The sequence below is a fragment of the Macaca nemestrina genome, chromosome 13 (genome assembly GCF_043159975.1).
Source record: "Macaca nemestrina isolate mMacNem1 chromosome 13, mMacNem.hap1, whole genome shotgun sequence".
NCBI classification, from domain to species: domain Eukaryota; kingdom Metazoa; phylum Chordata; class Mammalia; order Primates; family Cercopithecidae; genus Macaca; species Macaca nemestrina.
The window spans coordinates 68,979,976-69,124,154 of NC_092137.1; the positions used below are offsets into that span (position 1 = coordinate 68,979,976).

General features: G+C 42.3%; 2 protein-coding genes and 1 long non-coding RNA gene across 6 annotated transcripts in view; 1 reads left to right on the forward strand and 2 right to left on the reverse strand.

The window, feature by feature from the left end:
- The first annotated feature begins 14,762 nt into the window (after nt 1–14,762).
- LOC105465194 (Rho GTPase activating protein 25) lies at nt 14,763–109,861 on the forward strand. 4 transcript variants are annotated; one of them, XM_011713466.2, is made up of 11 exons: nt 14,763–15,223; nt 53,827–54,026; nt 60,832–60,919; nt 66,730–66,846; nt 85,894–86,101; nt 91,906–92,038; nt 95,877–95,950; nt 97,472–97,593; nt 98,713–98,909; nt 101,920–102,452; nt 104,944–109,858. In XM_011713466.2, exons 1-11 carry the CDS (start codon nt 15,163–15,165, stop codon nt 105,149–105,151), a joined length of 1,941 nt encoding a protein of 646 aa, XP_011711768.2. In that variant the 5' UTR covers nt 14,763–15,162; the 3' UTR covers nt 105,152–109,858. The 4 variants fall into 4 exon arrangements, with proteins under 4 accessions (XP_011711768.2, XP_011711771.2, XP_070932938.1 ...); XM_071076837.1 differs by lacking the exon at nt 14,763–15,223 and adding an exon at nt 15,269–15,505; XM_011713467.3 differs by lacking the exon at nt 14,763–15,223 and adding an exon at nt 53,091–53,109.
- Nucleotides 22,211–25,367, reverse strand: LOC105465195 (uncharacterized). The gene is made up of 2 exons (XR_977365.2): nt 23,637–25,367; nt 22,211–23,488 (listed from the first exon to the last, which is right to left on the reverse strand). It is a non-coding gene; the product is annotated as an uncharacterized lncRNA (long non-coding RNA).
- Nucleotides 109,862–139,217: 29,356 nt separating the features above from the next.
- LOC105465196 (bone morphogenetic protein 10) overlaps nt 139,218–144,179 on the reverse strand; it is a 10,482-nt gene continuing 5,520 nt past the window's right edge. The window contains exon 2 of the mRNA XM_011713470.3: nt 139,218–144,179. This exon is cut by the window's right edge and continues 690 nt beyond it. Coding sequence (XP_011711772.2) covers nt 143,929–144,179 — 251 coding nt within the window. The 3' untranslated portion in view covers nt 139,218–143,928.

The window sequence follows — 144,179 nt, forward strand, 5'->3', positions numbered from 1 at the left end:
GGTACAATAAAATACAGTATTATAATCTTATGAAACCACTATTGTATATGGGATCTGTCATCAACAGAAATGTCATTATGTGGCACGTGACTGAATACATTAAACCTTAGGTTCATTGCTGTGTGAATCAGGGACCCCTATGTTAAAAGGCAAGTATGGCAGGAGCATCGTGATCTGGCCCAGGGTCAGGATGTTGAGGCTTTTACTGGCTCTTGAACTGAGTCAATTCACTCTTTTCTTTTTAAGCTTTAGACACTTCCTCTGCAAAAGACGATAAATTAATCACAGCCTCTGACAGGTTTGTGGAGTTGAGGCTTGACAAGAGTGTTAGGTAAAAACTGCAGTCTTGCCTATGTGAAGCCAAAGGTCTGAGCTGCGAGCAAATCTATCATCACTGCTATTGAGTGACAGCAGTCACTGGGCCTTTCACATTCCAACTTAAAAAGCAGATGCATATTCCTATGGCTTTTCTTTGTATAAACACCATCCATAAAGCAGTGGCAGAAAAGTTCTGGTTTCTTTAAAGTGGGAGTGAAAGCTAAGACATATTTTAAGGTGTTCCAAGTGTAGAGGTTTTTATGAGTCCCCCTTCCACTTACCCACATGTGAATTGACGTATTTTATGCCAATATAAATTTATTCTTCCTTTCCAAAGCCATTAACTTAATATTCATAGAGCTCTGTTTTTTCTTTTGTGCTCATATTTCATTGGGTTAAGTAACCCACTTTATCATATAATTAGAATAGTAAGTACAGTTCATATCACCTTGGAATGCATTAGCTGGGCAACAGATAATTCACTTGGTGGGAGTAGAAGTAAATGGTGTGCCACCAGCTGTGAACACTCAGCAGCTACTATGCACTCATCAAAGAGTGTTATGAAGGGTTACAGAGAATTGGGAACTTAGTTAAGGGCGGATTTGTTTAAAAAAAAAAAAAAGTCTCTTCTTTGCCAGTCAAATGTGTCCCCTCAAAATGGACCTCTAGAGCCTGGCTACTCAAAGTCTGATCCAGCGACCAGCAGTATCACATCACATTTTCTTTTTCTGGAGGATCTAAGGGGAGAATCATTTTCTTACCTTTCCCAGCTCCTAGAGGCTTCCAGCATTCCTTGCCTCATGGCCCCTTTCTTGCACCTTTCTGAGCTTTGTTTTGTACTCACTTTTTCTACTTCTACAGTCAAATCTCTTCTTACCTCCCTCTTATAAGGGCACACTTGGATAATCCAGCATGGCTTCCCCGTCTCAATATCCTTGACTTAATCCCATCTGCAAAGTACTTTTACCATGTTGTGAAATAATAAGAAATATATATATGTCTGTGTGTGTATGTGTGTAGTGTATGTGTGTATAGATAGATAGATGCCTAGACAGATAGGTAGATACATAGATACATATATAGATACATAGATAGATAGAGATGTTTGTCTCTGACCCTGGTTCCTGACATAGAGCTCCTAAACTTTTGTGATTCCCTAAGAGGTACGGGTACTAGCAGCATCATTTGTTCTAACATTTGGTCTTTGAGTCCAGTTCCTGACACAGAGCTCCTAAATTTCTTGGTATTTTCTGGGTGATAAGAGTGTCTTTTATTCAAATGAAGCAACTCTTGATGAGGCCTTGGATAGCTTTAGGATGGGGGCTTATCATTAGAAAGACAAAGCCTTGATTACAAGCTTAGCACTTTTAATTCCCAACCCTCATTCTCTGGGCAGGACAGAGGAGCTAGAGATTGAGTTAGTAATAGATGAAGCCTACATGATGAAGCCTTCAAAAAAAAAAAAATCCCTGAAGTATGGGATTTGGAGAGCTCTGGGGTTGGTAAACACATCCATGTAGCAGAAGTGTAGTGCACCCCAGCTCCACAGGGATAGAAGCTCCTGCACTCAGAGCCCTTCCAGACCTCATCCTACGTTCCTCTTTATGTCCTTAATTATAAAAGAAAATGGCAAACACAATAAGTGTCTCCCTGAGTTTTTAAAACTATTCTAGAAAATTATCAACCCCAGGGAGAGGGTCATAGGAGCCCCAGTTTATGGCCGGTCTGTTAGAAGCACAAGTGAGAACCCTGGACTTTTGACTGGTGTCTGAAGTCGGGGCAGTCTTGAAAGACTGAGCCTTTTGCCTGTGGGACCTGACGCTAACTCCAGGTAGATAGTGTCAGAAACAAATCGAATTGTAGGACACCCAGCTGGTGTCAAGGAATTGGTCAATATGGCAAAAAAAAACCCCAAAACAAACAAACAAACAAACAAACAAAAAACCAACCACACACACACACACACACACAAAACAAATGAACAAACAACAAAAACAAGAACAACGCCCTCAACCACCCCCATCCCCCCACCATTTTGGTGACCAGCTGCAAAGTGTTGAAAATGTAGAGGAAAAAAACAGCTTTTTTTTCCCTATATACATGTAAAGGAACCCATTCTCATGTTCTTGGGATTAGGATGTGGATATCCTCGGGGGCCATTATTCAGTCTACCACAACTTTGTCATTAGATACTGTTTTAAGGTAACTTAATGATTATTAACACTACTGTTTAACAAGTGCCTGCTATGACCCAGGCACTTTACATATACATGAAACCTACTTTTTATAAGAATACCTCACAGTAGATATGATCACCCTATCCATGTAGATGAGAAGTCTGGGGTTCAGAAATCACAGTGAGTAATGACAGAGCAGGCGTTGGCACCCAGAACCCCATGGGTCCCAGCCTCTGACCTTCTCTTGGTACCTGGCTCATGCCACCATCATAATCACCTGCTTTATTCCCAAACTCAGAATAAGGTATGTCTATGTCCAGGTTTGTCCAGTGACCTGTCATGTTCACTGATTTAAAGTCCATGCTTGTTTTGAAAAGGAATCTTTAGTGTTATATAAAGACCAAATTGATGGTTTCGGTAAAAAGCCAGAGCAACTTCCTGTGCGCTATCAGCTGACTGATCAGGGTTCTTTTCTAGAAATCACACACCCAGTTAGGGAAGGTCTCCATCTTTAAAATTACAGGAGTTAGACAGAAATGCTGTCCCATGGCAGGAAGTGGCTTGAGAGATGCCGCTCTAATGGGCTTCCATGATAAACTGTGCCTTAAGGGTTTAAGGGTTTAGTGGAGCCGAGGGATGAAACTGGGAAAAAACAGGAATCGCAGATATAGAAACATTTCGGTCAGGGGAAAAAAAAAAAAGCTCCTATATTTGCTCTGGAAACTTTACTCTGTTCGAAGATTAACTTCCTCTTAATTATGGAGCTATTATGTAGCATAATCATTTTGTTGTTGGTATCATCCAAAAGCACAAGTACTGGATGCATAATGGCCACTGTCTGTGTTTTGCCTTTTCTTCAGCTCCCTGATTCCCAAAGTCCTACAGCAAGGTGGGCAAAAGTCTGTGTACTTTTAAAATTTGTAGGCTCTTTTCTAATAGACTTTCTCTACCCTAGATGTTTTGGGACATTTGAAGGTGATCCCAGTAGATTCCTCTGCTTGACCAAAATTATCTTTCAAAAGTGAAATAGATTTTCATCTGGGTGTCAGGATTATAACTCTCCCCTTTCCTACCTGCCCCTTCCCACAACACAACTTCCTTTCACCTGGTGTGTCTAAGCTGATCAAAGTGGGTGTGCCATTGTTTGCACAGGTACTGGGCCACTGGGCAGGCAAGGAGGGGCTCCTTAAACCACACCAGAGGTTTGTGGTCCAGAATTGGTCACCACCCTCAGCATGTCACCATGCAGTGCTTTGTGGACTGAAATCCGTCTGTACTCACAGATGTGGCTGAATGCAGAAACACTCAAGGCACCCCCAGACTCCAAAGCCTTACTGTGGTATAATATCCTCATTGCTTTTTCCCTCCTTATGTACCTGGAGCTACACATGAAACTTCTTGGGGTAACTTCAACTAATGCCAACTTGATTAACATTGGAAATAGTTGTGTTTCAAATAAAAATGGTCACAAGTTTTAATTGCACTGGCTACTTCAAATTTTCTAAACAAGGCTTTTTTGCATAAGAGATAAAGGTTGGTGATGTCTTTTATGAAATTGGTCCAAACTCATCAGAACTAGCCATTGAAAATTAATTCCTCGTTTTATTTTGAATTTTATACTTTATTTTAATGATCATATTGTGTATTTCTGACCTGGAAGGGTGGCTTCCTTTCTTCCAGGGAGAAAGGCTCAGTCCCTCCTGGAATGGGCCCTGAACTCTCCGCACTTCACACTGGACTGGGCCCCGAATTCTCCTGGTGTTAGGGAGTTGACATTTTCCTCCAACTCTCTAAACATCTGGTCCCTAAGCTTAGACTACCTGACACCCAAATCTATAACGTTTATTTATCCTGAGCAAAACCTCTCTCAAAGTAGCCGCTCCTGCAACAGCAGGCAGCTGCCTCACTGGGGAAGCTCTGCAGTGCATGACCTCTGTGGGATGCTAAGAGGATGGGGCCATAGCCACCTGCTGACCCTCAGGCCATTACCAATTGCATTTACTGATGTTCTTCCTGAGCCACTCTGAGTGACAAAAAATACTTAAGTTCGAGGAAAGAAGTCTTTTGACATTATTTAACTACGCTCCAATGGACCTCTGCCCTAAACACCAGACTCAGATCCAGCTGCCTACTGGGTGGCAGTAGGATCTCCATTTGGAGATGTTTACTGGGCATCTTTGGCCTAATGTGGGCCAGTCTCCAGCCTCTGTCCAGCCCGCTCCTTCCCTGTCTTTCCCATCTCAGTAAATGGGACCTTCTCCCTTCTATTTTCTCAGGCCATGCTCGACCTTGTCATTTCCCTTGACTTCTCTCATTCTGTCATGTCCGTCATCCAACCCGTTGGGAGAGCAGACAGGATTGATCCAGGATATACACAAAATATCAGCCACTTCTCACCACCTCCCTGGCCACCAGCAGAGCCTTTGCTAGTCTATATTGTGTTTCTTTTGTAAAATTTAGAGAAACACCACCCCCATGGCTGAATGGGTGGCAGAGCCTTTGAGTAGAGAACAATACTCCTTCCTTGGATGGCCGAAGCTCCACAGTTAGACTTTGGGCTGGTGCTCGGTGCCCTGACTAGACTCCAGCTCCACCTATCCATGAGGCTGGTGACTTGCTCACTGCATCACCTGCACAACCATGCACAGTGAGCTGAGCAGGCCATGCTGGTGCAGACCTGCTGTCTCCCTCACCTTGAAACATTGCAGTCAGCTCTAAGGCCTCTGCTTTTGCCCTTGCCCTACCACCTCTCAGTCTATTCTCAATGCAGAGGCCACAGTGATCTTTTATTAGTTTATAATTCTTATTATTATTATTGAAACAGAGTCTTTGTCTGCCACCCAGGCTGGAGTGCAGTGGTGCAATGTGGTTCACTGAAGCCTCAAACTCTTGGACTCACGCATTCCTCCCATCTCAGCCTCCTGAGTAGCTGTGATTACAGGTGTGTGCCATCCTACCTGGCCAATATTTTTCTTTTCTTTTCTTTTAGAGATGGGGCCTCAACTATGTTGACAAAGCTGTTTAGAATTCCTGGGCTCAAGTGTTCCTCCTGCCTCAGTCTCCTAAAGTGCTGGGATTACAGGCATAAGCCACCATGCCCAGCCTGATTATTTAAAAGTATACATCAAATCAAGGCACTCCTCTGCTATAAATCTCACTCTAAGCAAAAGCCAAGGTCCCAGCAAGGTCCTATGAAGCCCCATACAATTCGTTCCCTATTACCTTGTTGACCCGTCTCTTGTTATCTTCCCCTTCCTCCCTTTGCTATGAACACAGGACCTCCCTGCTGTCTCTTGAATTCCTAGGCTTGCTCTCACCTCTGGCAGAGCTTTTTCACTCACACCTCCCTCTGCTGGAAGGTTCTTCCACATAGGTTTACCTGGCTCATTCTCAACCTGGCTCAGGTCTTTATTCAAATGTCACTTACTCTGTGAAATGTCACCTTCACTGTCCAACTACTTAAAACTGCAATCTCCCTCCCCTCTCCCCTCAACCTGACATTTCTTTCACCCCTTCCCATAGCATGTTTTCTTTTTCTCCACAGCACTTAACACCATCTAACACATTACATTTATTTCACTTATTTATTTTCTTGTCTCTTTCCTCATTAGAACAAGCTCCGCAAAAGCAGGCATTTTCATCTGTCTTGTTGTTGGCTGTGTTCTCAGCACCTAGAGCACTGCCTGATCCCTAAGAGGTGAGCGGTTCATTTTGTACTTGTTGAATGAATGAGTGGCAGGAGGCAGAGTGGGCCTATTATGTGGAAATATATGAAATTGTTCTGGCCAGTCAAAAGCTGTCAAATATTGGCAGCTTCACGTGGCTCAAACTAATGTAATGTAATCCAGAACAATGGCCAAAAGGAGGTGTTATGTGAGGGACATTTGCTCCTGATTTGCTCAGTGTGCTCCTTCCTACTGGAAAACATGAGGTTCTTTTATAATCCCTTGGTAACGAATTTCCCGTTTAAATAGACATTTCCCTTCCTGACCTCCTGATTCACAGAGCAGCCTTCTTCCAGGTGGAGCCCCAGCAGCAATAATGCCAGTCTTGGCCTTCAGGCCTCCAGATATAAATTTTTTGGCTGTGGGACAATTTTTTTTGGCTATGGGACACTTAGAAAAAATAAAGATCAATAGACTATCAAACTGTGGCCAGACATCAGATCCAATGCCAGGGACCTTGGCAAAGGTGACATCAGTGACGAGAGGGGGTGCGTCCAACTCACTGCTCAGGGCTGGGAGGAACAAGGCTCTGTGGTCTGAGCCCAGGAGCTTGCAGTGCATCGACTGGGCTCACACAGAGTGTTCAGAGCCCAGAAATCTCTTCCTCTGCCAGGTCTGCCTCTGCCGAGCTTGCAGCAAGGCATAGTCCCATTGCACAAATCTTTCTCTTTTTTCTTTTTCTTTCTGTTTTTTTTTTCCCATATACCCAAGAGAATGGGAATGAAACCTTGATTTTGTGCCTTGTAAATACAGCTTTTAAAAAGATACAGACTTAAAATCCAAATGAAAAAGAACTTTACATTTGGTGTCTCCAAATGCTACATGCCAGGATACTCATGCTGAGGCATCTGTCAGTCAAGACCACAAGATGCAGCCATCCGGCCTATGCACTTAGTATTTGCTAAAAGCGTGGTTACTGGTTGAGTGCACCTGCAACACGGGGGCCCACATTCAAATGCCTGCACGAGCCAGGTGGGAAATACAAGCGAGTGAAACTGGCTGACTCACGGCCACAAAGAAATGTGTTTCCTCCCAACCTGCTTGACTTCAGGCCACCTTTTTTTCTCCTGACTTTTGGATAAGATGTGGGTACAAAAAGTATTATGCTTTTCTTCTTACATCTATTAGAAGGAAAATAACAATACAAGTGGGACTACAATAGCACCTGGCACAGTGCCCCAGGAATGTAAAGGTTTGTGCCAATTTAGGGCATTTGATCTGCCTCAGAGGGTCTGCCTCTGCGGAGCTTCCATCTGCTGATGAACAGGGCATCGCCCTACTGCACAAAGAACTATGTTCACAGAAACCTTCCCCAGCTTTGTGCCATGGCCAGGGACCTCCTGACAAAGGTCGATCCTCACATTCTGACTCTCCTGGAGTCTGTTCTTCACTCTGACCCAAACTGTGTCAAGTTCAGAAAACTGATCCTTGCTTCTCCCTCCATCCATTTCTCTGATAGCTCATCAGTGAGGCAGCTGGAATAGGATTGCTCCATCCCCTGCCCAGGCATCATTTTAAATCCCTGCAGAAAACAACAGCTACAACCACCATGGTGATGAGGGATGACGGTGGCAACCACAACCTGGAGTGCTCGATGGAGAAGGAGAGGGAGAGATCTGGTGACAAGTGACGCTCTCCAGAAGATCTAATCACTCCCAGAAAGATGTGACTGCCTTTTCATGCACAGCATCGCCTAAAAGTTCTAGAGAACTAGGCAAGGGGTAGGAGAAATGCAGCTGAAGTACATAGAAAAAAGTCTGCTGGAAATTTGAAATGATACTGAGTACAATGTACATTAGCAGGATTAAACGGAAATAAGACAAAAGTAGGAGAGTTTCAGTCAAAGTTGAAGGCTTGAGTTCTAGCTGGATGCGGTCTTGAGGAAATGCAGGTTCAGTGGGACTACATCATTGGATGTTTCACGAAGCAGGAATTCTGCTTTGGAAAACCAAACCAGCCAATAAGCAAATGAAAAGATGCTTAACATCATTAGTCATCAGGAAAATGCAAGTCAAAACCCCAATGAGATAATAACATTTCATCCTAAGCATTCACTAGAATGGCTAAAATAAAAAAGACTGATGATAACAAGTGTCGGGGAATACGTGGAAAAAACGAAACCCTCATACATTTCTGGTGGAAATGTAAAATGGTGCAGCTACTTTGTAAAACATTTTGGGAGTTCCTCAAAAGTTTAAATTCATGAAGTCACCATATAACCCAGAAATTCCACTGCTGTGTCCATACCCAAGAGAGGTGATTTTTTAATAAAAAAATTATTTGCTTGTTCAATTGAAAATAATTTTCAATAAAAACCATGATAATGCCATTTTGTCAGGAAAAGATAACAGTTTATAAAACAGTTTATAAAACTTGTGCACAAGGCCAGGCATGGTGGCTCACACCTGTAATTCCAGCACTTTGAGAGGCTGAGGCAGGAGAATCACTTGAGCCCAGAAGTTTGAGACTAACCTGGGCAACATAGTGAGACTCCCATCTTTATAAAAACAAGTAAATAAATAAATAAATAAATACACAAAATTTTAAAAACTTGAGCACAAATGTTCATAGCATCATTTTTCTTAATAGCCAAAAGGTGGAAACAATGCAAATGTCCATCAATTAAATGAACAGATAAACAACATTTGATCTATCCACACAGTGGAATATTATTTGGTCATGAAAAGAAATAAAGTTCTGATACATGCTGCAATATGAATGAAACTTCAAAACATTCAAAGGGAAAGAAGCCCTTCACAAAAGACCGTGAATTACAGTATATGATTTCATTATGTGATATGTCCAGAATAGACACTTTTGTCTATAGATGAATCTGTAGAGACATAAAGTGGTTGCCCAGCGCAGGGGAAAATGAGGAGGGTCTGCTAATGGGTATGGAGTTTCTTTTGTGGAAAATGAAAATGTTCTACAGTTGATTATGGCAATCATTGCACAACTCTGTGAATATACTAAATCACTGAATTGTACACTTTGATGGATGAATTGCATAGTATGTGAATTATGTATCAAAAAAGCTAGTAAAAAACAAGCAGTCAGGTGAAGTACAAACATGAGAAACTATCTTCAAATGAAGATGACAGTAACAGAGATGACAAAATGAAAGACAAGGAAGTGACAAAGTGGAGAGCTAACATGCAGATAACTGACGCTCCTGAAGAAGATCCTAGAGCCAGTGGGCTGAAAATCAGAAACAAAGATAGAAGAAACTCCCCCTGCACTGACTCCTTGCAAAATCACTCAGACACATCGACACCTAGACACATTCGACCCTTACAAATGACCAATAAAGCACATTAAAAAATAACTTTAGTTTCACTATTTAATAAAAAAAGATTTGCTTATTCAGCTGAAAATGATTTATAATAAAAGCAATGATAATGCTAACTGTGAGTGAGGTGCTGAGGGAACTGGGCTCTACATATATTGTTAATGGAAACATGAATCGTAGAACTTTCTCGTGTTTGTTCTTCACCTGACTGCTTGTTTTTTTACGAGCTTTATTGATACATAATTCACATACCATGCAATTCACCCATCAAAGTGTACAATTCAGTGATTTAGCAATTTGAGAGCACATAGCAAACCTTAGTAGAGTCTTATTCACTTTCCCAGCATTTATATCTCTAAGAATTCCCCCTGAGGGGAGAAAAGGACTAGATTTATCCAGATATTTAGCTATAAGAATATTATGAAAATTTATACATATCTCCAATGCTCAATGACACAGGCATTTGTTAAATTAATTTTGCTCTCATCATATAATTAAAAATCATGAGGCTACTGATGATGTTTTGGAAAAATGCTTAATGACAGATTCTTTTTCATGGCTTTTTTTTTTTTTTTGTCAAGGGACGATAACAGTTTATAAAACAGCAGATGCACCATTTAAAATATTTACAATACATGCATACATACATTACATGTACAGATGAGTAGAAAGTGAGAGAGAAGTAGGAAACCAAGAATGGGAAAAGTTCTAATCACACATTAAGTGGTAACAATGATTTTTATTTTCTTTTTGCTTTTAAAAAACTTGTATGGTGATTTTGCACGGACTTCTGTAATGGTAAAAATAATAATGAAAGACGTTTCAAGAGTTCTCCAGGCCGGACACAGTGGATCATGTCTGTCATCTCAGCACTTTGGAGGCCAAGGTAGAAGGATCACTTGAACCCAGGGGTTTGAGACCAGCTTGGGCAACATAGTGAGACCCCTATCTCTACAAAATGAGTTTTTAAAAAATTAGCCAGGCATGGTAGTGAGCGCTTGTAGTCCCACCTGCTCCATAGGCCAAGGCGGGAGGATGGTTTAAGCCCAGGAGGTTGAGGCTGCAGTGAGCCATGATTGTGCCACTGCACTCCAGCCTGGTTGACAGAGTGAGACCCTGTCTCAAAAAAAAAAAGTTCTCCTCAGGCTAGAGTCCAACCCTTCAGCAAGTGCATGAGACCCTGGCCCCAGCAGCCCCTGCAACTTCTACTAGCAGGTATGGGGCTTCTTTGGGGGCCATACATCATTTGTGATACTTCCCTAAATGGGGGCCGTATTTGTGTTTTAACAACGATCTGCCATTTCATTTGCCTGGAGTGTTCTCCTCTCACTCCCCCGCCTGGCTTCCTGGCTATTCTCTCATGGGTCACCTTTCCTGGGAAGCCGCCCAAGCAGAGCTAACCATCTCCTGCTCTCACTTTACCCTGTGTATACACTATTTTCGTATCTTGCACGGCATTCCTATTATGTTTACACTTCTCTCTCATGGCTCATTTGAGGATAAGGCCAGGTTCTTAATCATCCTTCTTGTTCCATCAGCATCCAACACCGGCCTGTATAAATGTTTACGGAGTAAACGAGTGAATGAATGAATGAGTCTGTCTGAGCTCTAGGTTCACATGAGCCTTGAGTGCAGAAGACCTGCACTCAAGTGCCCCTTGGATCCCTAAATCAACATGCCCCAAACTAAGCCCAACATTTTCTCCCAGTTCCTCAGTACTAATCCTCACTATTTTTGTGCGTGCACCATCTCTGTGATTGGAACTACACCCTTCCAGTGACAAGCCAGGATCGTGGGTGTCTCTTTTCTCTGGCATAATAATTCTCCTTTGGCTATCAATTCTGCCATTGACATGACTCCTGTGTTGTTTTCCATTTTTTCCATGCCCATGCTGCCGACCTCTCTCCCTCACTCTCCCTCTGCCTTAGATACCTGCCACAGCCTCCTCAATCCCTACCCTGCTGCAAACTCCCCAGTGACCTCTGTTTTCCCCAGGGTAAAGTCAGAACTCTGTGTCAAGGTTTACCTGCCCTGTGTGATCCAGCCCCGCTCAGCCCTGACTATCTCTCCAGCTTTGCTTCTCCTCAACCCCACCCCTTTCATCCTTCTTAGGAGCAACCTGAAGAGCTTTGTTGTCTCCGTGCCTCATTCATATTGTTTGTTTTGTCTGAAATCCTTTTTCCAACCCTCTTGCCTCCCTAACTCATTTGTCAAGCCTTACTTTAAAAGACACTTCTTCCAGGAAGCCTTCCTTCACTCCCCAAGTCCAGTTAGGCCCCTCCCATATGCACCCCCCTAGCTCCCTACACTTTCCCCAGCATAGCTCTCTTACATTGTATTTAATTGTTCACTTAATTGTTCTTCTCCTCCAACAGGCTGTAAGAGACAACAGCCGGTGGCAGGGCGGTGAGGCGGGGAAGCAGAAACCAGGTCTGCTTGTTCATGAACATTCCTCCAATGTCCAGCAAAAATTTGGTCCTTAATAAAACCGCTCAGCATTCAACAAACCAATACAATAGATGGATGAATGTTTGCTTGTGCTACTGCAGATGCTAATTCAAACTTTGGGACCAGGCAAGGCATCTATCTGGCTCTTCTTTTTGTGAAGATCAGAGAGAGGGAGCAACAGTACCTAGTCGACTGACCGAGAGAGAGAGCTCTGTGGTGGGGGAAGGCTGCTGTGCTGGGCCCTTGCAGGGAGTGTGCTTTTCATCTGATTGCCTTTCCGCATATGCACAACTAACTTCCCCCATGGGTCACGAGTTTTTCCAAGACTGACAGGAACCTACCCTGAAAAGTAAAGGAAGTTCCCTGCGTGTTTCTTAATGCCACCTTCAAAATATTTTCAAAGTTCCTGGGTTTAAAGGTCCCAGGACTGAAATTTTAGATGGTGTCGAATTCCCCCGTGGAGATGCTGCTGCCCCTCCCACACCCGCTTCATGAAGTCGGGGTAAGAAAAAGAGCAGTGGTGTTTGGGTTAGGCAGGCAGTAGCGCAAAGTCTCCAAGTGGCTGAGTCAAGTTCAGTGGAATCCAGCTCCCCTGGGAGGCTGGAGGGTAGCTGGGTAGACTGGGTGGGTGTGGTGAAGTCTTGATCAGCAAACACTCCGGCCCTTCTCCCACCCCTCCGCCCTTCTCCCTCCCTACTCCCGCTGAGGACTGGGTGTACTTCCGGCCTCACTGACTTTGAGCTTGGCCATGTGACCTGTGTTGGCCAATGGAATGCCAGCAGACAGGATGTGCGCAGAGGCGTTAAATGCACTTACAAGTTCTTCTTTCTTACGCTCCTTTCATGCTCCTTTCATTCTTGAAGAGAGGAGTACATCCCAGGTCACTACTGTTTCTTCAGCCTCCTTCTCTGGATATACAATTTGGACATATTTAGTTTGAGATGGCTACTATAGATCTAAGCAGAGATCCATGTGATTCGGAGTTCAGGGGGTCTGAGCTGGAAATACACTTTGGAATCATCTGCAAATATGTGGCATTTAAAGCCTTGAGACAGACGAGCTCACTAAGGTGTGAGTGTGGATGGAAAAGGAGTCCAGTCGAGTGTTGGTTTCCTCCAATATTCAGAGGTCAGAGAGATGAGAAGGAATCAGCAAGAAAACAGACACGGAAAAGCCAGAAAGGCAGGCAGACACGCAGGCCAACCGTGGGCCGTGGGAGCCCCAAGGACAGAGGCCTCAGAGTTGGAGAGAGCTATCAAATGTGTCCGTCATGGCGGATGGGCCTGCGAGATGAATATGAAGCACTGACCTGTGAGTTTAGTGACAGGGATGTCGTAGGTATCCTTGATAAGAATATATTTTTTGGGGTCATGGGGCAAAAACATCAGCTAAGGGATTCAGGAGAGAATAAGAGGAGAGATATTTGCAAGTTAGACAGTTCTTACTAAAGCTTGGTTCAGAAATGAAGGAGAGAAATGGGACTCTAGCCCAAGGGGGTGGTGGCATCCAGAGAGTTTTTATGTGGGATAAAAAATAATAAATTTGAACGCTGACAAGAAGGATCCAAGAGAAAGAAGAAATTGATGATGCAACAGGGATGGGAGAGCGGTAACAGCCAGTTCACCCATTGTACCAAGAATAAGATTAGGGATACAGCTTGCATGCAGGTAGGTGAGCAGATAGAGTGAGGGAAACTTGGGGACATTCTCTTGCAGTTACATCGATTTTCTCAATGAAACGGGAACCTAGGTCGTCAGCAAGAGTAAGCAAGTGGCAGGTGAAGAAGAAAGTATAACGGAGTCATCTAGGAGAGTTGGAGAATGAATGGAGCAAGGTGTACAGCTTAGATGCTGGCTAACAGTGACTATTCTGAGCACTTTGTACTGGCTTTTCTACTAAAGCTTCACAACAGCCTGTGAAGTAAGCCCTATTATTTGCCCCATCTACAGATAAGAATTGAAGCACAAAGTGGTCAAGAAACTTGTCCATAGTCCCACAGCAAGAAAGCCAGGATTTGACTACCAGTGATCTGTTTCCAGGGCCCAAATGCTTAATCACTAGGTTAGGCTGACCCAGTTAAACATGAAAGCTTGTCACGTAACTGAACTAAATAGAAGAGAATAAAGGTTGAACTAATGTTTGTGGTGAAACCACTCTGTGTCAAGCTCTGCACTAGATGCCTTTGCAAAAACCCTTTGAGCTGTGGTTATTATCAACCCCATTTTACTGATGAGGACATTAAGGTCTGGAAAGATTCAGTTGCTTGTTAAAAAGTTGAAGAGCTAGCAAATGGAAGCCCACACACCTGATTCTAAAGCCCACACCCTGTGTACAATGCCAAAGAACCCTTATGATATGTGAGTGGGTCGACCTAGCTTCAGTTGATTCATTAAAGCCAAATACATCAAAACCCTCCCTACATCAGGCTGAGATCACTTGCAAACTTTATCCTGAGCAGCTGGAGAGCTTGCGACATGGTCCTTAGAGCAGGAAGAATTTAAAAGAAGATAACTTTGGGGGAATGTTGGTTGTTTTTCTGACCATTTTTGGATGCTTGATCCATTAGGTGAGGAAGAGGAGAGCTTAGAGTTGAAGTAGATGATGGGAGTTTGAACATTTTCTTTTAATTAAAACTGTAGCCTTTTATAACAGAAGCAACCATTCTGGTTTTTCAAGCATTTCCAAAAACCATTTTCTCAAGAAAGAGTGCTCATAATGTATCATCTTTACTGAACGGCCACCCACTTCCTCAAATGCAAGGAAGCAGACAGTTAAACACACACACACACACACACACACACAAAACCGAGAGGCAGCAGTTGTTTATCAGGACCTCAACTCAGTGAGGCCTGAGATTCTTTCGAAAAGGAGTTTTGCTTCCCATGACGCAGAGGGAAGTGTCAATTGGGATATTTCTGGTAAAACTGAAAGCAAGAAAAGCAGGGTGCCAGCCCCTGTGGGACTGAGGGTAGAGGCTGGGGGAGTTTGGGTGCCATCCTCCAGTGACAGATGGATGGACCTTTCATCTAAGAGAAAGGAGGAGACACGTTGGCAAATCAATCTCAAGCCTAAGATTGCTTGTGAAGCAATCTAAGGAGGAACAAAAACAGACACAAAAACAGAGGGAAAGAGCGAAAAGACAAGAAGGGCGCAAACAGTGACAGACTCACCGCTTCACTAACTACTCATTTAAACTGGAAGCAAAATGTCCCTAAAATTGCCAAGGAACTGGGATTTCAACCTGAAAGTGGAGGCTGCGAAAATAGGTATGGTTGGTGTCTTTTCTTTGTTGCCTCTGTGATTCTTACATATACTCGAGCACCATTTGCATGTTGGTCTGCAGGGAGCATAGTCTACTTAAAAATGGATATCGCAGCAAATCTGAGTTTGAGGGACCATTTGCATTTAAGTTGGCATGCCAGGTCCAAGTTCTAAAATGCTGGGAGGGGGTTCTCTTTCATTTGGACAAAACAGTGGGATGGAACTTCTTGGTGTACAGGATCTGGGGTACTTCAGATGATTTAAGGCTACAGATTACACACCAAACTGTGAGTTTTTAGCATATTCCATTTCCTTCCTGTTTGGAAACTCATCCATATTTTGAATGGTTCTGAACAGGAGCACAAAGACTAGAGTCTTTTGAGGTGCTCAATCTGTAAGTAAATTCAATGGGTGTTCTGTTTTGTGAGCCCAGGAGTCAAGGTGTATTATTTGTAGCAAAAGGTAGACAACAAAAACAAGACAGGAACATAAAAAAGTACTAAAGTATAATGAAGACCTTATGTAATAAAGATACAATTAAAGGAACAGAATGGGAGGGAATTCTTAGATGAGTTGGAAAAGAGATGTATTTATTATTATTTTAAGGGAGACTGCATATTTTCTGAGATAGTCTGTCCTTTAATCCTTACCCTGTCCTTCTAATGATGATAGTGATACATTAAGTTTAATCTATATATTCGTTGTGAAGTTCTTTACATTGATTTCTTCTATTGCTAAATTGGTCACAGTAATTCACGGTAGAGCAACTGGGCTGAAAACGATTGCCTACATTTATGTATCTCGGCCATATATGAGATAACTTCCTTGATATTAGACATAGATAAGTATTAAGGTGTTTCTAACAGCTTGGAGGAATTCTGCTTGAACAAGTTTTAGATTTGAACCTCTAAAGGGATTAAGTGTGCTACTAAAATAAGTGCTTCATTGAAAAGTCACAAGCGGAGCATTAATGATGTAGGTGTGAGAAAGGATTTGAAAGAAAACAGAGTAATCAGAGAAGCCATTTATCTTGATAACCAGGGGAGACTAGTGTTCCCTAATCAAGCTATGAATGATTGTATGCTGAGGTCAGTTCAGAGAAAAGATAGTGTTTGTACCTCTTACATAAGCAAGAGATTTTCCTCCTAACTATCATTGATACCAATGTATTTGGCTAATGCTCAATGTATGTCATACAAATTATACGGTTCTGTTCCTTTGAAAGTGTCCTACTTCTACATAAATAAGGTCATTCTGCCCTGTCTCCACCTGTGTTTGAATACAGGTTATTAGGGTCTTACACTCTTTTGTTTTAAAAAATGAGACAGTTGAGACAATTAATAGTTAAATGATTTTTTTTTTTCACAGATATAGGAAATTACCACACTACAGCTCAAGACTGTGTATACTCAGGTCTGGGATTTGATTGAATGAATTTCATGATTTTTACCAATGTTTCTTAAAGCATGGTCCCATAGATAACCTATATCAGACTCACATCAAGTGCTGGCTAAAAATGCAGATTTCTTGGCACCATCCTTACAAAATCAGAATCTCTGGAGGAAGGCCCAGGATCCTGCATTTCAACAAGCACCCCCCACTTTCATCCTCACCCAAGGAAGAACTCCTGCTGTAGGTACTGTGGTCTGTGTTCACTAGCCCCAGCAGACAGTTATCACCCATTTAGTACAGAGCACAGTGCTTGGACTTAACTGGACACACAATAAATATTTGTTGCCTGAATGAATGTTTCAGCCAACAAAAACAAGGAGATGGTGTTATTTAGTATTACTTAATGAAAAAATAATAATAAGGACATAATGAAATACAGAGGAGCCCTTGTCATTATCCATGCTATCTACAAGTTTGTTACCCTGAAGGACTGGGCTACGGTAGGATGCATTTATAAGTATCACATGAACTAGAATTCAGATCATAAGCTGAGTCCTCTGATGGGGGAGAGCCCCTGACTCAGTCACAGGACTTCCAATCCCCTCTCCAGTATCCTGTGTCCAGGTGTAACTATAGAAACTGGCTTACCAATATATCAAAGAAACTTACCTCTGTTGGGAAGACCTGTGGAACTGGGAGTTATGTCAGGAAAGATGACAATCTGTGGTTTTAGTGTTTTCTCAACCTAGATACGATTAACATTTTGGGTTGGATGGTTTTTTGTTGTGGGGCCTGTCCTGTGGATTATAGGATATTTAGCAGAATCCTTGGCCTCTACCTACTGGGAGATGGTAACACCCCCCTACCACTACCAGTTGTGACAAATAAAACTGTCTTTACATATAGCCAAGTGTTCCTTGGGGATGGGGATGAGGGTAATATCTTCTCTAATTGAGAACTCCTGGAGTAGATGATCACCAAAAGGGTGGAATATAAGGTCACTTGGGACTAGAACCCAAATATTAACTCATGATTCACTCTGTAGCTCAATTTTTTGGAGGCTGTTATTGAGATCTGTCCTCAGGGAGCCAGGCCATAGCTTAGGAAGGACACTAGAATGGGCACTTGGTGAAATAGAAGACACTGCCACAGAATGTGACCCAGGAAAGGGGCCCTAGCTTTTTTTGATGAGCTATGCTTCCAGTTTCCGCAGAATCTTGTGAGCTGGAGTGAAAGTGAAAGTCTCTGAGAGCGAGGGGCGGGACTCTCCACTGTACTTCCATCTCAGAGCTGAAGAGGGTCTTGCTGGATGGCAGACTCACCTGAGTCTACTACCATGAGTCTGACAGATATTCATGCAGTGATGAAAAAAAGTCACAGACCTTCCTGCATCTGACCTATTGATCCTGGTGGGAATAGGGGTTGGAAGAAAAAGGAAAATGCAGAGCAAAACAGTCTTGACTTGAGGTGGAACCAAGAGCACACACTTCTTCCTTTGATCCTTTGTCATCTTCAATTTTAGAATTATGACAGCTTTTCACTGCCTTCACGCAGTTACTCAAATATTTTGCTTGTTAATTTATGTAACTTTTTAACTGAATTGTCATCACTGGAGGACAGGTCCAGACTTTCTGGACCTCCAGTCCCAGGTTACAGGGCTTTCTTGAAAGAGTTACATGGCTTCCCAATGACCAGGCCAGTCTACTTGAGCACATTTTGTGCCTTATTTGAACACTGAAATGCAGGTTCCCTAGGTTGGGGAATCCTGAAACTATATAGCCCATGGTGAACCGATTTGTGCTTGTTTGACGTTCAGCTTTCTGAACATCAGAAAGTGGTGAGAGCTTTCTTTACAATTCATTACCAAACTTACCATATGCTAAGCAGACCAGCCTGGGTTATGGACTGAATGTGGTCTGTTTGCTGTGCCCAAAGTCTTTGCTTTCCATGAGTAGCCCCCAACTGGTAAAGATCCCCACACATGCAAGTAGAGTCGCTGCTACAAATACAAACAATTAGCTGGGCATGGTAGTGGGCACCTGTAATCCCAGCTACTTGGGAGGCTGAGGCAGGAGAATTGCTTGAACCTGGGAGGCGGAGGTTGTAGTGAGCCACGATCATGCCACTGCACTCCATCTTGGGCGACAGAGCAAGACTCCGTCTCAAGAAAAAAAAAAAAAAAGAATATGAACACGGCCTTCCTTAGACACTGAACAGCTACACAAGGGAGCTGCTCCTTCCAGGGCCCACTCTGTTTTTATGCAGAAGTTATATTGCTATTGGTTGTTTAAGTAAAAATGTGTATCCATATGTTGCTGTTGACTTAACATTTAGGCATAAATTAAATTCTCTCCACCAAGTGCATGCTTCCTGCTGCCCAGGCCAACAGCCTTCTGGCCATTTGAAGAAAATGGACTGATGTCACCTCTGGGCCTTCTGCAGCAGCAGCAGAGTGGGGACCAACCTAAGTGGTGATGGGACGATAGGACCTGGTTTTATACCCACTCACGCACAAAATTCTCTCTATACATGCCAGATGAGGTCAACTTAGATTCTGTACTTTGTCTGAGACTGTGCACTTGGATTGGCAGAGGCTAACTCGGTGGTTCTTGGTGCCTATGTGTCTGAAACTAGGCCAGGGTTAAGATGCCCAATGCCCCTGGCGTGGGTGTACATCACTATAAGTCACTTCATTAATGGTAGTGCTGCCATCTCCCTGTCTCACACCTCACAGTTATGCAGCATCTTCATATAGCATCCAATGGGAGAACTCTATGGGGACTCCACCAGCTGGAATGTGGTCCTTTTGAGTAAGGCCCACTGTGGAGGTGTTGGAAAGATGCTCAGACCAACTGAGAGAAATAAGTTGATGAAAATGGTCCTATCACACACAAGGCAGCTTGAGGAAAGAATCTTGCATGAAGGTGCACCCAGGTCGAGTGGTCTGAACTTGTGTTAAGATACAAGAGATGGGAGGGAGGAAAGAGTAGAAGCAAAGTCCCACTTGTGGCCACAGCAAATGAGACCAAATAGTACCTGGAAGAGCATGACGGAGAGCCACAGTGAGGCACAGGCAGATTGTGGGGATTCTGTCTCAGAGGATGGCATGGAAATTTTGTAGAGTCCCCAGACAGGAACTGAGATACAAAAGTTACAAAAAGAGAAAATAATTGACATTTCGTGTGTTAGGCTTTACTCATCATCCTTTTTCTCTTTGAAAGCTTGTTTAAAAACCAAAAGTCACTTTGCAAAGAAAAAAAAAATGATACCCATAGGCCTGCCAGATCTAGAATATAACTTTGTCTTCTTTGAGGGACTGCAGTGCTTCCTCATTTCTAGTAAGACAGGAGTGCAACTTACTGTGTTCTCTTTGTCTTGGCTGCCAGGAAGCTGAGCTAAATATGAAATATGAAGATAGTCCTGCAGGGCGTACTGTTCAGTGGGGGCAGAGACAACTGCAAAGTGGTGAGAGAGGTGCTGTGATGAGAACAACTATGGGAGCCCCAGATAGTGCCTAAGAGGAATTCTGACCCCACACCCCTGTTCCCATCACTGCCATTCACCTTCCTTGAGATCTGGGTGCAGATGTTCTTGAGGGCACCCCAGACTTGCCGTCTTTCTCACAGTGATTTTCCTGCACATCGTGTCTGCTTTTTTGGAGAAGTAGAAGGCTTTATACTATGTACAGACCCTCTGCATGAAGGAATTAAATGGAGTCTTTATGATCTGGCCCTGCTTACCTGCCCACCTCTCTCTTGTCACCTTCCCTTCCCCTGCTGCATACCGGAGACTTCAGCCATGTCCTCCCTTCTGCAGCTTCCAGCTCTTTCTCATCTGCCTGGAGCCCTCTCTCCATCCGGGTCTCTCTTACCGCCACCCAGTTCCTACCCATGCTGTGGTCGCAGTGTAAACATCTTGTCCACGGGGAGTCTCTAGTTCTTCTGATCACTAAAAAGAGAGTATAATAATCCTTTCCCAGGCCATTTAAACAGAGAAGTTTACAGCTTTCAATACTATGGACTTCCTTTGAAATAAGAGCCATGAACATTTCTGAACATGGAGATATGAGTCAACCCCACAACTAACTGATCCTTTGGCTTTTGAACAAAATGAGTTATTCTTAATAAGGTATGTAACACCAGCACTCTAGGCCCTCACTGGGGAGAATAACCTCAAATTGCCCAAAGAAAGGGGCTAAATTGTCCATTGACTCTTCCTGATAAAATTGTGAAAGAAAGGAGGACGTATGATATAGGAAAGTGTGCATGAACTTGGGACTCTGCTTTAAACAGCAGTGAATCTGGGGCAAGTTGCTTAGCTTCTACAAATGAGACTAGTAACACATATGCTGAGAGGAAGAAAATATTTCATGCATATGACATATGTTAGGTGCTCAGCAAACATCTGTTTTCTTTCTTTATAGACAGTCTCATTTCCAACCTCAGATCAGACTAGAAGCTGTACTTGGATTACATTATCTTGCTATGCTCACAGAATAGGGTTCACTGAGTTGTCTTTTAATGTTAGATCCTCAGTTTATAGCTTTCCTGCAAGTAATGATTTCATGAAATCTGCTCCTAATTGTACTGGAAACATCAGAAGGAAGAATGGACAATGCCAGCGGCTTCTATGTATAACTCTATGTGAGAAAGTTGCTTGGGAATTCAGTGCTCAGAAAATAACTTTATCTTCTTTGAGGGACTGCAGTGCTTCCTCCTTTCTAGTAAGACACAAGTGCAACTTGCTGTGTTCTCCTCTTTGTCTTGGCTGCCAAGAAGCTCAGTCACAACTTCTAATGCCCATTTGATTAGCATACTTTTCGACTTTGCCTTTGATCAGAGTTTATGTGTTCATTACAAATAATTTCCATACTTTAAAAAATTTTATTATTTAAAAATACAGATGGGGGAGTCACTATGTTGCCCAGGCTGGTCTCAAACTCCTGGGCCCAAGCAGTCCTCCTGCCTCAGCCTCCCAAAGTGCTGGGATTACAGGCATGAGCCACCACACTCAGCTTCAGATTTTATACTTTTTAGTAGTGACTGAGCATTGCAATTTATCTAAGAAGGGTTCAAGGAATATTAAAATGTTAAAAGTTATTTCTTTTAGTTCATAAAGTAAAATGCAATCCCATAACCACTCATATTCTTTCCCTAGAGTTACATAAAACTATGGAATCTTCAGTACATTCAGACCAGTCATTTCATTTCGTTCACTCATTGATTTACTCATCATAAAACAATGTGTTTGCTCACCTGCATGTGATAGGTACTTAAGCAGCATTGCCCTGCTGTGCCTGTCATGCTGTGAGCACCCCTCACCACCCCTCCACCTTTCTAAAAGTGATGCTCAACTTTGCTACCACCATCTATTCTCCTTAAGCTGTGACTAACTAAGGTGACAGCTGCTGCACTGTCTCCTTTCCACACCATACTACCCATCCACCCCCAAAACATGCACACATGGATCTCAGCTCTGGATGGGGCTGGCCATACCCCACTGCTGGAATTTTGGCCTATGGTGGCTGAACCATTTGCTTCCTTGTTGGTTTGGAGTTTCAAAGTGAAAGAGGAAGCAGTACGATATAGAGTTCCTGAGTCTGATGTGAATACTTTTTAATATTTTAAAATAATTTTATAAAGTTTACAAAAAGAATTTTCTGGCAAAGTGTAAACTACCATAATGGAATGAGCCAGCTATCACACAGTGGTTAAAAAGCTGGCTTGGGGGCCAGATTGTCTGAATTTGAATCCCAGTATCATCAGTCGGTCACTGTGTGACATTGGTCCTCAGGTTTTCCAACTGTAAAATGAGTGCAATCCTAGTGCTAACTCATGCAGTTATTGTGAGGATAAGAGAAGATGATCTATGTCAAACTTTAGCATAAGAGCTGGTATCTAGTAAGTGCATTATAAACACTAGTAATTATCATTTTATCATTATTGTAATGGACATCAGCTATAATGGAGATCTGATATCAACTCCTTTGAATTAAGTCATTGGTGAAAAGCACAGCCAGCAGTGCCAGCGTGTTGTCTGTCTTGGTTAAGTTTAGTTCTTCATTCTTTTCTTTAGACATACGGTCTTTACAACATCTTCAGATATCTCCTTTCCTGCCCAGTGTCTGTTCCTGGCTCACAGCACACATACTGATCTGCAGTTGACTGGCATGTTCTGTTTCTTACTCTTTATGCTTCCAAATACCACATATTCACTTCCTTCTCAATTTGCATGACTTGCATCAATTTTGTCTGCATGGCTATTCTTGTTTTCTTCCTTTTTGCTTTATTTTGTTTGTCTGTTTTTGCCAGTTCTTTTCCAAATCAGTAAAATGCCAGAGTTGTGACTTTCTAATAAAGATAATGATAGCTTCTGGTAAGTTTCCTGCAGAATGCCTGCTGTAGAAATGTCATTGTCTCTGTGCTATGACAGGAGCAGTTCCTCAAACTTTCCTTGCTTTGGGCAGGCAAAGGGACTCTAGGTTGTTTGCTGTGTGGAAGACCCTCCTTCATGACTTAGTGCTTCCTCCTCCAGAGCTGTCGACCATCTCCTACTGTCATGTGTACCTCTGGCCACTGAAGTGAGGTTGGAAGTTGTTTGTTTGGGCTTCAGGGGCTCAGTGTTTAACTGCTTGTGATCACTTACATGTGGGTTACAGCAGTGGCAGAGCAGTTTTTCCTATTAGCTGTAAGAGGCCTGTACCTGTCATACCAGTCTCTTTCAGATCATTATTTGTAGATATAATTGTGGGGGGAAGAGCAGGACCTTCAAAATGAGGCTCCCGTCTTTCTTGTCCTCAATTCTGCTGATGCTACCCAAAGATTCTTGTGCATGCATTCTTCCCCTTTGACGGTCATTCTGCATTTGATTCCATGCACCTGGTCATTCAGAAACCAGAAATCCACTTTACTAGTGGGTAAGGAATTTTCTTATGCAGACAACTCAGAGTAAAGATGATAGCAGATAGAGAGCTGTCACCTCCAGTCCATTCTCAGCCCAGCCCTTGTGCTCTGTCCTGAGACCAACCTGTTTGATCTTGATTTTGGCACTGATCTTCTTCCTCTGAGCGGTCCGCATTCTCCTTCCCAGGTAGAGTGACAGCTGGCCTGATTTGTCTGGGACTCAGGCTGTTCCTGGGACATGGAACTCAGTGTGAAAACCAGGAAAGTAATGCTAGAATCAGCTCTCTAGGCCCAGGGAAACAAAGCTGTGATTGTGATAGGTGCTCTGTATGTTTCTTGAACTGAATTTCCTGAGAAGCCACACAATTTATGGCAAAAATTGATTTAGGAGAAAATATCTTTAAACCTGGAGTCATTGTTCTTTCTTTTTAGTACTCATGGTTAGAAGTCCTTCCAAATTCATTTTTCAGCCTCCTTGAAACTGTCATGCTAGCTTCCTCCATCTGTTTTTATGAAATCTGTTAGTCTTGCTCACATTTTCTCCAGAAAGATCAGGAGCCACATCTGTCAGTGTATTGTAAGGTACTTCTTTCTAGAATCACACAAAAATTCCTACCTTTGTGGGTTCTATGTCAGGCCCCTAAGTTTGCTATTCTGCTTTCTGGATTTTTTTTTTCCAACTCTACTCCTCCCTCCCCATTACCATGGCCAGCACCCAGCTCCTCCTGGGAAGGCTCCCTGAATTACCCAGGTGTAATTAGTCCCTCTCCCTTCTGTGACACTGTACTGTTTTGCTCATTTTTCTTCTATTCTGATTGACACATATTTATTGGACACTTACTATGTGCTGGACACTTTACTAGGCTCAGAATGTAAGAAGATGGAAAAGATTAGGATTCTGACAGTCTCATTAGAGACACTCTGAGGAAGCGGGGCTGGCCCACTAAAGGGAATTAGACATATGCAGCGTGACTGTGACTGTGACATTTAAAAAGCTGACACAGGGTTTGTTCTGTAACAAAAGCTTTTCTTGCCCCACTTGAGCCATAGCCCCTAGATATCTACAAGGGGCAAGTTATTACATGTTCATTCAAGTCTGTATGCTCCTTCCAAAAAGCCACAAATCAAGCTTCTAATCCCACATTGTCATTCTGGTTTAGAGCCAGTAGAGAGTGCCCGCAGACAATACAGTTGCATTTCCACCAATAAATGTGGTCTATTTTCATTATTTCTCCCCAGAAAACCCCAAATTTAACCGGTTTTCTGGCCAGCACAAAATTATCCCAATCTCATTCTTCTGTGGCCTGAAATGCCCAGCATGGTAATGAAAGTGATTGATACTGTAGTAACTTTGTGTCTTCACAGATAAAAAGTAAGATTCCAGATAAAAATCATTTCCTGAAAGAAAAACAAAAAAGGACACTTGACTTAACCACGAAGCCATACCTGAGTGTAGGAGGCAGTCTTTGAGAATGAGGCCTCTAAAGGCAGATGAGCCTGGGTTTGATTTCCAGCTCAACCTTTCCTCACTTCTTTGACTGTGGGCAAGTCACTTTAATGTCTCCGTGTCTCAGTTTTCTCATCTGAAAAATGGGGCCGGTAGTTCCACCTCCTTTGCAGAGTTGTTAGATAATACTTCCTCCAACCAGCTCAGCCACTCGTAGTCATAAATAAACCACGTCACCCCCGTAATTGTACCACCTCTGAAATCTCACTTTCAGACTTCCCACTCTGCAATCCTATGTGCCACACATCCTATGTGCCCAGCTCACCCACTCTAGCAATTCTCTGACATTACCTCAGTGAGCCACCATTCCATTGGTCCCATTTTTTCACTATCAGTCACCGCATTAGGTCCTCCTTACCACAGATTCATAACTAGCATGAAATCTACTACTGAACATGCAGCCTTAAATGATCTGGCCATTTCTCCTCATCATAACCCCTAACCCTATTTAAACCCAATAATCCACCTTCTCAGTGCCTATACCTGGACAGCTGAACATCACTGGAGAAAATCACCCCTGAGCTGCCTGGATTCACTTTGAATTTATGACCAGTCATCTGAGGTGGGCACTCGACATAGCCAGGCCAACTTACCACACCTACTGTCTTAGTCCACTAGTGCTGCTGTAACTAAATGCCTGAAACTGGATAATTTATACAGAACAGACCTTTATTTATCACAGTTCTGGAGGCTGGCAAGTCCAAGATCAAGGTGCTTTCAAGAGCAGTGTCTGGTGAAGGCTCATTCCTTGTAGATGATGCTGTCTCGGTGGTCTCACATGGCAGAAAGGGATGGAAGGGCAAAAGGGAGGAGTGCTGTGACCTCACATGAGGGAAGGGCAGAAGAGGGTGAACGCACTCCTTCAAGCCCTTTTATGAGGATCCTAATGCCATCCATCAGAGCAGAGCTGCTATGACCTAATCACCTCCCAAGGGCCACAGCTCTTACTACTGTTGCATTGGAGATGAAGTTTCATCATGAATTTTGGAGGAGACGCCATCATTTAAACTATAGTACATACCTAGTAAATTCACTTTCATTTTCCCCAAAACGTTTATGCCTACTTTTAAATTTTCCCCTCAAGGCCTTAACACTTCCTTCTGCCGTCACTCTCGCTGATCACATTCATAGAGAAAAATATATACAACTAAGTGAGAATTACTCAATTTTCCTACCACGAAAAGCTTTCGTCTACCCACATCTTCATCTCCAGTATAGCCCATAGGCCTGGACAACAGGGGCCTCCATTGGAGACATGTATTTTAGAGGGTCCTGCTCTTTTCTTGCACCATCTGTACTCCTTCCTCCCCACAGTGCAAAGAGTCTGGTTAAGGGGACATGCACACCTAGACCCTGAGCCCTGCCTGCCTTCTAGACCATCTGAGATTGTGAAATTCCCTACGCAGATGGCCAGGAGCTGCAAGAATGTTTTCCTAGGTCCTCCCAGTGGTTTTTCTGCAGACGGTTGATTGCAGCGAGGCCCAGAACAAAGTTCGGATGTCTGGGCTGGGGTGTCCACATCCATGTGTGTGAGGCCCCTGACTATGAAAAATGGAGCTGGAGATGGAGGGAGAAGGGGCATAGGTTTAAAGACAGGGACTTCCCCAGGGCCGGACGCGGTGACGCACGCCTGTAATCCTAGCACTTTGGGAGGCCAAGGCAGGCGGATCACCTGAGGTTGGGAGTTCGAGACCAGACTGAGCAACACAGAGAAACCCTGTCTTTACTAAAAATACAAAAAATTACCTGGACATGGTGATGCATACCTGTAATCCCAGCTACTCAGGAGGCTGAGGCAGGAGAATTGTTTGAACCTGGGAGGCAGAGGTTGTGGTGAGCTGAGATTGGGCCACTGTACTCCAGCCTGGGCAACAAGAGCAAAACTCCATCTCAAAAAAAAAAAAAAAAAAAGACAGGTACCCCCATGTAGACATCTTCTTGACATAGGCTTTCAAATATAAGTGATAGATCTGATTCCTTCTTCCTCAGCACTCAGCCCAGTTAAGCACTGGTGCATGCTACTCCAGTAGGAAGTTTCCAATCAAAATCCCTAATAATCCACACCTTGCTAAGCCAAGAGTGAATCCTCTGTCCTCGTCTTACTCAACTGTCCTGCAGCATTTGACACCATCAGGCATTTTCTCCTTGAAAAAAAATTTTTAGACTTCCTTGACACCATGCCCCCTGGCTCTCCCTTACCTCGTTAGTTATTCTTTCTGAGTCTGCTTTCATGAGGCCTTCTTCTCTACCAGATCTCTCAACAATGAAGTATCCCAAGCAGGACTGGCCACATCATTTGTGGAGCCCAGTACAAAATGAAAGCGTGGGATCCCTTGATCAAAAATTATTAAGACTTTCAAGATAGTGACAGCAAATCATTAAACCATGTGCAGGGACCATCTAAGCATGGAGCCCTTTATGACTGTACAGGTTTTCTGTGAAACTGGCCCCGGTCCCAGGGCTCAGTCCACCTGTCCTCTTATCCAACCTTAAAACCTTTAAAGCTCTTTCCATGGCTTTAAATCCTACCCTAACTTTCATACATTAGCTCCAACTTCTTTTCTGGATTCTGGATGGCCCCACATCTCCACCTGAATATCTCACAGGCTTCGCTCCCCCAGTGTGTCCAGCACAGAATGCTGAATCATCCCTCTTCCCACCCCTCCACACCCATTTCACCTGCCCTTTGCAAAAGGCTCTACTATTCACAGAGTTGCTCAGGCTAAAAACCTAGAGTCATCTTCCACTCATGTTTTCCCCTTCCACTCCAGATCTAATCTACCAGAAAAGACTTTTGGATTCACCACCAATTTATGTCCTTAATCTGACTATTTCCATTATCTCCAATGCTGTAAACACCACCATTACTTGCCTGGTCTAGGAAATAGTTAGCTGACTTGGCTTCCTGCCTCCACTCTTGTCCTGGACCATGTATTTTCTGCATGGTGGCCAGACTCGACATCTTTTAAAAGTGGAAATCATATATGTCAGTTCCTCATTAAAATTTTCAGTATACTTAGGATTAAATTCAGACTCATGATCCCTGCCCATGGGATCAGGCCCCTGCCTCTCTCTGTCCACCCACCTTTAGTCCTCTGCTCCTCCCACTCTGTGTCCCAGCCACACTCTCCTTCTGTTAACAGTTTTTTGAACACCCAGTGCTCATAGACACCATCTCAAGGCCTGTCTGCTGTTCTTCCTGAAATGTGCTTCCCAGATCTTACCAGGGCCTTTCCTCCACTCCATCCAGTTTTAGTTCAAACATTATCTCTTCAAAGACGTCTTTCCTGACCCTAGCATCTAGTATAATTAGCTATAATTAGCCCCTGCAACTCCAAGCTCTCTTTATCCCATTATCTTACATTTTTTCTTTATACTGTTATTTGTGCCTGAAACAATCTCATTCCTTTGCATGTTTGCACTAGATCGTAAGCTTCTGAAGGCAAGACTTTGCCTGTCTCATGCACTTTTAGATAATCACTGCCAAGGACGGTTTCCAGCACATTACAGGTATCAAAGAGATTTTTGTGAAATAGCCTGTCTGTGGCCTGTTAACTTTTCTCCAGCCCAGTGAAATTAACTAACTTAAAATGAGTCCGAAGCATTTCTTTTTTCCTGTCCTTATTAGTGATTGAACAACAGTTTGGTCCAGAGAGATATTTCTGACTTTTTTATGGAGAGGGAAGTGGGGCTTTCGGTTTCTGAAGCTAATTTGGAACAGCATGTGGGTAACTGAGCATTTAGCTATCCCCGAGGGCGGTCAGGGCTTAAGTCATTAAGGCTTAGACTGCTGAACAGAGCTACAAGGGGTATGTCTTGCTCCTATAATCAAAGTCTTCTTGATGACTGAAACTCAAGTGTGGGCAAAGAAATCCTTCAGACTCAGCGGCCCCAGGAAAAGCAGCCCTACTCAGGAATCCAAACATGAAAGTTAAACCTCAGTTTTGTAGTATGGGCAGTTAGGTTAAGTGGGTAACTGTGATTAGAGGTGAGGATGGGCAAAGGAGAGGAAGAAAGAAAGACAGAGAAGCTTAGAGAGAAAGGGAGAGACACCAGCATACAGGGGTGAGGGAGAGGCAGATGGAAGAAGGAGGAGGAACAAGCGGAAGATGGTGTGGGTGGAAAAGAGGACCAATTGCATTGGGCCCTATGCTTAGAAGGGCTCCATGCTGAATCTGATGTTTTGTTGTGACCATCCTAAAATTCTTAATGATTTTTGAACAAGGGGCTCTACATTTTCATTTTGCACTGGGCTCTGCAAAGTACGTAGCTGACTGACATTCTGCCACCTTGTTTCCCAGGAACTAGGTCACCTTTGAGCCGTCCCGTGGCCTCATGACTTCCCCCTACCCCAACTGACCGCACCGTCAGTCCTGTCCACCTCCTACCTGGATTTCACATTCATCCACTTCTCTTATCTCCATTTCAAGCCCAGATTCCACTATAAGCCTCTTAACCATTTCCCATCTTGCAGTTTTCATGGCCTTTAATTTCTTCTCTGTGAGCACCCCAGTGCTTGCAAGTGTCGATAGTTTTATTGATCAGAGCAGTCACCCTGGGGCCAAAGGGAATCATGCAAAGGCAGCCTCAGTGCTTCAGCTGAACATTCTCAACTCCTCCACTAAGTTAGTGGTTACCAAATGTGGCTGTCCTGGGGAGGTTTAAAAAATTCTCCAGACCCAGGTTCCACTCCAGAGACACTGATTTAAGTAACAAGGGCTGTGGTCTAGGTATTCGAACTTTTCTAAGCTCCCAAGTGACTGGATATGCAGCAAAGTTTGTGATCTGCTGCCATAAGTGTTGCTAAGACCCAGAGAAACAGCACAATGGCAACACATTCACAAAATGTTTGCAGTTGTGTTACTTTATTGTAGTGGTTTTGAGTTTTGCAAAATTTTCTTTTCTAAAAATATACATTAAGACATTATTTAATATTCCAGAGTTCAGCTTTGAGTAAAGTAACAGTCCATGAGGTAAAGTGATGTGTTAGGGGGTTACTGAAACCAAAAGTGAAAGCTTCTTGCTTATAATGTGAGTAGTGGGGAGGAGGCGCTAGTAATAGTTATTAATGCCGCTTGTCAACAGGCCCATGGAAAATAGAACAATACATCCTTTCTTTCCCAGCAATTCCAGCTGACATTTATTTCACCCGCTTTAAGCCTGAATTACCTATGGACTATCTTAGAAGGACTTGTTTTTGGAATGACATTGCAGACTCCAAAAATTGTGTACTGCTTCTGACTGTTTCAGTGTCTTTCACTTGTACACAGTGTCTCATTCCATCCTAAGAGGGGTTAAAGGATGCTCGTCCTCACGCTGAGCCAGGGAGGGTGCAAGACTTGCTAACTCAACCAGCCAATAGGGGGTGCTAGCCTAATCCCAGGAAGTCTTCTCACTCCCAACCCAAACCTATTGTTGGTCCACCAGCAACTTTGGATGGAAACCAGAGGAGAATCGGAAGCCCCAGGAAAAACTCAGGCATGTAAAAAAGGAACCAATTTTAAGGGTGGAAAGCTAAGGTGGAGATACATGGCATGTATAAATACAACTAAAGAGCCATGGACATTTGCCACATTTTAGAGGACAGTAAGACTCTTACTATCCTCCAGTTAGCAGTAGATTTCCTCCTTTTCTCACACCTGCCCTTGCCATTTTCCCTTTCTGTTCCAAACGACTTCAGAATGGCTTACAAGTACACCAAGCTAACATATGTATCAGGTTTATATTCAGTGTCTTTCCCTTTGTGTCCATGGATTGGCTTTAGTAAGCTCATAACCCTCTAGAAATTGTATGAAAAATTATATGCATATAGGCAGATTCTCAAAGGGGCCTGTAATCTCACAAAGATTAAAACCATTGCTTTATGTTTCCAAGTACAGAAAAGCTCCTTATTAAGTAATCCTGTAATAATTAGTCTTCCTGGTCTGGACCAATCCAAGAGCGACAACTAACCGGGAAATTCCTAGAATGGCCCGCTCGTCCTGGCCAGCCACAGGCCCGCATCCTGTTCATTGCGAGGTGTAAACTAACGCTGGGAGTGGCCACTAGATGGCGGCAAACTCAGCCAAGTTTGGGATGGGCTTCGTTTGGCGCTACCCACTGGCAAGCAGTGCAGGTTCCTGGCAGCCATTTCATTAGCTTCAAAATAACGCGACCATGAATAGTTGATTGAATTATAGACCCCACGTAAAATCCTTTTGGACCCCACTTATTGTGCTGGGGCAGGGATTTACTGTTCTTTGAATTCACTTGGTCTTTAAAGCGTAGAGGGCAGGCAGCAAAATTACCCTCCACGTCCTGACGTCTCTAAGGGAATAAAGTTTGGGACTGCTATAAATAAAGAAAACTTGTTAAAGTTCATGAAATCAGCTATGGAAATTGTGGAACATAAGTCATGGTTCCATTTGTTCTATAGAAGTGTAAAAAATGAAATCTGTTCTTCAAGATAGAAAAAAAAAGAGAGAAATATTATGAATTTCATTTAAAGGAGACACCTGCCATTTCTGTTTCCAAGTTCCCCTGGGGCCCACAGCCTTTTATTTGATAGTAGGCTTCCAGAGGAGCAGTGGCATTATTGGTACCTTACAGATAAATGTAATGGGCCTCTTTAGGGCTGTTTCCCCAACTCCACCTAAGGGCTCCTGACCCAATCTCCAAGGATGGCCACTGGCTTGAACTTTGGCTTGAACATTCCCTCTTGGACATAGCCAACTAGAGTAGAATGAACAGCTGCCTCAAGCTGTGTCTTTCTCATTTCCCCTCAGTCTGAGGTTCACAGAGAATAGGCATTTGTAAGTGAGTCCTGGAAATCAGAGGGTACTAAGAGGAAGGCCTTTGAACTCTGTTGAGAACTCAAAACCTGCAAAATCTGCCTTGATTTCTACTCTTCCTGTGCGATGAGTTCCAACCCCCCAAATTTCCCTAGATTTTGTGAAATAATATACTATGCTTTAAAAATTACAGACACATAAATATTATATACATAGTATAGATACAAAGAGAGAGATAGATAGATACATACATACATACATATATACATACATAGATATCAGGGTTTCCCAACCTCATCACTATTTTGATCCAGATAATTCTTTATTGTTGGGGGCCATCCTATGCATTGTAGGGTAGTCCCTGGACTTTACCCAACTGATGACAGTATCAATCCTCCCAGACATGAAAACCAAAAATACCTCCAGACATAGCCAAATGTCCACTTGGGGTGGATGGGTGGGTGATAAAACCACCGCCCAGTTGAGAACTATTGGCTATCTATCTTTCTATTTATCTGTATCTAGATTAAACCAACTTGACTTGGTATCTGTTTCTTGCAACCACGATATTAACTAAGACAATGGGAAAATAAAGACCTAGAGAAATTATGTGAAATGCTCATATAGTAACACAGCAAGTTACTGTATGGCAGAATCAAGACTAGATCCCAGAGCTCCTGAACATGAGTGGACTTTCTGCTACTTTCCACAAGAGAACTCCTGTGCAGGCTCTTTAACCACACCAACTTGCCCAGCATCTTGCTTTCCTTTATATCAAAACCCAGTGCTACTTGAATTATGGAAGGAAAACACTACTGGCTACATTTTCTTATTTGTTCAGGACACCAAAATAAATAATGTGGGTGGGGATCATGGTAGGGCTTTCTTCACAGGAAGTTGAAGCAGTGTGGGCTTGTTGGCATCGCATGGCTTTCCCTAGCACCTGCGAAAAGAGCAAGCTAAATGAAGGGGTGCTATCAGTCCACTCTGAAATGTTACTCCCTGATCGCTGGGGTAGATTTAGCTTGATGTTGCTCTTGAATGTAGTCTTTCCCACATTCCCATGTTTTTTCAGGTTACTTACCTCAACAAGTCACTATAGAATAGTAAACATCACTTTATTTTTTTCATTCAGAACTTGCCTTATCTGTGGAAACATTTGAAGGTCAGGAGAAGGTGAGAATGTCAGCTCTGTGTAACAAATGTGCAACAAATGTGAGCAAATGAAAACAATGTTTCTAAATTGTCATCCAGTAAAATGTATTCATTTTGATCTGCAATTAGATGGGTTTTGTTAAATACATACAGCCAGGTAACAACCACCACAATCAAGAGTTCCATCACTGTAAAAAATTTCCTTCTCCCATCTATTTCTAATCAGCCCTCTCACCCATTCCAAACCTTGGACAGCCACTCATCTGTTATTTCCATGCTTTTGCTTTTTTCGAAATGTCATATAAATGAAACTATAATGTGTGTTTTTTGAAACCTAGTTGCTTTTATTCAACATAATGCATTTGAGATTCATCCATATTATTACTTGTATAGATAGTTTTGTCCTTTTTATTTTTCAGTGGTATTCTATTGTATGAATGTATCTATTCATCACTTGAAAGATATTGGGATTGTCTCTAATTTTTAGACATTATGAATAAACTGCTGTAAATATTTGCTTATAAGTTTGTGTGAGCATAATGTTTTATCTCTTTTGGGTAAATATTGAGGAGTGCTACTGCTGGATCATATGATAGGTATATATTTAACTTTATGAGAAGCTACCAAATTGTTTCCCAGAGGGGCTATGTCATTTTTTGTTCCTACTGGCCACTTACAGAAATTTCAGCTGTTTCTAATTCTCACTGATCCTTGATATTGTTAGTTTTTTAAAAATGTATGTTAATTATTCTAATATATTTGTAGTAGTATCTCATTGTGATTTCAATTTACATTTTCTTAATGACTAATGCTGTTTGGCATCATCTCACTTGGTAAAGTCTCAGATCAAATATTTTGCTCATTAAAAAATTTTCTTTTTTTCTTATTGTTGAGTTTTGTCCCTTTCCAGACACATGATCTGCAAATATTTTCTCCCAACCTATGGCTTGCTTTTCACTCTCTTAGGGCTTGCTTTTCATTATCTTAGTTTTAATTTTGATGAAATCAAATATCACATTTTTCTTTTATGGATTGTGCTTTTGGTGTCAAGAGTTGTTTTTGATAACCTCAATCCAGTATATTCTGTAAATATTGAATACATTTCATAAATATTACAGACTTTTTGAGTCTTTTGTTCAACTCCTGTCTGCAATGGTTTGCATGCGTTTTCTTTTATTTTTTCTCTCCAGCACTGCCCACAGGAACACACCCACACACTTAAGCATTATAAACACAGATTTCCTGTGTTACTCTGAACTCTCAACCCTCCTTTTCCAGGCCTCCTCCCAAAGATCATAAAAGCCACATTTTCCAAAATATCTTTTATCACTCAGAGAAAAGTGCTGGAAGATTGTAATGACCAGTGCTATTTTTATGGCAGAACACTCCAAAAAAAAAAAAAAAAAAAGTATCATACTGGATTCTCTTTTTCAAAATTATGCAAGTTATTTCAAAATAGCATTCTGAAAACTCACCCCCCGCCAATCCATCAATTCCAGGTATAACATAATAAATGCTATGTATTAGTTGAATTTAATGTTAAAGTCAATTAGTTAGCTACATTTATCTATTTGTATTTTGAAACCTCTTTTCATATATTAAAAGGAACAGAAATTTTTGCATGCTTTTTCTTGAGTCTGAGTACAACTTCTACCTACCTCTCTTGGGTCTGATTTTAAGTAGGCTCGTTTCACAGTTGATACAATAAGAAAATGCCAAGAAAGAGGAGTGGGGGTAATGGTTGAGTTAAAAAGTTGAAAGAGGAAAAATTTGATTTCATTCTTGAGCACACAGAGCAACTCTCTTTCTTTAGTTTCTACAATTATACATTAAGATATTTACTATTTCTTTTCTTAATGTGCCCTAAACCAGCTTATTATAAAACATGTTATTTTATATTTGATGAATCACTATTTGGTATATGCATTAAATTTAATGAAATTATACCCTTAAAACATAGCCCATAGAGAATTATGTGAAGATGGCTGAATCTGTCCCCCTACCTAGACAACAATTACTCTTTCCAAGTCTGTCTGATGTATCTATTTTGGAACCCTGGTGTCTAATCAAAACTGGCAGCTTCCAGAAGGAGGCTTGGACAGTGAGTTGTACTTAATTTCAGTGAGTTTCAGCTCTTAACACAATAGTGGCTACACATCATCTACCCCAGCCTTGTGGCAGGCTTTCCAGATGTGCATACATTCCAGTAGCAGCTTGTGCTCAACGTGCAGGAGCCAGAATGGGAAAAATGAACCCTGTCCTACAAATAACAGGGATCTATGTTGTGATCACTGATTCCTGCCTCTGATAACAGAGGTACAGACAAAGAAATGGCAACGCATGGTAACTTCCAGGGGATTTAAAGAGCATGTGCCTTTTCCCGTGTCTCCTTCATTTTTTTCCTTTTCCCTTTTTGGGAGCCAGACATTGAAGACTAAGACATTCAAAAGCAACCACATATATGGGGTAAGTTAGAAAGACATTGTACTTGCCCAGGGGAAGGTGCAGGCTCAGAAAAGACCTAAGAAGACTCCAAGTTTGCAGCTCGGGCTGATCCTTGGCAATCTACAACAATTACAACAAACAAACAAAATCCAGCAAATCCTTGAGGAAGGGAGACAATCTGATTTCCAGAGTTACCATATCATTAGATTCAGATATCCAGTTTTTAGCAAAAAAATTATGAGGCGTAAAAAGAAACCAAAAAGTATGGCCCTCTCAAGGGAAAAAAACAAAGACCAACAGAAACTGTTCCTGACAAAGACCTGGTGGCACATCTACTAGACCAACACTTTTTTAAAAATCTTAAAGATGCTTAAAAAACTGAAGGAAAATATGGAGAAAGTCAAGAAAATGATGTATGCATTAAATGAAAATATCAAAAAAGAGATAAAAAATATAAGAAAGAAACCAAAAAGAGAATATTTGAAGAAATAATGATGGAAAACTTCCCAAATTTGATGAAAGACATGAATATAAACATCCAAGAAGTTCAATGACAGCTGATGAACTCAAAGAGACCCACATCGAGACACATTATAATCAAACTATCAAAAGTCAAAGACAAAGAGGGAATTTTGAAAGCAGTGAAGGAAAGCTGATTTGTCTCATACAAGGGATTTTCAATAAGATTATGAGCAAATTTATCATCAGAAACTTTGAAGGCCAGAAGGTAGTGATCTGATATACTTAAAGTGCTGTTTTTTTGGCTGTCAACTAGAAATTTTATACCCAGAAAAAATATTCTCCAAAAGTGAGGGAGAAATTAAGACATTCTCAGATAAACAGAAGCTGAAGGAGTTTTTACCTGTCTTTGCAGTAAATGCTAAATGGAGTCCTTCCTGCAGGTTGATACACAAGGGCACTAAACAATAAATTGATGCCATATGAAGGAAAAAAAAACATCTCAGCAAAGGTAAATACATCTACAATTATAAAAGTCAGAATTACTATAATGATGGTATTTAACTCCACCTTTGGTTTTCTGCATGATTTAAGGGTCAAATCATTTTAAAAACAATTATTAGTCTAGAAGCTAGCATGATTGTCGGTCTGGTTTGTAATTTCACATTTTGCTTACTATACAATTGTGGAGACATGAAAAATTATTAGTGTATAAAGGTGTAATTTTGAGACATTTACAACTTAAAGGTGTGGGGTGCAGAGATGTTAAAGGAGCAGAGTATTTGTATGTTATTAAAGTTAAGTTTATATAAATTTAAAGTAGAATATCATCACTTTAGGATATTAAATGTAATGCCAATTGTAAACAAAAGAAAATAGCTAAATAATATATATGTACACACACACGAAGGAAGAAAGTTAAACCTTTCACTACAAAAAAATCAACTAAGACAAAAGAAGATAGTAATGCAGGGAATGGAGGCCAAAAAAGCTGTAAGGTATGTAGAAAATAAATAGCAAATTACAGAAGTAAGTTGCTCTTTGTCAGTAATTACATTAAATGTAATTTAGACTAAGCTCACCATTAAAAAGACAAAGATTGGCAGAATGGATAAGAAAACAGCCCAACTATATGCTGTCTACAAGAGACTCACTTTAGATCCAAAGATACAAATAGATTGAAAGTGAAGATAGAAAAGGATATTTCATGCAAATAGTAACCAAAAGAGAATGAGTGACTATACTAATATCAAGCAAAATGAATTTTAAATTTAAAAAATGCTACAAGAAACAAAGAAAAACATTATACCTTCATAGATTGCTCAGTACAGTGGGAAGATATAACAATAATAAACATTTACACATCTGATAACAGACCATACAAATATATAAAGCAAGCACTGATAAAATTGAAGGGAGAAATTGACAGTTCTATAATAATGTTGGAGACATCAATACTCCACTCCAATGATGAATAGAACAACCAGACAGAAGATAAGTGAAGAAATAGAGGACTTGAACAATACAATAAACCAACTAGATTTAAGAGACGTATACAGAACACTCCATCCAACAACAAAATACACATTCTTGTCAAGTGCACATGAATATTTTCTAGGATAGACCATATATTAGGACACAGTTTAAGTCTCAATAGATTTTAAAAGGTAGGTATCATACAGAGTATCTTCTCCAGCCACAATGGGATAAAGTTAGAAATTAATAAGAGAAGGAGAACTAGAAAATTCTCAAAATTGTGGAAGTTAAACAATACACTATTAAACAATAGATCAAGGAAGAAATCACAAGGATGGTTAGAAAATACTTAGAGGTGAATAAAAAAAAAACACTACATGTCAAAACTATGGAAAACAGAGAAAGCAGGAACAAGAGGGAAATTGATAGATTTAAATACATTAAAAAGAAGAAAGATCCCAAATCAACAATGAACTTCATAATTTAAGAAACTAGAAAAAGACAGGAAAAACTAACCCAGAGCTAGCAGAAGGAAGGAAATAATAAAGATCAGAACAGAGATAAATGAAATGTAGAATATAAAAATAATAGAGAAAGTTAACAAAATCAAAACTTGCCTCTTCAAAAAAGTCAACAAAATTTACAAAGCTTTAGGTAGATAGATAATGAAAAAAAAAAAGAAGATTCAAATTACTAAATTCAGAAATGAAAATGAGGGTATTGCCACCTATTCTACAGAAATAAAAAGAATTATAAAAGTACTATAAGCAATTGTACACCAACAAGTTTGATAACCTAGATTCAATGGAAAAATTCTTAGAAAGTCAAAACCTATCAAGCCTAAAGTAAAATAATAGTTTTCATTTAGAAAAGAATAAAATCTGAGTATACCTCTAACCATGGCAATTCAGTCAATAATAAAAAATCTCCTAATGAAGTAAAGACCTGATGTCTTCACCAGTGTGTTCTACCAAACATCTAAAGAAGAACTAATACCAGTCTCTTTGAAACTTCTCAAAAGAATTGAAACACACGGGAAACTTCCTAACTCATTCTACATTACCTTGATATTAAAGCCAGACAACAACATTTCTAAAGAAGAACTAACACCAGTCTCTTTGAAACTTTTCAAAATAATTGAAAAACAGGGGAAACTTCCTAACTCATTCTACATTACCGTGATATTAAAGCCAGACAATATTACAAGAAAACTGCAGACCAATATCCCTTATAACATTGATGCAAAAATCCTCCACAAAATGCTACAATAGAAAACTGACTGCAACTGCACGTTTAAAGATTATACATCAAGACCAAATGGGATTTATTCTTGGAATGCAAGGGTGATCCAACATAGAAAAATCAATCAATTTCATTAATACATCTCATTAACAGAATAAAGGGGAAAACATATGATCATCTCAAATGATAGTCATGTGTTTGACAAGATTCAACATTCTTTCATGATAAAAACGCTCACTAAACCAAGAATAGAAGGACTCTACCTCAATATAATAAAAGTCATATTTAAATAACCCACAGTGAACATCATACTCAATGTTGAAAGACTCGAAGCTTTTACTCTGAGATCAGGAACAGGGCAAGGATGACCACTTTTGCAACTTCTATGCAATGTAATACTTGAAGCCCTAGACAGAGCAACTAGGTAAGGGAGAGAAATAAAAAGCATCCACATTAGAAATGAAAAAGTACACTTACCTCTGTTTAGAGATAATATAATCTTATATGTAGAAAATCCTAAGGATTCGACCAAAAAGCTGTTAGAACTAATAAACCCAGCAAAGTAGCAGGATACAAAGTCAAAGCTCAAAAATCAGTTGCACTTCTATACACTAACAGTGATCAATCTGAAAAGAAAATTAAGAGAACAGTTTCATTTACAATACCATCAAAAAGAATAAATTAATTAGGAATTAACTTAACCAGGAGGTGAAATACTTGCACTACAAAACTGCAAAAACTACAAAACATTTCTGAAAGAAATTAAAGAATAGAATAATGGGAAGACATCCCAGGCTCCCTAGGTTGGAAGACTTAATAGTATCCAAACCAACCTACAGATTGAATGCAATTCCTATCAAAACCCCAATGACTTTTTTTTGTAGAAATAGAAAAACTCATCCTAAAGTTCATATGGAATCTCAAGGAATCCTGAATAGCAAAAAAATTTGAAAAAGAACATTGCTGGATAACTCACATTTCCTGATTTCAAAAATTATATGATTACTTATAAAACTTAGAGTAAACCAAAACAGTGTAGTAATGGCATAAAGACAGAAACAGATGAATGGAATAGAATAGAGTGTCTAGAAATAAACCCTCACATATATGTGTATAGTCAAATAATTTTCAACAAGGGTGCCAAGATAATTTAATGGGGAAAATATTATCTTTTCAAAAATGGTGCTAGGAAAACTGGATATCCACATGCAAAATAATAAAATTAGGCCTTTAACTCATACCATATACAAAAATTAACTCAAAGTGGACCCATGAACTAAATTCAAGACCCAAAACTGTAAAACTCTTAGAAGAAGACATAGGGCAAAAACTTCACAACATTGAATTTGGCAATTATTTCTTGGCTTCAACACCAAAGGCACAGGTAACAGAAGAAAAAATAGTCAAATTAGACTTCTGAAAATTAAAAAAATTATGTATCAAAAGATACTACAAACAGAGTAAAAAATCAACAGAGTAGGAGAAAATATTTGCAAATCATATGTCTAACAAGGAATTAATATCCAGAATATATAAGGAGTTCCTAAACTCTACAAAAAAAAACAAAAAAAACCTCACAAAAAAACTCAGTTAAAAAATGGGCAAAGGACTCGAATAGACCTTTCTCCAAAGAAGATATGCAAATGGACAATAAATGAAATAATGCTATCAATATTAGTAATCATTAGGGAAATGCAACCCAAACTACAGTGAGACAGCAACTCACACCCATTATGATGGCTGCTGTTAAAAAACTGAAAGATAACAAATGTTGGTAAGGATGTGGAGATATCGAAACGCTTTTGCACTGTTGGTGGAAATGTTAAATGTTACAGCTACTACGGAAAACAGTATAGCAGTTCCTCAAAAAATTAAAAATAGAATTACTACCTGATCCCACAATTCCACATCTAAATATATACTCAAAGAATTGAAAACAGAGTCTTGAAGAGATATTTGTACATCACGTTCATAGCAGCATCATCTGTAATAACTAAAACATGGAGGCAACCTAGGTGTCCATTGACAAATGAATTGACAAACAAAATGTCTATTGTATATACATTCAATAGAATATTATTCAGCCTTAAAAAGAAGGACATTCTGCAATATGCTATAACATGGATGAATCTTGAGGACATTATGCTAAGTGAAATAAGCCGCTTCAAAAAAGACAAATACTGTATAATTCCACTTATATGAGGTGCTTAGAGTAGACAAATTCTTACAGACAGAAAATAGAATGGTGGTTACCAGGGGATAGGGGAAGAAGGAAAAGGGAGTTAACTCTTTAATGGGTACAGAATTTCAGTTTTTCAAGATGAAAAGAGTTCTGAAAGTGGATGGTGATGGTTGTGCAATAATGTGAATCTACTTAATACTACTGAACTATACACTTAAAAATAGTTAAGATAGTAAATTTTATGTGTGTTTTACTGCAATAACAATAATTGGGAAAAAATAAATCGCACAAGTTATAATTGGAGAAAAATAGCCCAAGTCAAATCTTACAACTCAGTTTTCACCTTCAAAAGATCTCGTATGCTATTAGATGTGCTAAGCCAGAGGGATTTGGAATTGGGACTGCATCCTGGGGTCCTGGTGTTAGCCTGTTGAGTCACCCCCTCATGGTTCTTCTTCTTTTACCTCCTGTTTGTGCATCTCTGGTCCCTGCTTCTTTACCCTCTGCACAAAAGCTTAGTTGATTCTTCAGTGACTATTGGCTAAAAACAAACAGAAAAAGCAAAAAGAAACAAAAGTGGTATTCTTCTAGTTCTTCCATAAGAACTGTGAAGGAGTGGCCAGCCAAAAAGAAATGTCAAGCAGAGGCTAGTGTGTGGGCCAAGAAAGCCCAGGTCAGACAGAAACACTACAGTTGCTCACAGATACATACAAAATAAGTCCTGATATTTTTGTGAGGACCTTGGGTGATAAAAGGGAAACCCCCTAAAGCATTTTTCAGGCAGCTGATAATGTTTGACAGCTTTGAAGAGGAAACAGAACTGCCAGATGTCAGTGGCTGAATCACGGGGAAAATACTGCATTCCGCAAAGCCTTACTCAAGTACCATGAAGTGTAGCCCAAAGTTGATAGAAATGCTGGTAAATAATACAATTTTATGAAAAAGTAAAATCTCGATACTTTTTCACGAGTCACTAGCTGTAACCAAGACAGTGATGTTGGTTGTTTTGTATTTTTTCATCTTTCATGAATTTTAGAATGCTTTCTTTATCAAACTCTAAAACATCTTTAACAAAATTGCAAAGTGTCACAGCAGTGAAAATTTTCATAAACTTCACAGCTCCTAATTATATGACACAGTAGAAGCATCAGAAATGTTCTGCTGTGTCATTTTCTGTTTCTTTGAAGATTCTCCTTTGTATTTCATCATTTTTCCATATACAGTTAAAACACCAAGCAAATATTTGGCCTGAATCCTAAAAATGTTTAATTCTTCTAATTTTCTGTAGTTGAATTTTCAGCAGTATAGAGCATTCCTTCAATTCTCCCCTCCCCTTTTTTTGGTTTGAAATACTCTTTAACACCTAAGAATGTGATCTTTTGTTCTTTATAGCTAACATTTAATACAAACTAATGTTGAATTTATCAAAAGCAAGTTCATAATCTTTGAAAACATACAACTTTTTAAATTATTGATGGGCTGAACCATTTATTAGTTTTTTAAATATTGAGGTATTCTTGCATTCCTGGAATATTCTAGACATTTGAGTGGCAAAACAGGCAAAAATCTCTAATTGGCATGTTTCTGGCATGTTTCACTGCATAAAAGGTGTAGAAAATTATTCTCATTTTTTCTATGCAGAGACTGTTCTACTTGTCACTGTTTCCATGGTGGTTTTTTTTGTGTGTGTGTATGGCAGTTATATATATTATTTAGTTTCTAATCTTTCTTTTAAAAACTTTATTGAGGTATAATTTATATGCCATAAAATTCCTTCATTGTAAGTGTATGATTCAATGATTTTTAGTAAATTTGTAAAGTTGTGTGATCATTATCACAATCCAGTTTTAGGACATTTTTATTACCCCAAAATGTTCTCTCCAGCTGTTTTGCAATCAATCCCTGCTCTCACCTTCAGTCCTGGCAACCACTGACTCTATAGAATTGCCTTTTCTGGATATTTCTTGTGCGTGGACTCATATAATTTGTTGTCTGTTGCATTTGGGTTCTTTCACTTAGCTGAATGTTTTCGAGGTTCATTGTGCGGCATGAATCAGTCTTTTGCTCCTTGGTGTTGCTGAGTAGTATTGCTTTATTTGGCTTTCCCACATTTTGTTTATCCAGTTACCTGTTGATGGCTTCCGGATTGTTTTCAGTTTTGACCATCATCTATAATACTGCTAGAAACATTCACATACAAAAACTGTTATGGACATGTGCCTTCACATCCCCTGAATAGATTCCCAGCAGTGGAATTGCTGGGTGCTATGGCAAGCTTATGTGTAATTTTTAAGATGCATCTAGTTAAGGGGTTAAAAAAGCTCCCCTCTCTGTTGAAGGAAAAGTTCATTTTCTTCTTGTTTTTCTTCTTGTGTAGCTCCAGGTTAGTTGGAAAGGCACCCTCTGTTCTCACTGATATTGTGACCTGGTTGAGGAGCCAACAGGACAGAGCTGTTACTTTTTGTCTGGCCTGACTTTGGGCACCCAGGGTAAACTGGAAATAACATGCCCCAGCCAGGTCTCTGTGTACACTTGGAAGTAGCTCTCAGGTCTCCCTCTGTTCCCTGCTTCCATGCTGCTGCTGTTCCTCTCCAGGCGTTGTTAGTGCAGGTTTTTCTTGGGCCCCTTCCACAGCCTCTGGGGCAGGCTGTTCCATATGCATTGAGTTGTGGGACAACAGCTGTCTTCAGTTTAGCCTTGCCTATTCTACATCTTGCAGAAATCCCTCTTCCCCCCAAATGACATGCAGATAGCATCCTTCTTTACTTTTACTTTCATTTTAGATTTCCCCTTATTATTACTGAACTAGTCCCTTTGTCATTTTAATGGAAATTTGGAAATGGAAGCTCTTGCCATGAGGTCACCTAGAATTCTAGGTGGTCATTCCTTCCTAAGTTCCCTTGCAGACCACCCTCGGGCTCCCTCCGGTTTCTACTGCCCTTTCTCCCTCTCTGCCAGTAAGTGTTGGGGTAATAGCTGACTTTACAGGAGATACTATCCATACTGGCTGCCTCAGTAAGTTCCTCGGTTCTTCCCATTCATCAGCTGATAAAGTGACAGTGCAGGGGGATGGAGGCGGATCTGTCTGGGAGGGAATGTGTATGTGAGTGGTGTAACATCTGTGCAGTGTCATTCTGCTGTGCTCTGAGGAGTAACAGGTCTGAAATGCAGACCTTGGAAAATGGACAAGTTGAAGTTTAGAGCAATAGTTGACGTGTAAAAAAAAAAAAAAAAACAAGCCTAGTGAATTTATTTTTAAGCCTAATAGAATCTTGAAAAAAGCCATTTATTATATCAACATTCCAAACATCAACAGAGCAAATATAATGAACCCCCATGGAGAACCACTACTGAAATGCAACACAAGATTTTGTCACATTGTTTTATCTATCCTTTTCTTTTTCTTTTATTCCCTTTTATGCTAAGATATTTTAAAACGAATCCTAGACACATTTTCCCCATGCTTAAGTATGCATCCTTAAAAATTATGGAAATTTTATTTTCTAACCACATTGTCCTGATCACGCCTAACAAAACTAATCAATAATTCGTTGATATCATCTATCCTCTATCCATGATCAAATTGTCTCCATTTTTAATGGAATCTTTTTATCAGGTTGTAGAATAGGAGAAACACATTATGGCTTGTTTCCTGGGCCCACCCCACTGCTAGTATTGTTCATTGATCACTTTAACTCTCAGTAGAGTTAAAGTTTAAAATCACTGTTCCCTAAGAGCTGTAGAGGCCCCAGAAACTGACTGGAGTGACTCCTGTTAAGATGTAAGGGCTTGTGGCCTCCTCGAGGGCCAGTGCTTGATGGTAGTTGCCAGTACTTGAGCATTGTCCTGGAAGGGTCCTTCCTGTGAATTACTCAGGCCGTGTAATTCATCCATGCTTATGCAATACAAATATTTCAAGCATCCTAACGCACTTATTTATTTATGAATGCTAGTGACCAGTGAACCAAAACCTCTTACCTAAAATAAATGACTAGCTTTGACAATGGAGGGGTCCGTACTTCGATTGCTATTCCTAATTTAACACACCAGCAGGGTGCTGGGCAGAGCTTACTGCACTAATTATCCTGCAATCTTACCTGATGAGAATTGTTCTTCCTTTACACTCATGCCTGGGAAAGCAGGTAGCTTGCATATGCAGTTAAGCAGCTACAGTGTCACCCCAGAGAAATCTGCCCTCTGATTGCCAAATCTCCACTTTGCCTTGTGCTGAGGAAGAGGCAGCTCTGGGGCAGTGTTCAGTAGGAAACGTTCATGATTCCGCAAGCTTCTTGTTTTCACACGTGGCTTCCTGTTATGCAGAGATAGGCAGAGAGGGCCGGGTAAGGTGTTGCAACTGATGGAGACACGCAGACCCACAAGAGGCAACTGCACTCTAAATTCCTAAGAAACATGAAAGCCACAAAACATGAACACTGGAGGGGTGGCCCTGGAGAGGCATCCTAGGTCAAACAAATTTGCTGGAGTGCAGAAAAACCTTGCAATATTTGTTCCTGGCTCAGGTTTCCAGAGCTGCTGATGAGAAAGAAGAAACAGAAAGCCAGTACTCCTCTCTCTGTCCCTTTCTCTCACTCTCTGTCATTCTCTTTCCTCTCTCCCTCTCTCTTTCTTTCTCTCTTTCTCGTTCTCACTCTCTGTCATTCTCTCTCCCTCTCTCTTTCTCTCTCTCTCACACACACAAAGATAATGTAACTCTCTCTGTCTCATATTGCTACCAAGACAGCATTTTTTACCTCTTCCTGCAGAAGACATAGCTATTGGTGCCAAGCCACTTTCCAAAGCAGAGTTTTTTCCTTTAGGTTGGCATAGTCACTTGTCAAACAATAAAGGGCATTTCTAGAATCCATAGAACATGGGAAAATTAAATCTGCCCAATTCCAGAGTATTGAGGCAGGCATTTAGGGAATGACTTTTAGATATTTCTATGAATTAGGTTATACAAATTTGTCTCAAGGGTGAGTGCCCTGGGAATACCCATGTGATTTAATTTCAGGGTACAGAGAGAAGGCTCCTTTGCTGTTATCAGTCTCACATTAAGATGCCTTTTGAAGGGGCAGTGCTTTTCATACTAAAGTTAACAATGAAACTCAAAAGAATGATGGGCGCTTTTCGATGGGGGGCCTTTGGCTTTGAAGACAGAAAAGGGATACAGAAAATGAGCCTGAAGTTTCTGAAGTCAAACATCCTAATTTCCTTCTGGACGGAAACTGAGGGCCACCATCCCACAGTCTGACAACAGGATAGGTGGGGGGTCTGCATGTATGTGTGTGTGAATGTGGTAGGGGTGTTGCATGTGTGTATGTGTGCAGGGTGTTGGCAGGAACGTATGAATCTGTTTATCATTTTCAGGTGGTAGTGATGCCAGGTCTGCTGTTTCAGAGAGCTCCCCAGCAGGCTCCCTCCTCAGCTGTGGTGTGGGCCTGACTGCCAGCCCACAGTAGCTTAGCTCAGTCTCTCTCCCTCCCATGCTTCGGCCACACCGGGCCTTGCTCAGAATCCCTAGGTCTCTTCACATGAGCTTGAGTAGCAGCTGGTAGGATTACCTAATATGTCCATTTTCCTGTTGGAGTGTCAGCACAGCCTCAGTGGTGGGCTTGAGGTTTCAGTACCATTTATCTGTCACTGTTTTTTCAAGGCCTACTGAGCCTTGCAGAGCATACACTGGCGGAAATAGCACAAAATTGTGCACAATCTACAGGCAAAATGGGTGGGGCTGAGGCAGCTGCTTCACATGATAGGTTAGGAACAGTGGCTTTGTTCCCAGTTCAGTGAAGGGTGGCATGGTCTCTCCTGTCCACTTCACCTTGGGTTCTTTAACCCTGTGAATTACTAGACATGGATTCCATCTCCAATGTGGATGCCTCTCTTTACCACAAGAATACATGCTCCTTTCTGGGCTGTGGCTTAGGTATGGATCTCGGGCTTTGAAATCAGATTTCTAGTTGTTAACTGGAACAGATCATTTCACCTCTGCGAGCTTTGGTTCCTTGTCTGAAAAATGAGGGTGAAAATATGGTGCTTACCCTAAAGAGCGTGAGCATTAAATGACACAGCTGTATAAAGTGCTTGCACTGTGACTGGCTCATGGTAAGTACTCAACACATAAGTAACTATTGATATTCATTATTGTTAGATCAGGGATTATATCTTCCATCAGCTACTCTGCTCAAGTAAGTACAGTGAATATATCCAGAAATCCCACCAATAGGTAAATTGGCCAATATTTCTTGCAAATACAAAATGCCTGCATGGTGGCTCACATTTCGTTCTAAAACATTTATTTTATTAACTCAGCAAATATTTATCAAGATGCTTCAATTGCCAGATGCTTTTCTAGGAGGTGTGGAGTTTTACTAAAAATCCCGAGGAAAACAGTACCCTTTTCTGTCTTGCATCTTGGTTTATCCCCATAGCCTCAAGTTAGAAATGCTTCCCTCTGTGCTGGTTTCCTCTATGCCATCTTTTCTTTGGTTTCTGAACATCTATGCATATAACTTTTCTGGTCTGAGATTTTCATGTCACTCAAATCTCCTGGCTTTCACTTGCACCTCTTTTCTCCCCCTAATCTCTTTCTTAATTCATAAGCCTTACTTATCAAAACCAAAACTCTTGGGAAGCTTGAAGCTCTCAGTTCCCGCTCACACTTTATCATGTCCAGACCTGGACTCACCCGACTGTTCAAACTGGCCTTGTTCTCTGATTTCCTTCCTTGCTTCCATGAATGGGTCTCCTAGATCCATTAGGGCCGTGTCTGATTAATGTCATATCCTCAGGACCCGAAATGGTTCTGGTGCATGTCAAGTCCTCAGTCTTGAATGAATGAATGGGGAAAGCTGCCTTACCTGAGCCACTCAAACCCCAAACCTCACAAATATCTTTGTCTCCTGCTCCTCCTTGTTCAGCAGGTGGCTGAGTCCTCTCAGTATTAGCCTCTCATATTGTTTCCTCTTCCATCCTAATCCAGGCTTCTGACTTTGTATCTGGGATATTGTGCTATGTCCAGCTAATCTCCCTCTATTCAATCTCTCTCCCTCTTTTCATCCCTCCCTTCCTTAATATTTTATTTCTTTTCTCTCATTTAGAATAAAATTGAGTCCATACTATAATAATAATGTTAATAATAATAGCTTTCATTTAATGTCCATGTTTTAAGAAGCAGGCACTGGCTGGGACCTGTCCACTTATCCTTACTAATCCCTATGGATTTATCACCTCACGAGATACATGTTATTATCACAGTTTAACAGAGGAGGAAACTGGCCCTCAGAGATAGAATATGGCTTACCCAAGGCTGTGTATGTAGAAGCCTGTGCACTTCTGCTACTTTCTCCTTCCTTCTCTCTGTTAGGCACTGTGCTAGGTGCAGGATACAAGGATGAGCAAGGCCAAACATCAAGGCAGTACCCCTGTCTTCTTAGAGTGCGAGTGGAGAGGGAAGACAGGGAAAGAAAAAAGTACCAAGCAAGGTGATGAAGGCTACGATGCACATGTGTCCCCAGTGACAAGGGTCCAGAGCCAGGGAGCAACTAAGTCTGGCAGGGCCGGGAAGGCTTCTCACAGCAAGTGGGGCCTGAAGGGATTCTTGAAGGACAAGTAAGAGTTTTCCAAGAGGTCAAATTGGATGTAGGTGGGGGCAGGGGGCAGGACATTCCAGCAGAGAGAATAGCATGCTGTCCTGGATGAAGTGCAGGATGGGTATGGAAAAAGAGCAGGAAATGCAGCAGAAAAAGCCACGAAGGACTCCAACTCCATGGTAGTTTAGCCTTCATCTTTTAGGAGGGAGGTGTTGGGGGTCATCAGAGGCTTTTAGGCAGGAAAGTAACATGATTAGAATTCTGTTTTAGAAGGCTCACGTCATAAGCAATGCTGTCTGTGTTGAATATAAGGAACAGGCAGCCTTCTGTGCTGATTGGTTGGCTGGGAGAATGTCACTCAAGTACATCAGAGAGACCAGCGGAGGTAAAGCAGGTTTGGGCGTGTGTGTCAGTGTTAGCAAGAGGAATGGTAGAGGTGAGAAGGGGAAAGGTAGTAAGTTTGATGAGGTGGTAAGCATGATGAGCTTGACATTCTCATGGAGGTGGGTTAGGAAGCTGGATGGATGGGTCTACAGCTCAGAAGAGAGGGCTGGGGGAAGCCATACAAATTCTACTCCCTTTTCAAATCCATTTAAACATGGTTCCCAAACTAATGCACGGCTCATATCAACATACTGAGAAAATACCTGAAATTGTTTCCCCAGCTCTGAAAGAAATATTCACACCTCGCCCACACATTTACAGCCATCCAAAGTAGAATCTAGACTGAGTCAGAATTGAGAGCAGATTATTTTGAGGGTTCAGTGGCAGAAGATGAAGAAAGGAAGTGATAACGTTTCTCAGCTGACTTCTCTGTTCATACTTCCTTCTTTAATTTTCCCTTGCCCCATCTTGGGGCAAAAAGCAGCTAACTTCTACTGCAGAAACAACATCCCTAGGCATGTGGCACTTCTTCTATTTCTCTTCTTTCCTTTCCAGTACTGTCTCTCACCTGCAGACTAAAATTCAACACAAACAGTCCAGTCATACAACTATATTTTATCATGGGCGTCCCTTGCTCAGGAATATGAAATAGCTCCCTACCACCTCTCTAATCAAGGTTGAATGCCTCACTCTGTCACCTAAAGCATCTTCTTCTCTGGGCCCTCCAGCTTGATTTCTCTATTTGATAAAATGCTGCCTCACGTTTATGGCTCATTTCCACCCCACACTTTGTAATGATAGCACTCAGGTTCTGGCAAGTGCTGACCGGCAGAACTGTCTGTGATAATGGAAATATTCTCTATTTGTGTGTCCAGTACTGTAGCCAAAAAACACACAGGCTTACCAAGTATTTAAAACATGGTTAGTATGACAGAGAAAGTCAATTTTAACTTAATGTAACCTATTTAATTCATTTAAATGTACACAGCCACTCATGATTAGTGGCTACTATACTAGACAGTGCAGTGCTAGGGGCCTTCTCATCCTCTCTCTACTAGAGTAAGGTGAGGTTTCTAACCTCATTGAGGTCCTCATTTCTCACTCGCCCCGGGGTGTTCAGTAAACACTGAGCAACTGCCTTCCCACCTTCCCCCCTGCCGCCCTGGTCTGCCTGCAGCCCCCTCTCCAACCCTCAGCCTGGTTCAGGCCTCCTTCCTGAAGGGCTGGGAACGTGCACTCGGGGTACAATGACTGGCTCACAAGTGAAGCTTATCATGGTTATTATTTTCATTATGAGAAACAGCTCCATTAATAGTAACAGATCTCTTTGTTTACTTTATCCGGAACGAGTCACACCCACAAGGAAGAGAGACTGTTCAAAGAACCTAACAAGAAAAGTTAATCACAACCAAGACAAACTCAAGGCCCCCAGACTTTCTTCTCAGCTATTTTAATCATCTCATGCTAGGCCTGGCTGGTGAGCAACACTGTGGGCTAAGGAGGGAGATGGCTCTGCACATGGGATGGAAAGTGCCCCTGCTTAATCCCTAGCTCATCTGAGACCCCAGCTGTCTCCCTACCCCCAGGGTTTGGGCCTAATTCCAGCAGTGTGGAAGTTTGTACTGAGCTATCCCCACTCTCTAACTTGTAACAGGTGGCCCATTGCCCATAGTTATATCAAGTATGGTGGGATGTTAACAGGCACTGAAGAAACACTGGTTGGATGTAGAGTGAGTGGTATCATTTATGGATATAAAACATGACCAGGCAGAGCCTTGATCAGATTTAGGCAGACAAGGTGGTTGCCTTCTGCCACAAGGGCATCAAAGGTTTTCTTGGCCAGGTCTGGGAACATAAGATCCTCGCACTTATTCCTGCCTTTGCCAGGTCATTCTTGCAATGCACACGTGCTCCTAGGAGGGTTTTTTGTTTGTTTGTTTTTGTTATAGCTGTTTTTGCCACAACAAAGCATGAAACATTTCACAAAACTATGAACAAAATACCAGCAACTAATTTCTTCTATGCTGAGTGAATTCTCTCCAATCTGTAGTATCTTTTTTTCTTCTCCTAACCCCCTCCCACTTCTTCAATGCTGTTGGAGACTTTCAGTTTCACCTAACCCCCACTGTGGTCCTAACGATGTCTGTGGGCCTCTGGGGGTGGCCCAAGGGGCCTGAGTCCTTCTAGCCACCATGTGGCACCTCCCTGTTTTCCCCCACTCCTGAGTTGGCTCCATTTGATAGCATCACCCCAGAAGCCAAGTAAAGGTTCCTCATATGCCACTGCTAGAGGGGGGTCCTCCCTCTCATATCTGATGTTGCTTCAGTTGGATGATCACAAAAGCCACACTGGGATGGACTTCACTGAGGTTATTGAGGTGGGGGAGAATGCCTCTGCATCTGCTGGAATAAATCACTCTTTGATTTTCTCCAAAAGTTTTGCGTGTAAACTACCTTTTTCATTTTTACCTACTGTCTGCCCTCTTTCTAGGACAGATAAGAGTCCTTGCAAGGTACAGTCTCTGACTTACAGAGATACAGAGCTGTATACAGTCCATCAAATTTCCTCCTCCACATTGTAGTCTGCCAAAATCTTTCTGTAGTTCCCTTGGGATCATTTCCACAGCCTTAGAGCAAGTGATCAGCCCACAGTGGCTGCTCTTTAATTACAGATAGAAGGCCTTGAAGATCGCAAGTAACTGAGGAGCAAGATCTCAGATAAAGTTCTTAACTGGGCTGCTAAGACACCCTGATATAAAGCAAATCCTTTGTAAGCAAGCTACCAAATTGTCATCAAAATATCAAATTACCTTTTCTACATCTGAGTATAAGCACTCTTATGACGATGTCTGTCCAATGGGATGCTGAATCAAATACTTCTTGCAACCTGGGATACAACCTAGTATGACCTCACCAGGTCGCTGGTGGGAGGTAAGAAGTGACTGCCAGATGGAAACAGGTATAAGGGTATATTACGGGAACTCAGACCCCTTGTGAGGGTCAAGGGAGCCCAGTTACAGTGGAGTCCTCTTCAGACAGCAATATTGGACAGAAGGGCGAAATGTGGAAATAGGGTGATAACTCTAGATACAATTGGAGATAGCTACAGAAAGACTCTGTAATACCATATAAAACTCCAGTGTTTGAAAGTATGCCATGACTATAAAGACTGAGAATCACAGGCATAGAAAGAGATAGAAATAATGGAATCAGAAAGAATGAAATTCCGTCCTTTGCAGCAACATGGATGGAGCTGGAGGCTTTTTATCCTAACTCACTCAGAAACAGAAAATCAAATATCCCATGTTCTTATTTATAAGTGGGAGCTAAACAATAGGTATACATGGACATAAAGATGGGAATAATAGGCACTGAGGACTCCAAAAGTGGGGAAGGCAGGAGGGAGGTGAGGACTGAAAAATTACCTGTTGGTTACAATGTTCAATATTTGGGCGATGGGTACACTAGAAACCCAGTCCCCACCATTATGCAATGGAGTCATGTAACAAACCAGCATATGTACCCGCTGAATATATTTTTCAAAATCAATGAGGAGGTGTTGGCAATTTAATGCATTAAAGATAGGAAAGAAGAAAGAAAGGAAGCTTGATGATGGAATGACATTTTCAAGTGAAGAGGGAAGTTGAAGAAGCTCTCAGTGATGACCCCCATCCTTTTAGTAGGAAGTAAAGTCATCTGTTGATAAAAATAGTAAGAGTAGCATATACTTACCTTTGACCAGGGACTGTGCTAAGTGGTTTGCATATGTTTGTTTAATCTCTACAACAATTCCATAAACTAGGAAGTATTATTATCCTAATTTAGCAAGTGAGGAAGCCGAGGCTCAGAGAAGCATAATTTATCCACTGTCAAAAAGTCAGGAAAGGTAGAACTAGTCTCCAATCAGGTGAAATGAAATGGGGTGAGAGTAGAGTTGATGGCTTAGTTTAGCTGTGTCGTGAGTGGTCCAGGGAGGGACAAAACCTGAAAAAGGGGGTTGGAAGATGAGGCCTTTCTCCAGCAACACTTGGCAGAAGTAGAGGGGTGCAGACACTGGGTATTAGCAAGTGTGGAGGGCAGCACAGTCCAAGGAGACGAGGGCATCCTTGAACTGGCTGGGAAAGAAGGAAGGTGGGGCTCAGAAGGAAGTGTTGAATGGGGACCAGGATGATCGATGGAGCGCTGGGTAGGGAAGGAAAGGAGAGAGTGGCCCTGGGTGGGAGTTACCATGGAGACAAGATGTGGAGGTACAGGCTGCACTTAATCAAATGACAAGCAGACTTCCTGTGTGAAAATAAAAGCCAATTATACCATGCAGTAGGTTCAAGGGGCTCTGGCTTCAAATCCTGCTTCTGAGTTCTATTGGCAGTGACAACCTAACTAAAGGTAATGGGAAGGCAGCAGCAGCGAGCTGCTTGTACAGCATAAAGGGCTGGGATACTCTCCGTGGACAGGGGACAGAATGGCACTGGGCAGGAGAATTCAGAAGGTGCCAACTCCCTGCAGGCTGGCCCTGTGGCCGGGGGCTGGGGTTTGAGTGGGGTCCGCTGGAGGAGGCCCGCATTCGACAGCGAGGTCGGAGCTAGCACAGCTTGTGGCGTGTGGCCCCTCCTCTAGCCGGCCGCTGTGGAAGAGTGCCCGGGCAGCTTCCGGCGGCCTCTGCAGCTGCGTGGGACTCACCCCGAGCCTTCAGAGTGAGGCATTATTTTCTCCTCTCTCTTGTCAGATACTGACTCCCACGCAGGAAAAAGGAAGCACCTTTTGTCAGATGCTGTGGCCACTTCCTCTTCAGAAGGCTCCAGCCAACCTTTCGCTTTGCAGAATGACGGGGCCCGCCGCGGTGCCGGACTGCCTGTGTACCAGGCCACTGGCCGCCGCCTGGGTTTTGTTCTTGGCCTGGCCCTGACTGGGAGCTGGCCCCTCGGCTGCTTCTCTGGCTCAGGGGGAACTTTCTCTGGCTCAGATCCGGACCCCTGAACTGGACCTGGCTGTCGTGCCCCCTTCGCTTCTCAGCCCCTCTGGGGTTCCTCCCTCCTCTCCGCCCACTCTTTGCTCACTGCCCCATGTCCCTCAGTCAGTCGGCCTGTCTTTTCCTCTCTATAGCTCGGTCAAGGAGTGTGATGACTGGCGAGCAGATGGCGGCCTTCCATCCATCGTCCACCCCCAACCCGCTGGAGAGGCCCATCAAGATGGGCTGGCTGAAGAAGCAGAGGTCCATCGTGAAGAACTGGCAGCAGAGGTACTTTGTGCTGAGGGCACAGCAGCTCTACTACTACAAGGATGAAGAGGACACGAAGCCCCAGGTACCAGCCAGGCTGTTTGTCCCGTTCATAAGGCACGGAGGAGGCGGGCCTGGAGTCCGCTGGGATTGCATTTAAACTCACAGGGGCCTTCTTAATAGGACCAGACACACCCGTTGGAAAGGAAATTGCTTTTTCCTTTATACCATTTTCTAGATACATAAACTGAGTTGCAAAGATGACAGAGTGGTCCTCTAGGAAGTCCCAGGATGGGCATTGTGGAGTTTCCTACACGTGGCTCTAAGTCAAGACCGGCAACAGGGTGGTGATGGTGGTGACACTCAGTCAAGGGTTCAGAGAAAGTGGATTTGGGTTCAGGAAAACCGATTGTGGGACTCATTGATTTGTTTGTTCAGTAAGTATTTACTGAGCATTTATTATATGCCAGACACTGTTCTAGGTACTTGAAATAAACTATGAGCAAAACAGATAAAAATCTCTACCACACACAACTTAGAATATGGAGGAAAAGACACATAAGCATAACAAATAAGAAAAGTATGTAATTTGTTAGGAAAAAGATTAGTTCTGTGAGGAAAAAATAGGATGAGCTAGCAGGTGTCAATAGTTAAGGGAAGATGTAATTTTTAAAAGGATGGTCAAATGACCTCATGAAGCAGGTGACACTGGGATCAAAACTACAGAGGAGAGGGAATAAGCTGGGTAGATCTCTGGGGGAAAGAGTGTTCCAGGCAGAGAGAGAACAGCTGGTGCCAAGGCCCCAAAGGGAGCATGTCTGGCCTGGATGGGGAATTGCAAGGAGGGCACTGTGGTGGGAGCAGAACTAGCAGGTAGGAATCAGAGGGGATGAGGTCTGAGAAGCAAGAGGGCAGTCAGGGGTCAGGGGCACAGACTGCTGGGGCACTGCAAGCTACTGTAAGGACCTGAGCATTCACACTGAGGGCCACAGGGAGGCATTGCAGGGCTCTGAGCAGAGAGTGACAGTTTTTGGTTTAAGTTGTAAAAAGACAGCTCTAGCTACTGTGCTCAAAAATAGAGCAGGGGGAAGACTCAAGTAATCTAGGTAAGGGGTTATGATGTTTAGGGGCTCAGTGGGAGTTGTGGGCTGGAGGAAAATGGTCAGCTTCTGGATATACTTTGAAAGTAGAGCAAACAGGATTTCCTGATGCAGTGGATAAGGCTGTGAGAATGGGCTTTAATCCTAAATCTTGGGCCTAGGTCTCTTTGGCCAACCTCATTGCTTTTCTGGCCATTGTGGTGTGTGAGAATAAAAGAGGATGCTCTGAACAATTACGCCAGGATCCCAGGTGCAAACTGGATGTCTCAGGGCATCCAGCACAGCTGGTCACCCACCTAGAACTCATGTCTGTGGAGATGGAAGTATGGGCTTGGCCAGAAGGAGCTTATTCGGCAAGACCGACTCTAGAACCTTCTGGAGTCAGAACAAAATCCCGAGAAAGATGAGGACAAGAAGTGTGTAGATATTGGGGGTGGATGGGACCAAAGTGAAAAGGTCATTTTGGAAGAGGACAGCTTTCTTTAAGGGCAGGCTTGAGAATCCATTACACATCAGCAGGACTCGGTTAACCAGTTCCTCCACTTAAGGGCTCTGAATTCTGAGTGTCTGTCACTGCAGAGGCCGGAGGAGGATCACAGGGATCCCACCACAGACTGGACTCTTGCCTAGTGTTCTGTCCATGGTAACCAGCCTTCCTTCTCTTTATAAACACCCCAGACCTTATTAAAGCCAAGCAATTCCAGGCTAAGATGGCAGTTGATGTCTTAAGACGATGGAGGAAGCCTTCCTATCTGCAGAGTGTAAGGGAGACGGCAGTAAGGTGTGGCCACCCCACATCAATGAAAGGGGCAGCTGAGTGTGTTTCCATGAAGTGTAGAGGGTGAGACGCACTTTATATCAAAGGACGTGTTCTTTTCCTGGCTCCACCACTGTTTGGCCCTGTAATTATTTAATTTTTCTGAACCCCTCTTTATTCTTTTATAAAATCAGACAATACTACCTGGCCTGCATTTGTCACAGGATCAAATGATATAAAGCAGGTGTAAAAAACTGTTTTGTAAAAACATAAACTCATGTCAAAAGGTAAAATAAATATATGAAGGTTCTTGCTTCTCCTCTTTACTTCTGGGAGGAAGAAACCCAAAGCCTTCTCAGGACTAAATTAGCCTGAGATAATTAGGTAACACTTCTAGGATGACAAGGATAATTTATTTTGAGGAGATCTATTGATGTAATACATCAGATCAATAGGTCAAGTAAGCAAAACCACACAACCCTTCAATAGATGGCTGAAAAATGCGTTGATAAAATCCAACACTCATTTCAGATATGAAAAATAGAAAAATAAAACCTTTAGGAATAAAATAATAATTTCTTAGAAAGAATAGTGTAGTTTACTGCATGTTGATATGTATAGTTTGATTACAAAAGCTTTAAAAGTTATTCACAATCCCATCAGTAAGAAATAGCCACCTACATCCCCTCTACTTTCAACCTTCCCTATATGTATGTATTTAGGAACTCATCTATTGTAAATGCAAAATTAGTATAATAAATATTATTTAATGAAAAAATTAAAAATACTTCATGAATATTGGCCCCAACACTAAATATGACTCTATAATATAATTCTTAGTTATGTCAAAACAATCTATTATATGAATGCTCTATAATTTATTTAATTAATTTTCCACTGTTAGGAATTTGGGCTGATGTCTATACTATTATCACAAGCAATAATTAAGTAGATTCCCCACAGCATTGTTTATATTAGTGATATGACAGCAATGCCCAGTGGTAGGGGCTAACTTATATTAGGCTATATTTACATGTCTATACAATAAAATACAATTCAGACATTGATGCTCCTAATTAATACTTTTTGATATAGAAAGATGTCCATAATATTGTCTTTGAAAAGCACTTTACAACAGAAGGTGATGTGTATACTAATCCCATTCTTGGAAAAAATATGAATCTGTATTTATAGAAAAAGGTCTAGAAAGACATACACAGAAGTATTAACGGTGGTTATCTCTGAATACTGGGGTTACACATACAATTTTTAATGTTTCTTTAAAAATATTTTTATAATTTAAGTGTAATAGTTGTAAATTTAAAAAGAATGCACACAAACATCCTATCCCCCAAGATACCAAAAAACAGAAACATCACAAGAATCTTGGAAGCATCAGGCGTAAGGGCCCTCTTACACTGGTGATGTGTGGGTCGGTTGGTACAACCTCTCTAGAAAGTCATTTGGCCAGATTTACTAAACACAAAAAATTGTCATACCCTTAGACACAGTGATTCTGGGTCTATGAAGTTCCAAAAGAAATAATAAGAACATTAAATGCTATTTATAATGAGAAACATTGGACCTAGCGTCCGACAAAGGAGAATGTAAATAAATTATGGAACCGTGTATGATAGACTTTCCTGTATGTGCTTTTGGGGAATCCTGTGGCCCTATAGAAGGCAGTCTGTGCATTTTTTCTTTGAGTTCTCAGAAAGATCCTGTCCGGTTTTAACAGTATAAGGCTGTGTAAGTCCATCAACTAGCTTTATATAAACCATTCTAGAAAGTTCTTTGTCAGGGAAATTGTTTTGAATAGAACCTCAGCTTATTGCCCTCAAGTTTCTGTTACAATGATGGTCTCAGACAATCCTAGTAGTAGGGTAGACCCGTGGTCCCATTGTCTCATCTGTCTGTTTTCTGAGGCATCGCCACAAGTGGTTGTCTATCAGCGGCGTGCCGGTAAATAGTTAACAATGGGCCCTCTGACGGGAGAGTTGATTGAAGTGCAACATTTGCTAATTTCTGTGCAGCAGATGCTCCCATCATGACTGATGCAAGCTACCAACGTGATATCACTGAACTCAGAGTTGAGAAGAGACATACTATAGAACCACATTGTATAGGATTTCCACCACACAGATAGAATAGATGGAAGTAACTACAATGGCAGAAATGATAGCAAAATTTAGTAAAGAATCAGAAAGTTGTAAAATTTAAGTATCTTCACCTTTTTAGTAGAAAATATTTCATTGTAAGCTTATAGAATTTAAATTTTAGTAATAGCTGTATTTAAGTGGCTTAAAATGTAACAGTTAAGTTCTCATGAGCCAATATAAACATTTTGAAAAATGCTTTAACAAGGAGTTGGGCTAAAATGTAGTTCTACCTGAATTTATAATAGATTTAAAAGTTATAGCTAGAGAATTCTAGATATTCTGGCACCTCACTGCCGTAGCTGTCTCCATTGCTTTACTGCTGAAGGACTTGTGGCCTCCTGCATAAACCTTTCCGTCCTTCCATCTTTATACAGAGTCCACCCCAGTCAACTTGCTAAGTACATGAAAGTGGCTCTGGGCAACTTGTGCCCTTCCCTTCCTCGAACAATTCTTCCTTCCCCATTAGTGTCCCCATCTTCACCCCTACTGGTATCTCTTCCTCTTACTTGCCTTCCTCTTGCCATTTATGAAGTTCAAGGCTCTCATGCTGAGTGCAAGGAATTAGTCATTTACACCTTGGTGTGAACATGTTTAACTCTGATTGTTACTTCTCTCAGCAAGTGGGACTTGTAAGTGAAGCCTTATTTGTAATTCTGGAATCACACTGACTGAGGCTGGAATCATAGATTTTGTATTATCTAGCTTTTGTGATCCTGGGTCAGCTAATTAACTTCTTTGAGCTTTGCTTCTTCCTTTCTCCAATGGGGGAGAATAAAAGTCCTTCCCTCCTAGACTTCTTATGAAGATTAGATGTGCTGATATATTCAGGGCAATTAGCATAGAGTTAGACACTTTAGGACTGCTCAATACATGGCATGTATATTTTTAGTATTTTATTGTTACGATTTCTGATGAAATGATTTTGGGTACCAAATGACAGTTTAGAGGGGTACTTAGGGGAGGCAGACACCTCTGTGATTGCCCTTTCCTTCTCTCCTTACCAGACAGTGCTCTGTCCTGTCTTAAAGCAACAAGGCCTTTTATTCTGGCACCATAACTCATCCAAAGTAGCTCAGCAGCACAACCTCAGGGTCGTTTTTTCTGAAGGCATTGATGTGATTTATTAAAGATGGTGAGGACCATGTAGGTGGAGGTTATTTTTAAATAATAAAATTAGAGGAATGTAGAGGAATTGCAGAATTCCATTTTCTAGACCGATTTGCTTTTTCTTCTCCTCCTTCCCCTTCCCCCTTATCCCCTTCCTTGTCTTTCATCCTCATTCTCCTCCCATTTGTTCTTTCTCTTCTTCCTTCTCCTGCCCTTTCTGTTCCTTCCCCTCCTCCTCCTCTTCCTTTTTGTCTTGTTCTTTCTCAGTCTTAGGCATTTTTATTTCTAGATCCTCAAGAAACATTTATTCTCTTAGGCTCCTGAGTGGATCTTACTTCTGAGATATCCTTAAGACTCTTTTGCCTTTATAGTGTTCTCTGCCACCAATCGTCTCCATCCGTACTTTGTTTTGAAATAAAGACATGTGTGTTTACTCAACTCAGAACCAGGCCTGCTACCTTCAACAGCCAGTGAGGTATAAATTTTGAATAACTAGATCCAGTGCACATTAACTATCTCACTTTGTGCAGTCATTTAGACGTTCAAAGTGTCAATTTCCTCATCTGCAAAGTGGCAGTGATAAATCTTGCTGTGCTCTGGATATGGAGCTGTTGTGGGGGTCTAATGAATTATCTCAAATGGGCCAGGCGAGGTGGCTCATGCCTGTAATCCCAGAACTTTGGGAGGCTGAGGTGGGCGGATCACGAGGTCAGGAGATCAAGACCATCCTGGCTAACACTGTGAAACCCCGTCTCCACTAAAAAAAAATACAAAAAATTAGCCAGACATGGTGGCAGGCGCCTGTAGTGCCAGATACTCGAGAGACTGAGACAGGAGAATCACTTGAACCAGGAGGCAGAGGTTGCAGTGAGCTGAGATCATGCCACTGCACTCCAGCCTGGGCAACAGAGCGAGACTCCATCTCAAAAAAAAAAAATTATCCCAAGCGAAATGCACTGTAAGTGATAAAGCACCATGCACACACATGGTGGAAGTGGCTTGTTTTTCTGATAATATATCCGTGTATAAGAGGTCACAAATCCTATTAAACCCTCAGTCACCCTTCATAGATCTGGGCTTGGTGGTGGGACCATTTCCCACCACCTCAGCTTTGATGGTGAAGAGCGCTGGCTTTGGACTGACTTCTGAGATCAACTACTATTCTGGCACTTACTAGCTCTATAACTTTGGGTAGATTACAGAAGCTTTCTGATCTCTTTTCCTCACCTATAAAATGTGCATAATGATACTTTGCTTGGAGGCCTGCTGGAAGGACTAAATGAATAATACATTCGAGGTGGTTAGTGAAGGTGCAGGCACCTGCTACTCAATACCCCATCCCCTCAAATGGTGACCTGAGTGGTTCAGTCCTCCCTGAACCCCTCTGGCAGCCTGGCAGGCAGTATGGTCTCCCCAGCCTCAGCATTGCCTTCACAAAGACCAAGTGTCTCGTTTGACCATGCAGTTGGGTCCTTGGAAAAGTGGGAAGAGGCAAGTACTGGTGATGGAACTCTCTTAGCTTATTCTTATATCAGAACCTTGTCTTTCTCTGGGCATCTGGTTTGCTCTGGAATAGCTGCCCTTTAATTTGCCCGAGGCCGGAGCAGCAGAAGGGGCCCCATTAAAACTGGGAGGCTAGCTTCCCGTGTCCCTACCCTCCTACTCTCCACCCCATCCCATCATTATCCTATCTGTTCTCCAACTCAATTTTAGTTTATAGGCGTTAAATTGCTGCTTATCCTTAAGGCCTGACTTTTCATCTTTCAGGGCTGCATGCATCTACCAGGAAGTACAATCAAGGAGATCGCCACAAACCCAGAAGAAGCTGGGAAGTTTGTCTTTGAAATCATTCCAGGTAGGCCACAACAGGTAGGACAGAGGTGCAATGCAGAAGTAAAATTCCCATTTTACTTCTGGATTCTAGAAGTCAAAGCTATATTTGGAGACTCATTCAACTAACTAACCAACCAGCCTATTGAGAACCCACAGTGGTTCTGTATACAGTTAATGAAGCTATTGCAGTTTATTAACTAGTATCAAGTGCTTGAATAATGCCCATGAAATAAGTAGGTAAGCATTTTGTTCAACTCTGTAAGCATTTCATGAGTGTGTGCTAGGAGCCAGGTACTGTACAAGGCACTGAGCCACTGACATGAAAAGTGTACCTTCTCTACTCACTAAAATGAACTCAGTCTAGAAGGTGAGTAGGTCATTAAATTTAACAGTTAAAATGTAAATGGAACCATGTGAAATTGCCATTTCGAAGGGTCAAAAATTATAAAAAGTCAACAGCCTCAGATGGTTCCACCCATTGCATCTCACCATTGCACACATGATTGGCACATTGGAGGGTGCCTCTTTCAAATCAAGAGTTTCCTTCCTCGAATGCATTTGGAACAAGGGGAGTTTGGGTCATGCTCCTGAATCTGCCATGCTGAGATGCTTCCACCCTTCTCCCTGTCTCTTGCTCCTATGCTAGCCCTAGCCCTGCCAGGGGCTCTGGGACTAGAGGTTAATCTGACTGTGTAGCCTTGCTGCTACTGTTGTACTGACCACAGCAGGGGAGGCCACGTGGCTCCTGAGTGCCTCTTTTCTTCCCCCTCTCCTTCCCACTCACACAAGGTGACTGTGTGCTTAAGAAAGTTGATGGAGAAGGCAGCATAGCATAGAGGTTAGAAGTGTCCAGTCTGGAGCCAGCCTGCCCTGACCCTGGCACTATTTGTGTAAGAGGTTACTTAATTTCTCCTTGCCTCTGATTTTTTGTCTATAAAATGGGGATAATAATGATGATAGTGAGGATTAAATAAGGAAATCAATATGAAGCATTTGATACAGTGCATGTCATATCAGTGTTTGATATTTGGGAATAATCTAGAGATAATTATAATGCAGAAAAAAATTCCTAAACTTGGCTATGACCATTTATAGAATACAAATAAAAAAATTTTTAAGTTCCTAGATGGTCCCCTCATGGGCACTGTCTTGCTTGTTTTTTTTGTTTTGTTTTGTTTTTGTTTTTGTTTTTTTGAAGTGGGGACAGAGTCTTGCTCTGTTGCCCTGGCTGGAGGGCAGTAGTGCGATCTGGGCTCACTGCAGCCTCTGCCTCCCCAGTTCAAGCAATTCTCCTGCCTCAGCCTCCCGAGTAGCTGGAACTAGAGGTGCATGCCATTATGCCCAGTTAATTTTTGTATTTTTAGTAGAGACAGGGTTTCATGTGTTGGCCAGGCTGCTCTCAAACTCCTGACCTCAGGCAATCCACCTGCTTCAGCCTCCTGAAGTGCTGGGATTACAGATGCGAGACACTGTTCCCATCCTCCCTTGCTTTTTAATCTGAAGGTCTATCTTCCTCTCTTTCTCTTCAGAGGAAAAGCAGGAAAGCCTGCTTTTTCAGTCTCTCCTCACTAGGAATATCTCTCTCCCTTTCCACAAAGGTTATTCTGTTCTTAGGATGCCTCTCCCAGTGCAATTCATGGGACACAACCATCCATGGTAACATGTGTGTCCTAAAGCCTGGGTTTTCAATCTAGAGTAACCCAACTGAGAGATCCAGCTGAAGATTCACTGTGGGCTTTGCACCAAAAATACCTACTCTTCAAATTGCTATACCAGTGCAGGAGGAAGATTTGTTCTCTCATTATCATTCATGTTCGCAACAGTCTCCTGGCCTGCTAGAGGAATTCTCAGATTCTTTTTTTTTCTCTCTCTCTCTCTCTCTTTTTTTTTTTTTTTAAACAGAGTATTGCTCTGTCGCCCAGGCCGGAGTGCAGTGGTGCAATCTTGGCTCACTGCAAGCTCCGCCTCCCGGGTTCATGCCATGCTCCTGCCTCAGCCTCCCCAGCAGCTGGGACTACAGGCGCACACTGCCACGCCAGGATAAATTTTTGTATTTTTAGTAGATACGGGGTTTCGCCGTGTTAGCCAGGATGGTCTCCATCTCCTGACCTTGTGATCCACCTGCCTCAGCCTCCCAGAGTGTTGGGATTACAAGCGTGAGCCACCACACCCAGCCTCTCTCTCTCTCTTACACACACACACACACCTCACACACATCTCATAAGGACAAATAATTCTAAAGTAATAATAAGATAGGAAACCATTTTCATAAAGATACCATCATCTTCCAAGGTTCCACCCAACCCTAAAGTGAGACATCCTTCATGTTATAACAGAGAATTTTGAGTTCCTCTTTTTATCATCTTCTTTTGCAAGATGATTCTCCGCAGCTAATGCTGGTATAAGAAATGGGCTTCCTAGATAGGATCCTCTCTCTGTGATCACCAGTTTTATTTGCACAAACACCACACAGAAACTTTTAATTGTAGTCATGCTAGTTTTTTTTTTTTTTAATTGAGGGCAGGCAACAATTTAGGGTAGGCTTCCCTCTCGCTACTGACCTTTCATAGAATAACTATCTATTCTCCTCCCACCCCAGGGAATCACTAGGGATAAGAGGTTGTTCCTTCTGTTGCATATGCTATCTCATTTAGTTCTCATACCACTTTATGATCTGTTGTCACTCATTTATACAACAACTTCATTGAGCATCTCCTATGAGCTAAGTACTATTGCAGGACTGGGAATGTGGCAAAGAACTAAGCAGCCTGCATGCACCTTATGTGGGAAGAGACTAGCAGCAAACCAAATATATGGGCAAATTATGTAGTTTTTCTGATAGGATAACAATTATGGGGAAAATTAAACCAAAGAGAGAGAAGGTGCTGGCTGAGACGGTTGACTGGTTATTGTGAACAGAGCCGGCAGAGTTTGTGTCATTAAGAAGGTAACCTTTGGGCACAGATCGGAAGGCAATGAGGGAGTCAGCTAAGAGCACAGCTGGAGGAAGAGCATTCCAGGAAGTGGAAATTGCCAGTGCAAAGTCTCTGAGTCTATTTCATATGTTCAAGGAAGGTCAAGGAGGCCAGTGTGGTTAGAGTGAAGTGATGGCAGGAGACAAAAATAGGACATTTGCTCAGGGGTGGGCACAGATTTCATAGACAGTTGTAGGCAATGTGAGAACTTTAGCTTTTCTGCTAGAAGGATGGGAAGCCACTGGAACGTTTTGAGCAGAGGTGTGACATGACATAACTCATGTTTTAAAATTCTTTTGAATTGAAAATAAAAGTAAGTAGTGGGGGCAAGGGCAGAGCAAGGAGGTTAGTGAGGAGGCTTTTGCAAGAATCCAAGTCAGAGATAGCAATGATGAAGGGCTGTGAAGTAGGCAATTTCTGATCACATTTTGAAGGTAGGGAGGGCTTCATTTGCTAATTAATTGGATGTGGGAAAAAGAAATCAACATTGACTCCAAAGTTTTGGCCTAAACAGTGGAAAATATGGATTTGCTGAGATTTGTGCATGTAGCAAGTTTTTTCAGGGTATGGGGGGTAAGGGCATCAGTTTTGGACATATTAAATAATATCTCCATTGCACCTGTAAGGAAACTATTGCTCAAGACAATTTAGCTACTGCAGTGATGGAGGTAAGAACAAGATATTAAGGGATAATAGAATAAGGACTCTCCACTCAACTTGGAGTAGGGGGAAGAAAGGTCCCTAAAAAAGGTAACATTTGGGTTGGGTTTTAAAGAATGGACAGGAGTTCCTCAGGCAGATTAAGAAAAGAAGAGATGTCCATTTCCAACAAGAGAAACAGCCCAATGGGTAACACATGTCGAACAAGCTGTGTTTAAGTCAGATAAATTGTGCCTGAGGTCAGAGTTGCTGTTCATGAGCTTTGTATTAATGTCAGTCAATTCCTCTTAATGAAAGTCTGTCCTAGCACCCCAATTATGCCCAAATACAACAGAAACCTTTCCAACCCCCTTTGGTTCTTGTCTCTTGGACCTATCTTAATATCATCAAGCTTCACATTATTTCACCCTTTGGTACAATCTGATTCTCAATCATCCTGTCATCAGGTCATCAGCTCTCCTAACCAGAAGAATTAGTCCATGGAAGTCCTCTTCATTCAGGAACATCTTGAGACCTGGGTGTTTCCCAGTGGGGTTGCTCATGACAGAACAAAAGGACCTCCCAGGACTCAGGGTAAACTGAGAAGGCATGTTTTAACAACATATTGACTGGAGTTGAGGCATGGTGGAGAGAGAGGGGGAAAAGACACCAGATAAATTTTGTCCAAGGTCACATTTAGAAGCAATATGGGCCAGTGGAATCTTTCATGGGAGTAAGGAGACCGACGGACTTGCCCTGCATTTGGCAGCAACTCACTGGATACTGATGGACTGGTGCTTTTGCATCCCTGGGATTCAGTTCTATTATCTATAAAATGGAAATAATACTAACTCCTTATTCTATTTCAAAGGGATATTGCAATTCCTGGAGGGTCTTTTCATTCTTCCCTGAGTATTTTTAACTTATCATTTTACTTCTGAAAACACCCAGTTCTCAGGATATTCTCAATGCCTAGGGTTTTAATGGACTGAGCCTTCCAGTCAGAAAAGCTGATGACCCAATGACAAGATGGATTCAGAATCAGGTTATCCCAAAGGGTGAAGGAAGGTGAGGCTCAGTGATGTTAAGATAGGTCCAAGAGACCAGAACCAAAGGGGATTTGAAAGTCTTTTCCTGCCCTGCAGGGAAATACAGGTTTAGGCACAACTACTCAGCTAGAACAAGCTCTCTGAGGGAGATAGCCTGCCATTGTGAGAAGAATGGGTTGATGCTTACAAAGGCACTTTGAAATTTAATAGTATCCCATAATTGAAAGGGATCACTATTGTTTTCTTGTCCCTGCTAAGACCTTTTTATTTTAACCAACTAAAGAAAATCCCAACTTTGAGGATTTCCATTTGCAAGCAGGTCCATGGATGAAGTTAGAGTTCAAGTCTCAGATCTGACTTAACTTCATGGTCTAAGACCTGTATTTGATACTCTTCTTTTCCCTCTCTTGCTTCTTTCTCCCTAGTTTTCACTTTCCCACATTCTTTCCCTTCATCTCCTTCTCCCTGCTCTCTGTTGCCTTCAATTTCTCCCACCTGTTTTGTCCATTTGAGAACACCAACCGAGGAAACACTACACCTATCTATAATCTTAGGTTTGAAGTGAAAATGGTAAAGAAAGTTCTAACAAGTTTCATGTATCCATTAACTGAGTATTGAGAACCTACATTTGCAAGGTCTTGTGTGGTCAGGAGAGCAGAAATATGAACACCAAGCACGAATTTTATGAAAAAAGCACACATGTACTCACTGTCACTCCCACCTGAGGTTGTCATCTTCTACCCTACCCCCGCAACTGAGCTCAAGGCTAGCTTAGGAAAGTATCCGTGACTGGCGTGATGATCTAAGGTCTTCTAACTTTTATGGGCTGAATTGTCTCCTCCATGCTGAAACTGCACCACGAACTTCCTTTTCCTTTTGGCAGGAAATGACTTCTGTCCTCTTAATGAAAGCAGCCCTCAGCCCCAGCTACGCCAATTGCAAACCATTGTGTTCAATGATTTGTCTGTAGAGTTAGAGCTTCAGCAAAAACAGTAAGAGTGCCCGGATATCCAGGTCCACTGAGGATAATTAGACAACACATTTGTGTTGTTTGGTTGGTAGTGATTCACTGAACCAAGAAATCAACTGAGATCTTGTTCCCTTCCCTTCCCCTTGCTCTCATACCCTTATCACTCTAAGACCTTCACAAGTGCTACTTCTTCCTCCAGCCTCATGGGACCAGAATCGCATGGGACAGGACTCCTATGTCCTCATGGCCAGCTCCCAGGCAGAGATGGAGGAGTGGGTTAAATTCCTCAGGAGAGTTGCTGGCACACCCTGTGGAGGTAAGGACCCCTGCAGGCTTTCCTGGGCAGGTGCCTATGACATCTCAGGGAGTAGGAAGTAGCTCCAGATGTGATAGCTCCTTGAGCAGTGCTCAAGGGAGACAACCAGAAAACAGTTATCTGCATGCCCATGGCCAAGTCCTCTGTCAAATGTGGAGGAAAAGTGGGCTCAGAGCTTCTAGCTTCCCACCCCCTGCACCACCCGGGTCATCTCAAAGAGCCATCTCCAAATTAACTGGACAGAAGGCAAGTCTTTTGCACTGAGTAAATGTGTATGATATCCGGAGGTAGTCCTTTCTCCTCTCTGGGTCAAAGTACTCTCATCTGTAAAATGAATGGGTTGGATGAGCTGACCCTGCGTCCCCAGCAGCACTGGCTCACGCAGCACCACGAGTCGGCCTGGTTCTGGGAACTGATGGCAAGAGCTATGCTGAAAGCATAAGTTAGGCTACATAAGTCAGCACAGGAAAATAAAGCTGCTGTCCAAAAGAAGGATGATCAGACTGGGGAAAGGTTCAGGAATTGTGTCTCAAGTCTTGCAGGTGTACAGTGAATTCAGCATTCAACACTTTTCTGGGTTTCACAACTCAAGAATTAGAGCTCTCTGGGAATCCTGGTGATGTTTCCACATTTGAGGAGGGTCCTGACTAAAGAAAACAGATGCAAAAACCATCTGAAATTAACAAACATATGAATCTAGTATGTTTCCCTCCTTTTACAAAAATATGAAAAAAACTGACAGTTCTCAAGTTAACATTTTCCTTCAACTTTTTAGGAGCATGCCTACTTGTGTCAACTCCAGATAACCTTAAGTATATAATTATGTATTGACTGTGTGGTCTGTTATTTTGGAAATCATTTAGGGAGGCTTTCATAGTTTGAATATTAAATATTTATTTCATTGGCCAACAGCTTATTTCAGAAATTTCAAGAATACCACAATAATTTTGTGGAGAGTAAAGAAAAAATACTCCACCAGAGGCATTTTTGTGTTTTGCTTTCATTTGCTCTTTACATCTACACACTTTTTTCAGAATGACACACTTAAAATTTATATGCAATTTAGTACCTTTGATTTTATGGCTTAATCATTTTCCCCAAGTTGCTATGGAATGTTAATTGATACATGTCAGAGTTTATTTGGTTACAAATAGAAATTGTATCCAATGATGTTAAACAACCAAGAGAGATTTGCTGGTTAAACACATTAGCTTCTCAAAGAAACCAAGAGCAGGAGCTACCAAGAGGTTTTATAAGAGTCTGGGACCAAGAAAGGGGACATTAGCATTGATTTTACCCTGTCTGTTTCTCTGGGAGCACATGACCTGCAGGTACGTAATTAGCCAACATGCTGGAAGATCTTAGCTGTGACCATCCTTATTGTGCTGGATTATGAGATTGTGAGCCACCCTTTTCTGTTTTCTCCAGTCCAGTGTTTTAAGCTATCTGCATAGACAAGGGTAGTGGATGTTGCCTAATCATGCACCTGCTCTCTGAGTCAAAATGGTATCCGTGTACTTTCACTAGGTTCTGTGACTACTGTGATGCTTGACTGAGCCTTGCCATAGTGAACTGCTGTACTCTGTCATGATACACATGGGGATTTCACCCTCGCCGCACCCCAAGACCACTACCTGAGGAGCAAGTCAAGCATAAGTCCTGTAGGCGGTGGAAAGTCCAGAGAAGGGGAAATCAGAGTGCAACACCACTTACTTTTCAAAGAACAGTGTTGCCTCTGATGCAGCATCTCAGATTATTATTATTATTATTATTTTTGAGATGGAGTCTCATTCTGTCTCCCAGACTGGAGTGCAGTGGCATGATCTCGGCTCACTGCAACCTCCCTGCCTCCCGGGTTTGAGCGATTCTCCTACCTCAGCCTTCTGAGCTGCTGGGATTACAGGCATGTGCCACCACACTCAGCTAATTTTTGTATATTTAGTAAAGATGGAGTTTCACCTTGTTTTGGCCAGGCTGGCCTCCAACTCCCGACCTTAGGCGATCCACCCGCCTCGGCTTCCCAAAGTGCTGGGATTATAGGCATGAGCCACTGTGCCCAGCCGTATTTAAAGTTACTATCCAAAATCATAGATCCCAGAACGTGAGGGCATTTTTAAGACAGTATATAGTCTCATTTGAGGCCACTGGGCAAATCAGAAATGTGTTCTTACTATTTGTAAGTTAGGGATGTTGGTCTTAAAGGGACAAACGACCTGTCCCATGGGTCCGCTCCTTTGCCACAGCACATTGCCACTTGGAAAGAACCTCTAACATGGGTTGACTAGATGGTCATGCCTCCCAAATACTGTGAAGTCACTGAGACATGTTGCTGCCACCTCTTTCTAGCCCTTTGTGAAATTATCTATGGCCTTTTCCACCCAGAGCCTGCTCCCTTCCCACCACCTTCATCACTACCAACCCGATGGAGATGGAATCCTTTCTTGTCAAATTACAGCACTAGCCTTGAAACTCATCTCCACATGTTCACCCCCACCTTCTTACAAAATGTTTTCAACAGAGTGGCCAGAGTGAGCCCGTTAAACCTGTCATATCAAGATTCCTCTCAGTTCAGCATTCTCCAATAGCTTCCTTTCTCACTCAGAGTAAAAGTCAAAGCCTTATAATGATCTTATAGTGCACAGTCTGCCCGCCGCCCCCACTCCCGCATTTCCCCTCTGACCTTGTTTTCTAGAACCCTCTTTTATGCTCATTTCATTCTAGCTTCACCAGCCCCCTCAAACATCCTACCTGTGTTCCTGCCTTCAGGTCCTTGCACTTGCTGTTTCCTTTGCCTGGAATCCTCTTTCCCCAGGCAGCTGCATGGCTTGGTCCCTTACTGTCTTCAAGTCTTTGCTCAAACATCACCTCAGTAAGCCTTCCTCTATCATTCTGTTTAACACTGAATCCCTTCCTTACCCCTCAGTTCTGCCTTGCTTTGCTCCTTGGCACATACCCTCTTCTAATGTGCTGAATATTTTACTCGTTTGTTTTGTTCCTAGCTAGACTCCCCTCACTGGAAGGAGAGCTTCAATCTACTTGGCAGGAATTGTTTTTCTCTTTTTTTGTACAGTACCATATACCAGAATCTAAACAGTGCTCAATAGAGCTTTATTAATCTAATAGGTGAAAGAATGACGTCATTTTCCCATAGCAGCACTATGTTCTGCTCCCTCAGTAGGCTCTCCTCTGTTAGATGATGATCAACTTATCTGAGAAGTTATTCAGTAAATGGATTGTACCCTCTAGAATTATACTATCTTTCTCCAAGTATGTCAGTAGTGAGTCTTGGTGAAGCTCTTTATGGTACAAAGACCCCCCTTGGAGAATCTGATGAAAGCTATAGAAACTCTCCCCAGAAAAATACCTAGACACAAACAATTTTGCTTTTGACAGCAAAATATTTTCAGACACCTGTAGCTCATCTGTACACCCTAGGGAATGAATCCCAATTTTAAATTTTGGAAGTTACTCTGGTGACAGTTGTGCAGAGCTGATACCTCTTCTGGCTTGCATCCCCTTTTGGGCTTCTTTTCTCCCTTGACTGGAGAGATGGTCTACATGGTCTTCGTGGCATTCCCAACTTCTTCCTCAGGGCTTCTCCTGCCTGTAGCTGGCTCTGAGTGTTCCTCTCACCTTAGAGGGCAGCACACTGGTGTTTCAGCCTTTTTCTTATCAGTGGGCTAATTTCTTGCCACCCTTTCCTAAGGGCTTGTGACTTCTGAAAACTCATTCTCAGCTTACTCTTGCCCATTTCCTCCAAACTACTCCCTCCTTTTAGTAAGACAGGCATGCCTTCTCTGGATCTCCACACTGAAACCTGGTCCTTGTCCCATCTCCAGGGAGCAAGGAGTCCAAATTGCAAATCGTCACTCTGTCCAGACCTGCTTTTGTCCTGTTCCTCCGGAGATGAGTCATCTGAGGTTTTGCTCAGGCTATTGCTAAGCCAGGAAACAATGCATTACATTTTCTCCTTTACCCAACCAAATTTTAAGGTCCTGAAACAGGTCCTGTGTTTTTCAAATTATTATTATTAGTATAAATTTATGGAGTACAGGTGCAATTTTGTTACATGCATAGATTGTGTAGTAGTGGCCAGGTCTTTTAGGGTACCCATCAACCAGATAACTCATATTGTACCTATTAAGTAATTTCTCATCATACACCCCCTTCCATCCTCTCATCCTTCTGAGTTTCTGTTGTCCGTAATTCCATACTCTATGTCTGTGTGTACACGTTACTTAGCTCCCACTTATAAGTCAGAACTTGTGATATCTGTCTTCTTGTGTCTGCCTTGTTTCACTTACAAATGACTTCTAGTTCCATTGATGTTACTGCAGAAGACATGATTTCATTCTTTGAAATGTCATATTTACTATTACTTGGCTGAACAGTAAGTATTCCATTGTGTATATATACCATATTTTCTTTATCCAATCATCTGTTGATGGACAGTTAGGTTGATTCCATATCTTTGCTATTGTAATAATCATGTGAGAAACATACAAGTGAAGGTATCTTTTTGTTATAATGATTTTCTTTCCTTAGGGTATATATCCAGTAGTGGGATTGCTGGATCAAATGATAGTTTTATTTTTAGTTTTCTGAGAAATCTCCATACTGTTTTCCACAGAGGTTGAACTAACTTACATTCCCACCAACAGTGTATATGTTCCCTTTTCTCTGTATCTTGACCGACATCTGTTATTTTTTTACTTTTTGATAATTGCCATTCAGACTGGTGTAAGATGCTACCTCATTGTGGGTTTTATTTGCATTTCTCTGATGATTATTAATGTTGAGGATTTTTTCATATGCATGTTGGCCATTTGTATGTCTTCTTTTGCAAAATGTCTGCTCATGTCCTTCACCCACTTTTTAATGGGATTATTTGGTTTTATTATTGTTGAGTTATTTGAGCTCCTTGTAAATTCTAGATATTAGTCCTTTATCATATGCATACTTTGCAGCTATTTTCTCCCATTTAGTAGACTGTCTGTTCACTCTGTTGATTCTTTTGCTGTACAGAAGCTTTTTAGCTTAATTAAGTCCTATCTGTCTATTTTTATTTTTGTGGCCTGTGCTTTTGAGGCCTTAGTCATGAATTCTTTGCCTAGACCAATGTCCAGAAGAGTTTTCCCTTGGTTTTATTCCAGCATTTTTATAGTTTCAGATCTTACACTTAAGTTTTTCATCATCTTGAATTTATTTTTGTATATGGTGAGAGACAGGGCTCCAGTTTCAGTCTTCAGCGTTTGGCAATCAGATTTTCGCGGCACCACTTATTGAAAAGGGTGTCTTTTCTCCAGGGTGTGTTCTTATAGACTTTGTCAAAGATCAGTTGACTATACATATGTGGCTTTACTTCTGGGTTCTCTATTCTGTTCCATTGATCTATGTGTCTGTTTTTATACCAGTGACATGCTGTTTTGGTTACCACAGCCTTGTAGTATAATTTGAAGTCAAGTTATATGATGCCTCCAGCCTTGTTCTTTTTGCTTAGGGTTGCTTTGGCTATTTGAGCCCTTTTTTGGTTAAATATAAATTTTAGAATTTTTCTTCTAGTTCTGTGAAGAAATGGCATTGGTATTTTGATAGGAATTGCATTGAATCTGTAGATTGCTTTGGGTAGTATGATTATTTTAATGATATTGATTTTTCCAATGCATGAGCATGGAATTTTTTTATTTGTTTGTGTCATTTACAATTTCTTTTGTTAGTATTTTGCAGTTTTCCTTGTAGAGATCTTTCATCTCCTTGGTTAAATATATTCCTAGGTATTTTATTTTTTATAGCTATTGTAAATCAGAATGCCTTCTAGATTTTGTTTTCAGCTAGATCATTATTGCTGTATAGAAATGCTACTGATTTTTGTATGTTGATTTTGTATCCTGAAACTTTACTGAATGCATTTATCAAATCTAAGAGTTTTTTGGTGGAGTCTTTAGGTTTTTCTAGATATAAGATCACATCATCAGCAAGTAGGGATAATTTTACCTCCTCTTTTTCAATCTGGTTGCCTCTTATTCCTTTCTCTTGCCTAATTACTCTGACTAGCACTTGCAGTACTCTATTGAGTAGGAATGGTGAAAGTTGGCATCCCTCTTTTGTTCCAGTTCTTAGAGGGAATACTTTCGACTTTCTCCCATTTAGTATGATGTTGGCTGTGCATTTGTTGCATGTGACCTATATTATTTTGAGGCATGTTCCTCCGATGCCTAGTTTGTTGAGAGTTTTTATTCTGAACAGATGCTGAATTTTAACATATGCTTTCTCTGTGTCTGTTGAGATGATCATATGGTTTTTACCTTAATTCTGTTTGTGTGATGTATCACATTTATTATTTGTGTATATTGAATCGTATACATATAGACTTTGTCAAAGATTCCTGATATAAAACTTATTTGATCATGGTGTATTATTTTTTTGATGTGCTGTTGGATTTGGTTTGTTAGTATTTTGTTGAGGATTTTTGAGTCTATATTCATCAGGGATATTGGTCTGTAGTTTTCTTTTTGGTTGTTGTTATGTCCTTGTCTGGTTTTGGTATCAGAGTGATACTGACCCTGTAGAGTGAGTTAGGGAGAATTCTCTCCTTCTCGGTTTTTTGGAACAGTTTCAGGAGGGTTGGTATTAGATTGTCTTTGTATGTTTGGTAGAATTCAACTGTAAATCTATCTGGTTCTGGGTTTTTCTTTTTTGGAAGATTTATTATTACTGATTCAATCTCACTACTCATTGTTGGTCTCTTCAGACTTTCTATTTCTTCCTGCTTCGATCTTGGGAAGTATATGTTTCTAGGAATTTATTCATTTCCTCTAGGTTTTCTAGTTTGTGGGCATCTGGTTGCTAATAATAATCTCTGATGATCTTTTGTATTTCGATGGTATTAGTTGTAATGTCTCCTTTTTCATTTCTGATTTTGTTTGTTTGGATCTCTTTTTTTCTTGGTTAGTCTAACTAGAAGTTTAACAATTTTGTTTATCTTTTTGAAAAGCCAACTTTTCATTTTGTTGATCCTTTGTGTTGTTTCTTTGGTTTCTATTTCATTTAGTTCTGCTCTGATCTTTGTTATTTCTTTTCTTCTGCTAATTTTGAGTTTGGTCTGTTGTTGTTTAGTTTCTAGTTTCTTGATGTTTGAAATTAGGTTGTTAATTTGTACTCTTTCTACTTTTTGATGTAGGCATTTAATGCTATTAACATCCCTCTTTGCACTGCTTTTGCTGTAGCTTACAGGTTTTGGTATGTTTTTGTATTTTCATTTGTTTAAAAAATTTTTAGATTTCTATCTTAATTTCTTCATTGACCCAATGATCATTCGGTAGCATGTTGTTTAGCTTCCACGTATTTGTATAGTTTTTGAAGTTCCTCTTGGTATTGATTTCTAGTTTTATTCCACTGTGGTCTGAGAAGATTCTTGATTTCAGTTTTTAAAAATTTGCCAAAACTTGTTTTGTGGCCTGACATATGGCCTGTTTTGGAGAATGTTCCCTGTGTTGTTGAGAAGAATGTATATTTTGCAATTGTTGTATAGAATGTTCTGTAAATGTCTATTTGTCCCATTTGGTGTAAAGTCTAATTTAAGACTTTTTAATTGACTTTCAGTCTAGATGATCTGGGTAATGCTGAGAATGGGGTGTTGAGTCCCCACTATTATTGTGTTGTTGTCAATCTGTTTTTCAGTTTTAGGTCAGTAATACTTGTTGCATGCATCTGGGTGCTCCAGTGTTGAGTGCATATGTATTTAGAATTGTTATATCAGTTGGTTTATGTAGTTCCAAATGACTCACTTTGTTCATTCATTTTAATTCTTTTTTCTTATTTTTGCCTGGCTGAGTTATTTAAAAATACTTGTATTCGAGTTCAGAAATTCTGCCTTTTACTTGGTCTAGTCTACTGTTGTAGCTTTTGAATGTTTTCTGTAATTCCTTCCATAAATGTATTTTTGTTCCAGAATTCCTGTTTGGATTTTTAAAAAGGTATCTATCTTCTTGGTAAATTTATCATTCATATCCTGAATTGATTTTCTGATTCCTTTGTATTGATTTTAGATTTCTCATGCATCTAATTAGGCTTCCTTAAAATCAATATTTTGAATTCTTTATCTGGCATTTTGAGGAGTTTTTTTGGTTAGGAGCTATTGCTAGAGAATTATTGTCTTCCTTTGAGGGTGTTGTATTACATTGCTTTTTCGTGCTTCCTGCCTTGTTACACTGATTTCTGCACATCTGAAGCAATAGTCACTTCCTCTTATTTTTGAATTTACATTCATTATGGGGTGGGGACATTTTTTCTTGAAGATGTGACTATGATGTTGGTTGGGTAGGGCCGTTTGGCTTTGCTTCTTAGTGTGTGCAGTGGTAAAGATGCTGTATGATTTCCTTGGTCATAAATAGCCTTAGTGGTATCTGGATTCCTTAGTGTGTTAGGATGCAGTTATTGGTTACTTTTTCAGGTTTCAGTGGTAGCAGTGGTGGGCCAAGTGTGTTTCCTTGTGACCTCAGGCAGCATATGCTGGCACCTGTACTGGCAGTTCCAGGCAGGCTGATTTTTGAGCCTGTGGGTGGCTTTTTTGGATGCTGATTGTAGTAGTGGTATACAGGGCAGGTGAATGGGCTTTTGACCTTTTGGGCAGTGAGGATGATGGGGGCAGTGGGCGTAGCAGTGGTCATGAAGTGTTCTTCTAGTTCTCAAGCTCCGTGCTTTTGTGTTAGCAGTTGTTTCAATGGGCTGCGTGGGCCAGCCTCCAGGCTAGTAGATAGTGTTTGCAGGTAAGAACCAGTTGTGGGGGTAGCATGGAGATTTATGCCTGACCTCTGTTCCCCAGGAGAGGTATTTGGGTAACCCAGGTGGTAGTTGGGTGGTGGAACATCCAGGAGCCTGGATCCCACACTCTGTCTTAGAGTAGGGGACAAAGTTGGGCAGAACTGGACCAAGCAAGCTTGTACTCAGGCCCTCCAATGGCATATGCATGCACCAGCCTTGATTAGGGGGTAGAGGAAGTCCTTAGGCCCCTTGTGAAATGCTTGGTGAGGGGCAACCTTTGCTGTCCTAAAGTCTTAGGATAGGGAGGATAGGGCTGTCCCAGTGGCCACTGTTTGGCCCACAGGAATGAGACTTGCGTTTGTCTCACACCCCAGTCCCAGCAGAGTTCCCTCCTCCATCCTGGCTATGGCAGCCAACTTGGCCACCCAGTCAGTCCTAGCAGGCTGCATCTAGTCCACAACTCAGCCCTAGGCCATAGGAGATGCCACTCAGCTGAAGACCAAGCCTCCACAACAACTCTCCTTTTGCTTAGGACCTGGGATGGTGGTGTGCCCAGTTCCAATGCCAGTGACTGGAGCCCACTCCACACTTGCTTCTCAGAACTGGCTGCAGGGGTTCATCCCCCACTCAAGCCCCAGTCGTGCAAGCACCACCCACGTTCCCCCATGCACAGTCTGTAAGAGCTCGGATCCAGAATGTTGTCCCACAGCAGTCAGTTAGGTTTCAAAAAGGGTATAGGACATTCCCTGGAGCAGTTCCTCATCATAGTCTTCTTGCCACTCCCCAAGTTAGATTCGTGGTGTGGGAGAGTCAAGGTGCTCTCCTGCGGCCTGGATTGTATAATTCCCCAGTGGGAAAGTGGACAGCAGAAAGGCACTCACTCACCCTTTCCCATTTGGGGGATTCACTCCCCTTTCCCAGCTGGCCTCAGCCACACAGCCTTCCTGTTTCCTTCTTCCTGGATTTCAAAGCTTCCTCTCACTTTTTTGCTGAACTCCCAAGTTCCTTCTTGAACACTGCATTTAAATAAGTGTGGAGTCAGATGAGTCCGTGATTCCTGGCCCATGAATGAATGGAGAATAAACACTAGGTTGGCAGCATGAGACAGCATACTAGCTTGGTTCCTCTAAGTGGATGAGATTACTGGAAATGCTTGTAGTCAGCCATCTTGAAAAAGAAGATCTTGTATTTTAAGCATCATTACGTGTTTGCCAACAGGAGGTATACGGTATGTAAATATTGAATTGTTATGTACCTTGGATTTCTTTTCTCCTTTCATTCTTTTAAGTTCTCTGCACCCTTCCGAGCATGATTTCACAATCCATAGCACAATTTAGCCTGGAGGGGTGTGCAGTCATTGTTATTCCACGTGTTCTGGTCTTTCTCACCAGCTACATTCGATATTAAAAGAGATGATGTTTACTTATTTCCATGAATTCCCTCATCTCCCCTGCCCCCAGCTGCTAGCAACAGACAGATACTTATTTTTTCATTTGGTCAACAACTCTTTCTTTAATATGTGCCATGTCCCCAGATCTATGCTAACACTGGGGCATGACCGTGAGAAAGAGAGAGAGAGAGGAGAGAAAAAAAGCCAAAATCTTTTCTCTCAAGGAGCTCACAAACTAGGAGAAGACACAGCAATTACTTTTAAAGAGCCAAGGGAAAACATAGTTACAACTGTGAAAAGAGCCATGTGGGAAAAACACATGACGCCATATGGGGAAAAAATATCTTTGTCAAGTAGGTCAGGGAAGGCTTCCTTGAAATAGTGATGATTAAGCTTAACTCTGTAAGGCCAGCAGAAGCTAACTAGACAGAGAAGGGGGAAGCAGAATGGTGTCTTCGTCACAGGGAGTAGCATGTGCAAAGGTCCTGTGACAGAAAGAAGAACAGGCTCTGGAGTAAGGGGAGGGTAATAAAAGTGGAGATCGCTTTGTTAAGGATGTTTGTCTTCATCCTAACAGCTAATAGGTAGTCACTGGGGCTTTCAAGCAAGAAGGTGAAAAAAATCAGATTCTATTTAAAAGATCATTCTAGTTGCTGTATGGAAAATGGATTGGGCTGGAGGTGGCAGATCAGAATGAAAGCAGGAGACCAGATATGAAACTCAAGCCATTGTCCAGGCAGAAAGGACAGATGGTGGGTTGGACACTGGTGGTGGCAGTGGAGATGCAGAAAAGCAAACAGGTTTGTACAATGTTTTGGAGGTAACATTGTCAGGATATGGGAGTGAATATGACATGCAGACAGAATGTGGAGTCAGACGAGTCTGCGATTCCTGGCCTATGAATGAATGGAGAATAAACACTGGGTTGGCAGCATGAGACAGCCCCAGGGCCCTTCCTGACAACCTTGACCGTTTCCCCATAATGCTGAGAGCCCATTTGCCTTCTCCTGGGCATGTCTGATAGGGTTGCTGCACTATTTACTATATGTACTCATCAGGAGGACAAAATCATCTCAGTCTACCCAACAACCAACCTTCAAGATCATTATCTCTGAAGGCCCCCACGGAGCCATGTGCAACTCTGAAAGCATTTCCAGGGAATGGTGGGCTGGCTTCATAAACGCTAAGTGAAATTCTGTGTTTCTGCCAGACACTTTGATATATGGAACAATGCTGGTAAGGGTTCCTGCATGGGATTTTTTTTAACCCACCTTGGAGGTATCCCCTGAATGGCAGTTGACAATTAGCTGCTAAGTAAAAGGAGGCACTTATTTTTATTGCGGGCCTTGACAGCTTTATGTTCACTGTTTAAAAGCTGGAGAGTCCTGTGTGTAAAGGTGAGTGGGGAGGGGAAGTGCGGGGGAAAGGAGGGCCGGGAGGGCTGGGGCAGGTGCGGACAGATCCCATGGTTTCCTTTTTGGAGTCAGAACCTGAGCAGTATTTGCAAGCATGTGGTGATCTGGAAGTGAGAGAAGAGGGTTCTTCCAGTCTGGGGAGGAGGGAAGGCCTGAGGCTGGCTCCTCGGAGGCGTGAGTCTTCGGCCTGCCATGCCTTACATCCCCAGGATGCCGCGGTGGGAACTGGGCTGTGGCTTTCCTGCCCTGGCACTGCTTGTTTGCTGGGATTTCAGAAGGAAAACCCCCAAGCTCCGAAAGAAAGGTATTTCTTTTTTATTTTGTGGTTCACTTGTTCTACTAAAAGACTCATTTCCCAGAGCCTCTTCCCTCTCTTGTCAGGGGTGGGGAGCACTTCTGGAACTGAGCCCCTGGGAAGCAGGTATCAGTGCCGGGAGGGCAGGCGCAGTGTGTATGGGGGTGGGGTACTCTCCCGCAGGCCTGGGCTGGGCTAGAGGCAGGGTGGGGAGGGGCTTTTGTCTTGATCCTAGGAGTGTTTGAGTGATGACAAAGGAGGACCAACGTGGGGAGGGAGGTGACAGTTGCTCTTTCTATTTCCACTTTCCCAAACCAACCCAGTTTCCTGGAGTTTTCCAGCAAATCTAAGGAAGGGGTTGAGTGGTAAGGGGTGGAGGATGGACTGTGGGAAGAGCCAGGGCAATTACTAGTGTGGTAGTAAGGTCTCACCCTTCTGTGATTGCTCAGGATGGGGTCCAAAATTTTAGGTCTGGGGACTGGAGACGAGGTGAACATGGTCTGAGGGGAGGTGGGGCTGGCATGGGCTGGCATAGTCTGGCATTAGAGGACTCCCCTTGAGACTTTATGATCTCTGAACTTTTATTCCATTAGCTTTAAACTTTAAAAGGAATTAAAGCCCTGAATATAGAATCACAGGGTAAATATGACCTCAGAAAAATTCCTGATTCAAATCTCAGTTTTCTTATCTGTAAAATGGAACAGTAATACTTACTTTGTAGAGTTCTCATGAGGACTAAATGAGATAGCACATGTGAAAGTATCAGGGATCAGTTCTCAGCATAAAATTAATGTAATTAATTACATTGGTTAATAGTTATAATTATCATATTACATATATTATAATTACTTTATGGTAATTATATTACATACAATTATTATAATAAATTCATGAACATTTATACCTATTAAGTTGGAACTGCTCTGCTAATGGCCAAAGGGGTGACAATTAGGACCCAGAGGTCAGACATTGGTAGAACTCAGGACCAGGTCTTTGGAGTTCCAGGGATGTTTCTGACTCCAAACTCCTCATGTGATCTGAGATTAAGAGTGACAAAACCTGACCTAGCCAAGCTAAAAAAAAAAAAAAAAAAAAAAAAAGGATTTTTCTCTCATGTAAGAAGTGACACTGTTGGTCCTGATGTCCCCAGAGCATCCAGTGGTTGGTTCTTGTTGAGAGAATAGCTTTGACTGATTTCTAGGCTGCAGATGACAAGTTCAAAGTCTTCATCATATGGTTGATATTTAAAGTGGTGAGACTATGAGAAAGTGTGCAGATGAGGAAGCGAGGCCCTGGGACCCTCCGACATTTAGAGGACAGCAAGAAAAGGAAGAGTCCTCAGAGGAGGCTAAAAGCATCTGATGAGACACATGGAGAACCAAGAGAGACTGGTGTACCAAAGGCCACGTGAGAAAGTGTCCCAAGAAGGAGGGGGTGACTTGCTGTGTCACATGCTGCTGATAGAGCAGTTAAGATGAAGACAGAGAATTTCACCTCAGATTTTAAAATGTAAAGGCCATTGGTCTCCTTGACAAGAGTAGGTTTGGGGAAGTACTGAGTGCAGAAAAGGGCCAGAGAATGGGAGGAATGTAGGCAGCAGGTAGTGACAGCTCTCTGAGGTCCATCATATACCAGGTTCTGAAAATAGATGCTGAGCCAGATAGACTGTCTGCCTTTGAGGGGTCCACAGTCCAGTGGAAGAGAGGGATGTTTAAAAGAATCATCATAAAATTACATGAGAAGTGATAACATCAAGAAACACACAGGGAGCTCTATGAGTAGAGGAAAGAGTGACCAGTTTTCTCTGAGAAGACATCCAAATTCAGAAGACTGGGTTTCCAGGTGGAGAGTAGGAGGAAGGGCATTCTCTTGAGAATTTTTAAAAGCAAAGACCATTTTTCATTCATCCTATCATACTCTCTAGCTATCAAAGAGCCTGGCCCACAGCAAATGCTCAGCCTACATTTGTTGAATGACTTTGTGAATTCTGGTGGAAGGAATTTGCAAGAAATGGAGTTGCAAAAGAAACCATTATAATGATATAGGCAACAGCAGTGAGAATAGGGAGCTTGTTTAAAGCATATTTAGAATGTACCATTCTAGGCTGGGTGCAGTGGCTCATGCCTGTAATCCCAGCACTTTGGGAAGCCGAGGTGGGTGGATCACGACGTCAGGAAATTGAGACCTTCCTGGCTAACACAGTGAAACCCCGTCTGTATTAAAACTACAAAAAATCAGCTGGGCATGGTGGCAGGCGCCTGTAGTCCCAGCTACTCGGGAGGCTTAGGCAGGACAATTGCTTGAACCCGGGAGAAGGAGGTTGCAGTGAGCTGAGTTCGCTCCAGTGCACTCCATCCTGGCAACAGAGCGAGACTCCATCTCAAAAAAAAAAAAAAAAAGAAGAAGAAGAAGAATGTACCAACCTATTTGGAGAGAGTGAAGAGTGTTGCAGATAATTCTAATGCTCACAATTTTGCTAATTGGATTAGTTAAGTTCAGGTACCTTGTATTAATGGCTTTGCATTTTCAGTGCCTAGGAGAGTACCTGGTGCTTGAGTGATGGAATGAATGCTATTGCCTTTGAGGAAGGCTACAGGAGAAGCAGTGATTTAGGGATGGGATGATAGTGAGATTAGAGAAGATACTGGGAGAACTGCCATTAGTCATTGAACTTATGGTTATAGAGGAGAAAGAGAGAGAGAAAAAGAGAGAGAGAAAAGATGGAAATAGATATGATATAGCTACATATATAAAGATAAAATAAAACACATTTTTCTATGAGTATAATAGTAAAGAGAGGAAAGCAAATGTTGATCATTTGCATGAGAGCCAAGGTGGAGGATTATTCTTTCATAAATTATATCTATCTATCCATGTGTGTGTGTATATATATATACACACACATATATCCATATATACACATATGTATATTATGTGTGTGTGTGTGTGTGTGTGTATATATATAGAGAGATCTGGACCAGATATGCAGATTAATAAGTTATAAGTTTATAGGTGATATCTAAATGTGTGAAATCATATGCACTTTCCTAAGGAGAATACTAGAGTGAGAAGAAAAGAAGCTTGAGTTGGAATCCCAGGAAATGATGCACCAAAGGAGCAGGTGGAAGATGGAGCACAGTCAAAGACACTGAAAGGAGTCATCAGTAACATGAGAATAGAACAAGAATGGTTGGATTTATTGCAATGTAGGGAGAAAGTATTGAAGAGGAAGGAGAAGTAACATCAGTCTTCCGAGAAGATCAGTAAGTAGGGTGTGGAATGAACATTAGGAGAGCACTAGAAATCTTAGTGAGCAGATTTAGTGAAGAAGTGCAGGCTAATGAAACAAGATTGTGATGGGTTGAGAGGCTGAGTAGTGAGTGATAAGTGAGGAAGTGGGGCAGACATCTCTCTAGAAGTAGACACAATTTTTTACAAGTATATGGTAAAGAGAAGGAAAGCAAATGTTGGTTGTTTGCATGAGAGCTGAGGTGGGAGATTATTCTTTCATAAATGGCAAAGACCTAGACTCACGTGGGATCTTTCAATTGAAAGAGAAAATTTTAAGATACAAAGAGAAAGAGTAAGTACTGGAAGAGGTGGAAGGAATGGAACCCACAGTTCAGGAAAGCATCATCCTAGATGAAAGATAGGGCCCTTTTCTTCCTGTGGGAGAAAACAGGAACACAGAGGAGAAAGGATGGGAAAGGCAGGGACTGCAGATGAGGGAGTTCACTCATAACCCTCCGTTTGGTAATGGAAGGAAAGAGGAGCCAAGATCACCTGTTGAGACAGAGAAGGGAGGGAATGGGTGGGGAGCTCAAGAGGAGTGGTGAAAATTTGGAACCAATGTCTTGCAGAGATTGGAAGGATAAATTTCCACAATATGTTATGCGTGGTCTCTTGTAGCTCTCAATGGCCTGATGAAGGCATGCAGAGGGTAGTAGGAAGCAGCAGGGTGGGGATGTTGAAGAAAAAAAGTATGAGTGAGATTAATATCAAAAGGGCTGCATTTGAGGTGTGAGAGGAATAGAGGATGAAGGCAGGACAAGGCTGATAGACTGGGATGAGGAGAAAAGCTAGAGGACTAGACACACATTAAGGTGTAAGAAGGAGCTTGGCTCCAAATCACCTGCAAGGTGGAGCATCTGCTATAAGACCTCAGGAATGGAGCTTGAATCTGAAAGCTTTGACTTCTCTGTGCACATCCTTACACTGTGTTTGTGCTATCTTTCCCCATCAAGTCCAGTGGACCTCTGGAGCCCGAGTTTCAACTGCTGCAGGAGACATCTGCCTCTCCCATTGAAGGGCCCCTCTCTGGACCTCTCAAAGAGAACTTTCCAGATGCTATGTGGTCTGTTTTAAGTCAGATTATTTCAGTCATGTCCTATCAATTTGGTGAAAAGATGTGTCCAGCTCCTTTTACAGACAAATAGAAACCTAATTCCATATGGCTATTGAAATTTTCTAATTGTTTTTCACTACGTTTTGTGTGACCCCTCAAAGGCAGACAGTCCATCTGTTATGTTATTTTCATAACTGGATGGCAAACTCATTAAAAGCATGAACCAGGTCTTCCATGCCCCTTGTATGTACAACCCATTCCATGGAGCCTGGTGCTGGCACATGGCAGGGCACTCAATGCATGCTAGCGTGAAGCTGAATTCATATACCAGGAGATTCCTATTAGTGTTTAAACTAAAGAAATGCCGAATAACCATTAGTCATGGAAAATACTTGCTTAAAGACACATTGATTCATTAAATCCTTCAGCAAAAGTCATTGACTGTCTACCTTTTGCCAGGGGTTATGCTAGACATTGGGGATGAAAACAGCCCTTTCTCCTATTCCCAGTAGTGGGGGGCTTACAATCATGCAGACGACACAGGTACATGCAAATCATGATCACAGAGTATGGAAAGGATTGGGATATTCAAGAAGCAATGTGGTGCACAGAGTAGGATGTAGTCTCTCCATCTGGGTGTCAGTAAGACATGGCAGATATGATGGTATTTGAGAGGGGCCAAGGAGGACAAAGAGAATTGGCGCCGCCAGGGAAGGGGGAGAGCAGACTGGACAGGGAGAAGAGACTGTTCAAGGACATGGAGACTGCAGAGCATTATGTTTTGGAAACGTCAGGGTGAAATGCCTCTCGGGGCATGGCAGGACATCAGGCCAGGAAAGCAGGTGGGTGCCAAGCCTTGAGGAATGCCAGCCTTGATTCTCAAACTTTAGCCACAGAAGTATTTAATCACAGTCTCACTGCAGTGCAATAAGTGAAACGAACAACAGCCAAGCAGATTTGGTGGTAGTGGGGAACACAGAGGCCCCCTATTCAGCTCCGTCTAGATTCCACTCTTGCCTCCCAACACCTGATGTGATGAAAGAGGAGGCCCTGACAAACTGCCAGGGCTTTACGTGTCTATTTGAAAAACATCACGGAGGCAACTGGGGGAGAAGCAGATGACTAATGAAAACCAAGAGAAGGGCACTCAAGCAGAGCGGTGCTCTAGAAAGGCAAGCAGCAGGAGGGTTTCGAACATGATAGAGAGGAGACTGCAGCAGTTACAGGTGAGAGAGGAGGCTGGCCTAGCCTGGGTAGTGGGTGGGAGCAGAAAAGAACATGCAAGTCAAGAGCCTGGTACAGCTCTATACAGGTGGAATCCACAGGAACTTGAGATGGGATGGAGAAGACCAACCTGAGAGAGAGAATCATGGGGAGAGTCAAGTGACTTTGCAAACGGATGTCCTAGGGATTGAAGTGCCGGGTGCAGCAGAGCCCTGATTATGGCAGAGGGAAAGTCAAGCAGGACAGGACAGAAGCCACGGCCTGTCTTCTGAACCTCCAGGGCCTGGAAGCCTGGTGGGAGAATGGGTAGGCAGTGGTGGTCCTGATTTGTAAACTCGTGTCCTCACACTGCTGGGGCGGGGAGACTGTGGAGCAAAGTTTCTCCACTCGGACAGAGCTGGGATGGAACTGGCCCACACTTGCTTTGCTGGAGGCAGGGTAATTTGGGAAAATATTTTTGGAAAGCAATTTGCATACCATCAAGTTATAAAAATGTTCAAACCTCTTGACCCAGTAATTCTACACATGGGAATTTGTCCTGAGGAAATAGTTCAAAAGAATGAAACGCTTTTGTTCATGCATCCAAATGTTAATTAATTAGAAATTATGCATTGAACGGCACACATTCCAGGATCTCTGCCAGGTGAATGAACATGTCTGCTGTGGCAATGTTTATAATTAGGACATAGTAAACAACCTAAATTATTTTAAATTCCACAGTGGTTTAGTGCTATGAGACATCTATGTGATAGACTACAGTAGGCCCTCTTTATCCTTGGGGGATATGTTTCCAGACCGCAGTGGATGCCTGAGATCTCAGATAGTCCTGAGCCCTATATACGCTGTGTCTTTTCAGTCTTATAACTGAGACAACTACTAAGTATAACTGAGACAACTACTATGTGACTCTGGGCAAGCAGTGTATGCAAAGTGGATACACTAAACAAAGAGATGATTCACATCTCAGGCTGGACTGAGCGGGACCGCGAGAAATTTCATCATGCCACTCAGAATGACATGCAATGTAAAACTTATGAATTGTTTGTTTCTGGAATTTTGCATTTAATATTTTCAGACTGCAGTTGACTGTGGCTAAGGGGGGATGCCTTACTGTGTTATGCTTTACTACTCTCTGACGCAAGTGGACACAAAACGGCCTGCTTGCTGCCATGGTTAAGGCACATTGCTGGGAGTTCACTGCCTAGGCCTGAATCCCAACTGTGCCATGCTGTGAGCTGCTTGACCTTGGCAAGTGTCTAAGGATCAGTGTCTTTAACAGTAAGGTGAGTGTGACATTAATACCACCTCAGAGTTGCTGTCAAGATTAAAGGACAAAAAGTGTGCAATTCCCAGCAAAAAGTATTCAGTAAAAGCCAGCCGTTATTTTAAATATGTAAGAAATGTGGGTCAATATAAAAAGACTGACAAAGACTGCCTCAAATTTACAGGCCCGTATTTATAGTTTCAGGAAATATTATGAGTGATTTGTCTCCCACATTTTGTCTAGTATCATTGCAATAAAACCTGTGAAGTCACAGGTGACACAGAAAGTCAAGAAATAGTTCATCCAAGGAAGCACAGAATGACGGGCTGGTTCTGTTTGCTCTCTCCTCAGCGGTGTTTGGCCAGCGCTTGGATGAGACTGTGGCCTATGAACAGAAATTCGGCCCCCATCTGGTGCCCATCCTGGTGGAGAAATGTGCAGAGTTCATCCTGGAGCATGGCCGGAATGAAGAGGGCATCTTCCGTCTGCCTGGGCAGGACAACCTGGTGAAGCAGCTGAGAGATGCCTTTGATGCTGGGGAGCGGCCCTCCTTTGACAGGTACATTGCCCTGCTGCAGTGTCCCACCTCTGCCCTCCCCTCTGCCTCGCTTGGCTGGGAGGGCCTCTCCATTCCAGTTGAGCTATGGGACTTGCATAGACACTTCTAAGAGCCCTGGCTTGCAACAGAAAGAGCCTTTGTTTTGCTCATGATTGGGATTTTGGGAGACTGGAGCACAGTTAGGAGAGTATGCAGATAGTTTATGTGACAGATCATGTGAACCACAACTGGAATCCTGCTGGGCAGATTCAGGTGATGTTTAGGGCACAGGAGAAGGGGTCGTGCAGAGGAGGGGAGAAAGATGGGACCTAACCTGAGGCCCACCCTTCAGGACAGATGAGGAACATGGAAGAGTGGAGCTGGCTGTACAAACACTTGGTGTGGTGGAGAATGCACCAGATCCATATCCAAGGGCACCAGCGACTTTCGTTAGCATTCCAGAAGTGCTATGACCAGGACTTCTTGTTAGTTTCCAAGATCACAGTACCATGTGATTCTGACTCAGTTCTGAGCCCTTTTGCAGGAGCATATTCTGATATCTTGGCAGCCTGGCATTCCTAAGTCTTCTGTGTGGAGGTCTCCCAGCCCTGTTTGGGGCATATGAGGCATAGTGACATTTCCTCCCACCACCCGCTTCCTCCCCACCTTCTCCAGTCACTCAGCTGAGGTTTCCTTCTCTGCCACACTCAGCTAGTAAAATCCCCACCTGATGTTGAGCAGTCTCTTCCCCAGTTGCCTGCGTGAACTTGTCCTGCTGGCATAAGTTTGACTGCTATTTCCAAATTAGGAGCCCAGAAACCAAGGTTTAGTAAGATGGGCCTGAACTCTATCCGGTTTCCAAAAACGAAAGTTGCCAAGCTTATTTTGGACAATGGGGTTGGGTTGATTCTGAGAAAATTGTGAAGACCTAAGTGTCATCTTGTGTAGAAGCTCCCTCACCCCTTACTCTAATCACCAGCGCTGCCTGTTTTTCCTCCAAAGCTTCTCTGGGATCTATTTGTTTCTCTCCATGCTTATGGCCACGGTTGTAGTTTGGACGACCACAGGGGTGTCTTTCCTACCCTTAATACGTAATAAGCTAATTTCCCACAGGTGCTATATTTTAGCACCCTAGGAAGCAAGAGATGGGGTTCTTATTGGAACAACAGCCCATTATGGGCATCAAACACGGGGACTTTCAGCAGCACCATCAACTGCGTTTTGATATCAGGCGCTTGTTCCATTGTGCTCACCACCTTTATATTCAGTTTCTTTTTATGTTTTTGGTTAGCCTTGGCCTGGTGAAAGATACAGGGGGGTTGTTGCTAGAGCAATGCCATACAATGTGCCAAAAGGAATAGAGGTGATTGCTAGGATTTGCCAAATAACTGCCTTAGGCTCTAGCCTATGCACTATAGAGTAGGCGTGGGTGTTGGTGTGGGAATTTTTGATTATTTTGAAATATTCGGGACTGGAAGGAGGAAAATTACCTTACCTTGTGACATCTCCACACCTAGAAGTGAGGGGTAGAGTTTACACATCCAGAAATAGGAAGGGTCATTGGGGGCTTTTCAGGGGCTTCGCAGGGGCAACTCTTAGGTCCACAAAACCCTTGAGAGGACAAGTCTGATTTGGGAGGTGTGACTGGCTCTTATTTGATTCTTATTATTTAGTTACATTTGAGCATATTTAGGAGAGACCAGGTCTTCTCTCTCCTATTCCACTCATGATTCTGAAAACCCTCTTTTTCCCCTTTTCCTGCCCTCTCTCCACCTCCTTTTATACTCCCCCACTTCTCATTCCATGGTGTGTTTTGGTGTTGAGGGCTGTGCCCTGCAAGGGACAGAGCATAGAATGCCGGACGCATAGGACAGGGAAAGGAGGGGAGGGCTTACAGGGATCAGCTTGACTTTGGAATCATAGAATTGACAAAGCCAGTAACTCAAGAGAGGTCAACAAAACTGGCAAATTAACTCTGAAGTGAAAGTGACCAGTGTTAGATGATTTCCTGAGAGTGAATCTGGCCTGGGAGTGGGAGAGGAAGAGACCAGCCTTGAGACAGTGTTAACCTGAATTGTGTGTGGGAGTTCAGAAGAGGGGCAGTGTGAAAGGGGGTGGAAAGAGGGCAGGAAAGGGGGAAAGGGAGGGTTTTCAGAGTCACGAGCAGACCAGGAGAGAGAAGCTACGGTTGTAACTTTTTCTGCCTCCTATAAAAGGAATTGTAGGAGTCAGTGGGTGGAAGAAGGGGTATTTGGAGAGCAAGAAGCCCCCTCCTGGTGTCCCCAACTTCACGGCTGTGGGAACTCACCCAGATCCTCTGCATTGGTTGTGTGCTGAGATGCTCCATTACCTCACTAGAATGAAGGTGATGCCCCAAGATGCCCCCATTACCTCCTAGAATGAAGGTGAGCAAAGGAGCTGTTTGGTGAGACTAGTGCAGGTCTATCTGGTCTCCTTAGACACAAAAATGTGAACTTTAAAATCTCCTTGCCAAGTTTCTACCAGGATGGACACTGCCTTGCTACAAAGCCAACACACTTCTCACCCCTATGTGTCTGTGAGAAATGCACCTACAGACATGCCACATTACAAGCATCAGTGCCTCCAGGGAAGGGCTGGCAGAACCATCTGAGGAGTCTTGGGTAATGCCTAGTGCATCAGTTGTTGAACCCAGAAGCCACCTGGCTCCTGACCTGCTCTTAGCCCTTGATTTAAAAAAAAAAAAGAATCATTTAAGGTGTTCTGTTGGGTTAGAGGAACAGCAAACTCCGAAAAAAATAATGTTACAAATTTAGACCATAAAATAGACGTCTGAGTTAGCCCTAGTACAATGGGGTGCCCACAGTAAAACAAAAATTTATAGAAATAATTGTATAAGTTCCATGGTGTTGCGTGCTAAAAAGGAAACTCAATACTATGAAAACTTAGAACAGGGGCTTTTCACATGGTCTGGTGTATTTAGGGAGGTCCCCAAGAAAATGACATTTAAGCTGAGACCCAATAAACAAGAATGAGGAGTTAGCTAGGCCCAGCAGTGGGCATGGCTTGTCAAGTTTATTTTTGGTGAAATGAACTGGGAAGCTTTCTATAAGTTTCAGTGTTGTAAGATGATTTATATAGCTAATTGTGTTCTTTTATTATTACTTTGAAGTATCCATGCTGTAGCTATATTTATAACCCCTTTCTCTTTTCTAATGATGGATGTTTTTGCTGTCTAAATTTCTCCTGATTAAACTGTCTAGGTGTCTTTTTTATTGTTGTTGTCACTCTTCAAAAGATTCAGTTTCTTTTTTTTTTTTTTGCCCGAGACCAAGTCTCACTTTGTCACCCAGGATAGAGTGCAGTGGTGTGATCTTGGCTCACTGCAACCTCCGCCTCCTTGGTTCAAGTTATTCTCCTGCCTCAGCCTCCTGAGTAGCTGGGATTACAGGCACCTGCCACCAGGCCCAGCTAATTTTTGTATTTTTAGTAGAGACAGCGTTTTGCCATGTTGGCCAGGCTAGTCTTGAACTCCCGACCTCAAGTGATCCACCCACCTCGGCCTCCCAAAGTGCTGGGACTACAGACGTAAGCCACTGTTCCCAGCCAGGATCCAGTTTCTTGACTTACCATTTATGCTGTTTTTTCCATTTCAAACTCTGTTTTCTTCACTCATTCCGTTGGTGTGTTTTGGTGTTCAGGGCTGTGCCCTAGAGTGGGCAGAGCATAGAATCTGGAGGCATAGGGCAGTGAAAGGAGGGGAGGGGCTTACAAGCATCAGCGTGACTTTAGGAGAATAGGTTTGAAGGGATTTGGAAGACTGGTTGGATGGGGGTGAAGGAGAGGTCCCAATCAAATGGGAGTCCCAGGATGCTGATAGAGACAAATGGATGGATTGCAGTGTAGGGACTTTAGGAGGATGCAACTTTTGGACTTTGGGAGAATTCTGCTCCTGCAAATTGTCAGCTGACTGTCTTGCTGCCACTTTCTCAGGAACTTCTCATAACATATTTTGACAAAAGTACTTTTCCTAGCCTGGCTTTGCCTCGGGTATTTTTGGGCAGTGACTCAGCAGGGAAGGATTCTCCAGAATCCCCATGTTAAATGAACGGTTCCTACCCCAGATTTCCTGAGGTCAGCCATGGAGCATAGAGCGGGCTCTGTGCCAGCCCGTGTTCTCCTACTGAGGTACAGTTCACAGGCTGCAAAGAGGGGAGCCTTTTCAGAAGACAGCTCCACAAACTGGTTGTCAAAACCAAAATAAAATGCACACAGAGCACCAATACAGAGCTTTACAATCAAGCCCAGTGTTGCCTCAGATGCCTCCCTTCTCCTCCTCTTGTCCAGATCCACCCCTCCCCTCCCTCCTAGGACCAGGAGACATGTCCTCCAGCCTATTCTATATTTCTCATCACTGAAATCAAGGACATTCCAAGGTTATTCTGGACCTCTTGCCACATCACAGCTTTTCACAGTGCTACCGAGGCTGCTACCTAAGAATGCCAGGTTTTATCAATATGAAATAAACAAACATTTCTTCAATAATCCACTTCAGGAATATGGTAGCGAATCTTATTTTCTCTTGCAGCATTGCAGAATCAATGCAACTGCCTTGTAAGCCAGGGGTCAACAAACTTTTCTTAATGGGCCACATATTAAATATTTAGGCTTTGCAGGCCAGATGGTCTTTACCGCAACTATAATACTCTGCTCAGCACATAAATTAACAAGTGTGGTGGTGTTATTCTATAATTTTACTTACGGGTGCTGACATCTGAATTTCCTACAATTTTTACATCATGACACACTCTTCTTCTTGTGAGTGTTTTTTTCCCCCAGCTATTTAAAAATGTAAAAATAATTCTTAGCTCCCAGGCTGTACAAACAGAGGTAGTGGGACAGATTTGGCTCCTGGCCCATGACTTACTAAGCCCTCCTGTAAATGGAGAAGCCGAACTGAAGAGCCATGCCTCTTTCAGTCAGTCAGGCCCATGGCGAGGCCTCCTCTCCTCATGCTCCAGGCTGACACACAGGCTGCCTGCCTCATGCCTTAACTCCTCACTGCCTTTCAGAGCTCATCTGAGGTACTCTTTCATCTGAGAAGTCATCTACGTGTTCCCATCTCTGCTTTGGGTGTTCTTTTTCCACACTTCCATAGGATCCTGAGTCTTGGGCTTCCCATATCATGGCATTAACCACACAGTATTGTAAGGACCTTATAATGCTTGAGTCTCCACAGCTTTGTGACTCGATGGGGCCAGGGCTCCATCCCTGGACTGGATGGCTACTGATGTCTTTGGGATTGGCGACTGAAATCCCAGTGCTTGACAAGTATCTTGCAGTATCTTGCACCTAATAGGTTTTCTCAATGCTTATTGATTGAGTGAATTATTGAGCAAATACGTGAGTGAACCTCAGAACTATTTTAAGCACTCTGGAAGATTAAAGAGATGAATGGACCAAGGATATAAAGGAGTTAACATAAGCAATATTAGAGACTAATTAGACAATGCTAATTGAGAGGCATTAAAATGACTTGAAGAAAGAAGAAAGCAATAAAGATGAAAATCATTAAGGAAGGTTTGGTAAAAATGTAGACCTTGAACTTACCTTTGAGGTAGTTGGGTGGAAGAGATGGAGGAACATGTGTTCAGCATTGTTGTTCCAGAAGGGTGAATTAGCAACAATGTTTTGGTCTGATTCTTCTTTATCAGACTCTACTCCTCTGCAAAATTTCCCTTTGTAATTTATGGTTCTAGTCACTGAATCATCAGGATGGAAGTGACGAACATCCTAAGGTTTTTCTTTCAAAGAGGTTTCAAAGAGCATTGCTTCTTTTATTCCAGAGACACAGATGTGCACACTGTGGCTTCCCTGCTAAAGCTCTACCTACGAGACCTCCCAGAGCCCGTGGTTCCCTGGAGCCAGTACGAAGGGTTCCTGCTCTGTGGACAGCTCATGAATGCGGACGAGGCAAAGGTTTGCATCTTAGAGTTAGTTGTCCTGCTTTAGAAGAAAGTGATTGGTTTTCTGGACACTATTCCAGTAGACAACAGTGGGTCAAGGGGCCCATACTTTTTGGTAAGATAGTCAAAATGCAACTTCCTCAGCAACAAAAGGCATATGAACTCAATCATGATGACTGGCAAACCACAGCCTTCATGAGATGTAATAATCCAGTAAAGAATTGGACCATAATCAAATACTGCTGGGTCACATTAAAAGTAGGGAGAAAAGGAGGATACATCGGAGGAGGGTTTTAAGCCCGATGGCCTTGCTGAGACTTGCTGGGACACAACCACAGGCTGGAAGGCAGGTGCGAGGTCACATAGTTCAAGCTCCACAGCAACTTGAGTGTCAGGTGTGGTCATCCAAGGAATGCATGTCCCAGGGAGAAGAAGGATAGGGAAGGTTTTTTGATTGTTGTTCTTTTTAGCCATAGCTGCCTGTAGGGTCTGTAACCACCATCTGTAATATGCTTGTGAGAGTGCACAAGTTCACCAGCAGGATTTTTGATCCTGTGTAAGTTATTTCTAGAGAGGCCTTGTAGTCAACAGGGATCACACTGTATTCATGTTATTGTAATCAACCAACCAACCAAAGAAACTGATGAAACCCAACCAACAACAATAAACCTCGATGATTTTTAAACAAGATTTTCAAATCCAAGTGATCCATGAAGAAGTTTATGTTTCTATCAATGACTATGTTAAAAGCCCTCTCTGGCAAAGTGGTGCACAGAAAAATCTATAATGAAGACCTAGATTTAACTTTGATTTTTCCATTATACAGATTATACATCTTTTATAAGACTCAGTTTATTTACTTAGACCGATAGACCTTTCTATGGTAATGGAACTTTTATATATCTGCACCTTTCAATATGGTAACCACCAGCCACACATGGCTATTGAGCATCTAAAATGTGGCTACTGCACCTGGGAAGCCAAATTCCTAATTTTATTTAATTTTGATTTAAATTTAAGTAACTACATGTGGCAAGTAACTGCTATATTGAACAGCACAAACTTAGATAATTTTCATGATAATATCATACCATGCCTAGGATTTTTTTTTTTTTTTTTTTTTTTTTTGAGACGGAGTCTGGCTCTGTCGCCCAGGCTGGAGTGCAGTGGCCAGATCTCTGCTCACTGCAAGCTCCGCCTCCCGGGTTCGCGCAATTCTCCTGCCTCAGCCTCCCGAGCAGCTGGGACTACAGGCGCCCGCCACCTCGCCCGGCTTATTTTTTTTTTGTATTTTTAGTAGAGACGGGGTTTCACTGTGTTAGCCAGGATGGTCTCGATCTCCTGACCTCGTGATCCGCCCGTCTCGGCCTCCCAAAGTGCTGGGATTACAGGCTTGAGCCACCGCGTCCGGGCTGCCTAGGATTGTTTTGAGGACCCAGGGATATGATACTGGTGGGTGACTTTAACATTTTTTTCAATATAAGGGAAGGTTTATTATCTTCCATACTTCAGAATGTATGAGATAGCCTGCTTCATAGAATATATTTATTTAAAATGAATGAAGAAATAGCACCCTAGCCCTGTAAGAAAACACAGCTGTGAGAACTTCCATCCCTGACTGAGGATGGGGGGAGCATCATGATTTGAATAGATCCTGACATAAGAGAAAAGCTGACTTTATATTTCAGGAAAGGAAGAGAACAATAATGATGTGGCTAACATGATACAGGTTTTATAGCTCTTTTCCAGACAAAAATTAGATTGCATGGATCTGAGGCACGATATTTTGTGCATAACTTAAGAATTTTATTGGGGGAGGGAGAAGGGGATATGAAAAGTCTTAACTTATACTGGTGTGTCTGCTCACTATTGTGAAAGTAATAAAATTTTATGGAATAATGTTTAAAAGGCAGCTAAAAAGATAAATGTTTCAGATTGCATCTCACCCCTGGGTTCTGGGGAAAGCAAAGGAAGCACCTAGATGCCGTTCTGACAGTAAGATTCCCACCCCTGCACTCACTTTAGACTTGCATCTCCCAGCTTTTCTCAACCTCAGCATCTCTGAGAGTTTCCACATCTGTGGCAATGCATGTCTACACACAGGGACCAACGTCCTTCTCACTGGTGAAAACATGGCAGAGGTGGCAGCTAGGAGGGGTGAGTCTGTAGCAACCTTTGCAATGAATTTACTTGACTCAACTGACAAAGGGATCTTAGCATGAAGCTGACGCTAAGCTAAGAAGGTCAACATCTACAGAAGCTGCTCCGTGTAGGCTGACAAGGCTGGAGGGTGCGTTTTCTGCAGGAGAGCCGCTCAGGTTTGAGGAGTGCCTGCATACCACATGTGAATTGTGTACTCTCTCTATTTCTTTTTTTTTTTTTTTTTTTTTTTTTTTTTTTTTTTTTTTTTTTTTGAGACGGAGTCTCACGCTGTTGCCCAGGCTGGAGTGCAGTGGCGCGATCTCGGCTCACTGCAAGCTCCGCCTCCCGGGTTCACGCCATTCTCCTGCCTCAGCCTCCTGAGTAGCTAGGACTACAGGCGCCCGCCACCGCGCCCGGCTAATTTTTTGTATTTTTAGTAGAGACGGGGTTTCACTGTGGTCTCGATCTCCTGACCTTGTGATCCGCCCGCCTCGGCCTCCCAAAGTGCTGGGATTACAGGCTTGAGCCACCGCGCCCGGCCTTTTTTTTTTTTTTGAGATGGAGTTTTGCTCTTTCACTCAGGCTGGAGTGCAGTGGCGCGTTCTCCGGTCACTGCAATCTCTGCCTTCTGGTTTCAAGCAATTCTCCTGCCTCAGCCTCCCGAGTAGCTTAGATTACAGGTGCACGTCACCATGTCCGGCTAGTGAATTGTGTACTCTCACAAGCACGATGTTGCATATGGTGACTACAGACCCTACAGGCAGCTGTGGTTGAAAAGAACACGGAAAAGCTCGCTGTCCCTCTTCTCTTTGGCTCGTGCATTCCTGGTAGACCTTGTCTGACATCCATAGTCATCCATTGCAGAGCTTGAACAGTCTGACCTTGCACCGTCCTCCAGCCTGGTCTGCCTGTCTCTGTGAGCCAGCAGGTCTCAGCTAGGCCATAGTGCTTGAAATCCTTCTCAGAAGAATCCTCCATTTCTCACCAGTCTTAAAGTGATTCTGAGATATCTTATTGTGGTCTTATTCTTCATTGGATTGTTACATCTCAAGCATTCTTAAGCAAACAATTAACGTATGAGTTGTTCAACAGTCCTTCCTTAGAGTAGCTCACAGTCAAAGGTGGGGTGCAGTGTCACAGTTACAGATAAATAAAAAGTATACATAACAAAAACTGGCCGGGCGCGGTGGCTCAAGCCTGTAATCCCAGCACTTTGGGAGGCCAAGACGGGAGGATCACGAGGTCAGGAGATCGAGACCATCCTGGCTAACACGGTGAAACCCTGTCTCTACTAAAAAATACAAAAAACTAGCTGGGCGAGGTGGCGGGCGCCTGTAGTCCCAGCTACTCGGGAGGCTGAGGCAGGAGAATGGAGTGAATCCGGGGGGCGGAGGTCAGAGTGAGCTGAGATCCGGCCACTGCACTCCAGCCTGGGCGACAGCGGGAGACTCCTTGTCAAAACAACAACAACAACAAAAAAACAAAAAAACCAAACAAACAAAAAAAACTATGACCCTTTTTAAAAAATTATAAGAGAATTTAGAGTTATTTCCAATTTGTTTTTAAACCCACAAAACTACAGGGACAGGAATGACTGCCAAAGTGTTGTTTCTTCACAGATACACCAATTCTGTTCCAGGGTCTCCTTGCTGGCATGTGGGCAGGCTCATTTACTGGTAAATGATTTACTGGTGTAAATCTCTTCCCAGGCTCAGCAGGAGTTGATGAAGCAGCTCTCCATCCTTCCTCGTGACAACTATAGTCTCCTGAGCTACATCTGCAGGTGAGAGGCCCCCTGGTATCAACTCTACAGTTTTCAACCCCATCGGAAAGAAGCTCCTAGTTAGAAGAGGAGGGACCACCTCTGTGAACACAGAGATTCTGGTCCAGCACTTTGGAAGATCAGCTGTATTCACGTAGCACTGAAGTAGCTTCCTGTATAATTTCAAGGATTCTGAAAACCTGGTTGACCCAAAAAATGAACGTGCTCCCCCCTTTAGGCCTGCCTCAGCACTGCTCAGAGTCCTGGGACATGCAAGAGAACCCAGAATCCCTATAATGATTCTAGAATGATCTCCCATCTTTGTGACTTTGAGCCATAGCTTAGCTCCAGGGAGACATTCATTCTGGGCCACGCTGGTTATTTTCCTTCAGGCCTTTCTGGGGATCTGCTGTGCACCTCCCCTGTGGCAACTCTAGCTGTGGATTGACCCAGATCTGGCTGGGCTGGGCTGGGAACTGGGATCTTCATCCCAGACTGATCTGAATTTTGTCTTTTATTTTTAAAAAGTAATTTGTTGTAGTTCCTAGATAATAAAAGTCATACTTGCTTGACTTGGAAACGAGGAAGATACAGCAAACGGTAAACGAGAAATAAAAAGGACCCACAATCCCTTCACCAGCAATAAGTACTGTTAACACTCAGGCATTTTCCCATCTGGGTGTTTTCTCTCCATGATAGATCTTTTCACACCTTAATATAAATATAGGGGAATAATATTTTATTCTAAATCAAAATTATATAAAGGATTATATCCTGCTTTTTTGGTTTAATGTTTTATTATGAGCATTTCTCTATGTCATAAAATTGGATTATGAATAACTTCGTAATATTTCATAATGTTTCATCATTTGGACACATCACCATTTATTTAATAATTGCTCTGTATTTGAAATTGTGTTGCTTCATTCTATCCATTTTTAAATGGTTTTTAGAGAGTGTATTTAGAAATTCCCTATTTTTACAGTGAATCTGAGAGCTTTGTGCCTCAAAAGGGGTAGAATTTTAGCAAAAATTCAGTATCGGTTATGGAGCACCTGCTGAGAATTAGCAATGCTTGTGCTCTAATCAGAGGATGAGAACAAGGAGGCACCATGGATTCCCTGGCCCTGAAATCTTCTTACCAATAAAGTTTTCCTCTCTGGAGACTTGGGTGGGATAGGTGCTGAGAGCTGGGAGATAAGCCTATCAGGGCAAGACATGGGTATGGTCAGATACCCATTTTACCTTTTCTAGTCCATTCTGAGGTCCTGGAAGTGGATCTTGTCTCTTGCTTATGTGATTCCACCCACCTCCCACAACCCCCACCCCAGCAGCTGGGCAGGAACCCCCTGGTTTCTCTTCCTTCCTTGGTCTTGGGTCTTTCAGGATGAGGCTAAATTCTTGTGGGCAGAGCAGGCTGGTCTCATTCCTGAGACTGGGAGGAAAGCGTTAGATCCATCCCTGAGTTCTCGCTGGAACCCTGTAGTGCTTCCTCCTGGCTACTTCCTGCTTTCTACCATGGGATTTCTTGGCTGCCTGCAGGTTCCTACATGAAATACAGCTGAACTGTGCTGTTAACAAGATGAGCGTGGACAACCTGGCTACTGTGATTGGTGTGAATCTCATCAGGTCGAAGGTCGAAGACCCTGCCGTGATCATGAGAGGTATGGCTGGTCGCATAGTGAAAGCAGGTACACAGGAAGTAACAATTACAACACTCCCCCTGATATTTGTGCACTGCTCTGCAGTTTGCCAAGCATTTTCAGCTGGTTATCTATCTCATCTGAATCATACAATAGCCTTGTGAGGTAGGCAGGGCAGGAATTGTGTCTATTTTTCAGATCACAACAAAGGACAGAAGTCAAGGGTTTGCCCAATGGTCCCACAGTACAGTAGACTAGCACAAAAATAGCTAGCCAGTGTTTCTTAGTCTTTTATTACTTTTACATACCCTAAGCCAGATTGAGCAAGCAGGTTTCATTTTATTTTATTTTTATTTATTTATTGAGTTGGAGCCTCACTCTGTTGCCTAGGCTGGAGTGCAGTGGTGCGACCTTAGCCCACTGTAACCTCTGCCTCCCGGGTTCAAGTGATTCTCCTGCCTCAGCCTCTCAAGTAGCTGGGACTACAGGCATACACCCCCACACCCAGATAATTTTTGTAATTTTAGTAGAGACAGAGTTTCACCATGTTGGCCAGGCTGGTCTCAAGCTCCTGACCTCAAGTGATCTTCCCGCCTTGGCCTCCCAAAGTGCTGAGATTACAGGTGTGAGCCACCGTGCCCAGCCAGGTTTCATTTTATGAGCCAGCCCACAAAAAGGCTGCTTATAAAGCTGTGCTGTGCAGGCTTCTGAAGCTGTGTCCTGACACAGAGTACTGATATCTGCCATGGGCGTGGGGGCAGAAAGCCTGGCACATATTTGCTGTGTGTCTGATAAGAAACCATAGATCATATTGAGGACCACATCAAGAGAGAAAGATGTCTTTATTTTCTCTGCTGTTTTATTGCCTACTTTCCTGATCAAAAACTAATCCAGTGGACTATTGGCTCCCTCTGAAACAGCTCCCTCTTTCATTCTACTCTCATGTCCTTCTATCCCATCCCTTTCAACATAATCTCCAACTCCAAGCAATTAAAAAGGGTCTTTTGAGAAGAAAAATGAGGCCCTTCTGGGCCTTGTAGTTTTAGAACTGAGTTTGGAGACATCCACGGGTGGGGATCCTTGAGGACTAACTACCTGCCTCCTACACTACACTATAGATCTTTTTCTTCTTTCTTTCAGGGACTCCTCAGATCCAAAGAGTGATGACTATGATGATCAGAGACCATGAAGTCCTCTTCCCCAAGTCCAAGGATATACCCCTATCACCTCCTGCCCAGAAAAACGACCCCAAGAAAGCTCCAGTGGCCCGAAGCTCTGTGGGCTGGGATGCCACTGAAGACCTCCGAATTTCTAGGACAGACAGCTTCAGTAGCATGGTAAGGCACAGAGAACCTTTCTGCTTCCATTGGGTTCTTCCTTTAGTCCAGGCCATCCCACGTAAGGTCCGCTCTGGGATGGCAATTTGGGGAGTTTTAGGTGATGCAGTGTCAGTGGGCACAGCTGGTACAGACTCATCTGAACATACCTTGAAAGCCTGGCCTCTTTCCAAATCTAGTTTCTACTGGCATCTTTGAGGGGGGTGAGTGACAAGTGTGCCAGTCGCCCAATAACTGAGCAATGAGGGTCCTCACTGAAGCCCACTCTAAAAGAAAGGCTCAAATACAGTCCAGAGAAGTTCAATGGGAAAAAATGTATACCACATTGTAAATGTTTTGGTGGGAATTGTTGAAAATTCCGGGTGAATGTCCAGAGAAAACTGGTTTCCTGCTAACCCATGAAACGTGATTCCTTTCTCAGAGTATGTCATGTGTTTGTGTAATATTTCTCATTCCTCGATAAGCAGTCTCAGCCATGTCAGCCCCCACGTTTGTGCTGAAGGGTTGAAACTCACGTTCCCAATGTCCAAAAGCTCTGCTGACTCTGAAATGTAGACTATGTGAGGGCAATAATTTACAAAGGTCAAATATTTTTATGTATTTATAGGAACAAATAGTTTTACAAAGAACATGTGGACTTTATATAGTAGCTTGATCTTTATGTGTGGCCAAAAAATGGATTTCAGATTTCTAGTTGACCAGATGATTCAAGTTACCTACAGTACTGTTAACCCTGAAGATTTGTTTAAAAGGCAGGTAGTGGGTGGTAGTTGTGATTTTTCTTAGGATAGGTCTTTCTGGATGCAATGCATTCTACTAACACTCTAAAACTAAAATAAAATTTAAAAACGCTCATACTTCATGTAACAAGATCATCCCACAGTCCTTGAGAATAGCTATTATTGTACTCATTTAATAGGCTTCTGCCATTTATTGATTTCTGTGGTTAGGCACTATGCTGGGAAATTTACACTGCTCACCTCTAGAGTCCTCATGTTACATAACATTGTAAGGCAGAATTTGTCATTCGTATTGTGTTACTGAGGAGCAGAAACTCAGAGAGGTTGAGAAGCTGGCCCAGTGTAGTAGCACTAGCTTGTTATAGAGGAGGACTCAGATCCAGTTCTCCCTTCAGGACCCAGGTGCCTCTAACTCCAGGTGGGGTTTCTGAAGCAAGTGATTGGCTACAAAGGTAAAGGGAGGGCTTGAACCCGATTGTCTGATTTTATGTTTAGGTCTCACTTGATCTTAGCCAAAAGGCCAACAAGTGATTGATTTTATGTTTAGGTCTCATATTCTGTCTCCTTTTTCTTTATAATTTCATTAAAAATATATATAAGCACATAGTTCAAGTAATCAAAAAGATAGGAAAAGGTATATGTTGAGAAGTTCTGCTCCCTCCCACCCACCCCATCCCTCTCTGCCTTAGTTTCTTATTTATCCTTCCAATGTTCCTTTATGAAAATATAAGAAGACATGAGTATAAATTATTTACCTCTTTTTTTACACAAAATGTATTATAATTCTCTCTCTCTCTACAGTCACACACATACACATACAGTCATACACACACTCTTACACACAACTCTGTATCTTGCATTTTTGTACTTAGCAGTGTATCCTGGAGACTTTTTCATGTCAATACATAGACAGCTACCTCATATGACCTCATGTTTTCGGGAGGTGTATTGTGTCCCATTCTGTAGATGTACCAGTCCCTATAGATGAACAGACTGCCTTCGGTTCTTTTCTTTTCTTTTTCTTTTTTCCTTTTTTTTTTTTTTTTTGAGACAGGGTCTCACTTTACTGCCTAAGCTGGAGTGCAGTGGTATGATCACAATTTACTGCAGCTTTGACCTCCTGCTGAGGCAATCCTTCGGCCTTAGTTTCCCAAGTAGCTGGGACTACAGGTGCATACTACCATGCTGGGCTAATTTTTTTGGCATATTTTTTGTAGAGACAGGGTTTCACCATGTAGCCCAAACTGGCCTCAAACTCCTGAGCTCAAGCGATCCACCCTCCTCAGCCTCCCAAAGTGCTGGGATTACAGGCGTCAGCCACTGCACCCAGCCTTTCAGTTCTTCATATTACAAACAAAGCTGTAATAAATAACCTTGGGACCTCCTTTTGTACTCAGGCAGATGTATTTCTCAAATAAATTTTCAGAAGTGGGCTTGATGGGTCAGAAGGTAAATAGATTTGATTGTGTGATTTTGAAACAAATTATTGGAGTTTGTGTCTTTTTACACTTCCAGAAGCAATGCATGAAAGAGCTGTTTTCCTACAGTTTCACCAACAGAGTGTGTTGTCAAATTTTGGGGGTTTGCTCATCTAATAAGTGAGAACTGGCATTTCAGTAATTTTAATTTTAATTTGAGTTTCTCTTATTATTAGAGAGGCTGAACATCTTTTCTTATGTACAAGGACTAGCTTCATTTTTTCCTCTGTGAACGGCCTGATCTTGCCCTTTGCCCATAATTATATTGCTTGTTGATCTCTTCCGTCACAACTTTTATGAAGTTTATATCTATTAAGGAGAGTAACCAATTGTCTGATATGCATAGCAAATACTTTTTGCCAGTTTTTTTTTTTTTTTTTTGGTTTGGTATGTGGTGATTTGTTACTTTGTTTTTATTTTTGTTCTTTTTAATTTTTTAAGTTATGGAAATCAAAAGGTCAAATTTATCAATCTTTTATGGCTTCCGGGTTTTTAGTCATAGTTACAGAGACCACCCATTCTAAGATTACATAAGGATCCTACTTTAGGACTCTTTAACCACAAACACACACTTGATTTTGGTGAGCACTTCATCTCTAGAACATAGTTCCTTTAGTGCAATATCCTTTTGGAAAAAAATGCCAGTGCAGATAATCAACTAATGTGATACATTAAGAATTTCATAGATATGCTCCCAGGGAACATTTGTTTTGGGGTCTCTAATCCTTACCTTGGGAGCATGACACACAGAGGTGAAAACCCGTGTGACATCCATGTCTGTTTCTTTTCTAGACAAGCGACTCTGATACAACCAGCCCCACCGGACAGCAGCCAAGCGATGGATTTCCGGAGGACAGCAGCAAAGTACCCAGGGAGAAGCCAGGAGATTGGAAGATGCAGCCTCGTAAAAGGACTCAAACACTCCCTAACCGGAAATGTTTCTTGACATCAGCTTTTCAAGGTGCCAACAGCAGCAAAATGGAGATCTTTAAAAATGAATTCTGGTCGCCTTCCTCAGAGGCTAAGGCAGGGGAAGGGCACAGGAGAACGATGTCTCAAGACTTGCACCAACTTTCTGACTCCCAGCGGACTTCCACCTACGATAATGTCCCTTCCCTGCCAGGGTCCCCTCGGGAGGAAGCCAGTGCTCTCTCTTCACAAGCCTGTGACTCCAAGGGAGATACTCTTGCCAGTCCGAACTCTGAAACTGGGCCTGGAAAAAAGAACTCTGGAGAAGAAGAACTTGATTCTTTGCAGAGGACGGTCCAAGAGCTACGAAAGGAAATAGAAACACAGAAGCAAATGTATGAGGAACAGATTAAAAAGTAAGTCAGACAGAGGGGCACTGAGAGGCACTTGGCTTCCATCTTTGGAGATAAGAGGGATTGTTCCCACCCGCCAGAGAAATCACATCATAGAGCTTCAGTTTGGGGAAGACAGTAATCTATAGCAGGTCTAGGAAGGAAAGAGTAAAGGGAACAATGAGATGACTAAATTGGTGAACACTCTAAACTTTAGACTAGATTTAGGAAATGTCAATATCTAGCTTAAGTAGCTTAATCAATAATCTCCAAACAGTGGTTCTTTAAGAATCAACATGCTTTAATTAATTTAAAGGAAATAATTTTTTTTATGTTAAGGTCATTCGTGGATTCTGCAAACATTCCTCGAGCCCCTCCTCTGTGCCAGGCACATTCTAGTTGTTAGGGTATAGCACTGAACAAAAGAGACAAAAGTCCCTGCACTTACAGAACTTCTTCTAGTGGGGACAGATGGAAAATACAAATATATAATAAAATATATGTTATGTCAGCTGATGGCAAGTGCTGTGGAGAAAAATAAAGTGGGTCAGGAGGTTGGAAAGTTCAAGGAACGGGTTCCGATGTAAAATAGGGGGATCAGGGAAGGCCTCCCTGAGAAGGCAGCAGGTGAGTAAAGGCCTGAAGGAGATGAGGAGCAAGTCAGGTGCGTAGATGGGAGATGACTATGGCCACTGCTGAGGCTGTGAGAAAGGAGCAGTCCCCCATGGCCCCACCCAGCAAGAATGGAAGCCACCTGAGGTCAGGGAGAGTGATTAGCAGATGAGGGTGGAGAAGTACAGGAGGCCAGGATGCCGTAGGGATTTGTCAGCCACTGGAAAGCCTGAGTCTGGGTGGTTTCAACCTGGTTTATGCTTCATTGGCTCACTGGCTTCCCACTGAGCACCGCCCGCAGGGGGCAAACAGAGGTGGGAGGCCAGTTAGGCAGCTATTGCCTCTGTCACATGCAAATTCCCAAGATCCGTGCACACAATTTGTTCTCTTGGGTAAGTAGAGTATTTTCTTGAAATATTTTTCACACTACTGATTGGCCAGCAAATTCGTTTTCAGGAGAGAAAACCTTGATCCAGTTGTGCCCATATCGGCACTAGTCATGAGGCAGTGAAATGTGAATTCATGGGCTCTTAGATTTATGGCTACGTCTTAGTCCGTGCAGACTCAGGTATCTGAAGGGAAGGCTTCTGTGAGCCCTCATTCATTGTTCCACACAGAGAGCTGCCATCCAGAAGCAAAATGTAGCTTGTTTATCTAAGAACCTGAAACCAATCATTTGTAGAATTAAAGACTTCTGTGACATCTCGGCAGTGATCAAAGCAGTCCCATAGAAAACTCATGCTGCACTCAAACATGAGTATCTTCAACAGGGTAGGAAAAGAACTGGCTGCCACAGAGGTGGCTGCTCCTTCTGAATGGAACAGAGTCCTCTGAATCCACCAGTCGAGGAAGCCTCCCATCCCAGGCTCCTGAGCCCACACAGATTCCACCTCCCACTGGAACCCATGGTCAGGATCTAGCACAGTGCCTTACTTGGAATTTCTTCCAGAACCAGAGGGGTACAGAGAACTTGGAGAAGAAAAGTAGATTTGTAATGAGAGGGTCAGAAGGAATGAGACCAATTTAGCTTTAAGAAGAGATAGGCGGGGTAGGCAAAGTTGTGAAGATGGATTGTTACCCACAGAATAGACCAAAGCCCTTGAAGGTAGAACCCAAGTTTTGGGCTCACATGGGAGCTCAGGTCTCCCTTGTGCAAATGGGCAGGCCATTTGGAGAGAAGGGAGGCACACTCTACAGAATGAAATTCTGAAATAGATTTCCAGTCACACAATCAGCATATGTATACTCATTGCTAAGAGTTAATTCAGCACAGCCTGGCAGGGGGCCACTACATTAGGATTTTGGCCAGTAACGATGAAAATCCTGGCAATTCAGGAATCCCGCAGATTTTTCACCTGGCGTGGGATTCAGAAGAGAGGGTGAGACTGCCAGGATCATGGCTCCCCAAAGGGCAGTTCTCTCTGTTTCTCCAAATCTTGGTCCCCAGGAGATCCTTAATAAGACAGGGTGCTGGTCTGTGCTCTCCATTGACACAGGATGAGGAGGCACTCATGAAAAAGAGGTATGAGAAATCTGGACTATGGATGGGGCTTCCAGGATTGATACAAGGTGCTATGGGAGTGAATATGTAGATCTATTAGAGCTGGTCTCTTCTTTCAAAGACTTTGTTATCCGGTTGAAGATACAAAACAAAATGACATGAAAAAAAAAAACAAAACACAATAGATGTCACAAGATGGTGTTAAATGACAAAGGAGGGGCTCAGAAGTGCTGTGGGGATTCAGTTTTCCTGGGACATCTTCATCATCGGACATAGCTGAGAGGTTGGATAAGGGTCTTGTGATTTGAAAAGTAAAATGAACAGCAGGTTGTGAGCAAGGGGGAAGGAAGAGCCTAGAATGAATTGCCATATTCTTTCATTCTTTTCTTTCCTTCCCTGTAGCCTTGAGAAGGAGAATTATGACGTTTGGGCTAAGGTGGTGAGGCTCAATGAAGAACTGGAGAATGAAAAGAAGAAGTTTGCAGCCCTAGAGATCAGCCTCCGCAACATGGAGCGCTCCCGGGAGGATGTTGAGAAGAGGAACAAGGCCTTGGAAGAAGAAGTCAAGGAATTTGTCAAATCCATGAAGGAACCCAAGACCGAGGCTTAAGGATCCCAGGAGTACTGCAAGGACAGCCCGAGAGAGGCCTAAGTCTGACCCCTTTCTCAGTGCTACCTGATGACGGGGATACAAAATTACTCTCTGAGAGGGAAAGGATATTTTGAGGGAAACATTAAATTTCTCCATAAATAAATGAATAGAGTTTGCAGGAAGGTGAGGGTGAGCAGAGATGTGTGTGGACATCTCTGACCGTCCATCGCTGTATTCAAATGGATTTTGTTATTCCACTCCAGTCTCAGGCATGACCATGTCCAACGAAGACATTCAAGGCAGCACATCTCAGGACCCAGGCAATAGACTGGCCCCAACACAGGCTGAGCTGAGGTGTGATTAATTCTTTGTTTTTTGTGTGGAACAGCTCACCTTGTCAGACAGCCTCAGGGCATCTCTGAGACACAGGGGCAGAAAATGACATTCATCTTTTGAGTCCTCATCCATGGAGTGCTGTGTTTGGGGGGCTACATCTGCTGAAGTGAGAACCCCATTTTTCCACCCCACCATGATGCCCGTTCTCCAGGTCTTCTCCAACTTATTATTAGGCTAAACCAGAACAAGCAACAAACTGTATTTATGCAAGCAAAATTGATGAGAAAATTATATTCAAATAAAGCAAAAATTAAAAAGCAAGGCTATTGCTAATCCATACAGCACCTTTGTGAGAATTAGCACAAGACACTGCTCCCCTGGGGCAGATGGCTTGCTGAGCAGGGCATGGGCTGCATTTCAGTCCCGACTTGCCTTTCAGGGACAGGTGTTTCTATACTTCCTGAGCCCCCATTTCTTCTGTATTTCACACAATTGCTGTGGGGATTACATGAGAAGATACAATCTAGTCCCTACTTGCTTTTTAATTGTGGATGGAGGGCCTGGGAACAAAGGCTTCCTACTATGATACGATTTGTTGTGGGTTTGGACATGAATTGTCATGAAAATAGTTTCTTTTTTCCTGTTTCACCAAAATGCAAATGATTTTACCCTTCAAGGGACAACAGGCACTGGATGATAGGTGGGAGAGGGGCTTTCCCAGTGGACAGTTGATTCTTCCCCTTCTATGTCAAGCCAGCCTGGCAGAGGCCCTGGTCAGGCCCCGGACCTCTAAGTAGGTTGGTTGAGTCCTTTTTTGTTGTTACCATTCTAATTAGATGGTCTCCAAGCTCTTTTGACTGGGTACCTCATCAACAGAAAATGTTTGAGCATACACCCCCCCAATATATTTATTTATAAATTATATGCATGTACTACTATAGTACTCCATAATGTATATTATAAAACACACAGAACAGGAATTGAATAATAATGAGATAAAAACAAAGATCAATAGATATTCCTAAGTGTGCTTTCAGCTCTGGAGACCCCTGACCCAGTTGCCCAGCAGGTATTACCTGTATCAAATTTACGTCTTTCATCCCATTGCTCCCATAAATGTGCTTGAACTCTTGAAGCCCCATGGCTTAATTAGTGGTTTGGAATCTATGGTTGCCTCAGTGAGAGTTTAGCCTTCCCCAGCACGTGGGCCTCCTCTGTCATTCCTTTTTCTGTCTTCTTCATTCTGGTTAGTCCTGCCTTCCTATGGCCATGACTTATTACCCACAGAGTGAAAGTACAGACAGGAGCATCAGTGTTTCTTGGTCCCACTACTCAAGGCCTGCTCCACCAACGCCAGCCCCTTTGAGGACCAGATTGATGGAGAGGGTGGGCAACTCTTACAGCATTCCCATCTAGGCTTGCTTGCAGAAGATTGAGGGGAAATTCATCTACAACATTCGTAAGAAAAGCAATAAAGTGTTGGGATTCCTGAGCTGTAGGTGTTTTTAAATTACAGAATAGCAAGCACGGAAGCACTTACTGACCACCTGATTGACGTTAGTGAGTGCCTGCATTTCTGCCAGGCACATCTCCTTGTGTTCTCCCACGGATTCCTCACACTGACTCTTTGGGAGCTAAAACAGAGTTGGATATGGAAGCGGCTGCTGTCACAATTTCCAAAGGAAACATTTGTCTGAAGGTACAAAGAGGAGGCTCTCAAGTCTGTTTTGAGGCCCATGTCATTGGACCTTGCTGGGTCCGGAAGCCAGAGTTCATGCTGAGTGGAAGTGCCATGTTTGAATTCCAACTACCTACTGATCTGGCAATGTCTCTCTTTCTATTTTTTTCCACCAGTATTATAAGGCAACAAAGCAGATGTTGGCCTCAAAAGCACTAGACAACCTGCAAGTGTCAGTCCCTCTTCACAATCAAGAGCAGAGTCTGGCTCGCTTCAGTTGCCACTATTTGCTCCTGTGCCACCTTGCATACAAGGAGAAGACGAGAAACGGGGTTTTCTAGGACCCTGGGACCTTATGAGTGCAAGGGTCACACAAACCCCTTCATCCTGCTGGAAAAGGCTGGGAGGAGGGAACCCCTGAGGGCCAGAAAAGAAGATCTGGAGTCTGTTTTAATGCCCTCAAAAGGCATGCATGTGATTGCGTGACCGGGTAGCTCCAGGCCTCAGCTGGACCAAAGGGCCAGGTTCTAGAAGGCAATACCTGGAGATTGACCTGTGTCGGGTGTGCTGTTGGACTCTGCAGCAGCTACCTGTACTTTCAGAGCCCTTCCATGGAAAGGACTCCATCAAATCTGCCTTTTTCCCAGCCACACCCTCACCTCTATGTTACCCACTCTCCTCTTTGCTCATGGGCTGAGAACCTAGAAAGGTCTTCAATGTGCATTTGAAAACCTGTTGCCCTCTTCCCTCCCAAACTCCTTTTCTGTCAGAGCCTCAAGCCTGTCCCTTATCAGGGTACTCTTATCTTAAGTTTGGGGCAGATGTGATGCTTTTCCAGTAAGTCTGTACACTGGATAGGACAATTTGTACTAGGCTATTGGCTGGGATGATTCCCCTTCCAGTGGATTCTGGTCAGAGCCTGCAGTCTGGAGAGACCACGTGTGGCACTTTTAGTGCAGAGACAGCTGCATAGGATGTAAACTATAAACATTTTGTTGTTGTTGCTGTTTTGACCAACTTCCTAAAACTCTGCTCAAAGGCCTGTCCCTTCAGAAAAGCACGAAGCAGGAGACTCCCAGGCTGCCCAAGGCCGCTGAGAGGAGGCCAGAGAACACAGTGGCACAGCAACAGCTGGCTGGATTCCACAGGCTCTGGACCAGAAGATGTGTGTACACGAACGCCCTGTAAACTTCCACATTCCACTACTTCCTTTCCAGATAGCAGCAGTGGTCAGGTCACGTGCTTGCTGGAGAGCAGAAAAAACCCTTGGAGGCTGCTTCTGCAATTAAAATAGGCTGCATTTACAAGAATTACACAAAACCTTTCATCCTGCCAGAGAAGGCTGGGAGGGAGGACCTGAGGGTGGAGCTCCAGCTGCCACTCAGAAGCTCAGGCTGGCATCTGGCCGTGGCGGCGGAGAAGCTGAAGCCAGGGGGCTTGTGGCTCAGACGATGTCCCAGGGCAACTGGGAATAAGCAGAGAATATCAACACAGCTGTGTAACTGTAGCTTGTTTTCCTTCTGATGCTGGAAACTCTCTTAGAATCACAGGATAAAAACTGGAAAACGCTCCGATTGTATTTAATTCAACCTGTTTATTTAATGGACAGGGGAACCGAGGGCCAGAAACATAAATTAAATGGCCAGTGCTCACACAGAAATTAGGAAGGGGATTGAAGGAGGTGATTTTGGAGGGCTCCTCTAACCCATGATTCAGTGATTCTTGTGATTCTTGCTTTCTCTCTAAGGGTTCTTTCCCCTAAACTGCAACCATGGTGTGAACCCCATTGAACCCCCTTGCTGAGTACTTCCAGAATATAGAGCTCTCCTCAGCTCATGATCACAACCAAGACCCATCTAATATGATGCCAGTTTTTCAGCTACTGTGTATTCCCAATACTAGTGTAAAACACTGGTTCTCAGTCTTGGTGGCACAAGAGAATTACCTTAGGAACTTTAAACAAATTCTGATGCTCAGATCTTACATCATGACGATTGAATCAGAATCTTTGGGGATGGGGCCTAAGAATTGGTACTGAAAAGAAAAATTCCCATTTGATTCCCATATGCAGTCAGGATGGTTAAATAATTTTAAAACTGCTAAGTTTGGCTTTAGTCATGACTAATGATAATATAAATTCTACCTGTTCCCCTTTCCCATCTCCAGTTAACATAGCTACATTCTCTGATTTACAGGCTGATTTTTCATATGTTTATTCATCTAGGATAAGACACGATTAAAGATACAGAATGGATTTATGTTATATATCCATTTTGCAGATGGTGAAAAGTGAGCCCAAAGATGTTTTTAAAAAATCAGTATTTAATGGTAGCTTAGTATGAACAAATCCAAGGATTTTGAGAATTCCTAAATATATGGGGACACTGTTTACTTGCTTTAAGGGTTGACTCTATACACAGGCGAAGAAGATAAGAGCTTGAGGGCCTGATTTAGAGTCCTGAGAATAGCTCTGATGAAAATCATCTCCCTTTCAGACTCACATTAGATTGAGAAATCCCTACCAGTAGCCTTTGGAATATTAACCACAAACGTGATCTTTCTGGGAGGCTCCATGAAGCTTCCATTAATCATTAGTATCATCCTTATAGTAGTTATCTGATTCCTAGCAGAAAGCTGTGTAATGAAGGAATGAGAGCCTGGCCAGATAAGTTGTACTGTGGGTGGAAGAACAGATGAAGAGTATGGATGTCAGCCAGGTACGGTGGCTCACACCTGTAATCCCAGCACTTTGGGACGCCAAGGTGGGCGGATCACGAGGTCAGGAGTTCGAGGCCAGTCTGGCCAATATAATGAAACCCTGTCTCTACTAAAAATACAAAAAATTAGCCGGGTGTGGTGGTGTGTGCCTGTAATCCCAGTTACTGGGGAGACTGAGGCAGGAGAATCTCGTGAACCTAGGAGCCGGAGGTTGCAGTGAGCCGAGATCTTGCCATTGCACTCCAGCCTGGGTGACAGTGCGAGACTCCATCTCAAAAAACAAACAAACAAACAAACAAAAAAACAGTATGGATGTCGCCTAGGAGTATTGCAGTGTGGGGCCCTGGTCGCCTATGATAGGGGAGGGTACAAAAATCAGGCCTTAAAAAGGGAAAGGGGGACTCATTCTCAGGGTGGATGGAGAAATGGTCTGCCCCCCACACACACACCTGATACCTGCTCAAAATTGGCACTTGTCCTCCTTCCTTCTCTCTGTTCTCCCCTTTATTGATGTCCTCTCAGTTCTGCTGAGGCCAGCCCATGCTAAACCTCACCCTGGGTCTTGAGTCCTCGTTCAGCATCAGTAGCAATATCACGACAATAACTACTAATAATAAGCAACAAATGCCGTTTTAATACTTTCTGGTGAGCACTGTACCCATATCATTTCCTTTAAATCTCAAATCAACTCTTTTCTGATTGCAATCAAACCTCTTTTATTGAGGTCTCAATGTGGCATAGCTAGGAACTGAAGCATATGTACAATCTACACAAGGCTATATTATCCTTGCCCTCACACAGGGAGGAAGTACAACATAGAAAATGACCCCTTGGCAGAAATGCACTAAAGCAAAATTTGCAAAGAATTTATTTTAAAAAAAGAGAAGGCTGGCAGGGGTTCTGGAAAGAACCACTAACTGCCTTGTCTGACTCAGCATCAAGATGGAAAAATATCTAGAGGCTGTTGCCTTCCCCACTACCCAAGTCAAATCCACCTGCTTGCTCTGAGGCTGTCTGGGAGGCCACACATCACCAAGCCCTTTCCTGGAGTCAATTCTGGGTCCCATGTCATTAGCTCTGCCCTCGAAAGAACTCTGGGAACGGGGTTGCCTTGGAGTCCCTGGTTCCGTGTGGCTAAGAAGTGAGCCTCTCATATCTCCATGCTGAATTTCCTCACTCATTCGCAACCCTCCTTTCCATTTCAAGAAACCTTTTCTGTTCCCACAAGCCTGGGAGGGCCCTTGAGTGGGGCATATGGGATAAGTTTCAAGGAGTACTGCCGGGGAGACCTTCCAGAGGCTCTGTGTGAATGGGCTGGTGTTGGTGGGAGGAAACAGGGTCACGCATTCCCCATCCCTTCCCCCTTGTAAGATGTGTCATCAGTTAAATATAGGCTCTGGCCCTGTGGACGTTTAAAGGCTAAAACAACCCGTCCTGACTGGGGGCTCATGGCTACTGAGAGGAGAGCACTGGGATATCTTCAGCCCATTTCACAGGGTCTGTTTCCAAAACACTCCTGGTGGGTCAGCGAGCAGAGGAAGTGTTACCACGTGACCACTTTAGAAACAACACCCACCTAATGATGCACAAACACGGATTTGCCCTCCGTTTTTCACGTTTGATCCTTGCTGACGCTTTGGCGAGGATACAAAACCCTATTTCTCTTAGAAGTCGCTCCTTCCCTGGATGTGAAAGAGGGCAGTGGTTTCCCTGTCAGTCCTCTTTTAAGGAAAGATCTGGGTGAGAACAGAACCCAGCTCAGCTGCTCTGGGGCTGGACACAGACACAATTGTGAGAACTTGAACTGACTCACCAGGAAGCAAGTGGCTGGGACTAGGTACTGTGTCTACTTCTATTCAGTGCTAGATATTGCCTTTAATGAAAAACTAGCCCCAATCAGAAAAAGCCAAAACCACACTCCGCAATACTAAGGTGACTCACCTGTTGAAATGCTTTTTATTAAGCAAAACCAATATCCTCAGAATTCCAGCTTTCACTTTCAAGTTTCTCATGTGGGATTTCCTAGTATCGGGCCCAATGACGTGTACATCAATGGTTTGGCTTGCTGTTTATGCTACTTATTTACTCAAGCAGTCACTCTGGTGTGTTCTCTTGGCTCTTCTGAAAGGATTAGAATACAACTCCCAAAGAATGTGAGTGCTACTGGAGACATAAAATACATGGAAATCATATGGCATCCAGCAGTTGCTATGCCTATCTTGAGATAGTTGATCCCTAGATAATCTTGGTAGTGTGTTGCCAATGATGTCTTTACTTAGTATACCTAGACTGCACTCAAGGTGTAGCAAAATGTTACAACACTGATTCTTCCTCCTACAGTTAATGGCATTTTAGAAGAGTTATGCTTGACTAAAGCCATGTTTTTTAAAAATGCAAATATTGAGTGCTTTCAATTCCCTAAGCATGGTGTTTTCTGCTTTACCTGCAATGTCTTAATTAATTTTCACAGAAAACTATGATGTAGCAGCTAGTATCATCCCCATTTTACAGATGAGAAAACCGAGGCTTAGAGAGGTTAAGTAATCTGCTCAGGCTCACAGTTCATATCCTATTTCTAAGAGACATTTTTTTGCATTCCAATACTTTTGAAATTCAGTATGTATTTTACAGTTGATTGGTGCATTTAAAATGGAACATCTTACAAATTGATGGCTACTTAGAACTGAAAAAATATAAGTGACAGAAGCAAGCATCAAAACCACATCTATCTGATTCTAGCATTGGATCATCCAACCACAGTGACTTGAGTGTCAAAGGAAACACTCAACCTGTGCCTAAGTAATGACCATAAAAATAATAACTAGTCCACATTCACATTGAGGATTATGACTCATATTCTTCCTACCTATTTGATACTACTTACTCTGTTAGAAAAATCGACTGGTTTGGTTGGTTCCATTAGATTGATCTATTCATTCTTTGTAGAGTATCATCAGTTAAATCTTCTAACCTCTGGGCCACCCCACCCAGTATGAGCCATAAGATGGCTCATATTCTTCCTACCTATTTGATCCTATTTACTCTATTAGAAAAATTGACTGGTTTGGTCAGTTCAATTAGATTGATCTATTTATTCTTTGTAGAGCATCATCAGTTGAACCTTTTTGGCTGAGAAAGCTTCAGGCTTTTCATTTCTGTAGTGAGAGTTGTTTCAAAACACATTTACATAGTAAAGAGCCCAGGCATGGGTACAGTAACAGGCAGGAGGGTCTGAAGCTCCCTGAAGCTTGAGTGCACAGTGCCATGGCTCCTGCCATTCTTCCAAGGAGAGAGGAGTCACGTCAGTTGCCTTTGGTTCTTGTCTGACTGGGGAGAGGTGCTCCATATGTGGTTTTGGTAATGATAGCACATTTCTAACTCGAGATTAAGTTTCTATCCTCTGAAGATCTCAAAGTAATTCATTACAGAAGTGCTTCCCAAGGCTTCTCCTTGGAAGGCTTTTCTTTACAAGATATACTCTTTGAACAATGGATTCCATGCTCAAATAAGTTTTTAAAACCCTCTTCCCCCTCAAAGGTTCAGAAGTCAGGGCAACCACATCATATTGGGAGTCTAATTTATAAGTCGATAGATAAAAATCCCTTGTGGTCAAAATTATCCTTGAAAATCATCAGAAATTGTATATAAGTCCTCCCAATTTATAGCTTTATGTGTACACTCTGGTCACTAAGGTGTAAGTATAGTTATAAAGTACTGTAAATGATGAGAATAAGAATACGGACCACTAGGATTGCTATTTTCTTTCCCTGGCATCCTCATTTAAATTGTTATTTTTATTTTTCATCTAGTGTATAGTTTGATTCATAGAATTTAAATGCATACATTAAATTAAAAGTAATCATTATTATAGTACTAATAATAGTAATAATCACTGACATTTATTGGGGGCTGACTATTGCCTGCCAGACTGCTCTAAGTGCTTTATTTGTATGAACTGAGTTAATCTGAACAAAAACTTTAGGGCTAGATACTATATTCCCTTTTTACAACAAAGTCACTTGCTTCTGCTTTTACTCCTGCTTTTGGCAACACAGTGACTCTGCAAACTGTCTTGTGCCCAGAGGAAACATTTTTCTGAAAGCTTCTGAGCTGGGGCAGATTTAGGGCGAAGTTAACACTTCAAAAAAATCTCCAGTAATTGAGTAAATTGCTCATCTGACAAATTGGCTTTTTGGGAAATTAGTCTGCGTGCACATATTGATAGCAAAGCTCGGCCAACTTGAAATATGGAGATTTACTGGAAATCACAGTGAAATGAAGAGAGAGGCAAGAGCAGAATTGAAATTCCCACCTGGCAGCAAAAGAGAGTTATGCAGAGCATACCAGGTAAGGCAGAGGCACTTCCTGGACCACTCAACTGAAGGGCACTGCCAGCAGTGGGGTAGGGTGGCCCAGACGTTAGAAACCCCACAGAGAGAATCAGAGGGAAGCTGGAGGCAGAGAGAGTGCGCCATTCGGAATTCCATGGGAATGAGGGCCTCTAGGTCCCAGGTACAGCTGTAAGGCTGGGGACAATGAGCTGCTCCTGCCGGGCGCAGTGGCTCACGCCTGTAATCCCAACACTTTGGGAGGCCAAGGCGGGCGGATCACTTGAGGTCAGGAGTTTGAGACCAGCCAACATGGTGAAACCCCATCTCTACTAAAAATACAAAAATTAGCTGGGCGTGGTGGCACATGTCTGTAATCCCAACTACTCAGGAGGCTGAGGCAGGAGAATCACTTGAACCTGGCAGGTGAAGTTTGCAGTGAGCCAAGATTGTGCCGCTGTACTCCAGCCTGGGCAACAGAGTGAGACTCTGTCAAAAAAAAAGAAACAAAGCAGCTCCAGGCCAGCCTGCAGTCTCTTCTTGAAGCCTTTCACCCTGATGGTTCAGCCAGGGAAAGGGTGCCTTTTCTTCCCTGCCAAAGCACAGTCAGCTTCCTAAGCCTGCAAGGCCACATCAGTCCAGAGTAGGCACTATTTTCAGCTCGCACCGAGGAGCCAGAGAGGCAGCTGAGTGACTCTCCAACAGATGGTCTCAGTAGAGTAGAAACGGCAGCGTAGCACATTGACAATGAGGAAGTTTAGGTGTGCCACGGTTGTTAACGGAACCTAAGTAAAAACTGAGAGACAAAGGAGTTTAGGGGAGTCTTAGCTCCCCAGAGATTTCGAGGACGCCCACCTAAAAAAATCTCTTGATTAGTATATGAAACTACTATTACTGTTATTATTACTAATACTAGATGAGAAGATATTTTTGTAGATAAAGAAGTCAACATCAGAAAGATTTAGTAGTGGACAGATTCAGTAGGCTGCAAATTTATAAGGTCAGACTTCCAATTCTAAAATGACTTCCTTTGTCTACTCTAGGCGGAGGGTGGTGCTGGTTAAGTTTAAACACAGTATTACCTTGTGAGAACTGTTCCAGGTTTTTAATTGTCTACTTCCAGGTGTACTATACATCTCATAGAACTACCACACTGCTCTCTGCCTTATAAACCTTTGCCTGCCAACAATACAAGCTCAGATACCTTCCCTGAGTGTAGTGGGTACTTACAGAATGGTCGGTCCAGGTTCCTTTAGTAGAACCTGCTACCACGTGTGCACATCTACATACACCCTTTGTCCTTGTGTTACTGTGGGAGCTGCTTTGTCAACTCAGCCTGTTCCTCAGCTGCAGATCTGTATTCTTTCCTTGGGACCCTAGGACAAATGTCATGACTACACTGTTGCAGGAGCCAGCAGTCAGCTGCTTAAGGTTGTCTCTTCTGTACACGTCTTTGTGCCATTCTTTGGCTAGCAATGTAGGTGCCAGTTAGGGCCATCCAATGAGATATTACATTCCTTGCCTGCAAACTGTGGTAGTGGGGAGGCCTGGCATGCTCACTGCACAAGACCGTCTTTAGAACAAAATAGGCTAGTATGGATGAAAGGGCTACATCGGGGTGTCCAATCTTTTGGCTTCCCTGGGCCACACTGGAAAAGAAGAATTGTCTTGAGTCAAACATAAAATACACTAACACTAACGATAGCTGATGAGAAAAATATATATATATCATAATGTTTTAAGAAAGTTTACAAATTTGTGATGGGCCACATTCAAAGCCATCCTGGGCTATAGACAGCCCGGGGGCTGCAGGTTAGACAAGTGTGGGCTACATGGTACCAGTGTTAGCATTAAGATAAGGTATATTGCACTTCATAACCCCCAGTATAAGGATTCTCCTTAAAGTATGCTTTCTGTCCTGTTTTCCTGGTGGCACTCTGCTCTCACAGTGAGACTTGCCACTAGGAAGGGTGGAAATTCTTCCCAGCTCCTCTGAGTAGTGGAGCTCGAGGGTGAGGGCTCATGCCACAGCGAGAGCCTCTGGGCCTCTGACACAGACTTGAGAAAATGGTCTGTGACCACACAAAGCCACTATGGGAAGTCTCAAGCCCTTGACCCAATGTGCACATTCCGAGCTTCCGGTGCAGCAATGAGCTGACACAAATCGTGGCGGCCTGAGAACCTGGACCTTCCATTTTGCCTTTCAGGACCCATGTTCACACCAGCACTCAGTTTTGGAGGAAGCACCTGGAGGCAATGCAGAGTCCAGATGTGCGCCCTCTGCCGGAAGCTTACTGCACCAGGACGTAGGCGTGGAGTGGCCCTTAACGCATTTGGAAAGCAGTCTTCACTTAAAAAATAACTTCCTCCAAAGTGTTCTTTAACAGCCCTTTAAAAGCCATTGTTTCAAAAAAGTTCAAGGTAGTGAACGATTAATATTTTCGATTTATATGAAGACTCTGGAGTAGGAATTACCTGAGTTGGAAACCCAGTTCTACTCTACTGGTATCAGGTTGTATTCTGTATCATCATTAAAATTTTCAGAAAAACTCTCAACCTCAGGGGATTAGTTTTCTAGGACTGTCATAATGAAGTATCACAGATTCCGTGGCTTGAGCAATAGAAATTTATTTCCTTGTGATTCTAAGGCTAGAAGTCTGAGATCAGGGTGTTAGCAGGATTGGTTTCTTCCGAGGCCTCTCTCCTTGGCTTGCAGAAGAAGCATGGTTGACCTCTGCCTGTGTGTTCACATGGTCAAATCACTATGTACATCTGAATCCCAATCTCTTCTTGTAAGGGCACCAGTCATACTGGATTGGAGCTCACTAATGAGATCATGACCACATTTTACCTTAATTGTCTCTGAAGACTCTATGTCTAAATACAGTCACATTCTGAGGTATTGGGGGTTAGGACTTCAACATATGAATTTTTGGGTAACACAGTTTTCAACCCATAACAGTAACCCTTTTAAGACTGTCACTTATTTCTCTAGTGAAAGGGCAGAACTTTCAGAATCTTTTAGAATCTCCCCTGCAGCTGAGTAAACATCTTAGTGTCTTCATAACTAGAAACCACAGGTGGTTGTTTCATTTTGTTTTAAATTTTCTATCACAGAAGATAAATAAGATCAGAACTCAAAAGTCTTGCTAACCCATGGATGTCATGAGAAAGTCTCTGGATCAGGGTCGGAAAACCTGGCTTTTCTTTGTAATTGTTAATTATGAGATTATTTATTCAGCTATTATTATTAACAACAATATTTGTATGAGTTGGGTGTGATGAGGCAGTATTTAACTCAACCTGGCAGCCCTGAATGCCTGATTCTATACTCATCCAGCTGTTACTATGATGGGTTTGCAGAGATATGCCAGGCAAGCACATTCCTTATTACTGTAATTATTTTGCTCCCAACGACAGTTCAATTCTCCCAGGACCTGGACTGGACCACGAGGGGCCTAGCACAGGGGCCCATTGCACCTGGGCTCCAGGTGGATCTGCAGCACACACTCCAGGAAGGCTGAGTGGCCTTTCCTGCCCCTTCATGCTGGGCTACCCTAGTTTCACCAATCTGACACTAAGGAAGCATCACTGAGGAAAGGAAAAGAAGAGCATGCTTTTCTTAATCCTTGCTGTAGAGCTTTTCTAAGCCAACTCCAGACCTTCCCAGTCTTCCTACCCAGCTTTAAACTTCCCTCCTGCTAACTGAGGCTGTGGTGGCCAACAAGGAAAATATGTTCCTGAGGCCTGGAGACTTCCATGGCTCCCTGCAAGTCTGTGGAAAATTTTCAGTGTATGGAGAAATGCCCCTGCAATGTGGAGATAGCATTTTGGGATACTTCTGGTATACCATAAGCCTGGCTGTTGATCCCGTATGTGGAAGGGAAGAAACAAATGAACAGGCAGGAAATGTTGGTGGCCCACTCCCTGCCACTAGTGGGAGCTGTAGGTTCATGCCACTCCATCAACCCAAGGATGGGGTAGAATACAAGGTGGGGATGGAGCCTGGGACTAGGGGATAAGAGACTGAGGTCAAAACTCTCCCCTGCAATATTATCTTTCCAGAGTCCGGTTACTCCCCACAACTAGTTTGGCAAGAGAGGCCTAGGACCTTTCCCTACCTCTTGAGCCCCAGTGTGAGTTTGAAAAACAGGGCTCTAGAGATGAAGGTGGGGGCCCAAGGGACAGATGTTCAAGAAGCCAGGAAGCCTGCTTCCGGGTTGTAAGCAGCCTGGGACCTGGACAAAAGGCATCCATCCTAAAAACCCCAGGTGTTGGACTGGGCATGGTGGCTCACACCTGTAATCCTAGCACATTGGGAGGCCGAGTTAGGCGGGTCACTTGAGGTCAGGAGTTTGAGACCAGCTTGGCCAACATAGTGAAACCCTGTCTCCACTACAAATACGAAAATTAGCTGGACATGGTGCTGGCTGCAGCTGTATTCCCAGCTACCCGGGAGGCTGAGGCAGGAGAATCACTTGAACACGGGAGGTGGAGGTTGTAGTGAGCAGAGATCATCTTATTAAGACAAACATTGTTAGTTTTAATTCCACGGTTCTGTACCTACCAGTTTTCTTCTCTGTCCAAGTCATTATTTTAGGAAGGATGGTGTTGAGTACAATCATAGGTTTGCTTCTGCCAGAAGAAACACCTTCTGAGAACCAAATGAAGATAGATTCTTCTCTGTGGCCTAAGAAAAAGGCCCATCTGGCAGCACCCTGGCTTAAGTTCCCTGCATTTATCATAGTTTGTGATAATGAATTTATTGGTACGATTATTTTAATAATGTTGGTCTCATCCACTAACCTGTTAGACTCATGGAGAACAGACTGTGTCCTTCTGCTTCACTGCGTTAGACCACATGCCTAGCAGAATTCTTGGTACACAAAAATTGACAGCCTGGTGGTTCTCAAACTATGTGTCGAGGTACCCCATACCAGGAGCTGCAGCAAACTCAGAAGGGCACCATGATATTTTACATTTTTTAAGTAAAAGCACAGCGATCCTCAATATATTGGGGACGCAGAGCAGATGACCAGTTTCAGGTAGTTTGTAACTTCAACATCAGTTCATCCACATTCCTGTCAATTGTGTCAAGGCTTTTGAAACTGGGCTTCCGGTTGTTGCTGTGATAAAATGCAAACGTCTCACAGAAATGAATGTGAAACAGCAAAGGAGGCTGGTGTTGTCCAATCTGATTCCAAGGTTGAAGAAACCAGGCAGTACCCAATAAAAGCACATATCCCATTAGTAATTGTGGTTATTTACAAATGACAAAAAAGGAGTATTGTTTTTCTTCCTATTTATGTATATTCTTTTTCAAACCGCTACTAAGTCATTGAGACAGAAATACTTAGCAAATCGTGTGGGATTTACCTAATAAATGGTGCAGTTAGGTATTTCTTTTGGCCCAGGGGCACTGTGAAATGTTCACTGAGAAACTAAGGGCACCTTGAACTGAGGTTTGGGAGCTTCTGGCCTAGTCAATACTTGTTGATTGATTGATGGACTCAAGATCCCTTGCCCTTAATTATGTCCTTGATCACTTTACCCACAAAATATTATAATTGAGAATAAACCAAAAAGCACCCTTAGAGAAAAACCATCACTGGATCTTTGCTTTTCCTCACAGAGGAGAGGAGAGCTCTACCACTAAGCTCTCTTCTTGAAGACTTACCATTTACTGTTTGTTGAATATGTAGTATTAGCCAGGCCTCAGGCTTGGCTTTTTACCCTCTTTTCTCCCCACTTCAATAAGGTGGTCTAAGCTTGTAGTTATTTATTTATTTTTAACACGAGAGTCAAAGGTGGTTTGCTTTAATTCTAACAACCATTCTCTTCATAACGATGATACATTTTAATAATCCATTATGATTAGTTGTAATTTTAACAAATCATATCTTTATTACTATTGCTAAAGTTTAAGCTTTAACAACCTGCCAGACATTGTATAAGCAGTTTACTTGGGCGAGCTTATTAAATGAGAGTAAAATCTTAAAGAAGTAGTTGTTATTAGGATGATGACTCCTACTTCATGAAATAAGTAAACAAGCAAATAAAGGTTTGGCAAGGTCACATGACTAGCCCAAAGTCTCACTGCTACTGGTGGGAAAAACAGGTTTTGAATTGACTGTGCTCCATGCTAATAATGCCTGCAAAGTATGAGAAGCTACTTGGTTACTAGTAATTACCTGGTTACTAGACAGAAATGACTTGTTACTGATGTGAAAATTAGGGGTAGAGAAGGCTCATTACATTCTGGTGTGTTTTGTGTAGTTCAGTGTGCTCCAGTTCTGAGTGAGCTGGAAGTTTCAAGAAATGCAAAGGGACAGAGAGCCAAGCTTCTCTTCTGAAGAGTCAGTAGCTCTTTTTACAGAAGTGTACCCATGGGGGGAAGTTGGGCCTCTGATATTTAGGGTACTTGTTCTAAGTAGAGATGTAATTGCTCTTGGAGAGTGATAGTGTTCAAGTGATGGGGTGGCCAGGTGAACAGTGGATCAGGCATTCTCGGTGCCCCTACCCAATTTGACCTTCTCTTCTGCAATCACCTGTACTGAAGGCACACTGAAGGTCAGATATGCAAGGAAAACTAATACAAAGAAAAAGAAGATCATATCTTCTCTATGTTATGGTGACAAACAATACAAGGAGACTTCTAAAAGTTCATGAAAAAAATGACGTTAAAAGATAACATGGAAAACATAATCTTTATTTCTCAACATGGGCTCCATCAAGTTCAAGACACTTTTGTAAGTCATGATACCAGCCATTTAGTTAGTCCATCCCTAAAGAACTGAGGGTCCTGGGAATTTAACCATGTCGTTGCAGTCTTTTTTACATTATTAACTAAAGAAAAATGGCTACCCTTTAAAGATTTTTTTTTAATTAGAAGATAAAAGGAAGTCAGGAAGAGCCAAATCAAGACAGTAAGATGAATGCCAAATCTCACTGAAACTCTTGCAAAATTGCCATTGTTGTATGAAAGGAGTGAGCAGGAGCATTGTCCTGGTGGAGAAAGACTCTCTGGTTGAAGATTTCCCTGATATTTTTCTGCTAATGCTTTGGCTCTCTCAAAATACTTTCATAATAAGCAGATTTTATTACTCTCTGGCTCTTCAGAAAGTCAGCAAGCAAAATGCCTTGAGCATTCCCAAAAACTGTTGCCATGACCTTTGCTCTTGAATGGTCCACTTTTGCTTTGACTGGACCACTTTCACCTCTTGGTAGCCATTACTTTGGTTGTGCTTTGTCTGCGGGATCATACTGATAAAGCCATGTTTCATCTACTGTTACAATTCTTCAGAGAAGTGCTTCAGGATTTTGATCCCACTTACTTAGTTTCCATGGAAATTTCTACTCTTGTCTGCAGCTGATCTGGGTGCAATGGTTTTGGCACCCATCAAAAGGAACATTTGATGAGCTTTAATTTTCCAGTCAGAATTACGTATGCTGAACAAATTAAGATGTCTGTGATGTTGGTTATTGTGTGTGCTGTTCATCTTCTGTCCTTTTCAGTTAGGGCACAAACAAGTTGAATTTTTTCCTTGCAAATTGATGTGGATGATCTCTGCTGTGGTCGTCATCTTGAACATCATCTTGTTTCTTCTTAAAATGAGTTATCTATCTGTAAACTGCTGATTTCTTTGGGTGTTGTCCTCATAAATGTTTTGTAATGCATTAATGACTTCACCATTCTGCCACCCAAGCTTCATAAATTCAATATTAGTCTTTGCTTCAATTTTATCAGAATTCGTGTTGCTCTGATAGGGGCTCTTTTCAAACTGATGTCGTATCCTTCTTATTGACTCAAGCTAGATGCTGTTCATACATATTATAATAAGTTAGTATGAGTTTATTTTGGTGCAGAAAAATTTCTGAAATCCATGTATAGTTTTTTTCATAATATACATTTTCTATGAACTTTTGCAGACCCCCAGAATTTCTCTTTTTTGCATGAATTGTGGAGGAGACAGTATTTTCTGAATTTATCACCTCACCTGAATAAGTAAGTTGAGTTGATAACAAGTGATAGAGACCAGAATTCTGGGCTGGAGCTAACATCATGTGTATCCAACACTGGCTACAGGGCAGGCCCTTCTGGTCTGGCCCCTGCCCTATTACTACCTGCAAGGGAATGTTGAAGAGTGCTACCAGCAGTTTCAAAAGGAACAGTTTTAAAAGAGAATATGTGTTGGCTAAAGTTCATAAAGAACCAACAGTCTCCAGAGAAGGACGTAGTCCTTGTCACAAGGAGACACTATCCCACAGGGGAAAAAAAATCCTTTTGTATGGTTTCTACCTACACATTTTGTTTTTTGCATGTATTGTATTAATAATATATGTCCTCATAAAATAACAATTTTCAACAACAAAATATAGAGATAATTAGCTTTTGAAAACATATGCAGTAAAGCAGCCCCAGGTTCAATTTTAGGTACTAGATTTTACTATTTTGTGCCAGACATATTATTTCTTATAACAAATATTTTTAGAGCACCTAGTGAATGTCAGGTTCTATGATAGAGACAAGAAAGCAATAGTCATTACCTTCACACAATGGTTCTTCTAGAGTGGGAGACAGATATGAGAAAGCAAATAAATAAAAGACCTATGGATTGTGATTAATACTACTAAGAAATAAATAAGGAGCTTTGCTAGAGAATGAGAACAAGAGCCCTAAGAAGAATATTTTGGCAGAGGGAATGGGAGAGGCAATGTTCCTAGTAGGTATGGGGATTCAATTATTTAAAACACAGTCCTTGTAAGTAGATACTTCCAGGTCAATGAAACCAGTGCTGTAATAGGGGCATGTACAGGTTACTATCAGAACACAAAAAAGGACCACTCAGTACCAAATGTAGGGGGAGCTACGTGGAAAAGATGGCACTTGAGCAGTACTATGGTGAGTAGGGACTGGTCAGGAGATGATTCTGAGGAGGGAGGAAAATGGTTCAGAGCAGAGGAGGTAGCACGTGCGAAGTGCAGCCACCAATAATTCAGAAGCCCATAATCAATCTGGCTAAATGGAACCAGGTCCCAGAATAGGTTAGAAAAGACAGGATTGAAATGAAAGGTGGCAAGATTTTATACTAATTGCTCAAAGTTCACAGCTATGAATATTGCTCTTAACAATTGTATACTCTTAGCTCCAGTTCAAACTTTTAAAAATTTGCTGCTGAGCACATTGGTGCAACCCAAGAATTGAAGAACTTGCCTATCCTTTAATAATTATCCTGCAAATTCACCTGGTGCCAGCTGTTTCTCATCTCTTTCTTTCTTTGACTCCATTGTCGTCTCTTCATTCAGCTTCACAGGGTGGCAGCTGGAAGAGTTATACAGTCAGACTAGGAAAGCTGAAGTATACAGTGTAACCTAAGAAAGGTTCATCTGTTGTACGGAAGCTATGAGGTATTTATTATTTCATAATCACCTATAGCTCTGGGCCCACGTGGGCCATTCTGTGTAACTTCCCTAGTCGTTGTATAGTATCAAAGACAGCACAGAGAGATCAGAACTTTTTTTTTTTTAAGAGATGGATTCTTGTATTTTACTTGTGTCTTTTGAAACACTCTCAGCTGGAACTTTCCTTAGCCTCAGCCCTTTACATACCACTCTCACTGGAGTGTCAAAGTCATTTTCTCCACCCTCACCCCAGATGTTCTGTCGATTTATGTGTTCAATCTTGGTCTCCCTGCCGCTTCTCTTACATAGGTCTAGCTTCTCTTACTTTGTCCTCTCCTTGTCACTCCCCTCTGTCTGGTTCTGTCTTCCTTTGCCCATCATCCAACTGTACATCACCAAAGTTTACTACCTGGAACCTGGCAGGCAGAGACAGAACCCAGAAAGCAAGCCTTAGAATCAGGCTGTGTGTGTTTCATGTGAGACTCCCTCCCCACGGACCAGCCTTGGCAAAGTCACTTACCTTCTTCAAGTCTTAGTTTCTTCAACAAAAGGGGGCTAATGATGGTAATGACCTGATTCAGTAAAGAATGTTTGACTGCAAATAATAGGACACTGAACTAAATGTGAGCCAGGCAGTACAGATGGGCAACTCTCTCTCCTAATGAGAAATCTGAAAATAGGAGGTACAGATGCGGAAGGGCAGCTCCACAATGTCTTAGAGGCACAGGCTCTTCTCTTCTTCAGCTCTCCCTCCACCATCCTTTGTCCCTGGCTTGTCTCATGCTGGTCATGCTGGTCACCTCATATTTCTAAGGTGACCCCCACAGCCCCAGGCCATTTGACCACTTTCAAAGTCAAGGAGTAGAGGAAAAGTGCCTTCCACTTTTTGAGGCACTATTCTTTCATCTGCAAAAATAAGCATCCCAGAAAACTTCCCCTGACCTCCCGTTGCTCAGAACATAGCCACGTGGCCATCCCTTGCTGGACAAGCAGCTAAGGATGTGCCTATCTGGCAAAGATGGGCAGAACACAGTGGTGCATTCAGGTCAATTATGAGCCACACCATGGGTGTGAACGAAATTGTGGTTCTCTTAGCAAAGAAGCATGAGTAAACAGGGATCTGTTTTTACCCACTTCACAATGTTGTCATGAGGATTAAATGAGGTGACATCCTTGGAACACTGCCTGGGACTTAGTAAGAGCTTAGTAAGTGTTAGCTACTATTTTTTATTTTTATCTTCATTATTTTTGATTCTGCCTCATCACCCCTTGCTGTAGCAGCCTGGAGTCTTATGTGCAGCCATTTCACATTCAGTCTGAGGTGTGCACACCTGTGTTGTATGCAGCATAGACAAAGGCAGCTCATGTTTATGGGTGAAGCTAAAGTGGTAGCTGAGATCCATGGGAAGGACAGGGGCCCAGAGCAAGGAAAGAGAGTTTGGAGTCTAGAATACTCTTTAACCAAATGGAGCATGGAGACCAGTGGTGACACTTGGAAGTGTTGTTAGGCAGTCTGTGGTCTGGACACTATGAAACTAGAAAGAATCTGCATCAATCTCTTGACTACATGGTTTCCCCCAAAGCAGTCCCAGAACAGGAGTGAAGAAGGCAGGAAGTAATACAAATCCAGGCTTGGAACTTTGCCTTGTGGATGAACTGAAAGGACAAGGAGACTTGAGAACACAAGCCAGAGAGTGGATAGACTGACGGATGGTGAACGCGTGACAGATAGGCATGAGAGTGAAACTAGGAGGGGCTGATAAATTAGGATAAAAATCAAGAGACTGGTCAAGGGACCAAGTGTCTTTTTAAGTCAAATGACTGGTACAGTCAGTGAGAGTGAAGAGAGAGCCAGAAGAGGAGAAACTTGCAAAATGAGGACTGAATAAATCTATTCCTGTCTGCCTGTACCAAACATCACAGGTCTACCCACAGGTTTGACATATGTTTCCACAAAATTGTTCCCAAGTTTCTATTTTTCTATCAAGATTTTCAAATTCCCACATATTTCTATTAGACTTCTACTGATATGTTCTATCTCCCAAAGCATCCCCAGTGGAGCCAAGACCCACAGTGCTCACAAGACTTCCCTGCCTCCTCTGAGATCATGCCCAGGGGTGAACATTCAACCAGGGCTGGGACAATCCTAGTGCCTTGACCCATGTCTCCCATGGTGGCTGCCGCAGCCACCATTTTGTCATGGTGACCCAAAGGCAACAGCTATGCTGGCCACTTACTCAGAGAAAGGGTAGATTCAGTAGGATCTTGGGTAGAGAGATGGGTAGTCCTGTGAAGAGGGCAGTCTTCTGGTGGTGACTGGCAGACCATGGCCAGCTACCATCTTCCCAGTATGGGTCTTCATCTCTGATCTTTCTCCCATCTGAATATTCATATTTCTAACTGCCGGACACATCCACCGTGGGAGTGGACATCTCACACTCAGTATTTTCAAACTAGAATCCTCGGTTTTTCCCTTCAGTCATGCTCCTCTTCTTTGCAATTCTTAGGTAATATGTCGCCATTCAACTAGTCACTGCTACTAGAAAACACAGAATCATCTGGAGTTTTCCATGCCCTCCACTCTGTTTTTGTCACATCTGTTTTCTCACCAAGCTCAGGCAATTCTATTTCTGAAAATATCTCTAACCCATCCTCTGCCAACCTCAAGCATTTATATTTACTCAGACCAGTATCAGCTTCCCTGATGAACTTCCTACCTCCAATAGCTCTGAACAAGGAAACAGGACAACTCTGGAAAACAGTGACTCTGGTGGAAGGAGGTGGACAAAAAAACCTGAGTGACAGTGAGTGGTCACTGACTCAGGGACCTGTAGCTGTTTTAGCTCCTGGAAATAAGGCAGTGAGAGATATTGTCTAGTATCTGGTATGAAGTGAGCTGCTGATACTCTGGCAGGCAGAGCACCGTTGTTTGCAGACCGCAGCAGGATCCACCAGGTCCCTCCAATTGCTACTGTAATAGCTCAGGAAATTAAATTCTGTTTTATTAAATGCTATTCATTGAGTACCTACTGTATTTCAGGTCCTGGTCAAGACCATAGGGATATCAGGCAATGCATGAGAACAGTCATGAAGGAAACTTACAGTCTAGCTGGGAAGACAGATATTAATCAAGTGTGTTGAGTGTTATGAAGAAGAAAGTCAGGGTCCAGCGGAGCATATACCTGGAAGACTTAACCTAGTCTAGGGGTTCAAGGAAGGCTTCCCTGTGGAAGTGATAAGAAAGGATTATGCAAGTAGTTAAAAAAGAATGAATTATCAGCATTTGCAGTGACCCGGATGAGACTGGAGACTATTATTCTAAGTGAAGTAACTCAGGTATGGATAACAAAACATCATATGTTCTCACTGATATGTGGGAGCTAAGCTATGAGGATGTGAAGGCATAAGAATGATACAATGGACTTTGGAGGTTTGGGGGAGGAAAAGGGGGGGTGAGGGATAAAAGTCTATGAATATAGTGCAGTGTATACTGCTTGGGTGATGGGTACACCAAAATCTCACAAATCACCACTAAAGAACTTACTCATGTAACCAAATGCCTCCTGTATCCCAATAATTTATGGAAAAATAAAATAAAATAATTTAAAAAAGAAAAGATTATGCAAGTAGGGAATGCCCACAATGGATGGGAAGGGGAGGAATTGTGTTCCAGAGAGAGAAACAGAAGATGCAATTTTATTATTTATCCAATTTCAGAATACATTGGTTCTTGGAAATGTGTAGAGAGATTTTCAAATAAGGCACATGGCCACATTATAATGCTTCTTGGAGACCCCTGGTTTTAGCACCATCATGATTTTCTCAAATATATCTGCTAGTATCTCTAATGGCAGAATATCCCATTGCAAGCTAAAGTCTTTGATGAAATCATCATATTTTATTGTTATCACTCATTTATTCATTCATTCAATAAATATGTATTGATTACCTACTATGCCAGGTACTGTTCTGGGAGCCAGGGAATCAGTGCTACATGTGATATGAAAATTATCTGAGCACTGGCCTTAGTATAAAATGGAAGCTGTTAAGAACATGCCTCCAATTGTGCCTTGTAATTTTTGTGTGCCTTGTATACATGGCCAATCCAGGGGAGCACATGGACCCCAATTTCAAGAACCTTAGAGTAAGTCACGGAAAGGGCTATGGTTTGGGACTTCTCAACCTAGTCCTGCCTGAAAGTGTTTTCTGATCTCAGAAGTTCATTTAGCTTCTCTGGTTTCTGAAAATAAGAGGGTTGAACTAGATGAATTCTGAAGCCATTTCCAGTTCTACACATATGTAAATTTGTACACTCACATGATTGGAAGCGACCCTAAAGCCATCTTGCCAATTACACTAAGCCCCTAAATCAGTCATTAGTAGAATCTTAAGAAAAGAGCAGCAAGTGTCAGAAACACTTAGGGAGAAAAATGAGAAACTCCGACCAAGAAGGCCCACTGGAGAGTGTTTATTCAGAGACACACAAACATACGGAAGCTTTGCCATGAGGTCACCTCCGCTTATCTCTACACTGCTGATGGACTATACACATTTGTTGGAATTCTTCTCTCAGAGTCTGTGAGTCAGCCGGAAGCCAAGTCACAAATAGGTCCACAATTAACTCAAGAAGTAGAAGCCCTTGCTTTCTTATCTTCCTACCACCCTCATTTTTCTGGTGATGTGAAAGTGAAAATTCTTTGGAGCTCAGAAGGAGGTTCTGCAAAGGGCAGAATGCACAAATGTAAAGCAATCTTTTTTTTTTTTCTTTTTTTTTTAGGACAAGACAGAAGACATGACATTTGTGGGAACTACCACATTTAGAAGAGGCAGCTCTCCTCCAGGATTCACCTCCAAACTTTTTCGAATGCTTCCTGTGAAAAAGTCTTGTTAAGGATAGTCTTATTTTTTTAATTGGGAATTATTTTCTCACTGGTTATTGCCAAACTAAAAATCTTGGGAATTTCATTTTGGCCTTTTACTGTGGGGCACTCATTGCCAGAGGAGAACATTTCAGACAAACCACATTTAATAATGTGTGTTCCAACCCTCCAAATTTCTGGTGCGCCAGCTCTGTTGGACGCTACTAGGCTTTGGGAAATGTCTTTGCCTTCACTGGGAATGGCATCAGGAGGGCTCCCTGAGAGCTCTGTGCTGAAGCCCTGCAGGATTGTAAAATGATGCTTCCCCGCATCTCATGCGTACACATAAGAGTGAAGTAAAAATCAACCTCATATTCAGCCTTATGGGAAAATAAGTGAAATACGTACCAGGGAAAGGTGAACCAGGGTTTTCAGTGGAGGGGGGCAGGGCTTCCCACCTTCACTTAGGAATGCTATTCGTTGACATTTATTGCTTCCTTACCCATTGACACACATTGTTCCAAGTACCTTGAATGCATCAACACATTTAATCTTCATAGTAACTCATAAGGCCAGTGCTTTTGTTCTTTTCAGTAGGCAAATGAGGGAACTCGGACGCAGAAACGGGAAGTGACGTTCTAAGGAAATGTAGCCAGGAAGGGGCAAAGCTGGAATTCAAACCCAGGCAGGCTGGGTCCAGCTCAGGCTTTTACCCTCTGAGCTACACAACCCCTTCAGGAGCAGGAGGAACCAGGGCTGAGGGACCAGCTCATGACCATCCAGGTTTCCTGAAGCTTGGTGGGCTAGGGAGACCTTAGTTCTTCCTTTCTGCACCTCTGGTCAGCTGAACAAGGGAATGTGCAAAGCACTATCAACTAGTAAAGATTTCAAGAATTCTTAATTTGCAAGAAGGTGGCCAGGAAAATGTGAGAGTGTTTCCTATGTCTGTTTTGTTTTCCCTGTTCCAAACCCCAGCTCTTCTAATTTCTCCATGTGGTCACAAACATTAGTCTAATCAAACATATTTAAGGACATCTATAATACCTAAGTAGATGTACACACACACACACACACACACACACACACACACACACACACGGCAAAAGAGAAATTCAAAGTGTATTCAATAGTTTCAAAAGTAGTCATTTACCCTATTTTAATAGAATTGGCTTCAGAATTGAAAAGAAACTTAAAATTCCTTTTGTACAATAGGTCTCAACTAGTGGCAATACCTCCCCCCAAAGGGTTCTCTCGAGGGCTCTGGGTTTTTACAATGGCTGAGGGTGGAGTATGGTGCTACTCATATTTAGGGAGGCCAGGACTAATACATACAATGCAACGTGAGGGACAGTCCCTCACAACAGCAACTTTTTCAGCCTCAATTGCTAGTGGTACTCCCTTAATAAACACCAACTGAGGTTCAACACTTTTATTTTACAGTTGAGAAAATTAGTCATAGAAAGATAAAGAATCTTTCTTAAGGTCTCTTAGCTAGTTAATAGCACAGCCTGAAGCTGAATCTAGTTTTATACATCTCTAGGAAAGAACTGTGTTGTTGTTGTTGCTGTTGTTTTTTCCTAGAGAAGGCTCTGTGGACCAGAGAGTCCATAGAGGTCAAAACTATTTACATAATAACACCAGGACATTATTTGCTTGTATCAATATCATTCTCTCACCAAGTGTACAACAGTTTTCCAGAAGCCACATAATATGTGATTATATTGTTTTATGAAATATGTCAACATTTAGAAGGTCTGATGACAAATAGTCTCCAAATAACAAATATATCATGTTACAGAATTATACTTGGGTAAAAGATCCATTAAAAGTACAAGACAAATGGCTTTTAATATAACTAAATACAAAGAGTTTACTAAAAGATTTAAGATTTTCCCTTGTAAGTAACATTGAAGAAACTACCATTCATTACGTTTTGGCGTAGTGTCGAAGAATAGGCAAAAGATCTGAACAGACTATTAAAATATGTTTTCCTTTTTCAACTACAAATTTGTGTGAAGCCAAGTGTTTTTCACATACCTCAACCAAAACGACATATTGCAATGGATTGAATGCAAAGCAGATAGGGGAGTACAGGTGTCTTTTTTTCTTTTTCTTTTTCTTTTTCTTTTTTTTTGGTGATAGAGTCTCGCTCTGTCACACAGGCTGGAGTGCAGTGGCATGATCTCAGCTCACTGCAACATCCACCTCCTGGGTTCAAGCAATTCTCCTGCCTCAGTCTCCCGAATAGCTGGGCCTACAAGCATGCACCACCATGCCTGGCTAATTTTTTGTATTTTTAGTAGAGACAAAGTTTCACCATGCTGGCCAGGCTGGTCTCAAACTCCTGACCTCATGATCTGCTCACCTCAGCCTCCCAAGGTGCTGGGATTACAGGCATGAGCCACGGCACCTGGCCCCCAGATGTTTTATATTAAGTCAGACACTGATGAGATTTACAAAAATGTAAAGCAATGCCAGTCTTCTCATGAAACTAATTTTGTTTTGAAAAACATATTTATTAATCACAAAACTGTTATTTATATGAATGTCCAATGAGTTTGTTAGTTTTAGAATGAATTAATACATATATATTTTAATTTTCAGTTTTAATTCCTAATACGGGAAATATCAATAGATACAACCCACATAAACACAAGCCCTTTGGAGTCAGTGATTTTTAAGGGGATAAAGAGCTTCTGAGAATAAAACATTTGGGAACTGCTGCTCTATATCATACCCATTTGACTAAATCTCATTCTCCTGGGTGAGACCAGGGGATCTGTTTTTTAAATTATTCTTCAGAAAATTCTGATGCACAAACTAGCTTGAAAACCATTGAAACAGAGTGCATCTTTGTTGAAGAAATTCCCATTCTAATGTTGGGCTATAGGAACAATGTTAGGATCAAGGGCAGTTCTTTGAGAACTTCAAGGATGCTGTTGGCTCTGTGTCAACAGGAAACAGAGATACATCCCCCCAGAATGAGGAAAGAAAGAAGCACCCAACCCAACTTTTGATCAGTCTTAACCAAGAAAGGTAGCTGCACATCGAATGGAAGGCTGAGCCAAAAAGGAACAGTTCCAATTATGGGCATTATTGGCAGGACTATGGGCTTTGTGGGAAAGGCCATAGTCTCAGTCAAGAGGAATGTGATTCTCCCAGTATTTGTACTAACCTCAAGGCCAGAGAGGGTAAAGAGATAGCTTTGGAACCAAATTTGACTCAGAAATGTGCATTATTTATACTTCCAAGAATATAAACAGTTTCTGTAACCAGATGGAAAAATTCAAAAACTTTTAAGTTCCATATTTCCAATTTATCTTAAAAATTGGAATATCTCGCACACAGAGGTCTAAACTCCATTATGGTAACAATTGTCTGGAGCTGCATAGCTGCTGCTCCCAACAGCTGAGTCCTGAGTTGTCCAATGGTCCCTGGGCGATTTTCCTTTTTTATGTTACTTGCTTGGCCCTGGGGTTGCCATTCTGCTCTAGGGAGCTCAAAGAGAATCCTGGGATCCTTGGATTGTCTGAGAAGAAGACAGGAACTAGGGCTGTTCTGGTGGACAGCAAGATGGCCATACAGGATGAGATGACAGAATAGTCTGTAATCTGGCATTGCAACTTCAGGTTGGTTTAATTTGCCTGCAGCACAAGAGTTACAGGCAAACATTCCAATCTTCCTATTACTGATTTTAAGTTGTCACATCAGTAATAGCACTAGTAATAGCTCTAAAGGATTCAAATTAGCTGTAGGTGGTTGATTAACTGCATCTTTTTGGTGAATATCAGAGTAACCAGTATTTGCCACTGTGTCTTTTTCTGTATCAGTTGCGTACCCATGAAAAGAGCAGAACTAACAAATCTCATAATAACCCCCATATGGAAATCTCTCGTTCTGCTGCTGAATTTTCGTGTTTGGTCTTTGTTTGTCAAGCCAGTTAAGGAAAGTCACTTCCTCAAGTGACAGCTGTGGATCCAAAAACATCTACCAAAGATAAGCAGTTGTCATGGCAAAAAACAACAAACCTAAAGGTGATAGATCATGGGACTCGGTTACTGTACTTGCCGTGTAAATCCGCACTGCCTTCACCCTTTACTGAACTCCACACGCAGCTTTTCAACACCATGCCCTGGGATGCATCAAAAGCACTTTGCTTCTCACTTTGCAACTCCTCAAGCTAATAACACTCTGCTGCATCATGTGGATCTCAACTTATTCAATAATATTTCTTGGCAGCATTTATTTATTAAAATCTGGCTTTTGTTCAAGTATATTCCTGAAAGTTCAGAACATGCAGAATATTGTCTAATAGCATCTGAAACTTTTTCTTTGTTATTTATTTTCTGCCTCATTGAAACAAAAAAAGAGTATTGAGGTAAATGTTAGAAAAAAATTCACTGAAAACATCTTCATTGCGAAAGGTTGAGTCTTAATAGTAGAAATGGAGACACCTAGATCTTGTGGACAATCCTTTTGCTGACTGATAAAATGACTTCAGTTAAGTTACTTAATTTTTCTGTGATTCCTCTGCTTACAGTGCAAGAATTCCAAATATAGCTTTAAAATATACTAGTAAACCAAAAGAACTGAAAGGGGCCTTTAGCTCTAGCTTAAATACATCATTTAGCAACCTTGGGGCACCAAGTTTTAAAAACGTGTCATGATTTGACTTAAGAAAAATTGTTGTCCCATTAAGGAATATTTGCCATGCCTAAAAGTATTCTTCAAAACTTGATTTTAGTCAACACAGTCATTTCTGGGTGAATCTTAATTTACTTAGCCAAGTTCTGATAGTTGGGATTTAGGGGAGGGAAGGAGGAATGCCTGTCCTTCACTTCAGGTACAGGAAGAGTTGTTCAAATGGTACCCTTGGGATAACTTGATAGGTGTTTCTACATTTGGGGGTGGGGGACAGGGAGGACTCAAGTCTGAGCCCACTCAGAAATCTGAGGTCAAGAGAGAGCCTGGCAGCCTGGTCTGGTGGAGGAGCCGAGAAGCTATTGTTGAGAAGGGGCTGACTTGCACCCTTAGGGTTCATCAAGGCAAGGAAGACAGGGGTATTTCTTATAGACCCCGCACAGGCAGTGCACAGAAGAGAGACAATCCATTTGGAGGATTCTTACAATTTATCTGTGAGAGTTTTTAAAGATATCTGAAAATTCATCAGGACACCTCCCATCAGGAGGTGGAGTCTAATCCTCCTCCCCTTGATTATAAGCTGGTCTTGTGACTCACTCCTACCATACAGGGTGAGAAGAAGGTATCACTGCATGCCTCTCAAGGTTAGGTCATAAAAGGCAATACAGTCTCTCTCTCTCTCTCTCTCTCTCTCTCTCTCTCTCTCTCTCTCTCTCTCTCTCCTGAACAGGTAACCTCTGGTTACCCTGAGGTAGACATGTACAAAGACAGCATGGAGGGAACAGACAGAGAGATCTAAGAAGCCCCAACCCAGGTGCCTTCAAAATGATGACATCCCTGTTACCATCAGATGATATGAGATCTCAAGGGAGAATCTTCTCCTTAAGCCCATCTGAATCAACCCTCAGATTCATGAGCAAAATAAATGATTGTTATTGTCTAAAGCACTGTTTGGGTGTGGTTTGTTACCCAGTGATAGATAATGATATCGTGGCACCATCCAATAAGACTGCCTGGAGGCATAAGGGGACATTAGCACAGAGGAGCCTGGCTGGTCTGCAGGTTCTCTGGACTTTGAAGGAATAAGCACCCAGCCCTCAAGGCACAGGAACTGCACATTGAGAGGTTTTCCAAGAACTCTCCCAAGAGAAAGGAAGGCTTTAAGCTTCTTCCAGGCTCAGATAATGTAAACTTGGTCTAGGATAGTCCAAGGAAGAGACAGAAATAGAAAACACTTTCCTTTCCCTCTACCTTTTCTCTTTCCCTTGGCAGTTTCATTAGGCCAGGCCAAAAATGACACTTATTTTGCCAACAAAACCTTGTAATAATTTTGAGATGGAGAAACCACTTCTAAGTATGATGCACCTAAGTGAAGAAGCCACAAAGGAAAAGACTGACAGATTTGACTAAATAAAAATGTAAACTTTTTTTAACAATAAAGTGTAATATTTTTAAAAAGTTAAAAGATGAGCAACAAACTGGGAAAACTATTCATAGAATATAACAAAAGATTAATTGCATATAATATACAGAATTCCAATAAATTAACTAGAAAAATGTGAACACTGGGTAAAAGGAAAAGCTTACTTACGGAATGACGAAAACTGGTCAGGAAATATGTCAAAATATGTTCAAACTCACCAATCATTAAAGAAATAAATTTTAATTTTAAGTCAATTTAAATCATTAAAGAAATAAATGTATAACAAGGAATTATTATACTTAGCATCTGTAGTAATTTTCTAGGCCTGCTGTAACAATGTATCACAAATTGGTCTACACAACAGAAATTTATTCATCTCTCAGTTTCAGAAGCTAGAAGTCCAAGATCAAGGTGTAGCCGGGCTTGGTTCCTTCTAATAGTCATGAGGGGGAATCTGTTCTATGCCTTGCCCATAGTTTCTGGTGATTTGCTGGCAATCTTTGGTGTTCTTTGACTTGTAGGAGCATCACTGCAATCCTTACCTTCATGTTCAATGGCATTCTCTCTGTATTATGACTGTCTCTGTGTCCAAATTTGCCCTTTCTATAAGGACAACAGTCATATTGAGTTACAGTCTACCCTAAAGATCTCATTTTAACTTGATTACCTCTATGAAGATCCTATTCCTAAGGTATGTGGGGTTAGGGCTTCAACATATCTTTCTGGGGGACACAATTCAATCCATAACGGGGTCCATTGAGAAAAGCAATAGTATTGAATATTGGAAACTATAGAAATAGCACTCTTATACACAGCTGATGGATTATAATTTGATGTGAAGTTTTGGAGAGTCATTTTTGGTAGTATCTCTCAGAATCGTATATTTTAAATGTGCATAGCCTTTTCTCCAGGAATTTCACTTTTAGCGAATATAGCAAAATCTAAAATAGGTGAAGTCCACATAAAAAAAGAGAACCTTTGAGGGTAGGGTTTTCAGGACTTGGTGTTGGAGAGACTCCCGGGAAAGGTAGTGAAAAGGTCGGTTAGTTCAGTTGAGAATCTTCTGAAGTTCTGGGGAAACATGCCTCTTCCCCAGTGGGGGTCAAGGAGGAAAGAAAAACCTCTCAGGTTCACGTGGTATCTCCTCACTAAGAATTGGGAGTTTCCAGTTAGTTGACAGATAGATTTCATAAGAGTGGGAGGGGAAAATCCAGCAAAGACACAGCTAGCCAGGACCCTGGCAGAATCTTTGGGGCATGAGATCAGCCAGCAATGTCAGCCTGATTCCTCCTTGGGCTGTGGGCTGAGCATCCTGGTCTCATACCCAACACCTTCTAGGCTCCCAGCCTTTAGAGAAATGTCTGGGCAATTCTGATGATGAGCCGAGAGGACTCAGAGACCAAATGAGTGCCCCAGGGTCTCTATAGGGTTATCCAACCTGTGCATGTGACTCTACTCTGTCCTTGTCATCACTCCATGTCTATCTCTGCAGAATGCTCAGTGAGCTCTTAACCTATGGAACCCATACATTGAGAAAGGGCAGGAAGAGGAAGCACCTGTATTGAAGGGAGAAAACTCTCAAAGATGTAGTAGTGAAGAACAGCTCCAAAGAGGGAAGGAAAGCAAGAGACAGGAAGGAGCCCCAGGGGAGTGATGGAAGGATGGTAGGCAGCCTGGATCCTGAGGTATGAAGTCCATTCAGTGTCGTCTTGCTAAAGCTTGGGGGTTTCCAGTTTGTTGACAGATTTTGTAGGAAAATGGATATGAAAGTTCACTACTTTCGTGGTTTTGCATGGCAGAGCAGGGAAGGGCTTGGTTGCTGGAAGTGAGCTGCTTGGGTTCGCAATCCCAGTTCTGCTTCTGGCTCGTTGAATGACCTCTAAGAGTATGCCTCCTTCACTGTGACTCAGTTTCTTCACGTATAAAACTGGGAATGATGATTTTGGGGTGTTACTATTGTTTTTGGCATTGGCAGACATGGTCAAGTGGATTTCCACTTCAAATCTCAAGGCTATCCTTCTAGTAAGTGATGAACCTTACTAGAATAATTTGTTTAGTGTAAACAAACTAATGCTTTGTGATTAGTCATCTTCTGAATAGCCCTTCTAGGCATGGAAAGGCAAACTACTTCATCTTTCTGTGGCTCTTTCCAGTCATGTAATCTTCTGAGCAATACCTGATTTAAGCCAGATTTAGCAGATAAAAACATCCAACAAAATTGAATTTCAGGTAGTCAACAAACATTGTTTAGTATAAGTATGTTCTGTACAATATTTAAGACAGACATACTAAACAAACTACTCATGGTTTGATCTTAGATTCATATTTAATTGGGCATCCTGTATTTCATCTGGTAACCTGATATCTGACCCCAAACTGCACAAAGCAGGTGAGCCTGGCCTGGAGGAGCTAGAATGTAGGTGTAATTCCACGGCGTACGCCTCGTTCAGGCGTAGTCTGCAACTGTGCTTTTGCAGGGTCTCTTTAAAAGCAAGAACAACAACAACAACAACAAAGAATAAAACATACGATATTTGCAGCAAAAGATGTAACAGGATCTGGTCTCATGTAAATATTATGTTAATTAAAACAGATGGGTCTGGAGCATAAACAAAATAGCTGCAGGGGGCTGGTTTTTGTTCTTGCTGGGTTTCTTAATATAGTAACTCCATTCCCATCCTGTTAGCACTCTTTCCTTATCAAACATTGAACTGGGGTATAAGGAAGTTTAAATTACCAGTGATTGGAGATCCATTTTCTAAACACTTGAAACAGATGACTTATTGCCTGAAAAGCATGTTGAGCTTGGTTATTTCAGGAAAATGTTTTATTGCAGCTAGTTTATTAACGTCAGGTTTGTCATGTGATGAACACTTTCTCTTCAGCTCTGTTCCTTGCATTGAGTTTGGCTACTGGGCAGAGAAAGTTTTCATTTCTAATGCTGTCTGCCTGCTTCTTGGACATGGCATTGAGCAACAGCCTAGTTACTCCTGTACAGCTTCTCACGGCTTCAGAAAAAGAGCAATAACCATGCAGAAGATTTTTACAAATGAATACCATTTGAGAGTATACAATGGATGAAGTTGGACTCTACCAGCTGTGGCAGCAGTGAACTTAACAAAAAGATAATGTGCTTTTGGCCAGTTTTTGAGTTTTCTAGGACCCAATTCAGGACCACATACTGCACTTAGTTGTCATGCTTCTGTAGTCTGTTTTAATCTATAACAGTTTCTCAAACTGTCTTTGCCTTTCATTGACTTTTTAAGAGTGCAGAATCTTCTTAAAATAGGTTCACCTGATGTTTCCTCATAATTAGTAAGGTTATGGTATGCATTTTAGGCAGAGATACTAATAAAGAGTTGGAACTAAATTTTCTAAAACCATTCCCATGCTGTGCAAGGAAGTGGGCTCAGTGATTTGTGTGTGAAAACTTTCTAGCAAATCTTGAGTTGACAATGTAATTCACACCTCCCATCAATCTTAATTTGAACTGAGTGGCCTAAATTTTTAATAAGATTCTCAGAATCACATTGAAGGGTAAAAATGTATTGCGGTGTCCATGTATTTCTGGGCTTTCTTTCTTGGAACGAGATGAGCTACTTTAGATCTGTGTGAATGGTCTGAGGAAGGTTAAGAGAGGGCAGGAACTGTTTCTTGTAAACTGACAGTTCAGGAGAGGGAGTCGGAGATAATCACATAATCCATTTATAACCACCCAAGTTAACAAGCTCTCACCTTCTCCACATAGGCCCCTTATTTACAAATAGTCACTTCTATATGAAAGTGGGTTCTCATTCATGTGACTAGAGTCACACACAGCGATCTCATGGCATGATTTCCCCACACCACAAAGCTCAGTTCACATCAGGAGTACTATTAGAACCTGTAACATACTGCAAATGTATAATGCGAGCTTTGAAAATAATTTTTTGTCTTACTTTGTAAACAAACTACCCCCAAATAACTTAAGGCTGTGTGTCTGCCCAATGCAATTCCAGGCTGTATCAGCAGGAAAGAAATCCCAGAACAAGGCGGCTGGTCCAGCATAGCTGTGCTCAGGTCAAACCAATTGCAGAGATGGGTTCCAGACCCCACGTTGTGACAGACTTTCATAAATGGGCTTATTTAAAGAAAAGAATGAATAGGTTGCTAAAGAATTCAAAATCAAGTTACAGGAGTGGCTTTTCAGGCCTGTTTAGTCCAGTCCTGGGCTCAGCCCCATCTTGGGCGGTCAGGTCCCTTTCCTCCATGGGAGAGCCCTGTCTCACCTTATCAGTGCTCATCCAGGGCTGAGGGCTTGCTTCCCTCCGACACACTTGCCAGATTCAGACTGCCAGCTGAGACACTGGAGGCTTCCCCTCAAAAATGAGATGCAGGATGATTTTCTGATGGAAGAGATTTTATTCTGCCTGAGTCTGTCCCTATGCCCTTCAAATTCCACATTCTGCCATAAGAATGAATTTCCTTCTTGAACAAGCAACAAGGTTTCTCTGTTGGCCAGGACTGTTACCTCTAATCTGCCTCCTTTGGTATTCAAAGAAGAAATATTTCCCAGCTACTGACAAAAGGGAGCCAATTGTATTTTCTATGAATGCCTGTGCATTAATGGGAATTACACAAAGTCATATAAAGTGGGAGAACCATGGAGCCACAAAATCCCAGTCTCTACTAAGGTCAGTTACAAGCCCAAAACAACTTATGCTTTCTTCAGACCATTCTCTATTAATATAGCAATTAGTTTTATTCCCTCTGGACATGTTATCAAATAGAAACATGAAAAAGTGGGGTGTGTGCAAAACTAAATATCTTACCTCAAGGAAAAATAAGCTGCAAATAATTATCACCAAAATAATTTTTTTATTTTACTTAAAAAGACTCTGAATGTACACATTTGGTTCATGAACACAGGGTAAAATATTTATTTCCATCTTCATTTTAGTCTAGTGAGAACTATACAAATCTGGACATGGATAATGAACAGGTTTTACCTGAGAACATGACCGTGCACCAGCTGATTCGGTGTGTCTGTGGCGTTCACTGATTTCCAATGTCCACGAATGCTCAGTAGACAGGCGCTGGCACATTGGCCACCCTATCACTACCAAGCCAGGTGCTCACAAAACCAGTGCTCGTGTGTGATAAAAACATGCTGATCACAACAAACAGTTATTCCATGATGGGTTTTTAACTTATGAAAAATGTTCCACATGCAGAAACACCCCTGCATACTTCTCTTGCATAGTCATATCTACCTTCCATTTAACATATGAAATCAACTATTCTTGTTTAGGAGCAAGAAAATGCACAGAGTCATACCAGCCTTTCCTCTTGCACCACATGTGAGCTTGCAGAACTGTAGAGGGTGAAGAATGACCCACAGTGACTCTGAAAAGATCTACAGTCCTTAAAAAGGACAACACCCCTTCTGTGTTCTAGACAAGTTAAAAAGGTTTTGCCGGAACACTGCTGGGCTTCATAATCTGTTGATGAATCAAGTAAGAAGAATACATAAAATTCTCTTACATGAAAATATCTTTTACTTGAAGACTGTAAATCATAACAAATACTGAAACATTCAGTAACAGTTCTGAAAAAAAAAGTTTTTGTCATTAATTCCCCAGACCAAAATTTACACATCGGGAAAGAATTGGGCACTTTGGGGCTGACTCTTTTGGAAACCACTAAGCTAACATCTTTAACATTTACAAAGTAATTGGTCCAATTACAAATGAATTTGACCAATCACATCTCTGAATTTCTGGGTCAGTGAAGGCAATAGGTAAATTGCAGAGAAGTACCAGCTTTGGGGGATGAAAAGATTCATTTAAATAGCGTCTCCATTTACTGAGTAGCAATCACATTCTCTCACAACCTGACAATATTTGCCTTTCATGATAAACTGACAACATCACTTTATGAAACTGCATGACAATGTATTTGTTAAATATTTCCTGGAACATCTACACTTCAGTTAAAACTGTACTATTTACAAATCAGAAAATATACCACAAAGCATGCTTGGAGGCACAGCACGCCTACAAGACACAAAAATACAAAATTATGGCAAGCTGTGGAAGATTCCTTAAACCAATAGAACATTCTGATGCAAAAAGAGAGAGATGGAAATACAGGCCATATATTATATGTGAGCCATATTCTGAAGCCCAGAAGACTCTCTATCCAAAAGGGAATCACAGGCATAAAAATAAAATATTTGGTATTCTACAATATTTTACAAAAATAAATATATCAATCAATAAATAGTGGGAAGCCTAGAAACTCTTACATGAATATTTTGGCTGTGGGCTGCCCAAGTCCCTCTGCTGTAATTCTCCTCAAGAGTTGTTTAGCTATATCAACTTCGGTGATGATAATTCTGCCATAAAAGGGAAAAAAAACTAGCATGGGACCTAGCAGAAGGTCTATGACCAGAGAAACATTACCGAGATTCTACCTTTTGAAGGATCTGACAATGTTCTGACTTCCTGTCAATGCAGGAGTTGGAGATGACGCCGGTGTGCTGCCAGGCATCCGGTAGGAGTTGGGAGAACTCTACGGGCTGTGTGTTTTCACTTTCTCATAAAAAGAAAGCCAAAAAAATACAACTAGCAACATTTGAAAAGCCAATATGTTGCTCTCTGCACTCCCTCTCCACAGCGAAGCAGAAAAATCGTAGAAATGCAGGTTTACATCCGGACGGGCAAAAAGAGAAACTGGGCTATGCAGCCTAATTGCCAACAGCCTATATTTTCATATCTGTTTAACAGAAGAGTGACTATAAGTGCTCGAGACAAGATTTCTCCACAAGCCCAGAGCCAGCAGTGCACACAGTGGAAAGCAGGGCTGGCACATCCTTAACATTCTAGTATCAGGGTGCTAATGTCAGCAGTGTGCTAATGTCAGTGGGATACTAAATGTCAGCGGTGTGCCAGCGCCAGTGCACAGCTCCCAAGAGCTGACTTAGGTTTTAGACGTTTTGCAAGCCAGTTAACATCACCTTGGTAGCTCAAGATAGACCATGTAGGAGCATTTACAGCATTGAAATCCACAAATCAGGGCTCCCCCCACCCCCTGGATTGCTGGTTATAAGGGATTTACCAGCACACCACTGTCATATGTATTAGACATAAAGAAAATTTTGCTTAATTTTTATCTAACCAGGACTATCCTGGTCAGCTGAGGTTTTACTGTGTATCTATTACAGTGTCCTTTAGAAAGGATAAGAAGTACCTTGGAATATGTGAGTATATATTGTGTACCATGGAGTATGAAGGATGCACCACGTTCCACTGAGGGTGTTAAGTGTGGTTGTTCAAAGCCAGCTATGCATCACACACACATACACATATCATGTTATATGGAGGCTGTTCCACAAATAGTGATTCTGAGTTGCGTGGCTTTCTCAAAATATCAAACACTGTATACCCACTGACGGTCAAAATACCACTCTTCCAGGAGCAATGAATTCCCCAGGATTCACCCAGCAGACAATAAATCTAGCGAGCTGAGGTTCAAATTGGGCAAAAGTTCTTCAAAATGGTTTTCCTTGCCTCTATTGTCTAGCGCAGTTTGAGTTTATAATCTTAAGAGATTTGTAAAAGGCGGCTGATGGTTTTCCAGGGTAAAAAAAAAGAAAAAAGTGTCAGACTTCTTAAAAAGCATTCCTTAAGATAAGTAGCGGTGAATGGGGGACGATGTACTGGAAACCACATTCCTGGTTCTAACAGGAACCGTCCATGTTCCCTGCCTGGAGATGCTGGAACAGTTTGGAAACTGCTCTGCTCTGGTTCCTCCTGCACAAAACCCAGGATATGCTTGCCAGGTAGAGGGAAATGGTAGGGGTTAAGACTGGAGCCTGCCACCTGCCAGGAAAACCCACGGGACCCTTCCTGTGCAGATCACTTCCCCACCACTTTCAGTCTCGGCCAGTTACAAAATGGGAAGATGGTAAGATGAGAAGATGAGAAAGTTACTGAGTTTCTACCATGAAGCCAACATGATTTCCAAATTCAGGCTTGGCTTTTGAGTCATTTGGTTGTGTGTCTATCCATAAATTTGTTTATTGAAATCCGTTCATTTGGACTCTGGTTTTCTTTTTCTTATACTTACTTATTCTGGTTTTCTTTTTTTCTTATACCTAAGTATTCAACATTTGATAAAGGATATTATTAAAATAAAATCAAATTAAATATCAAGGCAAGATTTAGAAATTAGAACACTAACTCCTTTCACCCTGAGAGCAAAGGCACTTAGGTGTCCCTTTCCAGTTCACAGCATGCGTCATGAAGGCCAGGGAAGAGCAGGGACACACTAGAAGAGTGTGTCCTGGAAGAGCACTAGAGCAAAGAAGAAAGAGGGAAGAAAGAAGATGGAGCAGAGGAAAGCAGGGGTGTGGAGACAAGGGAACAGCATTAACAGGTGAAGAAAGATATTAACATCCTTTCTTCTAACAGACAGATCCCTTCTGATTTTCCTCCTGTTAGTCTTTGATACTTCTATTTTGTCCAAAAGATTTAATTCTTTAAATAGAATCGCTTATGATTTTACAGACACATATGAGGATAGCCTCTGAGGACAGTATGAATATCCTCTTCCCTTTCTCCCTTTCTCCCCTTCAAGTGCCCTCCCGACCCCTCTACTCTTTGCAGCAGCAACAGCCAGTACTCATGGCCTTGCTTTCCTATTGTCTCAGGAACAGATTTCATGCTGGTTTCTTCTGTTTTCCTGCCTTGACCAGGAGCTGCCCTCTGGAGCACACTGGTCCCCCACGGGTTCAGTTTTTCCTGTTGTACCTCTAAGACCTCTTGAGTCCATTTGGTTTCTGTATCAATTAACCCTTCCTTTCAAGCATCCTTTGCCAGGCCCCGCCTCTCTGAGCAACCACAGACACTCAACTGACAAAAGCTACACTTACATTTCCAGAGTATTTAGGAATTGTAATACTTCCTAGGATGATTAAAACCCTGATGAAAATTATCTTGACTTAAATCTTACTCAGAGAAGAGGTAACAGAGAACATACCATTGGCCTTTAATATGCACACATTTGAGTGAGTCACGCATGTAGATGAGTATAATCTGCCTGCATAGAACCAAAAGATTTCCGTAAGTTCATGTATGTACAGATATACATACACAAGTATGTGTCTTTTGGCACTGTATTTTGCCTAGGAGTTGTTTTCAAATCAACGTGGAGGTGGCATTGCCAGGAAATGGCAAGTCCAAAGAGAAAACACATTGAAAGGGACTTAACTGGAGAGGAAAATATGCATTTCCTACAACAAACCGACCTGTCCATTTCCTGAAGGCAGCAAGCCTCTATTACTGTACACCCTTATTAAATAATCTCATTAAATAGGAACACCAAATATACACATTTACAGTTATTAAATAAGCCACAGGACTCTTCTTCTATCTACAGCCACATTCGGAGACGGCCATGCCTTCGTATTTAAACTTGTAGGTGACGACGCCTTTGTCTAAATAGAGGATGGAGATGGGCTCTAGCTTTGTGGGCACACAGCAGGCTTTGGAAGCTTTCTGGGAATTCTTGAGGTGGACCAAGGCCTGGATAATTGCATGCTTTGTGGGTGTGAGATGTTCTGCCAGGGGATAGTTACAAACACCACGACATTCATAGGCTTCGTATCCAGGCGGAGCGA

Coding starts and splice junctions, on each gene's coding strand:
- LOC105465194 (XM_011713466.2), top strand. CDS start 15,163: ATGTCCCTAAAATTGCCAAGGAACTGGGATTTCAACCTGAAAGTGGAG. Junction 86,102..91,905: donor GAGCGGCCCTCCTTTGACAG/GTACATTGCCCT, acceptor CTTTTATTCCAG/AGACACAGATGTGCACACTG. Junction 98,910..101,919: donor CAGACAGCTTCAGTAGCATG/GTAAGGCACAGA, acceptor TTTCTTTTCTAG/ACAAGCGACTCTGATACAAC.